Genomic DNA, 126107 nt, shown 5'->3' on the forward strand with positions numbered 1-126107 from the left:
ATGATCTCAGCGTCCTGGGATGGAACCCCAAGTTGGGCTCCCTGCTCAGCCCGAAGTTGGCTTCTCCCTCTGTCTCTGCCCCTCCCCCCACTCATGCACGTGCTCTCAAATAAATAAATAAAATAAAATAAAAAAGAGTTGGTTGCTTAACTGACTAAGCTACCTGGACGCCCCTGTTCATTGCTATTTTTTAAAGATTCGTTTATTTATTTGAGAGAGAGAGTTGGGGGAGGAGCAGAGGAAGAGAATCCTCAAGCAGGCTCCCCGCTGAGCACAGAGCTCAACCACGACCCTGAGATCATGGCTTGAGCTGAAACCAAGAGCCAGATGCTTAACCGAATGAGCCACCAGGGCGCCCTGTTCATTACTTTTATACAAGAAAACCATAGACTTTATTATGTTAACTCGTGTCCTGCAACCTTGCTAAAATGATGTATTGGTTCAGAAATGTGTTTTTAATGCATAATCTTAAATACACAGGACTATGAAGAAAACTCGTTGTATTGAAACACAGTTACCAAAACATAAAAGCAAGTTTGTAATAAGTAATGCGTATGCCTCTTTATCAATGCATTAAGTAATAAGATACTGCAATAGGTTTAACAACTACTATCCTTTTGAGGTAGTAATGAGAGTAAATGATATATCAAGACATGTGCCACATCTGTAATGGACCGTGAAAATATCTGTGATTTCTTTTAGCAACAAAGTCACAGTTTCCGCTATTACTATTGTGGTTTGTTGCTTACATTGATAATGGAAAGAAATGGTAACGTTCAGTTAGAGACCAGTGAAAATGAAAATGCATCTTTTTCTCATGCAAGTTCAGCCTCCCCTGAGTCCTACTGTGGGGGTGATCTGTGGATCCCAGGTTAAGGTAGACCTGCAGCCATTAAATAGAATGAAGCAGATCTATATGTATTGACATGGAAGACTCTTCACGACATACTAGAGAGTGAAAAAAAAGTACACTGCTGAACAATACACCTAGTGTCACACGTGCAAAAGCAGTTCAGTGGAGAAAAATAGCCTTTTCCACCAACAGTGCTAGAGTAGTTGGACATGCACAAGCCAAAAAGTGAACCTTGATCTAAACTTCACACCTAAAAGAAAAAGTAACTCAAATGGATCACAGACTTAAATGTAAAATATGAAGCTATAAGACTTTTACGGGAAAAAAATCACAAAGAACATCTTTGGGATCTAGAGCTTGGCAAAGAGTTTTTAGGCTTGGCACCAAAGGCTCAATCTGTAAGAGGACAATTCATCAACTGGACACGACTGAAAATTTTTCCTCTGCGAGAGACCATGTTAAATGGACAGAAAGACGAGCTAAAGACTGGGAGGAAATATTTGCAAACCACCTATCTGATCAAGGACTTGTACCTAGAGTATACAAAGAACTCTGAAAACTCAACAGTAAAAACTTAAACAGTCCAGGGGTGCCTGGCTGGCTCAGTGGGAGGATCGTGCAACTCTTCATTTCGGGGTCATGAGTTTGAGCCCCATGTTGGGCGTAGAGATTACTTAAATAAATAAAACTTTAAGAAAAGTAAATAGTCCAAGTGGGAAATGGGCAAAAGACGTGAAGAGACATTTCACTGAAGAGGATACACAAATGGGAAATAAGCACATGAAAAGATGTTCCACACCATTAGCCATTAGAGAGATGCAAATTAAAACCACAATGAGATCTCATTACACAGCTATCAGAATGGCTAAACCGAAAAATAATGACAACATCAAATGCTGGTGAGGATGGAGGAGAAACTGATTACCCATCGTTGGTGTGAGTGCAGAAATGGTACAGCTACCCTGGGAAAAAAGGTTAGCAGTTTCTTAAAAAACTAGACATGCAAACGCCACATGACCTAGCAATTGTGTTCCTGGACGTTTATCCCGGAGAAATGGAGACTTATGTTCCCACAACATCCCCCATGTGAATGTTTATCGCAGTTTTATATGTAACAGTCAAAAACCAGAAGCAATCCAGATGTCCTTTAACAGGTGATGGTTAAACAAACTGTAGTCCATACGTACCACGGAATACCATTCAGCAAGAAAAAGGAACAAACTCTTGATACACAACTGTCTGTGTAAAACTCCAGGGAATTATGCCAGGTGCAAAAAGCCTATCCCCCAAAGTTACACACCCTAGGATTCCATTTATATAACACTGTTGAAATGACAGAATTATAGGGGTGCCTGGGTGGCTCAGTCGGTTAAGCAGTTAAGCATCTGCCTTCGGCTCAGTTCATGATGCAAGGGTCCTGGGATAGAGCCCCATGTGGGCTCCCTGCTCAGCGGGGAGTCGGCTTCTCCCTCTTCCTCTGCCCCTCCCCCACCTCTTGCTCTCTCTTTCTCTTGTAAATAAATAAAATATTTTTTTTAAGATTTTATTTATTTATTTATTTGAGAGAGAGAGAAAGCATGAGGTACGGAGGGTCAGAGGGAGAAGCCGACTCCCTGCTGAGCAGGGAGCCCGATGCGGGACTCGATCCCGGGACTCCAGGATCATGACCTGAGCCAAAGGCAGTCGCCTAACCAACTGAGCCACCCAGGCGCCCTAATTCTGTCATTTAAAAAAAAGATTTTGGGCGCCTGGGTGGCTCAGTTGGTTAGGCGACTGCCTTTGGCTCAGGTCATGATCCTGGAGTCCCGGGATCGAGTCCCGCATCGGGCTCCCTGCTCAGCAGGGAGTCGGCTTCTCCCTCTGACCCTCCCCCCTCTCATGTGCTTGCTCTCTCTCATTCTCTCTCTCTCAAATAAATAAATAGAATCTTTAAAAATAAAATAAAATGACAGAATTATAGAAATGCAGAGTAGATTTGTGGTTGCAAGGGCTTATGGAAGGGATGGAAGGGAGTGAGGGACCTTTGCGGTGATAAAATTATCTGTATCCCAACTGTATCAATGTGATATTGTATTATAATTTTGCAAGATGTTACCATCAGGAGGAAACTGGGTAAAGGGTATATATGATCTCTTTGTACTATTTCTTAAAATTGCGTGTAAATCTAAAATTAGATCAAAATAAAAAGCTTAACACAATCACACACAAGTATTATATATTGCTTCGGGAGCTATATGGTGTATCTCAAAATGTATTAAAAAGGTTTTCAAACATTTATATCCCAAGTTGATTAATAGGGAGTGTCTCTGGGGAGGGCATGGGAACGGGGGAGATGATCCTTGGAATATTTAATCTCATCAATAATATTTTAGTTCCCCGGGGCACCTGGCTGGCTCAGTCCGTGGAGCTTCCTGACTCTTGATTTTGGGATTTTGAGTTTGAGTACCACGTTGGGTGTAGAGATTACTTAAAAATAAAACCGTTAAAAAATAATATTTTATTTCCTTACAAGGAGAGGGAATTCTACCTGAGTAATTAAAAATTTAAACCAGGGGCACCTGAGTGGCTCAGTTGTTAAAGCATCTGCCTTCAGCTCAGGTCATGATCCCGGGGTTCTGGGATCGAGCCCCGCATCAGGCTCCCGGGTCCATAGGAGGCCTACTTCTCCCTCTCCCACTCCCCCTGCTTGTGTTCCCTCTCTCACTGTCTCTCTCTCTGTCAAAAAATAAATAGAATCTTTAAAAATAAAATAAAAAAATAAAAATTTAAACCAACTTAGAGTGCCTGGCTGGCTCAGTTGGTGGAGCGTGCAACTTTTGACCTCCAAGTTATGAGTTCTAGCTCCACACTGGATGTAGAGAGTGCTTAAAAATAAAATCTTTAAAAAAAATTTAAAAACAACTCATTGGATATGGGGGAAATGCTAGCTCATTGATTCCTTAATTCCTGGTAGGATGAAAAAATTTTGAGAGCTTTCTAAAAGGTAGAGCATGTTGATCTGACCTCTAAACCCGCTGATATGGCTGAGTAAAATGCTGGGCTTGCCCTCCAACCTTCTGCTACACTGCTGATAATCTCTACTTACCAGATCTTTTTTCCAGCCTGTACTGGGCCCTCAGACACTGCATCTGTGTCTCTGGCTTATGGTTGGGTTCAGCCAATGGGAAGTGCGGGCAGGAGATTAAAGGGAGGAGGTGAGCAAGGTTGGGGTATTTATTCTCTGTCCTCCTTGTTCCCTCCCTGTAGGGCTGAGGTCTGACAGTGGCTGTGTTCCTGTTCCACTGTCTACAGCCTCATCTCTCTATGATGGCACCAGCTGTCCACGTTGCTAGCCTCTGGGTACAACGCCATCCCTTGCTGGTTCCCTTAACCTGCCCACTTTGGCCCAGATTACACATCTGGGTAGGTCACCAACTATCTGTATATTTCTTTTTTTTTTTTTCATGAATTATGTTCACTGGAATTTTTATTGAGATCATTGTAGCTTTGCATGCTATTGAAAGAAATAATACAGAGAGGGACACCTGGGTGGCTCAGTCAATTAAGCGTCTGCCTTCAGCTCAGGTCATGATCCCAGGGTTGTGGGATCGAGTCCCGCCTTGGGCTCCTTGCTCATCTGGAGCCTGCTTCTCCCTCTCCCTCTGCCTGCCGCTCCCCCTGCTTGTGGGCGCTCTCTCTCACTGACAAATAAATAAATAAATAAAATCTTTTAAAAATAATAGTAATACAGAGAGATCCTGTGCACTCTTTATCCAGTTTCCCCCAAAGATTACATCTTACAAAATAATAGTATAATATCACAACCAGGCAATTGACATTGATAAAATTTGCCCATCTTATTAAGAGATCCTCAGTTTTACTCGTATACAGTGTGTGTATGTATGTGCACCTTTTGTAATGAAATAGCAGTCTCAAAGAGTGGGTCCCAAGAAACCTTTCCATTAGGGACTCCTGGGTGGCTCAGTTGATTAAGCGTCTGCCTTCCACTCAGGTCATGATCTCCAGGTCCTGGGATCGAGTCTGCTTCTCCCTCTCCCTCTGCCCCTCCTCCCTGCTTAGGTGCTCTCGGTCTCTCTCTCTCTCTCTCTCAAGTAAATAAAATGAAATTAAATTTAAAAACCTTCCTATTAGGTTGGTATTTGTCTTAGTCCACTGGGCTGCTTTAGCAAAATACCATAGACTGGGTGGCTTGTAAACAACAGAATTTATTTCTCATAGTGCTGGAAGCTGGGAGGTCCAAGATCAGGTGCCTGCCAGGTCAGGTGAAGGCCCTCCTCCAGGAGGCCAAGTTCTCACCTGGTGGAAGGGAGCTTGGGAACTCTGTGGGATCTCTTTCATAAGAGGACTAACCCCATTCATGACTTCCTCACCTCCCAAAGGGGCCACCAACAAATACCATCATCTTTGTTGATTAGGATTTCGACATCTACATTTTGAGGGGACAAACATTCAACAGTATTAAATGTACTTTTTACTGTACATCATTCAAGCGCAATAGCCTGCATTGCGGGGCTCAGAGCTGAATTACCGATTGTCGAGAATCTTCACCTGCTGCATCTCTGTGCCCAGTTCCACAGCACTCCACTCTTCCTGCCATTACCAACTTTACTTGTAGTTCTTCAGCCTTTGAAGACATGTGCTTGCATTTCAGCCCCAAAGTGTCTATCAGTTAAGGACACGTTTCATGGCCAATAACCAAAACCCTAACTCAAGCCAGCTTGAACAATGGACAATTTATGGACTTCTAAAACTAGAACTCCAGAATTTAGGTGAGGCTTTAGGTGAGGGTTGATCCTGTAGGACATCACGAGCCTCCCAATTTTGTTTTATCTTTTGGGTCTCCCTTCCACAGGTGGGAAGGCTGTTTACACTTACAAATTTCTAGATGGGTGCTAGCAGCTTGCCTGGCTTTATACTTCTTCTTCTTCACTAGGCCGAATACAGCTTCTTTCCCCAAGATGTCCAGGACTGAGATTTATTCTGACTGGACTGGCTTAGGTTGCATGTCCATAACAAACCCAATCACTGGAGCCATGGGGACAACTGAGGCAAATGGCTGCAACCCGGTCACATACCCCATTACAGAGATTGGGGCAGGGGGGCAAGTCACCTTTCCAAAACCATCTGAATCTCCAACTGAAGTGGGGGATGCTGGGATGGGTGGGGGGGAGAGGTAATGGAAGCTTAGAAAGTATGCTGCATGGACACTTTGGGGGATCCTTTCTACTGTTTCCATAGAATTTCCCTCATGATTTTTTGGAGTTCTTCCATTTCAACCATTGTGATGTTTCTTAAAACTTCTGTGCCTTTGGGGCGCCTGTCAGTTAAGCATCTCCCTCTTGAATTCTGCTCAGGCCATGATCTCAGGGTCATGAGATCAAGCCCTGAGTTGGTCTCTGCACTCAGCCCTGAGTCTGCTTGAGATTTTCTCCCTCTCTCTCTCTCTCCCTCTGCCCCCACCACAGACAGTGTTCGAGTGCGCTCTCTCTAAAAAAAAAAAAAAAAGCAAAACAAAAAACCTCTATGCCTTTGAATAAGAAGACCTACACTGAAAAAACAAAATAATTCTCTCATAATGCTGAGGAAGACCTCCATCTGAAAAAGTCACGACTTGCCTGTAATTATCAATATTTATTAATGAATTTACTTATCATTAGTTAGAGGTGGTCTCATGGAGGAAGCTTGGTTGAACTTGCCCAGAACATACCTCAGCGATTCTGTACGTGGGCAGATTAGTCTCCATAGATGAGAGACAATAAAGCACCACCACAGTAACCCAGACGGTCCCAAAGCCACATCTAGGAGCTGTGTGAGCTCAGGCAGGACTCCTAGCCTCTCTGTATCCCAGTTTCCTCATTGACAAAATGTCAGCTAAGAAGAGGACCTATGTGGCCATGCTGCTGAGGAGAATAAAGCAGTTAAGTACAAGAGAAGAACTTAAAGTGGGGCTTCGCGGATGGGAAGTGTTCAGTGCGATTCGGCCATGATGATTATTAACCATGATTGAAAAACTCATGTCTGACACTCCGCTTTTCAACAGCACACGCACATTTATAATCGGTAAAGGAATAGATATCATTTAATAGCCGACTCAGGAAGACCTGAATGAGGAAAAGCCAGACAGAACCCAGGGCGTAGTTTTCAGGGTGAGAGAGAAGGATAAAACGAGAAAGACAGGAATGTAAGGATAGGAAGAGCCTGCCTACGGGGCACTAGATACCCACAGTGGGAACTCCCGGAGGGCAGGCACTTGTATGCGGGCTCAGAAGGGAAGGAAGTGGTGTGTTTTCAGTTCATTCCTAGAGTGCAGAAGAAAGACAAGACAGGCGGAAGAGACAAACAGCTGTCCAGCAAACAGACACGGGCAGCGGGTTCAGGAGAGAGGGTCGGGGCAGAGTCATGGCTGGCACGGTCCCGCGCGCGGGTAAAGTCCTCACCCGCTGGCGAGCATCCCTCCCGGCCCGCGGCCAGCGCTGACGTTCGGAAAGCTGAGCGGGACCGCGAGGGAAAGCCCGGTGGCTCACCGGGTCCCCGCCGCTCACATAAAGCCGCCATGGAGGGCGCAGGCACCGCTGTCCGAGGTGGGCACCACGCCGGGGCCAGCGGGAGGCAGGGCCCGCTGCCGCCCCAGGGAGGCACCGAGGGCACTCGGCAGGGGAGCAGGGAGCGCACAGACGCCGACGGCCGGAGGGGGTCTGCGGGCTCCTCCTGTCTCCCGCCGCCGCCGCCGCCGCCGCCAGCCGCCGGCGCTCCGAGCATCAGCCCCTGTGCGAGGCCCTGCAGAGGCCGGCGCTGGGCCTCTCGCCCGCCGTCCCGCGCCTTCCGCACGAGCAGAGATGGGCCCGAGGGGCGCAGCCGCGGCGGCCGTGGCGCTGTGGGTCTTGCTGACGGCGGGCGAGGCGGCGGACCCTGGCGTGGCGACGCCCCGGCGCTGCCTCCTGTCACACTACCGCTCGCTGGACCCCAGGGCGCTGGCGGCCGTCAAGGCGCTGAGGGACCGCTACGTGAGTGATGCCCAGACCTCCCCCCCCGCCCCCCGCCCCGAGCCCGAGGGCCGGCCGGGTCCCAGGCGCCGGTCCCCGTCTGCGACGGCCCTTGCGCCCTAGCGCCCGGCAGGGCGGCTCGGATCGCCGGCAGAATTCTGCGCACCAGCTCTTGCGGGCCGCCGAGGGGAGGGGAGGGGAGGGGGGCGCTGAGCCCCGGCCCCGCCTCTGTGCAGTCGCCCCCCCCCAGGGCGCCCCCTGCAGGCGGGCTCGGTTCCACGTCCGCGCAAGGGGCCGGCGGGGTGCCTTCTGCCACCGTTCGCGCCTTCGGAGAGCTGCGGGGTTCCGTGCACAGGCCGCACCACGGTCGCGGCCAGGCGCGTCCCACGTGCAGGAATCCCCGCCGTCGCAGCGCTTCGGGGGCGTGGCGAGGAGGCCCAGCCTCACCCCGGCCCTCGTCCCGCAGGAGGAGGAGACGCTGAGCTGGAGGCCGCGCAACTGCTCCTTCCGCCCGAGGAGGGATCCTCCGCGGCCCTGGGTGAGGCGGCCGAGCCGTCGGGGCGGGAGGGGAGGAGGGGCCCGGGCGGCGGGGGACGGCGCGGGCCGGGGGCGCGGCCTCTCTAACTGCCGCCGGCTCCCCCCGCAGTCGTGCGCGCGCCTCCGCCTCGTGGTCCGGGGCCTGGCGGACGCCCAGGCGGTGCTGAGGCGCCTGCAGAGCCCCGAGCGGTTCCCCGGCACCGGCCCGACCCTGGAGCTGCTGGCGGCCGCGCGGCGGGACGTGGGGGCCTGCGTGAGTGCCGCCCGCGCCCCCGGCCCCTCGGGCCTCCAGCCCGGGCCCACCCGCTTGGCCGAGCTGTTCCGCAGCCACGGTTCGCGTGGTCTCGGGGTCTCCCAGTCCGGGCTTTGGTCTGCGGCCGGGAGGGTGACGGGCAGAGTCCCCGGGACACTCGGTTCTTCGCCGTCGCCATGTCCCTCGTGTTCCCCCTGCAGCTCGAGCTGGTGCGGCCAGGCTCGTGGAGGAAGTCCCTGCGGCCACCGAGGAGGCGTCCCCAAACACGGAGAGCTGTGAGTGGCGCGGGCGGTGGGGCGGTTAGACCGCAGGGGGGACCTGTGAGGTTGACACGGGATGGGAGCTCCCAGTGAGCGACTGGAGGGGACTTTGTCCCGAAGGGAATTCCTGGCTCAACCCGGCTCCGCCTCCTTCCCGGGGTCCCGGGTTCCAGGACTCGCGTCGGTGCCACGAAGCCAGCGTCATCTTCAACCTCCTGCGCCTGCTCACGTGGGACCTGAAGCTGGTGGCGAACTCGGGGCCTTGTCTCTGATCCCCGCCGCGGCTGCGCCTGGGACCCGCAGCTCTGCAGGCGGGCGGCTGCGGGGGCTGCCTTCTGCTGGCGCATTGGAGCAGGCGGGTGTCTCAGCCAGTGGGCGCTGAGGCTCGGGGGACTCTCAGCCTGCGTTGGCCGGACCTCCACCCACCTGCACTGAGGGCCGGAGGCGCTGGCGCTTTCCCCAAGACCAGACCGAGTTCCCTGAATGCAGCGATATTTCCGTGGGACGCGTTGCCAAGGTTGCTCAGGAAAAAACTTCAAACCTTGGTCCACTTTGGCCACTGACAACGCTCCCCGTGCCGTTGTCCCAACCCCCCTGCGCCCCGCCAAGTACCCAGAGACAGTCTTACTTATGTCATTGCCTGGGTTATTCTCACCATAACAGAGCTGGACCTCTGATTTGAACCTTCAACACCTCCTTTGAGATTCTATGAATTTGGGAACTTGGGACGCCTGGGTGGCTCGGTGGGTTAAGCTTCCCACTCTTGATCACAAATGTCAGAGTTCCCCGTTATTGTGATATTTTGGGATTCTGCTATTTATGTGTCCTCTTGTCTGTATGCCGTGCCTACCTGTGTTTTCACCAGTTTCTCCGGGTGTTTATTTTCACTTATTAAATGGTGTTACAGTTAACTAGTTGGGAGCAATCATTTGGAGGTGGTGTGAAGTGGAAGAAAGCCAACTTTGGACTCAGACTTGAATTTGATACCCAGATGGGACATTTATTTGCCAAGTTACTTTTAGTAATATACTAGCCTTTTCTGGCCTATAGTTTCTGCATCTGAAAATAGCCTAGTGACACTTCTCTTGGAAAGGTGCATTTACCATCCATCCACCCATTCAATCATGCACTCATTCTACATGGGTCCTATTTCCTGGTTGCCAGTTATTTGCCAGCTATTGGGGTACAGAGCCGCAGCCCCTGTCTTCAGGGAGCTCCAGGCTGGGGAAGGAGCCAGTCATCAGTTTGAGGAGCAGAGAGGAGGCCAGTGTACCGGAGTCCAGAGCTCCACAAAGGGGTGGCTAGGAACGAGGTTAGCCAGGTAGAAAAGGGCCAGGCCCTACGGCTTCTGTGAGATCTTCAAAGCACTTGGATTTCCTGGAGGATACATAGCGAGTCCTTGCAGGGTTTTTGTTTTTATGAATTTGTTTTTTTCCTTTTTTAAGATTTTATTTATTCATTTGAGAGAGAGAGAATGAGAGAGAGAGAGCACATGAGAGGGGGGAGGGTCAGAGGGAGGAGCAGACTCCCTGCAGAGCAGGGAGCCCGATGCGGGACTCGATCCCAGGACTCCAGGATCATGACCTGAGCCGAAGGCAGTTGCTTAACCAACTGAGCCACCCAGGCGCCCGCTTGCAGGGTTTTTAAGCAAGGAAGCCACTGCTCCAATTTATGTGTCTAATGTTCTGGCCTCCTAAGAGGAGAGGGGACTGGCATGCCTAGGAGTGGATGAGGGAGTTTAGGTGTGCTATGATGGTGAGTTAGGTCTCAGTGGGGCAGAGAAGATGGTGCGATTTATTCATAACTTTTGTGGGTTCAAAACTATATATGCAAAGCAATGATTTCTTGACCTGATAGGTAGAAGTGTCTCCAGTATGATAAAGAAGACAGTATGATTGTAGTGGCTACAAATGTGAACTCTGGGGTGCCTGGGTGGCGCGGTTGGTTAAGCATCAGACTCTTGGTTTCAACTCAGGTCATGATCTCAGGGTCGTGAGATCAAGCCCCGAGTAGGGCTCCGAGCACTCAGCATGGAGTCAGCTTGAGACTCTCTCCCTCTGCCCTTCCCCTTCTCTCTCTCTAAAATAAATAAATAAATCTTTAAAAAATGTGAACTCTGAGGTCCGAGAGAGCTTAGAATCTCAACTCTGCTCACCTAGTTACTGTGTGACCTTGGGCAAGTCACTTCAACCCTTAGTTTCCAATGGGTAAAATAGCTGTAATATCTTTCCTCACCAGGTGGTTGTGGGAATTAAAAGCATTAAGTCACGTCAGCTGCCAGGCCCTGGCACAAAGTAAGGACTCCATATTAAATCAATGTACCATTACTTGAAAAAAGCGTTAACATGGGGGCACCTGGGTGGTTCGGTTGGTTAAGCGACTGCCCTCGGCTCAGGTCATGATCCCAGGGTCGTGGGATGGAGCTTCACATTCGGCTCCCTGCTCGGCGGGAAGCCTGCTTCTCCCTCTCCCACTCCCCCTGCTTGTGTTCCCTCTTTCACTGTCTCTCTCTGTCAAATAAATAAAATATTTTTAAAAAATAAAATAAAAAAGCTTTAACATGTAAACTGTCAAACAAGAGAGGAAGTTTTATCCCGGGGTCCTATCTCTAAAACAGATAAAGGAGACAGAGCTGTTCCCAGCCCAACAAAAAATTTCTCATGTCTTTTTTTTTAGGCTTTTCTTTTTTTTAATTTAATTTTATTATGTTAGTCACCATACATTACATCATTAGTTCTTTTTTTTATTCTTATGTTAATCCCCATACATTACAACATTAGTTTTAGATGAAGTGTTCCATGATTCATTGTTTGTGCACAACACCCAGTGCTCCATGCAGAACGTGCCCTCCTCAATACCCACCACCAGGCTAACCCATCCTCCCACCCCCCTCCCCTCTAGAAGCCTCAGTTTGTTTTTCAGAGTCCATTGTCTCTCATGGTTCGTCTACCCCTCCGATTTCCCCCGCTTCATTCTTCCCCTCCCGCTACCTTCTTCTTCTTCTTCTTCTTTTTTTTCCTTAACATATATTGCATTATTTGTTTCAGAGGTACAGATCTGAGATTCAACAGTCTTGCACAATTCACAGCGCTTACCAGAGCACATACCCTCCCCAGTGTCTATCACCCAGTCCCCCCATTACATCATTAGTTTTTGATGTAGTGTTCCATGATTCATTGTTTGCCTATAACACCCAGTGCTCCATGCAGTACGTGCCCTCCTTAATACCCATCACCCGGCTAACCCATCTCTCCACCCCCCTCCCCTCTAGAAGCCTCAGTTTGTTTTTCAGAGTCCATTGTCTCTCATGGTTCGTCTACCCCTCCGATTTCCCCCGCTTCATTCTTCCCCTCCCGCTACCTTCTTCTTCTTCTTCTTCTTTTTTTTCCTTAACATATATTGCATTATTTGTTTCAGAGGTACAGATCTGAGATTCAACAGTCTTGCACAATTCACAGCGCTTACCAGAGCACATACCCTCCCCAGTGTCTATCACCCAGTCCCCCCATTACATCATTAGTTTTTGATGTAGTGTTCCATGATTCATTGTTTGCCTATAACACCCAGTGCTCCATGCAGTACGTGCCCTCCTTAATACCCATCACCCGGCTAACCCATGCCCCCACCCTTTCTCATGTCTTTTTGACAGATCCCCTCCCCCACGTCATTCCTGGGTGAATCTTGATTGACCTAAAACCAAGCATGGGATTCCCATTCCTCTTGCTAGGGATCAGTGTAGACATGACCATATGACACGTATCAGCCAGGATCCCTGCAGCATACCCATGTCACAGTCAAATGAGGGAAGGGACTTATTTAAGCAGCAATGTTCAGAGGCAGGGCATGGTTAAGGGAAACCAACAAAGGGAGCGTCCCAGGCCCAGCCAGTGACCAGAAACGATTACCATTACTAAATTGGAAGGGGCGTGGGAGGGAGTGCTGACAGAGATTCTGGAACACCACTGCTGCCCGCACGCAGCCCAGCAGGGATGTAGACAGGGGAGTAAATACCCAACTGCTCTCCCCTACCCCCCTCAATTTTCTGCTGACGCCTTCCATTGGCCAACCCCGGCTGGAGGTAAGGGAGTCCCTGTTGAGGCGATCCAGATTCCGAGACCTAGAACACAGCAGAGAGTGAATCTAGAGGAAGAAAGAGACAACGTGTTTTGGGGGGATCCCGTTCTGGCTGATGATGAGGGGAATTTGGCTTGAGGGGAAGCAGGTGCTTAAGAAAGATTTTATATTGTTCCTTGTGGCAGGCTGAAAAATGACTCTCCAAAAGGTATCCACATCCTAATGCCAGGAACCTGTAAATGTGACCTTATTGGGGCGGGGGGTGTCTTCGCAAATGTGATTAAATTAAGGAAGAGGTGAGATTACCCTGGATGAGGGGGTTGGGGGGAGGAGCTAAATGCCACAGCAAGTGCCTTATAAATGTGATACAGTGAGAGATGACCCACACAAAAGAGGAGGAGACGGGGCGCCTGGCTGTCTCAGTCGGTGGAGTGTGCTACTCCTGATCTCAGGGTGGTGAGTTCGAGCCCCACACTGGGTGTACAGATTACATTTTCATAAATCTTAAAAAAAAAAAAAAGAGGAGGTAATGTGACCACAGAGGCAGAGATGGGAGTGATGTGGCCACAAGCCAAGGAAGCCCCTAGAAGCTGGAAGAGGCAAGGAATAGTCTCCCCTAGAGCCTCTGCGGGGGGGAGCACACCTTGATTTTGGCCCAGTGACACTGATTGCGAGTTTCTGGTTGCCAGAACTGTGAGAGAATAAATTTCTATTTGACACCACGAAGTTTGTGGTGATTTGTTACAGTAGCCATAACAAACTCACACCGCTCATTACAGAGACCTAGGCTAGTTAATTGTTGCAGGAAGGGCTTTATTACGGGATGTTAAATGGCTAACAGAAATATCAGAACAAATAGATTCTGTGTTGACCATTCTGGTACAATTTCAAGAGCCAAACCATAGACTTGAGTTTTTCAAGGGCTGGCTTCTTCTCTATGATCAGGAACCTGACTGCTTAATTAGGAATTGGTTTCCACTGGCACTTTCAGGAAGGCAACATAACCAGGAATCTGTCCCAGTGATGGGACAACTGCCATCAGGAAATGGCTATGATCAGGGACGCCTGGGTGATTCAGTTGGTTAAGCATCTGCCTTCGGCTTAGGTCATGATCCCAGCGTCCTGGGATTGAGCCCAACATCGGGATCCCTGCTCGGCAGGGAAACTGCTTCTCCCTCTGTCTACCGCTCCCCCTGCTTGTGCTCTCTCTCTCTCTGTCAGATAAATAAATAAAATCTTAAAAAGAAAAAAAGGAAATGGCTATGATCAGAAAGACCATCACAGAAAAGAATACCTTTCCATGATGGGTATTCTGAGCCAACAGAAGAGTGGTTTCTACCTCATACCCTCCATTCATTCATATCTTGTATGAGTGCATCTGATTGGACAAACCCAAATGTAAGGCAGATCCTGGCTGCAGGGGAGCCTGAGGAATGGGAGTTTTTAGCCTTTTCACTCCCACAGGTAGCAAGGCATATAAGAGGGGAGTTGACATGGATGCTGAGCACCAACCCACCTCATTCAAGATAGGTTTCCCAGCTATTACTAGGAGAAACAAGGAGAGCCTTTCATCCCCTCCTTACCCTGAATGTCTGTGTGTCTCCATAAGATGCCTGGAACTTCAGCAGCCTTCTTGGGACCATGAGGGTCTGAGAACAAGCCAAGTCCCTAAAAGTAGCAGCTCAGAGAGATGGAAGAAAACTAAGCCCTCCATACTTCCTTTTTAAAAATTTACTTTTTTATTTAAGTATAATTAATATGCAGAGTTCGATTAGTTTCAGATGTACAACATCATGATTCACCAATTCTATACATTTCTCAGTGCTCAAGATAAATATATTCTTAATCCTCTTTATTTCACCCATCCCCCTCCTCCATATTTTCTTGACCTTCTAAAACGCACAATCCAGCCCCCCAAAAGTCACCTCTATTTAGACTCCTTAATTGTGACAAAATGCATTGTCCTTAATGCTTGAACCCAGGTGAGACAGGGTTTTCAGTTACTTGCAGCCAAAGCATCCTGGTGGCCTGATACAGGCATACTTTCTGTCTGGAAATAGAAGGGCCTCCTACCAAAATAGCACCGTTCTTTTATGTAAATCTTTAGCAGTTTACGTGTATCCCTGTGCTTGTCACTGAGACAGAGTTGATAAGACCTTGTCCTTGGGGAGCTTCAGAAATTCCTCTCCATCCGTTAAGATTTAATGAGATCAGCTCTTCTTCTGAGAAGCCTTCATGGGACCCACCAGTAAGTCACTCTTTGCTTTTCTTTCTCCACACTTTGCACACGACACTTACCGAATGTGTGGGCTCTTTGTTAATGTGGCCTCTGAGCCCTCAGAGGGCTGGGACAGTGGGTTGCATTGGATTCCAGGATCAAGGGCCAAAGCCTGGACTCTGTTAATGTCAGGAAAATATGATTAATGAATGAAGGAATAAGCAGCAACTATTGTATGGGCCGCCAGATGGCTCAGTTGGTTGGGCATCTGCCTTCGGCTCAAGTCATGATCCAGGGTCCTGGGATCAGTCGCCGCAGCGGGCTCCCTGCTCATAGGAGAGTCTGCTTCTCCCTCTACCTTCCCCCCCACCACCGGCTTGTGATCTCTCTCAAATAAATAATCTTAAAAAAAAAATCTTAAAAAAAAAACTGGGCTGGGACATTATCTCAGAGGATCCCCAGAAGAGAGGATCCAATTGCCCTGGGACTCCAGTCATCATCAAGAAATGTCCTCTTGGGGCATCTGGCAGGCTTAGGCAGTAAAGGGTGTGACTCTTGACCTCAGGGTTGTGGGTTCAAGCCCCACGTTGGGCATAGAGCTTACTTTTAAAAAATGTCCTCTCAAAGTACTTCATCCATTTATTCAATAAACATCTTCCGAGTACCTACTCTGACCTGGGTGACTGTGGGACAAAGCGATGACCAAGAGAACCCAGGTCCAGCCTTCACCGAGTTCAGTTGATCTCAAACTCTCCAGCACTTGGTATTTTCAGTCATTCTGATTTTAGTCATTCAATTGGGTGAGTAATGGTATCTCATTGTGATTTTATTTTTATTTTTTTCTCATTGTGATTTTATTTTTATTTTTTTCTCATTGTGATTATTTATTTATTTAATGTGGGGAATTCCTTTTTATTTTTTAATTTTTTTCTGCTTTTTAAAAATTCAATTAGCCAAGGTATAGTACATCATTAGTTTTTGATATAATGTTCAATGATTCATTGGTTCAGTACAACACCCAGTGCTCATCATATCACGTGCTCTCTTTAATCTCATTGTGATTAATCTCATTGTGATTTTAACTGACATTTCCCTAATGACAAACAATGATGAGCATGGTTTCATCTCCTTCTTTGCAATCCACATATTCCCTTTGGGGAACTGTCTGTTCAACATTTTTGCCCCTTTTTATTGGCTCATTTGTCTTACTATTGAGTTGCAAGTTTTAAAAAGCATATTCTGGATGGAAGGCCATTATCAGATCATCGTTTGGCAAATATTTTCTTCCTGTCTATGGCTTCTCTTTTCATGTCTTAGCTTTGTCTATATGAAAAATAGACAAAGTTTTTAGGTTTTTACCAAGGTATAATTGCAATACAATAAACTGCATATATTTGTAATGTAAGTTTGCAATTTGATCAATTTTGACATATGAATACATCTGTGAAACCATCACCACAGTCAAGATAATAAACATATCCATCAGCTTCTAAAGTTTCCTCTGCCACATTGTAACTCTTCCCTCCTGCCCTTCGTTGTTTATTAAGCACTCCTGAAATAAGTCAGAAAAGGGTCATGTATACTCTATGACTTCACTCTGGACACCCTGGAAAAGGGAGAACAATAGGGATGGAAGCCAGATCAGATTACCAGGGCATGTCCCGGGTTGGCCTGCCCTGGCCCCAGGAACCTCTCAAGCTGGGCTGGTCTCTCCCCTGCAGGCAGATGGTGACAAACACGGAAATCATCCGGTAGGGTTAATGCCTATCTGAGAGTCTTTTTCTCTTATTTTATTAGTTTTCTATTGGTGCCCTAACAAATTGCCATAAATTTAGCAGTTTATTTATTTTTTTAAATTTTAAGTAGGCTCCATGCCCAGTGTGGGGCTTAAACTCACCTGAGATTAAGAATCACATGTTCCTGGCTGGTGCTAGCCAGGCACCCCCAAATCTAGCAGTTTATTATTTTGTTTTGTTTTGTTTAAGATTTTTTTTATTTATTTGAGAGAGAGAGAGAGAGTGAGAGAGAGAGCACAAGAGTGGGGAGGGGCAGAGGGATAAGCAGACTCCTTGCTGAGTGGGGAGCCCAATGCAGGGCTTGATCCCAGGACTCCAGGGTCACGACCTGAGCTGAAGGCAGATACCTAACCGACTGAGCCACCCAGGTGCCCCCAAATCTAGCAGTTTAAACAACACATTTCTGGATAACTCAGGATCATCTCCCTACCTTGTCTGAAAACTCAGGGACATCCACAAAGTCCCTTTGGCCACGTAACATACTTCCGTCACTTCCGTTTTTCTCATCCACACAACTTCGGCAGGACCTGCTTCATCTTCCAGACAATCTGGTTTGGCTTAAATTGACCTCAGCTTCTCCAGGAATCAGGATATTTGAGGGGGAATATTCCACCTACCAAACTTATTATGGAGTTGCTAGAGTTCTTCATATATTCTGGATTCGAGTCTTTTGTAAAGATATGCGTTTCATAAATATTTTCTCCTAGTCTGTGGCTTGTCTTTTTTTTTTTAAGATTTATTTATTTATTTTAGAGGGAGAGAGAGTTGGGGAGAGGCAGAGGAAGAGGGAGAGAGGGAGTCTTTTTTTTTTTTTTTTTGACAGAGCAAGAGAGGGAACACAAGTAGGGGGAGTGGGAGAGGGAGAAGCAGGCTTCCCGCTGAGCAGGGAGCCTGATGCAGGACTCGGTTCCAGGACCCTGGGATCGTGACCTGAGCTGAAGGCAGACGCTTAACGACTGAGCCACCCAGGTGCCCCAAGGGAGAGAGGGAGTCTTAAGCAGACTCCGTGCTGAGCCCAGAGATGGACACAGGACTTGAACTAGAGATCAGGACCTGAGCCGAAACCAAGAGTCCAACATTTAACTGACTGTGCCACCCAGACACCACATTGTCTTTTGATTTCCTTCACAGTGTCTTTTAAGAGAGGAAGTTTTTAATTTCAACGAAGTTCAAGTTATCAATATTTTCTTCTATAGTTTGTGCTTTTTTGTCCTATCTAAGAAATTCCTGCTTAACCCAAAATCACAAGGATTTTTTTTCCTAGAAGCTTCATAGTTTTAAAATTTACATTGAATTCTATTATTCCTTTTGAGTTAATTTTGCGTATGGAGTGACATAGGCCATGAGCGGTTATATCAGTTTGTTTACATGTGGATGCTCAATCATTTCACCTTTCGTTTCTATCACATTTCCTTGGCACGTTTTGCAAAAGTCAGTTGACCACATATGTGTGAGTCTGGACTCTGTTCTGTTCCCTTGATATACCTATCTATCCTTTGCTGATACTACACTATTTTTTTGATATCTCTAGCTTTATCTTAAGTCTAGAAATCAGATGGTGTGGGTCTTCAAAATTGTTTTCTTTGCCTTTCCATATAAATTTAGGTATTTGCCTGTCAGTTTCTTTCTTTTTTTTTTAATTTATTTTTTTTAAAGATTTTATTTATTTATTTGAGAGAGAGAATGAGAGACAGCACAAGAGGGAAGAGGGTCAGAGGGAGAAGCAGACCCCCCGCTGAGCAGGGAGCCCGATGCGGGACTCGATCCAGGGACTCCAGGATCATGACCTGAGCCGAAGGCAGTCGCTTAACCAACTGAGCCACCCAGGCGCCCCTGTCAGTTTCTTAAATTTAAAAAAAGCCCCCCTGTGATTTTGATTTGGATTTCATGGAATCTGTAGGTCAATTGAATAAGAATTGACAGCCTAACAATTTTGAGTCTTCCAACCCATGAAAATGATATGTCTCTCTATTTTCTTTGATTTTTCTCATTAATATTAGTTTTTAGCATACAAATCTTGCACATATTTTGTTACATTTATTTCCAAGTATTTCATATTTTTTATGTTATTATAAGTATCACTTGTAAATTTTCAGTGTCTAATTGTTCATTGGTAGCATATAGAATTACAGGCGACTTTTGAATAATGACCTTGTTTCCTGTGACATTATTACACTTACCAATTCTAATAGTTGGTTTTTTGGGGTTTTTTTGTAGATCCTTCAGGATCTTCGATGTAGACAATCATGTTGTCTGTGATTAAAGAAAATTTTATTTCTTCCTTCCCAATATGTATGCCTTTTATTTCTTCTTCTTGCCTTTCTGCACTGACTAGAAACTTCAGCAAAATATTGAATAGGTTGGTGAAAGTGGACATTCTTGCTTTGTTCCCAATCTTATGGGAAAATATTCAACCCTCCACTATTAAATATGATACTAGCGTTCCCTTATCTCTTTTCCCTTCCTTGGATATGGAAATTATGCCTGGAGTTATGACAGCCCTTTTGCCACTAATGAGAGAAAAGCCAAGAAAATGTTTTGACATTGTTGAGCCACTAAATTAAAGCAGTCATCTCCAAATTCATTGTTATGTGAGGGGGGGGGGGAAATCCCTATTTTGGGATATTCTTTTCTTTTTTTAAAATTTTATTTTATTATGTTATGTTAGTCACCATACATTACATCATTAGTTTTTGATGTAGTGTTCCATGATTCATTGTTTGTGTATAACACCCAGTGCTCCATTCAGTACATGCCCTCTTTAATACCCATCACTGGGCTAACCCATCCCCCCACCCCCTCCCCTCTAAAACCCTCAGTTTGTTTCTCAGAGTCCATAGTCTCTCATGGTTCATCTCCCCCTCTGATTTCCCCCCTTCATTTTTCCTTTCCTACTATCTTCTTCTCTTTTTAACATATAATGTATTATTTGTTTCAGAAGTACAGGTCTGTGATTCATCAGTCTTACACAATTCACAGCACTCACCATAGCACATACCCTCCCCAATGTCCATCACCCAGCCACCCATCCCTCCCACCCCCCCACCATTCCAGCAACCCTCAGTTTTTTCCTGAGATTAAGAATTCCTGGGCGCCTGGGTGGCTCAGATGGTTAAGCGTCTGCCTTCGGCTCAGGTCATGATCTCAGGGTCCTGGGATCAAGTCCCGCATCAGGCTCCCTACTCCTTGGGAGCCTGCTTCTCCCTCTGCCTTTCTCTCTCGCTCTGTCTCTCATGAATAAAAAAAAAAAAAAAGAATTCCTCATATCAGTGAGATCATATGATACTTGTCTTTCTCTGATTGACTTATTTCACTTAGCACAATACCCTCTAGTTCCATCCATGTCATTGCAAATGGCAAGATTTCGGGTTTTTTGATGGCTGCATAATATTCTATTTTATATATATATATACCACATCTTCTTTTTTTTTTTTAAGATTTTATTTGTTTATTCGTGAGAGACAGAGAGAGAGACAGAGGCAGAGGGAGGAGCAGGCTCCCCGTGGAGCAGGGAGCCCGATGTGGGACTCGATCCCAGGACCCTGGGATCATGACCTGAGCCGAAGGCAGACGCTTAACCAACTGAGCCGCCCAGGCGTCCCACATCTTCTTTAACCATTCATCTGTTGATGGACATCTTGGCTCTTTCCATAGTTTGGCTATTGTGGACATTGCTGCTATAAACATTGGGGTGCACATACCCCTTCGGATCACTACATTTGTATCTTTGGGGTAAATACCCAGTAGTGCAATTGCTGGGTCATAGGGTAGCTCTATTTTCAACTTTTTGAGGAACCTCCATACTGTTTTCCAGAGTGGCTGCACCAGCTTGCATTCCCACCAACAGTGTAGGAAGGTTCCCCTTTCTCCGCATCCTCGCCAACATCTGTCGTTTCCTGACTTGTTAATTTTAGCCGTTCTGACTGATGTGAGGTGGTATCTCGGGATATTCTTTTCTTGCAGCCAAAGGTATTCCTAAAGTGACATAGTCAGTAGTTGCCTAGGATAGGTGTAGGACATTAACTCATAGCCAGGTAATTTGGGGTTGACCAGATGTCCAGAACTGAATGACTATTTCAAATTCTCAAAGCTTCTGACACCATTAGGCTCTTAATATGATTGGGGGGAAAAATAAAAAATTTAACCAACTGATTCTGGCCACACATGGATTGTTTTCTCTGAGGAAACTCTAGGGTTGACTAACATACCCCACCCTTCCCAGTATCAGAAAAGGACAGGGATGCCTGGGTGGCACAGTCAGTTAAGTGTCCAGTTCTTGGTTTCAGCTCAGGTTGTTATCTCAGTGTCGTGAGATAGAGCTCTAGGTGGGGCTCTGTGCTCAGCATGGAGTCTGCCTGAGATTCTCTCTCCCTCTCCCTCTGCCCCTCCTGCTTGTGCTCTCTCTCTCTTTCTCAAATAAATAAATAAATAAATAAATAAATAAATAAATAAATCTTAAAGAAGGAAGGAAGGAAAAAAGAAAGAAAAAGAGAAAGAAGAAAGAAAGAAAGAAAGAAAGAAAGAAAGAAAGAAAGAAAGAAAGAAAGAAAGAAAAAAGAAAGAAAGAAAGAAAAAGAAAAGGCAGGACATCCCATGAGAGCAATCACGCACTTCTGTCTTCTCATCTGCCTGACAACCTGTTACCCCTTCCGGTAGACGTGGATTTGTGCAAATTCACCCCAGCCTCTGAATCTCCTACATTCACCCAGTCCCTTTCTCAATCCATGCAATCTGGCACCCAGTTTCACCATCCCACCACAACTGCCAGTGGTAAAGTTTGGGGAGCCTTTTGTTTGATGGGATGACAGATAATAGGTCAAGTGATATCCCTTCCAATCTCCTTCTACTGTGCCATCCTGAATTGTAGAAGCTGGAACGCTAAAAACATTTCCTAACTCCCTTTCAGTTAGTTCTGGATGCAGATGAAGGTCTGCCAACTAGATGCATTCACAGAGATCTGAAAGGGAGAGGTAGAGTGTAGGCCTTCTTTCCACTGTTTTAATTTTGTTCTACAGCAGCGTCCCGAGTTTCAAGATTCACAGATGTCAAGAAGCAGTGCGACAAATTCATAATCGCTGAATCGCAACCACAGGGCACATTCTTGAAGTCAACAGTTCCGGCGATAACCTCATGATCCCACATCTTCTTTTAACTGGAGCAGTGTTACTCATCAGGGTTCAGTCAGGAAAATAGAACTACTCTAGGTATTTCAAGGAACAGGGTTTAAATTCAGAGCTTTGGTTGCACAGGTGTTTGGGAGGCTGACTAAGCAAAAAAAAAAAAAAGGAACACCAGAGTAACCCAAATATCAGCAATGGAATAACCAGCTCTCACTTCTAGGATTGAAGGAACAAAGACAGATGGTGCTCCCAGAATCCAGGATCTTTGCAGTAAGTCCTCACTGGATGGGTTCTCAGACTGTCAAGATCTGTGCTGGAACCTCCAAATCTCCAAGGAGGCACAATGGCCGCTCATGCTTCAACGTCTGAAGGGAGCTCCCTGTAGCAGGTGCCCAGGCTCTGAGGAGAGAATGTTGAAGATGGTCCTCTGACCATCTATGGCATACAGCATATTGGACTACTGGTATGTTTTAGGGGCTACAGAGCAGCTAGTACTGGGAATACTGCATATTCCAGCTGGAGCTAGAGCTGTTCATTGTGTAGTGGATGTTATGATAAATGAGCCAGAACCCCATTCAAGAATGAAGAACTTACTTCTCCAGGAGCTAGGAGGGCTTAGCTGTCAGCTGTCTTTGGGAATTGCCCAAGTTGAAGAAAACTGCTTTACCTAAATTCACACCTCCTTCCAAGGACAGCCTGCATCCAACGACTGATAAATATGGGGGTCTAAAGACCCAGATAGCTCATCCCAACTCAAGACAATTCTGAAGGACCATCCAGAGCTCCCACCGGGTAGGGGGGCGGTCTTTGTTGGGAATATATCACAGCTCCACTTCCCCCCTACCCAATCCTGTTATATTTCCCTCCCTTCCACAGGTATTGATCCTGAAAGTGCCCCCTGATCTTCTTTCTAGAAACCCCATCTATGAGGTGCTGCTATTGGAAGGATGCTGATCTGAGCTAGAAGAAGAAAGTTCCTGCTCCCTTCTTCTCTCATTGGCAGAACTTAATCAGAAGATGGCAGAGAGTCCAGGAAAATGCAGCATGTAAGTTTTCTGCCCTACAATCACAGAGCGTGGAGTACACGTGGAGTAGAGACAAATGAGCTTGGAGCTGAGACTACAGATGAACGATCAGTCCTCCCAATTTGCTCCTGAATTCAACAGTCCTACAGTAGTCTCCTGAATTCCCTGGTTGTGGCAGAAATAACAGCTCTCTGGTGGGCAAGCTCTGCAGCATTTGTTGGAAGGTCATTCCTGGACGCCAAGCCTACAGCTTTCTCCTCCAAACCGTTGAGTGATTTTATAAGTGTATTAGTCAGGGTCTCCAGAGAAATAGAACCAATAGGTGATCTATAGATATAGAGGTATTAAAATATATAATTATCATATATTATTGTGATATATTTTTATATCATAATATAAAATATATATATAAATATATGGGGAGAGAGATTTTTTGTAAGGAATCTGCTCACATGATTATGGAAGCTGGCAAATCCAAAATCTGCACGGTGAACTGGAAAACTGGCTACCCTGGGAAGAGACAAAGTTGAAGTTCAAGTCCAAAAACTCTCTGCTGGGAAATTTTTCTCTTGCTCAGGGGAGGTCTGTCCTTTGTTCTATTCCGGCCTTTGATTGAATGAGGCCCACCCACGTTATGGAGAACAATCTGCTTTACTCAAAAGTCCATGGATTTAAATGTTAATCTCATCCAAAAATGCCCTAACAGAAACATCCAGAATCACGTTTGGCCAAATGTCTGGGCACCATGGCCCAGCCACGCTGACATATAAAATTAACCATCACAGTAAGTGCCTAAATCTTACTATGAACCCCCTTTTGTTTACAATAGCTAGAGCGGTTTATTCCTCCTACAAATGAACCCTGACTGATATAAATATCAGTCTTTTAGCAAGATATCTGTTAGCCACTTCAAAGTCTTTCTCTTTGCAAAGTCTCTTTGTTGAAGTTGAAGAGAGTCGGAAAGATAACCTGGCGTGAGATCACTTGGATTCAGGTCCCAGATCTGCCACTTACTAGGTATATGTGACTTTGATCAAATCATCTCCCTTGTCTGTACCTCACTTTCCAGGAGGTAGGAGGGCTCCTAGATAAAAATAGGGCCTAGCTCATAAGGTTATTGAAAATATAGGTATTTAATATCTATGAATCACTTAGAATAATTCTTGACACTTCATCAGTGCTCAGTAAACATTAGCTATCATCCCCATCATCATCATCCTCATCGCCTATCTATGGCCCCAAAGCTTCATCACCCACTTAAGCTTAGTGATTTCCCCAAACACTAGGATATGGGACTCTTGGCCAGTCTTTCCAAGGAATTCTGAGTCAGGGGAGGGAAAATAGGAATAAGGAAGGGAGGAAGGGAACAGAGAGAGACAAATAGATTCAGGCTGTGGGGGAATCTAGCTACAAAACCAATTCAAGAAAAAAAAAAGGCAAGAGAAATTTATTTCTACATTATTGTCAAAGAACACCAGAGAGCTGAAAATTTTTCTAGGCATGGAAAATCTGGGTTGTTTATATTCGAACCATAACTGATATTTCAAAATCTTCAAGGCGTTTTGGAACAACCAGTGGAATAATTCATTCAAATAAGGATCATCAATCAAGTTTCATCCTTTGGGTGAAAAGATTTGAGGGAAAAGATACTCACACAGTCTCCTGTATCATCCCACAGATGACTTATTAATTAGAAGGAAGGAAAGAAGCCTTTACAAGGGTGAAATCTGGCAGACTTCACCTTAACCCAATCACCAAAAAGAAGACGAAGTAAAATCATGTTCCTCATGACACAGTGCACTGAGGACAAAACACCATCTCTGAATTATTCTTGCCAAAAACGTTTAACCTGAATTTAAATCATGAAGAAACAATCAGCCAAATCCAAGTCAAAATTTTCTATACAACAACCAGCTTTGGACTTGCCAAAAACGTCAATGTCATAAGAGAATAAAACGAAACAGAAAGGCTGTGGAATGGCTCCAGATCAAAGGACAGAAAGAAACATGTCATCGACATCTAAGCGCAATGCATGGTCCTTGATTGGATTGGATCCTGGATTTGAAACTATATATATTTTTAAAGAACAAAGATATTATTGGTATCACTGGATACATTTGCATATGGAGTGCATACTAAATAATATAGTGTTGATCCCGTTACCGTAATGTTAAAATTTTGGAACACTGGGATTCATGTCAAATGATGTCCTTGTTTTGAGGAGATTCATAGGAAGTATTTAGGTGTAAAGGACTCAGATATCTGCAATTACTTTCAAGTGGGAGAGAGAGACAAAAGGAGGTAAAATGGTTTGGGGTTTTTTTTTGTTGTTGTTATTATTAATTTATCTATTTGTCAGAGAGAGAAAGAGAGAGAAAGAGCACAAGCAGGGGGAGCGGCGGGCAGAGGGAGAAGCAGGCTCCCTGCCAAGCAAGGAGCCCGATGCGGGACTCAATCCCAGGACCCCGAGATCACGACCTGAGCGGAAGGCAGACTGAGCACCCCAGCGCCCCAGGAAGATAAGATGTTAACACTGGTGAATCTAGGGGAAGGGCTTAGGAACGTCACTGTACCTACTATTACCACTTTTCTCTAAGAGTGCAAAATTTCCAAATAAAAAATTCGAGGCACATCAGTAAGTATTTCTTTTTAAAACTTCTACCATGTTTCAAACAATTATAAGGTTTTTTTCCTGCTCCTTGGGGTCTTAGCCAGAGATCCATTTGTTCAGCAGTTACTGAGTGCCTACTGTGTACCAGGCGTTACTTTAGGCACTGGGTAAGCAGTGGTGAACCAAACACAAAAATCCTAGCTTTCTGGGCGCCTGGGTGGCTCAGTTGGTTAAGCGACTGCCTTTGGCTCAGGTCATGATCCTGGAGTCCCGGGATCGAGTCCCGCATCGGGCTCCCTGCTCAACGGGGGGGTCTGCTTCTTCCTCTGACCCTCTTCCCTCTCATGCTCTCTCTCAAATAAATAAATAAATAAAATCTTTGAGAAAAAAAAATCCTTGCTTTCCTAGAACTGACGTTCGAGTGGGAAGTGCGTCTCAACCTGCCATTTCGGCTGCTCAGCACCCTCACCATCCGGCCAGAGGCATGTGGCAAGGACTGCTAGTGGCCCAGGCTGTACCCATCCTCCACTTATTTAGTAACAGAACACTGATTTAATGGCAGGTGGCAGTGCGCCCAGATAAAAGATATTTACCAGCCTTGGGGCGCCTGGGTGACTCAGTCGTTGGGCGTCTGCCTTCGGCTCAGGTCATGATCCCAGGGTCCTGGGATCGAGCCCCACATCGGGCTCCCTGCTCTGCGGGAAGCCTGCTTCTCCCTCTCCCACTCCTCCTGCTTGTGTTCCCTCTCTCGCTGTACCTCTCTCTGTCAAATAAATAAATAAAATCTTTAAAAAAGATATTTACCAGCCTTCCTTGCAGCTAGGATAGCTAAGACCAAAAAAAAAAAAAAAAAAAAGACAACCCTCCAGTCATTGGGTGGGACTTCCAGGAAAGTTTCCTACACCTGTCAGCTGGTGCCCTTCTTCCCCTTTACCCCTCCAGTGTGACTATTGCTTTGAATATGCCCCGGGCTCCAGCAGCCGCAGTGAACCAAGGGATGACCTGTAAATGGAATCCGCGTGCTGAGCCTGGCAGAGCAGGAGGCTAAAAGGCACTTCATCCCTGATGACCCCGTGGAGCTGAAATACTACCCACCTCTGGATTTGTCTCACGTGGGAGAGAAACAGACTTCTATCTTGCAGGGGGTCCCCGTTCTAATAGTCACGTATAATTCGCAGCTGATACAAGAGCACTCACAGACACCAACACGCCAGCCAGAGGGGATGGGACCAGTATGATGGTGGCATTTATTGAGTGCTGTCTACAAGCCAGGCATTAAGTATTTTGCCTGCGATAACTTATCTAATCCTCACAGCAACCCTGTGAAATGGATGAACCCATTTTACAGGTGAGGACACTGAGGCATGGTGCAGTTGAGTCACTTGGCCAAGGTCACACTGCTTAACAGGTGGTGGAGCCAGGCTATGACCCAGGCCATCTGGAGCATAAGCCCCTTCCCTTAGAGCAAACTGTTTTGCCCCGTAAACAAGGCGGAGCCCCAGGGCAGGGCAGTGGACTGGCCTGAGCTGCAACCACACCACTCCGAAGCCCCTATATGGTCCCCTCCCACACTGACCATGACTTGGCCACATGACTGCGTTTGGCCATTGGGGCATTAACACAAAAGCTTGCTAAGTGCTTGTGTATTGGAAATACTCTTGCCACCTTGCAAGGAAGCCCAGTCTGGACTACTGAATGGTGAAAGACCCCCATGAAAGAAAGACCCACCCACCCAGATGATCATCTCAGTTGACCCCAACACCCAGCCCACCGGCTGACAACAGCCTCGTGAGTGAGTACAGGAGAAAAACTGCTCAGTCAACTCTTAGAATCTTGAGAAATAATAAGTAACTTGTTTTCATCCATCAAGTGGGGTCATTTTTCATGTATCAGTAGATAACTGAAACAGGTAGACAGAGACATAGGAAGGGACCTGAGGAAACGTGCGGAGAGGCAATTAAATTCATCAACTATTTATTAAAGTGCCATGTCCTGTAGGTCCCAGGGGAAGCTAAGGAGAGGGAAGAATGAAATCAGAAGATCAGGGGCGCCTGGGTGGCTCAGGCAGTTAAGCGTCTGCCTTCAGCTCAGGTCATGATCCCAGGGTCCTGGGATCGAGCCCCGCATCAGGCTCCTGCTCAGCGGGGAATCCTAGAATCCTTTTGTCCCTCTCCCCCTCCTCCCTGCTCTTGCTCTCTCTCTCTTTCTCAAATAAATACATAAAATCTTAAAAAAAAAGAAAAAAGAAATCAGAGGATCACACAGTCCCTGCCCTCAAGGAGCTGACATTCTCCGGTCCCAATAGATTCCTGCACGTGGGAGGCAGTATAGATTGGTTACTGAGCTCAGGAGCCTGCAGGTGTGGGTGTGGATCTTGGCATCACTGCGTCCCAGCTGTACGAGATTTGCAAGTTATTTCACCTCATTGGGCATCATCCATTCATCCACAAATACCTGTTATTAAATCCTGGAAAATGCAAGCTAACCTATAATGACAGAAAGCAGATCTCTTGATGCCTGGGGAAGGGAGTGGACAGCTGTATATGGATGCCAAGACACATCAGTACATTTTAAATGTGTACCGTTCATTGTATGTAAATTATACCTTGATGTAATGTTTACTTCTATGTCTCAACTTGGCTAGACTATAGTTTCCAATTATTCAATTAAGCACTAATTTAGGTGTTTCTGTGAAGCTATTTTGTGGATGTGTTTAAAGTCTGCAATCAGTTAATCTAGGAGATTATCCTCAATAATCTGAGTGGGCCTCATCTGATCAGTTGAAAGGCTTTAAGAGCAAAACTAAGCGGGGGGGGGGGGTTCTCTGCAGGAAAAGAAATTCTGCCTGTGGACTGCCGCATCACCTCCAGCATGAACAAATTACTTGGAATACAACAATCTCTACATGATAGATAAGGTGATGATAAATAGATAGAGATATATATTCTACTGATTCTGTTCTCTGGTAGAACCTTGACTGACACACTTAATAAAGGCGTGAAAAAAAGTTTAAGAAATCTACATAAAGGTAGAAAAAAATAGCTGCTAGTCTCTGTTGAAATACAACTTGAAATTATGATTTAAAATGCCAGGCATTGGGGCGCCTGGGTGGCTCAGTCTGCTGGGCATCTGACTCTTGATTTCAGCTCAGATCACGGTCTCAAGGTTGTGAGATTGAGCCCAATTCGGGGCTTGATGGTAAGAGAGTGACTATAAAGATGGAAAGAGAATTCTAAAGGGTACCCTAAGTCTGAGAAGGAGTACCCAAGGAAGGACAAACTTGAAGGGGGGTTCAGACCTCCACGACCGGATGGTGAAGAAGTTCTCTGGGTCACCAGGGTCAGAGCTGGTCAACAGTTGTCATGTGGGCAGAAACAGCACTGGGGGGGGGGCACACAAGCCAAGGCTGGTGAGGAGCTGCACAGAGGAAGTTGGGGGGCTGTGAAGGTGCTGATGCAGCTGGGAGCTAAAGAGAACACTGTCCACGGGGTCTGGCATACTTCTGTGTGTGGTGTGGCCAACGCAGCTCCAAGCCAGGTGTACGGGATGAGGATTGGGTCATCAGGTCACTAGACAGCCAGCCCCACATCCCTCACCCCATCCCATCCCACTCCCCAGCACACACATGCTTGGAGCTGAGGGCAGAGTGTGAAAGCAGTGACCTGTCAGGGCACAGCCTATGCTGCCTGAGGCTCCCGGAAACCCTACTGCCACCCAAGTCAAGAGAGAAAGCACATCGGGGCGCCTGGGTGGCTCAGTCGTTGGGCGTCTGCCTTTGGCTCGGGTCATGATCCCGGAGTCCTGGGATCGAGCCCTGCATCGGGCTCCTTGCTCAGTGGGGAGCCTGCTTCTCCCTCTGCCTCTGCCTGCTTGTGCTCCCCCTGCTTGTGCTCTCTTTCTCTCTCTCTCTCTCTGTCAAATAAATAAATAAAATCTTTAAAAAAGAGAGAGGGCGCCTGGGTGGCTCAGTTGGTTAAGCGACTGCCTTCGGCTCAGGTCATGATCCTGGAGTCCTTGGATCGAGTCCCGCATCGGGCTCCCTGCTCGGCCTCCCTCTGACCCTCCCCCCTCTCATGCTCTATCTCATTCTCTCTCAAATGAATAAATAAAATCTTTTTAAAAAAATAAAATAAATTAAAATAAATTAAAATAAAATTAAAAAAAAAAGAGAGAGAGAGAGAGAGAGAGAAAGCACATGGAAGCTGGAGAAAGCGGTCCCCGTGAGTAACATGGCCAGGAGAAACTACTCGGGACCAGGCAGTGGAGAGAAAAGAACCCTAGCCACTAGAACCAGGAAAGAGAGCCCCTTTCTCCTCCAGTGTCCCTCTAGCGCCCTCTACAGGCCAGGCTGAGCAACTTCCTGGTTGGCCAAGGAGAAATAGCAAGGCCCAGCTCCATCACCAAAGAGCAGGCAAAAAGAGTGAATTTGGAGCCAAGAAGCAATAAACTTAAAACCTCCACAAATGCTCCCCCACATTTTGGTAATTTGCCACATTATGAGACCCACCCTTCCTCAGGTAGAAGCCAAAAAACTCACACCCCCAGATTCCCTTTCTCCTAGGAAGTATTTCTGTAGACGTATGACCTGGGCTCCACCAGTCAGATGCATTCTCGTAAGTTTGGGTTTAAAAGTGAACCACAATATCCAAGAGAAATGAAAACATATACCCACACAAAAACTTGAACAAATGTTCATGGCGGGATTATTCATAATAGCCAATGAGTGGAAACAACCCAAAAGTCCACCAAATGACTTTTGGATAAACAAAATGCAGTATATCCATAGGATCAAATATGGTATCAACCATAACGAAGCACTGATATGTTACAACATGGATGAAGCTTGAAAACGTTATACTAAGCCAAAGAAGCCAGACACAGACATACTATATGATTCTATTTGTATGAAATGTCTAGAATAGGCAAATCCATAGAGATGAAAAAGTAGATTAGTGGTTGCCTAGGGCTGTGTAGGGAGAGGGGGTTGGGAGGAAATGAGGAGTGAAGGCTAAAGCATATGGGATTTCTTCGGGCGTTGATGAAATGTTCTAAATTGTTCTAAAATTGATGGCTTCACAACTCTGTGAATATATTACAAATCCATGGAATTGTACACTTGAAACGGGTGAATTATATGGTATGTGTATTATATCTTGATAAAGTGGTTACCAAAAAACATGTACTATGGTGTCAGGTAGGGCTAGGGAGTATGAGATGCGTGAGACTGACTAGAGTCTGAAGCCTGGCTTTGCCACTTACAAATTATTTGACCTTGGGGTGCCTGGGTGGCTCAGTTAGTTAAGTGTCTGACTCTTGATTTCGGCCCAGGTCATGATCTCAGGGTTCATAGATTGAGCCCCGCCTCAGGCTCTGTGCTCAGTGTGGAGTCTACTTGAGATTCTCTCTCCCTTTCCCCTTGCCCTTCCCCCCAGCCCCCGCTCATGTTCTCTCTAAATAAATAAATAAAATCTTTTTAAAAAATACAAATAAAAAAATAAAGACAATGGTTTGACCTTGGCTGAATTGCCTCACCTTGCCGACCCTTGGTTTCCTCATCTATAAAATTGGAACAATAATAGTACCTACTTCATGTAGTGATTTTAAGAATTAAATGAAGTCACTAACAGTAGCTGGGAGATAATAAGTGCTCAGCAAATGTTGGGTTTTGTTCTTAAAAAAAAAAAAGGTGAGCCACAAGAGTGGAGAGCAGTCACCTGGTGGCCCCTGCAACAAAAGCCTCTAGTTCTTTGGGGGAGATTGTGAAGGATGCTCCTAGAGTCTGGTCCTGACTATCAGAGGTTCTAAGCAGCAGGGATGGGGCTTCCCCCCTCCCAGAGAGGCCCTTGTGGGGCAGTTAGGGATTATTCTAGGTTTTAGCTTCATAATCTGCCTTTCTGCCCTCTTCAAGAATCCATGAGCCTCTCGATGTCCTTATCACATGTCTTTGCTCAAACTAGCCAGTGTGGATCCTGTTGTTTGCAACTAAGAGCCTTGACACAGGGAGAAAGGAGCTTGTTCAAGAGACAACAATGAGGCCATCTGGTAGAGAAGTGGGGTGAACAGGGAGATGAGGTTAGAAGGCCTGGAGGGGCTAGCTCTCAAAGGGCTTTGTTAGGCATGACAGGTGATTTGAACAGAGGGGAGATATCATCTCTGGCTGTATGTGGACAGTCACAGATGGGAAGAGGGAGGGGATCAGGGAGGGGGAGGCTGTGATTGCCTGGGCAGGAAGTGACCACAGACAGGGCAGGATGGCGGTGAGAAGAGGATCAGAAGTGGGTGAATTTGGAGACATTTTAGAAGTACAGCCAGCAGGATTTGCTGATGAATGTGTGGGAGACAGACAGAGTGACAGAGACAAAGAAAGGGAGAAAAAGAGGGAAAGAGAGAGAGGTCAAAGGTGACTTGACGGTTGCCTCAATTCATCAACAGGAAAAGGAGAACAATACCGGAGAAGGTCATCAAGAGGAGTCTGTATAATCACGGGTATAAAGCATTTTGCACATTTCATGTACCACTGTCATCCTTATTTACTATGGGGTGTGTTTGGGACAATTCATGCAAACCCATCATCTTTGTCCTGGAACCTCCAAAACCCTCCATGTGTCCCCTAAGATTCCAAGAAAGGCCTCCACCATGCTCCAATTTCTTCAAAAACATCTGCCCCCTTACTTTGTGCCCCTTACAAGGAAAATAGGGCCTGGACTCAGGGAAACTACCCCCCCACCAAACTCCATGGGTTCTAAGGATTTACCAGTCCAGGAGTCTCTTTCCAAAAGACTTCCAGGCTCCCTGATCTAGCCTCCTTTCTGTTTCTCTTTCAAATTCAATCTCTCATCTGTCACTTCCTGGCCACTGACCACCTGGCCTCCCCAGTCCTGCCCAAACCCTGCCTGCAAGTTCTAAATTCAGATGGTGCAGTTGCTTCACTTATTTAAACTGGATTGTCCCTCCAGCCAATCCAGTGGTTCATGGGTTTTGCTTGCTTAACAATCCCCTGGGGAATTCTAAAGATACCAATATCTAAGACCAGAGAGTTCCCTGGTCTTAATGATTACACTCTATCAGTGGGTCTCAAACTTTAATGGCCATTGGAATCAGCTGGAAGTCTTGCTAATACATAGATTGCTGGACCCTAGAATTGCTGATTCTGTAGTTCAGACAATGGGCATTTCTGACAAGTTCCCAGGTGAAGCTGATGCTGCCCGGCCCAAGGATCACAATTTAAGAACAGCTGCTCTACACCAAGAGGCGGTTAAAACTCTTGCTTCTGAGAGTGTGATCCACAGACCATTGGCATCACACTCTTGGGAGAGTGTTAGAAATGCAGAATCTCAGGCCCTGTCCCTGACCTATTAATCAGAAATCTGCATTTTACCAAAATCCTCAGGTGATTCATACACGTGTTAAAAGTTTAAGGAGCATTGAATTCAATCCCAGTTCTGCCTATTATTAACTGAGATTTGGAAGTGTCTTCTTGAAGTCTCAGTTTCCTCATCTATAAAATGGGGGTAATAGTAATTGCTACCTCATAAGATCATAGTAAGCATTAAATGAGTTAATGCAAATACAGTGCTTGGCATAGGATATGCACCAAATAAATGGTTATTATTACTGTCAGCTCTTGTCAGCTCCCCCAAGTGTTTCTAATATGCAGCCAAAAATGAGAAACACTCAGCAAGGCCAAAACCTGCCCCTTGGGGCCCCAGGAGCCATGAAGATGTAGATAAAAGACTGGAAACAGACTAAAATGGAGATGCAGACACCAAGCTAGGGACCAGAGCCCAAAAACAGCAGCAAAGCACCACAGACTGCAGCCCAAGAAATCAAAAGCTGAACCCAAACGGGGAGACTGAGACTCCAAGAGAATCACACACATAGAAAAGAAGTAGCAACCATTTCCACAGCCAGAAATTAGAGGCAAAGCTAGGTGAGGTTGACTTCCCTCCCCCGATCAACTATCCATCTATCCATCCATCTATCCACCCAACCATCCATCCATCCACCATCCATCCATCCATCCACCCATCCATTCATCTACCCATCCATCCATCCATTCACCATCCATCCATCCACCCATCCATCCATCATCTGCCCCAATCCATGGCCCAGTCCTGCTTCCCCTCTCCCTGCCATGTCCTATCTCTTCAGCCCATCCATCCAACAGGTAGGACCACAGGTCCAGTCCTGGTCTTGGTGACACCCTCAAGAGCCCACAAACCTGGGGAGAGGCTGTTGTATTGTGAGGATCTCATCATCAGGCATCCAAGAGAATGTGCAACCACCTTTGCAAATCTCCCCCATGGGGGTTAAGAAGGCAAGCTCTGGAATCAGGCAGACCAGTCTTTGAATCTAACTCCACCACCTACCAACTTCGTGGCCTGAAACAGATTACTTCTCTGCGCCTCAGTTTCTTCATCTGGAAAGTGGGACATATTTTTTAAAAGATTTTATTTATTTGTTTATTGAGACAGTGAGAGTGGGAGAGGGAGAGAGAATCTAAAGCAGACTGCACTGAGCACAGAGCCCAACGTGGGGCTTTACCCCATGGACTGTGAGATCATGACCTGAGCCAAAACCAAGAGTCAGATGTTTAACTGACTGAGCCTCCCAGGTGCGCCGAAAGTGGGACATATTTAGAACAGTGGCTAGTATAGGGTAAGCATTCGAATGTAGCCATGATGGCTTATGATTTCCCATCTGTCCTGCTAAAGGCTCACTTCCAACACTCCCACTCCAGGCATGCCTCTCTCGTCCTCTGTGGACTCACTTTCCTTCATTGAGAGATAACAGTGGTAGCTCTTACTATTGAGGTCCGCCCTCCATCGATCATGCTGTGGACTGAGACCCCTGCCCTGCCACTGTCCTCAACACCACTCCATGCTGAGGGACCAAAACAGTAAACACTTGGTCATCCTTGGCACAGAGTAGGGGCTCATTAATATTTGATGAGAGAATTCTTAGGTACTTAGTAGACCATGGTTCCTGCCCCTCCACGGGACCTGAAACTGGGTACTGCTAGAGCAATTGAGGAGCTAGGGGAGCTTAAAGGATACATGTGAGGGTACATAGGTACATGTGAGGGGCAAACTGAGCCGGACAGTGGGGTCAGGTGAAGGGAGACAGGTGATTGGTGAGAAAGAGACCCACAAGGTCAGGTTGAAGAGAGACCTAAGGAGAAGTACTTGAGTGGTCCAGGTGGCAGACACAGGCAAGGAGCATGTCAGAGAGAAGGAGCAGAGTCCAATGGGAGTCTTAGCTCTCCTGCCTCACCTGGCCGTGTCATCTGGCTCTCCTCACCAGTCTCTCTAACCTGTTTGCCTTCACCTCTCTCCCTCCCCTAGCTTCCCTACAATTCTCTCAGTCACCTGTCCCAACACCCACCCACCCCCGCACTTAACCTTCTCACCTGTTCTTATCCCTTCACCGGTCCCTCCCTTCACCGGCCTTGCCGCCCTGTCCCCTCCTCAGTCACTCCTCACAGATCTCCCCCTTCATCTTGGATCCTCCACCTCTGTTTTTCTAATCTGTCCACCTTCACTTATTCTCCATTTGTCTTTTCTCTCATATCTTTTTTGCTGACAGGGCCTGCCTGTTTCCCACCCAGGACCGCTTAGTGGTTCTCAGGGCTTCTGAGTGCCCTGGGGTGAGGTCAGAGCTGTGGACCTCAGAGCGGGGAAGGGACCTGGGAGGCAGCAGGATGTCTCAGACCTGCACGGAAGAGATGGGCAAGAGGCAGGAAGGAGGATATAGAAAAGGCTGCGTAGGAGATGGAGGTCCCCTGGGATTGGGATCTGGGGGTGGAATCTGAGGTTCTGCAGCAAAAGCTGAAAGCTGGTGGAGCCAGTCCACCTCCTCTACCCTTAGGTGACCCAAAGTGTCCCTTTCTGCCCATGTCCCACCCTCTGCCCTTGAGGATACACCCCTGTGTTTTCTCCCAGAGTCCTCCCACCCTGACGTTGCAATGGGGGTCCTGACAGACACATCAGAGAATCCAAGGTAAGGGGTGGGCAGTGGAAGTGGGACTGAGACCCCACTCAGGGTCCCCTGATGCAGCTCTTTCCACCCCCACCTGGAATCCGTGCCCTTTATTCCTTCACCCAGACCTACCCAGACCACCCAGGACAAGTTTGGCCATTTTCAGGACCACTGCAAAGCAAGAAAGGCAAATTGCAGAAAAATGTATTCCATATGATTGACACCACTTTTGTAAAAGTAACAACAAGAATATGTGCCATGAACCTGCATTTGCTCTAAGTATAGGGAAAGCGGTGAATTAACAGTGGTTATCTTTGCGGGTTTGAGTAGGAAAGGGAGGGGTGGAGAGGGAGGTAATAAAGAAAGGGGAATAATATAAGCTGAACGGAAAAATAATCATGGGATCAATTTTTTTCTTTTAGTACATTTTTATCAACTTAAACTTTTTTTATTTTAAAATACTAAAAACTTACAAGAAGTTGTAAAAATACTGCAGTTTCCCGTAACCATCATTTCGTAACTCTAGCACACTCTCAAACTAGGAAACTGACGTCGTCACAATGCTATTAACTAGATTACAGACCTTACTGGGACTTCAGCTTTCGAATATGTTCATTTCTTTTTGTCTGTCTTTGTGTATGATTCAGTGACATTTCATCACATGTATAAATAAACACCACAATCAAAATACAGAGTTGTCTCCTCACACCAAAGAAACACCCAAGGGCCACCCCTTTACAGTCACACCATCGTCCCCCTGCTGTTACCCTCCCAACCTGTTCTTTAACTTTTGTCATTGCAAGAATGTGATATAAATGGAATCATATATCATGTAACCTTTTGAGACTGGCTTTCTTCACTCAACACAATGTTCTGAGAAGCCATCCAACTTGTGTGCCTCACTAGTTCCTTCCCTTTTTTTGCTGAGTAAATACTATTCCATCATACAAATGCGCCAATAATGGGATATTTAACTGTTCACCTGTTGAAGGACATGTGGATTGTTTCCAGCTTGAGGTTACTACAAATTACTAATATTAAATAGTTTAGCTAGTACTAATACTTTAATGGGCTATTAAAAGTGCCATAAGGAGCACCTGGTTGGCTTAGTCGGAAGAATATGCGACTCTTGATCTCAGGGTCATGAGTTCAAGCCCCATATTGGACGTGGAGCCTACTTTAAAAAAGGGGGGGGCATGAATATTCATATCAGATTTTTGTGTCAACACATTTTTATTCCTCCAGGATAAAATGCCCCTGAGTGTGATTATGGAGTCATGCAGTGTAAGTGGATGTTTAACTTTTTAAGAAACTGCCAACTGTTTTTCTAGGCTGTACCATTTTACACTCCCACCAGCAACACAAGAGAGTTCCAGTTTCTTCAAATCCTCACCAGCATTTGGTCTAATCAGTATTATTATAATTAGCCATACTAATAGGTGTATAGTGGTTGTTCGTCATTTAATCTGCATTTCCCTAATGGTAAGCAACACTGACATCTTTTCTTGTGTTCATATGCCATCTGAATATTCTTTTTAGTGAAATGTCAATGTCTTCTGCCAATTTTCTAATTGGATTTTTGGATTTTTTTAATTGATGGGTTTTGACCTTTTTTTTTTTTTAAGATTTATTTATTTTTATAGAGAGAGAGAGTGAGCATGAGTAGGAGGGAGAGAATCTCAAGCAGACTCCGCACTGAGTGTGGAGCCCTACATGGGGCTCAATCCCACAACCCTGAGATCAGCACCTGAGATGAAACCAAGAATCAGACGCTTAACCAACTGTGTCACCCAGGTGCCCCCTTGAGAGTTTTAAAAAAGATTCTAGATACCAGTCCTTGTCAGATATATGGTTTGCTAATATTTTCTTCCAGTCAGTTACTTATTTTCTTGTCCTGTTAACAGTCTTTCACAGAGTAAGTTTTTAATTTTGATAAAGTCCAATTGATCTTTTTTTGTTTTTTTAAAGGATTATGCTTTGCATGTCAAGTCTAAGAATTCTGCCTAACCTACATATAGACCATTTACATTTAATGTAATTTTTAAAAGATTTTATTTTATTTTATTTTATTTTTGAGAGAGAGAGTGTGCATGAGTGGGAGGCGGGGCAGAGGGAGAGGGAAATAGAGAACCTCAAGCAGGCTCCACGCTCAGCGCAGAGCCTGACAGGGGGCTTGATCTCACAACCCTGAGATCATGACCTGAGCTGAAATCAAGAGTCAGACACTTAACCAAGTGAGCCACCAGGCACCCCCCACATTTAATGTAATTATTAATATGGTAATACTGAAGTCGGCCATCTTTTTTCTGTTCTTTTTATTTTTCAATATTTGCTTTCCTTTCTTCTGCATTCCTGTGAATTACTTGAACATTTTTTAGTGTTTCATTTTGCTTTATCAGTAGTGATTTTGCATATATTTCTTTGTGTAGGTTTTTTTAGTGGTTGCTCTAGGATTTCAATATACATATAAATATAACTTATCATGGTGTTTTACTATTGACATTTTTCCACCTCAAATGAAATGCAGAAATATTACCATTTAGGTCCCTTTACGCTCCCTGCTTTATAAATACATAAGTATCTTAAATATCTTTTTAAATACATTGAGAATAACATCAGAGAACAGTATACTTTGCTTTCAAACATCCAACATTATTTTTAAAACTTTCAAGGAGGATAGTCTATTATATTTACCTACATACTTACCCATTCTATACGCCTTTCTTCATTTCTGATATTCTAGGTTTCCTTTGGTCTTCATTTTCTTTCTGTTTGAAGAATGTCAGTAATTCTTTCAATACAGATCTGCTGGTAACAAGTTTTCTTAGTTTTCTTCACTTAAAAATGCCTTTATTTCACCTTCTTTCCTGAAGAATATTTTCACTGGATAAAGCAGTCTGGACTGACAGTTCTTTTCTTTCAGTATTTGAAAAATGTGCTACTTTCTCCTGGCCTCCATGGATTCTGAAGAGAAATCTGCTGTCAGTCAAATTATTGTTCCCCTATAAAGTGTAATGTGTCATTTCTCTTTGGCTTTCTTTCTTTCTTTTTTTTTTAAGATTTTATTTATTTATCTGAGAGAGAGAGAGAATGAGAGAGATAGAGTGCATGAGAGGGGGTAAGGTCAGAGGGAGAGGCAGACTTCCCACTGAGGAGGGAGCCCAATGCGGGACTCAATCCTGAGACTCCAGGATCATGACCTGGGCCGAAGGCAGTGGCTTAACCAACTGAGCCACCCAGGTGCCTTTCTTTCTTTCTTTCTTTCTTTCTTTCTTTCTTTCTTCTCTCTCTCTCTCTCTCTCTCTCTCTCTCTCTCTCTCTCTTTCTTCCTTCCTTCCTTCCTTCCTTCCTTCCTTCCTTCCTTCCTTCTTCCTTTCTTCTTTCTTTCTTTCTTTCTTTCTTTCTTTCTTTCTTTCTTTCTTTCTTTCTTTCTCTTTCTTTCTTTCTTCTTTCTTTCTTTCTTTTCTTTCTTTCTTCTTCCTTTCTTTCTTTTTCTTCTCTTTCTTCTTTCTTTTCTTTTCCTCCTTCCTTCCTTCCTTCCTACTTTCCTCCCTCCCTCCCTCCCTTCCTTCCTTCCTTCCTTGCTTTCTTGCTTTCTTTCTTCAGAGGGGAGGGGTTCAGTCCTTCTTGACTGCTGCTTTCCTCATGGCTGCCAGGACATTGCTCAGCTCCACTCCCTTTCTCTTGGCATGGATGTGTGTCTCCACCCTTTTCTTGATGAAATTAAGACAGACTTGTCCTTGGAGACCTTGCACAGCTCCATGGCACGTCACTCATATAGGGCGAAGCCGCACACCTCTCAGATCACGTCCTGCACGAACATGGTGTGCTTCGTGGTGCGCCCGCGGCGGCGGCCGTGCCTCGGCTTGCTCATGTTCTTAGTCACTTTGCATCCGTTGTTGAGGTCCCTGCCATAGGGTAGCGCGGAGACGTGGCTACTCCTCCTCAGTGGCTCCTGCGGTGGAACGCTGGTTACTGTCAAGATTCTTTGTCCTTAGTTTTCAGAAGTTTGACTATGATGTGCCTGGATATGGCTTTCTTTGCTTTATCCTATCTGGGATTTACTCAGCTTCTTGAATCTGTAGACTTAGATAGTTTACCAAATATGCAATAGTTCAGCCACTATTTCTTCAAATATTTTTGTTTCAGACTGAAGTTTCTTTCTGTTTTTCTCCTGGAACTTCAATGATGTGAATATTAGATCATTTGTTATTGTCCCAAAAGTCCCCGAAGCTCCTTTTGTCTCAATAGGTACCTTTTAATTAAAAAAAATTTTTTTTTTACTTCTCTTTTGTGTAGACTTCAATCTATTTACTCTTTGTTGTTCAGAGTGGATAATTTATTTTATTTTATTTTTTAAGATTTTTATTTGTTTATTTGAGAGAGAGAGAAAGAGCACGAAGGGGGGGAGGGGTAGAGGGAGAGAGAATCTCAAGCAGACTCCTCACTGAGCAGGGAACGTTACACAGGGCTGGATCTCACAACCCTGAGATCATGACCTGAGCCAAAATCAAGAATTGGACACTTAACCGACTGAGCCACCCAGATGCCCTGAGACTCTATATTTTTTTATTTGTTTCAAGAGGGTTCATGAGTGCTCCTTGAAGCATTTTTACAAGTTACTTTAAAATTCTTGTCAGACAGTTCCAGTATCTGTGTCATCTTGGTGTTGGCATCTACTTATTGGCTTTTCCCATTCTATTTAAGATTTTCCTGATTCTTGAAATAGGGAGTATAATGAATTATTTTCTCTTGTACCCTGGACGTTTAGGGTATTATGAGACTATAATTCCATTTTAAAAATGTTACTGCCAGGGCAATAATCAGAGCTCTGTTTACACATCTTTGCACAGTGGCTGAATCACAGTTTTTGGAGTTTTGGATAATTTGTTATATAGTTATTATAATGAGAGAGAGAAGAGAGAGACAGAGACAGATCCATTTGTATATAAAAGGGGAGATTGTATATATATGAATATATATGTGCATATATAATTATTTTATGCTCTGGGCCCCAGAGGCATGGGAGCAATAGAGTAAAATGGCTTTAGGGCTCTTGATGGAGTGGGGATTGATGGTGATAGAGCCCCAACCATAATTTGGGGGAACAGAGAGCTGGGCTGAACATCTGAGTTGGCTCATCCACATGGCTGGCAGTTGACACCTAATGAGGGTGGGAGTATGGTGGTCACAAGGTGGTCATCCTTCTCACACGGCAGCTAGCCTTCCCCTTGAGTGGGGGTCTCAAGAGAACCAACCAAGCTGGCCTTTTCTGACTTAACCTCAGAGGTCATGCAGCTTCAATGGTTACACATGAGCTACTAAGGCCAGCCCAGATTCAAGGGAAGGGGATAGAATCACTTCAAAGACTTTGAAGACATGTTTTAAAACTACTACAGTCCTCCTTCTGGCTACAAAGTATTTACATTCTTTCCACATGCAAAACTCACTCTTCCTACAACCTCAGAACTCTCATCTATTTGGCATCAGGCTCATAGTCAAGGTCCACAGCCTCACCAACTAGATCAAAGCCAGGTGTTGGGGCACCTGGGTGGCTCAGTCGTTAAGCATCTGCCTTCAGCTCAGGTCATGATCCCAGGGTCCTGGGATCGAGTCCCACGTTGGGCTCCCTGCTCAGCGGGAAGACTTCTCCCTTTCCCACTCCCCCTGCTTGTATTCCTGCTCTCACTATCTCTCTCTGTCAAATAAATAAATAAAATCTTAAAAAAAAAAAAAATCCAGGTGTTGAGGAGGTCCCATTATTGCCAGAATACTAGAACTCTGGAGCACTTCCAGAGCGAGGGAAGCAGTTGCAACTATCTGGGAAAGCAATAGATGAATATTTAGGACCACACTGCCTGTTATGGTAGCCATCAGCCACATACATCAATTAAATTTAAATTAAAGAGAAATGAAGGACACCTGGGTGGCTCCATCAGTTGGGCTTTGGACTGTTGATTTGGGCTTGGGACATGATGGCTGTGGGATAGAGCCCTGCCTTGGGCTCCACCCTCCAGTCGGCTTGAGATTCTTTCTCCCTCTCCATCTGCCCCTCCCCCTGCTCACATGCGAGCTCTCTCTCAAATAAATAAATAAATAAAATCTTTAATTAATTAATTAATTAAAGAAAAATGAAAAAAAAAAACCCTGAAAATTCAATTCTTCCATTGCACTAGCTAAATTTTAAGCACTCAATAGCCCCATGTGGCTAGTGGTTACTCTATCGGATAGCACAGACATAGAACACTTCCAACCTTGCAGAAAGTTCTATCGAACAGTGCTAACTAGACAATATAATTTCAGGTATACTCTGTGCCCCAGAAATCCTACTCTGAATATATGTCTTAATCTGGAGTCTCCCAAAAGCATAGCCTGAGTCAAGGGGACAGGTGGTTTATTTGGGAGGTATCCCCAGGAAACACAGGTGAGCAGGGAAATTGGGACTGGAGGAGAAAGAAGGTAAAGGTGGTGCAGAGTCCAGACTACAGGGAGGCAAGTGAGGCACCAGGGCACTTGCCTAAACCTGAGAGTGAGTGCCTCCTTAAAGTTTACACCCCAGCCACCTTGTTCCCACCCTAGTCCCAGCCTTGAAAGGGTAATTGCTGTGGGCAACTAACTAGGGCTCATGCCTACCAGGCGGGGACCCTCTAAAGACTTGAGGAGTCATGCAGAACACACCTTAGAATCAACCCACGGAGGAAAAGAGAAGCAAGAGTATTTATTCACTGGTTCCCAACCCTCTCTGGGGGAAGATTGTCCCTGGGGGAATTAATCCTGACACTTCCAGTGTGTTCTGCAGGCAGACGGGAGAAAGACCTCAGGTGGAGAAGAAAGATACAGGCATATGAGATGGGAAGCTGTCAGGGTGTTCACGAACTGCCCACCAGATCTACGAGTGAGTGAAAAAATGAGCTGAGGGGATATGGTGGTGGGGCACCAGCTGGGGTGCTATGGTATATCCTAGAAAACCTCCCACAGAGGGGTATGTATGAGCCTTATGGTGATGGGGAGCTAAAGACAACCTAAGTGTCCATCACTGGGGGAGTAGATAAGTAAAAATGCTGCATGGAATACAATGCAGCAGTTACAGAGAACTTGCTGTTCTCCACTATATGGAGAGATCTCCATAATATAAGTTTAAAAAAAAAAAAAAGGAAGAGCTAGAACAAAATTTATAGCACAATCCCATTTATGCAGATTAGAAATACATATACACACACAAAATCACAAATTATAAAGCTACATCTTTGCAGCTATATATCAAGTGCATTAACGTGGGTATACCTGCAGGTGGGTGGGGTGGGAGTGGGGATTGGGTACGAGGGGACCTTAGAGAGGTCTTTCATGGGCCAATTGTGATTCTATGTTATGATCTGAAGAGTATTATTAATAACTCTCTGCACCTAAGGGCCAAGAAAAAAAAATAAAGGAATGAAAAATATAAAGTGCCTACACATCAAAGCAATTCCCTACATGCTACACAATTATTATTACCATGGGGGGTGATGATAACAAAGCAACCAGACTCGTCTGCCTTCTGAAAGCCCTCCTCACTGCCTTCTCCCCAGGCAGCCCCTCCAGTCCCCAGTAAGTTCTCTTGCCCCAGCGAATGAGGAGCCCCCTACCCTTTCATGCTACCTAGAAGGAGAGACAAGAGAACGGGCTGACTGTGACTCCCAAAGGTTCTCATCTTCTACCCCCTTCTACAAGGGGGTAAGCGCATAAGACTCCATTCAAACCCCAGCTCTGCCATTAACCAGCTGTGGGACCTTCAGCAAGTCATTTTTCCTTCCTGTGGCTCAGTTTTCTCGCTGGTAAAATGGGGACAAGCATAAAAGTAACAACTCACAGGATTGTTCAGAGCATAAAATGAGTTCCCAGAACACGCTTAAACCGACAGGGGAAGCTCCCTCTCTCGCATCCAAGCAGCCTCACCGCACATACCCTGCCCTAGTCCCTGCCCTGCTGCGACCGCTTCCTATCCCTGTACCTTCCTTGGCCGCAATCAGTGGATTCCCAAAATTCCAGGAACTCCTGAACCAGATCAGGGACTCCTTAGTCTTCGTCCTGGGATCGAATTTCAGTTTCTCTTTCTTTCTTGACAGAGCTCTGGGCTCATCTGGCCCCACCCACACCTGTGAGCTCACCTAACTCCGCACCTAGCTCCACCCACTCACGCCTTTCAAGTCATTGTGAAAATCGCAATTTCCATTTGCCTTTTCACTTTACACACATCAGCCAGGATTGCCCGTTTAGCCTGGCTAAAAAGTGGAGCCATGAAGCCAGGGAAGCAGTTGCGATTTGACTATGGCCACGATGTGGGTCCTGGTGCTGGTGACTGCAGGGCTGAGCTTGGCCAGAGCTGGCCCTGTCCCCACATCCAAGCCCACCACAACCTGGAAGCGCTGTGACATTGGCAGGTTCAAATCTCTGCCACCAAGGGAGCTGGAGGCCTTCAAGAAGGCCAAGGATGCCTTGGTGAGTCCCCATGGTTGTGGATTAACCTCTACTCTTGCTTTGGCCCAACTGCTGCCTGGCTATAGTGGGCTAACCTCCCATCCTCCTGCTATGGGCTAGCCTCTAGCTTTTCAGCTATGGTTAACCTCTGTCCTTTCTGCTATGGATTAAACTCAAGCCCTCCTGCGAGGTCAACCTTGCGGCTATGGGCTAGCCTCCGGCCCTCCTACTGTAAGCTAATCTCTGCTCTTACTTTCTAGGAAAATTCACTAAAAAACTGGAGTTGCGGCTCCCGCCTCTTCCCTAGAAACCGGGACCTGAACCAGCTGCAGGTGAGTTGGAAGTGAGGCCACCCTTACCCTCACCTGGCCCCTCTCCCTCACTCCTAAAGTGGCCCCTCACCTCCTTTGTCTCACCTGTCCTCCCCTCTGTCTGGTCTCTCCTCACCTGTCCTGGGCCCCCGTCCTTCCTCAACTGCTCCCCTGACCCCATCGCTCCCTTAGGTCCCTTTCGATCACCTCTCTGCCTGTCCCCATGTCCCTATCTCTTTCACCTGTCCTCATCACTCTTACCTAATTCCTTCTCATTTCTCCTTTTTTCTCTCTCCCGGGTCTATCTCCCACCCAAGCCCCTTGCCCTGGCCAGTTTGTCACTGTCTACTCTCAGGGCTGATTCCTTCCTCCCCTATCATCTGTTCTCCTCACCACTGACTCTGCCTTGTGTCCCCCATCATCTTTCTTCCAGTGCTCTTTCCCAGAGTCCATGTCTTCTTCCTTCACCTTGATCACCTGTGCATCCAACTGCCCCTCTCCACCTGCTTCCCTAACCTCTCTCTGTTCACCCATCCCCATCCCGTCTCTCCAAACTTCTGTGACCCCCACGAGCCACCTTTCACTTGTCCCACTTCACTCTTTCACCTGTATCTTCCCTTAGGTTTCCCCCTCACCTGTATCCTTCATCTGCATCCTTCCTCATGCGTTCCCTTCTCCTGCCTCCCTCCCACCTGTCCCCATCCTGTGTTGCATACCACCTGCCCTCCTTCCCTGCACTCCCGACCTGTCCCCACTTAACTGGGCCTTCTTGCCTACGCTTCCTTACCTTTCCACCTCACCTGTTCTTTCTCACCTCTCCTCAGGTGTGGGAGCGCCCTGTAGCCTTGGAGGCTGAGCTGGCCTTGACCCTGAAGGTCCTGGAGACCATGGCTGACAGGTCCCAGGGGGGCATCCTGGACCAGCCCCTTCACATGCTGCGCCACATCCGCTCCGAGCTCCAGGCCTGTGTGAGTGCTCGGGGCACCTGGGCCCCGTCTGTGGGTTCTGGGCTTAGGGGACCTCACCTCTCCGTCCCAGGCCCTGCCTCACACACCACCCTCCTCTGCCCACAGGTCAAGGCTCAGCCCACAGCAGGCCCCCAGCCCCGAGGCCGCCTCCACCACTGGCTGCACCGGCTCCACGAGGCCTCAAATAAGGTGAGTGACTCGAGGCAGGGATGGATGCCCGGGCCCTGCGTAAGGGAGGAGGCTGATGCCTGGGCAATGGCAACCATGTTTCCCTTTCACAGGAGTCTCAAGGCTGCCTCGAGGCCTCTGTCCTGTTCAACCTCTTCCGCCTCCTCAAAAAGGACCTGGAATGTGTCGCCAGAGGAGACTTGTGTGTCTAGGACCTGGACCCACCCCCAGCCCGTCTGAGACCCCAGACCTTATTTATGCACTAAGCCCCAGCCCTGCCTTAAGTTATTTCCTCTCGCCCCTTATTTATGAAGCTTTAGCACTAACCTAGACCCAAAAGTAATGCTTGTTTTTCTACTTTTATACAATATGCGCAAATAAACAGGAAGGAATTGGAACCTTCTGTGTTAACTGAATCCTTGGGTATGTGTATGATTGTGAGTCTGTGACTGAGGGTGGATGTCTAAGAGGTGTAGGTAAAATGTGTAACTGGTTGTGTATATTGCGTGTGCTTGATTTCTGCGACCGTGTGCATGTATGGATTTAAGTGAGTGTCTGCCTGAGCCTGGGTCTGACCGAAGATACATAACGGCAAGTTCATGCCCATGTGTGTGCTGTTCTGTGTGCATGTACACACATGTTTATATGTCTCTCTGTCTATCCCTGTCCATGTGAACTGGATATCTCTCTGTTCCATGGGTACCTAGGACAGATAGAGGTCTAATCAAGATGCTTTATCCTGTAATGAGCATCAGAAACCCAACTCAAATGGGGAAAGTAAAAACGAGTTTATTATCACGCATAACAAAAAGTCAGCTGGCAGGGCTGTTCTAGGACTGGTTAATTCATTATTCAGTAATGTCTTTGGGAACCAAATTCTGTCCATCTCTGTTGGCTGATTCTTACTCTGGCTACCTCATGGTCTCAAGATGGCAGCCACAGCTCCAGCTGTCACAACAAACCACCTCAAACTTAATGGAGTAAAATGACAATTTTATCCTGCTCACAGATTCTGTGGGTCATGAATTTGGACAAGGCTCAATGTGGATAGCTTGCCTCTGCTCCATAGTGTCTGGGGCCCTAACTTTCCTTCCATAGGTTTTGTTTTGTTTTGTTTTTTTAGATTTATTTATTTATTTTGAGAGAGAGAGAGCATGAGTTGGGGGGAGGGGCAGAGGGAAGAGAGAAGCAGACTCCCCCCTGAGTGGGGAGCCCAACTTGGGGCTCGCTCCCATGACCCCCAAGATTACAACCTGAGCTGAATTCAGGAGTCAGATGCTTAACCGACTGAACCACCTGAGCACCCCTTCTTCCACAGTTTTTATTTATTTTTTATTTTTTTTCCTTTTGCACCATTAGTATTACCCGCAAGGGGGTGCACTGTTCCTGGAAGTACTGCAATACCAGGTCGATGCCTGGAGTGGACGGAGCAAGCTCCTATTCCATCTCCCTGCTCCACAAATCCATTTATATTCCACAGTTTTTAAAAGCAAGGAAAACTGGGGTGCCTGGGTGGTGCAGTCGGTTAAGCCACCGACTCTTGACTTTGGCTCAGGTTGCAATCTCTGGGTTGTGGGATCCAGCCCTGCTTCAGGCTCCTTACTCCCTTTGGAGTCTGCTTGGGATTCTCTCTCTCCCTCTCCCTCTGCCCCTCCCCCTGCTTGCCTGCACTTGATTGAGAGAGAAAGAGAGAGAAATCACGGGTGGGGGGTAGGAGCAGAAGGAGAAGGAGAAGCAGACTCCCCGCTGAGCAGAGAGCCCGACGTGGGGCTCGATCCCAGGATCTTGAGATCATGACCTGAGCAGGAGGCAGACGTTTAACCGACTGAGCCACCCAGGCGCCCCAATAAATAAAATATTTAAAAAAAATAAATAAAATAAAGGCACAGAAAACCTTCCAGAAAAACTCCCTATTGGATGTGCATGCTTGTCTCATTGGCTAGAATTTAGTCACATGCCTAAGCCTAAAGCAATCGGTGGTACAAGGAAGATGTAAGTTGCTCAGCCCATGGCATGAATTTCTTTCCCCTTTGCCTGACACCTGCTTCTTGGGATTCCCTTGCAGTTTGATAGCCATCCAACTGAAGGGCTTCTTGAATTAATTAGTTTATGTAAGGAATTTAAAACAGTTTTTGGCACAGGTTAAGCCCCACATATGTGTTTGTTGCTGTTACTCTTATTATTTTAGATTTTTTTTTTCTTCCCTGACGCAAAAAAACTCTTCCATGTGTTCCCTTCCTTCCTGCTTAGTTCACTAGTATGAGGATGTGAGCTCTGGAGCTGTGGTGACCATTCTGTGACCAAGAGGCAACGAACCTAGAGTATGAAGCTATTCTTCTAAGGAAGGTAGAACTAAAGAGTAGGAAATTGGGTCCTTGGTGATATCAATGAGCCATTGCACCAAACTACCAAACCTCCTAACTCCAGACTTCTTATTAAATGAGATAACCAAATGTCTTAAGTCATGTTAATTGGGTTTTCTGTCTTTTGCAGCCAGATGTATCCTCACAAATCCATCTCTGTATGCCCAGCATAGAACCTAGAGAAGGTAGTCAATTAATATTTGATAATGTGGGGTGCCTGGCTGGTTCATTTGGTAGAGCATGCATGCAACTCTTGATCTCGGGGTCGTGAGTTCAAGTCCCATGTTGGGCATAGAGCTTACATTATCAAACACATATTTGTTAGTAAACATTTGAATCATATAGGAGATATCTGAATTCTGGCATATGACCCTCTTCAATAGGCCTGCTGGAATTAGAGTTGCAAATCCCTTCTTGGAGATGCCAAGGCCTAACAAAAATTCTTGAACTGGATATATTTTGGTTTGGCCTGTTCAGCATCCATTTCTCCTGATAAAGCTCCTCAATTTTCCTTTGGGGAATAACTCTGTTTTCCTACTTCTTCATTTGGTTGAACGTATGACTCAGGTTGGCTCAGTCAGATCACTCCATCTCCAGAGCACAGAGGCAAAGCCCTTTGTCCCCGTTCATGACAACCTCTGCATCTGCTGTTCCCTGTGCCTAGGACATGTCCTACTACTCTCCTGCCACCGTGAAGTCTTCACCTGGCCAGTTCCCATTCATCCCTTATGTCTCAGCTAATACCACCTTCTCCTTCAAAAATCCTTCTGCATGGTGCACTGGGGTTCCTATTGCTTTTATATGCCTAGAAGCTTTCCCATCCTACTTTTCTGGTGACTGTTTAGGGTCAATCATATGAAATTGCCCATGTTCTGCCATTTCTAACCTACAAAACTGGCTATTTCATATGGTTCAACCTAATATTATTTTAGTAACCTCCCCTCCCCCAGGCCACACAACCCAGACCCCCACCTGGCCAATCAACGCATTACATTGCCTTGGCTACTACAGTCGGAGCAGAAGTGTCATGTGACTCCAGTCAGGCCAATCAGAGCCCTTCCCTGATTTTTTTTCTCATTGAGGACTGGAGGAGATTTTGCCATTTTACCTTTGGGGTTATGGAGCTAGAAGCATCAAATATGTGTCTGTAAATACATGGCCATTTTCCCCACCACATGTTGAAGAGGATGAATCTGAGCTGGGAGAAACAGAGAAATGAGTGACTAAAGTGTCTGGGTGGTTCCGGTCTCTAAGGCCAAATTCCTTGTAGCTTTACCCTTAATTGTCTGCATCCCAGATGTATGAGCCAACAGTGACCACTTTTGATGCTTAATCCAGGGAAGCTGAGTTCCGGTCACTTGCTACCTAAAGACTCTGAACTAAGAAGTGTCCCTTATTAGTTCAGAGGGAATCTCGGGGCAGGGGGAGGCAGCTCTGCTGGGCTCCCGGTCTCCTGAACAGCAATAGGGCTGCGATTGCCCTCAGCTCCAGGAGGGCAGAAACTGAGTCTGTTTTGGTCACTCCTGGGTCTTCAGTGTCCAGCACAGGGCCAGGCACAGAAGAGATACTCAAACATTCCGCTTAGATGATCCTAGGCCCTCTCTCACCTAGTGTACCTGTTCCTTGGGTTTAGAGCTCTCAATTTTGAAAAACAAGCATAGCATTGGCATTGATAAATACTTCTCTACCAAATAAAGGGGTTACAAGTGAAGGAAGGTGGGTGGAGCGTTATCCAAAGTGCTGAACTGGGGACCATGTTGGCCCCAAACACGCCAGTGGGTGGATGCCAAATTCTGAGATGGCAGTTCCTGATTTTGTTTTGAAGGCACATACACACCACCCCAAAGCTGGGGTCTTCCACGGAAATCAGACCGTATACCACCTCTACAGACAATCCTCCACTGGCTTCTCATAGCTCAGAGAATACAACCTGACCCTTGACCCCAGCCCACAAGGCTCTGCAGAATCTGTTCCCTGCTTGCCTCTCCCACCCCCTCCCCTCCCACTCTCCCACTTGCTCCGGTCCAGACATACTACCTCCAAAACACCAAGCACACTCTTTCCTCAAGACCTTTGCATGTGCTATTCACTCTGCCTGGAATGCTTTTCCCTGGCTCTTCCTACAAGGGATTTCTTCAGCTCCAGCATCACATCCCTTGAGCCCCCAACCTAAAGTAGGCCTCCCAGTCAGTCCCTGTTCCATCCCCTTCTCATTCTTTCCATGGCACTCATTTACCCCCAGATACATTATCACGTGCTTGTTTACTCTCACCCCCCCTCCCCCATCTAGAATATGAGCTTCATGGGGCAGGGGTTTCTTGTTTTGTTTTAGTTAAACTATTTTGTTCACTGTTGTATCCTCTGAACAGGGCCAGGTACACAGTACATGCTCAATAAAGCTTTATTGGGTGAATCAGAGACAATATAGTCAGATGGTTGGGTGTGCAGGACTCGGAGGCAGTAAACTTTCCAATCATGGCTCTGCCATTTCCTGGCTGTGTGATCTTGGGCAAACTCCTTAACCTCCCTAAACTTCAGATTCCTCCTCTAGAAAAGTGGGTGCACACACTACACAGATCTGTTGCAGAGGATAAATGCAATCACACTTACTATCTGAGTAACTCCATTTTGCTGGGCTCTGGGTTGCATACTCTCTCCTTGCATCAGGGAGGGTTCGTGAGCACAGTGCCTGGCGTGTGGGAAGCCCTCAGTATCCAGGAGTCGTGATGATGGAGATGGATGTGTGGCTGAGCCACTGGGTGAGGGAGCCTCATGGCCTGTGAGTCTCTGGTGCTTCTGTCCTTGCTGCCTCCCACCCTGTCTGCCCAGATCCATCCCCCTCCCTCCTGCTCTGTTTCTATTTCTGTCTTTCTTTCCTCCTCCCCAGGCCTCAGGGGGCCCCTGGCTGGCAAGAAGCTTCCTCCTCCTTCTCCAGGATCAGGAAGCAGGCCTGTTTTCACTGCAGGCCTCCCCCTCTCCAAGGGCTGGGGCATCCCACCTGACCAACTTTCCTTCCCCAGCCACAGCCCTCAGCCTCACCTGAGAAAATCCTCTCCCCCACACCATCCTCTGTGCTCCCAGCAGACTTCTTCTGCACCTAGGATCTCTCAGACTCCAGACAGCGACCAATGAGCACTTTCCCTCATCCCCTCCCCAAGGCTGACTTTGGATACCCATGCTCAGCTAACTAAGGTTTCTGGGGCCGTTCCCTAGCCTCTAGACAGACACCAGAGGCAATATAGTGTAGCAGTGAAAAATAGAGGTCAACCTGCCAGCTCCCCTATTTCTTCACTTGGGGACCTTGGGCAAGTGACTTTCACTTCTCCCTGGTTCAGATTCCTGACTGTAAAATGGGACCAAACATACCTACTTCAGTTAGCTGTCCAACCTAAGAGAGAGGAGCTGTGCTTAGCACAATGCCCGCACGTGGAATGGACATCCAACAGCTGTTCAGCAGAATTCTGTGGTTAAGAATCCAGACTCAGAAGTCAGGCTGCCTGCCTTTTTAAATCCCGATTTTGCTTTCTGTGCTGGTTCTGTGACCTTGGGCAAGTTACTTAACTTTCCTGCGCCTCAATTTCCTCATCTGCGAAACGGGATAACATCACTGACATCTAGGGTTGTTTAGAGGATTAAATGAGTGCTTGGCACATAGTAAGGACTCACTAAATGTTAGCTAGTATTATTTTTATTATGCCCCACCTCTAAGTCTCTCAGGGGACGGGAAACTATCTCGAGTCTCCCTGGTCCCAACTAGCCACCTTTCCTTCAGTCTCACTTGCGTCCTTATGCTGTAATCCAGGTCACACACACACACACCCCAAGACACACAGACACACACAGAGGTCAGCAGATCGGCCTCAGACACAGAAAAAAGTTTAATTCTGCTGCGGCGGAGGGTCCCGGCTCCGGCAGGGAGGGGGATTTGGTTTTGGATTTTGTTCATGTGGGGATTTATTTGGGAAAAGAGGAAGGAATAGGGGAGAGTCTGGTCCTTCCAGTGGGACCTGCCCGGGAGAATGTGTAGTGGGAAGAGGTAATCGGGAGAAATAGGAAGACTGGACAAGATATGGGAGGGCAGAGGGAGAAGAGACGACAGGACGGAGAAAGGAGACACAAATAGGGAAGGACAGACACGTAAGACAAAGACGACAGAGGGCGGGACAGAGACAAAGGGAACAGAGAAAAGGGGGACCCCAAGCCAGACCCGACGGGACCAGGGAGGTGAATGGGGTGGGGTGGGGGCTTTGGAGGCCGCCGCGGGACAGAATAGGATCTAGTCCAGCCAGATACAAGAAATGGGCCCCTCGCCCCTGCCCCGGGTCCCGGGCGGGGGGAAGGGGCTCGTGTCTCAGTGCTGCAGTGTCGGGGGGGCCCTGCCCCTCCCCGCGCTTCGCTGTGTAAGGCACCGGCTCCAGCGAGGTCCGCGAGCGCGCGCGGGGAGGGGCAGGAGGGGGGCGAGGAGTCCGCGGAGGAAGGGGGCCCGGCTGCCCGCCCCCTAACTCCCCGGGGCCCGGGGGCGTGGCCAGGAGCCTCAGACGAGGCAGTCCCGCCCCTTCCGGGGAGGAGAAGGGCGAGTCTCCGCCTCCAGTCCGACGACTAGGCGCCGCGCTTTCTCCCGCGAGTCCTGCCCCGGCGTCCGGGCGGCTGGGCGTTTGTCCGCGGCACCCAGGCGTCCCGGCGCCCGCCTGCCGCTCACACGGTACTCTCCAGCATCCACTCGGTGCTGGTAAAGGCCAGGCGTGCCCTGGCGGAGCCCAGCCCCAGGTCTCCGTCCTCCCCGGCCGCGCCCCCTCCGGCCCCGTCCAGGTGCGGCGTGGACCGGTGGCGCTTTGTCCGCCGGGCGCGGCGCGGGTAACTGTGGCTCTGGAAGAGCGCCCCGTAGTCCCCGTCGAACGAATAGCGCTGCTGCGGCCTCGGCCGGGCCGGGGCGCCCCCAGGAACCAGAGCTAGAGTGGGAGGCGCCGAAGCTGGCGGCCCCAGGGCCCCGGAACGGCTCCTCCGAGGGCCCGCCGCGGCCCGAGACTCCTCCCCAGAGGTTTCCTCAGACGGCAGCAGGCACAGCGAGGTGGCCGAGCCGCCCAGGGAGCGTCCAAGGACGGTCTCCGGCTCCGCGGAAGCCGTCTCGGCCGCGGGGCCCTTGGCCTCGACCGCCACGGCGGCAGCAGCGGGGGACGCCACCTCGCGCAGCGCCTCGTAACGGTCTTGCGCCGGCGGGGGCGGGGCCTGCGGGGCGCCTGCGCCGTTGGTCTGCGAGCACACGTGGCTGACCCGCGGCGGCGACCTGGAGGTACCCTTGACGCGGCGACCGTCGCCGTCGCCGTAGACCTTATAGCGGATCATGAGCAGAACGATGAAAACGAGGACCGAAGCGACGATGACGCCCCCGATGGCGATGATCATGGTGCCACCCAAGAAATGGGCCCTCAGTGGGCGGCAGGGCGCGGGATCCCCCGCGGTGGTGAACTGCACGCAGCCCACCACTCGCGTGGCCGGCAGTGCCGTGGCCCCGTCGTCGTAGACAGCCAGCACGCACAGGTCGTAGGCGCGGCCTGCTGCCAGATCGTTCACCAGGAAGGTCTGGCTGGTGGATGGGATCATCCTGCAGGAGGGGAGGGCATCAGCGCTGGGTTAGCTCCCCTATGAACTACATCGCTTCGTTTGCATGTCCCACCCGTGGTGACCAATGGGGACCAAACCATGTGTCCCTACCGGTATTTCATCCTCTGTGGGACAGTAGCAGCCATTCAAGCGACAAATTCCCATCCTGTCAGGACCCCTGCTACAGGCCATGCCCCTCTTCTGCATGCCCTGCCCTCGGACCCACTCCTTGTGGTGTCTTGTCACCTATTAGGTAATATCTGCCATTCCTGTTCCCTCATCTACATGTCCTGGCCCCTGCAAGGGAGGAGTGCTATAGCTTTTAAGTCCTGCCCTCAAGGAACATGCCTCCTGGCAGTGTTTCACTTTTATTGGACGACTGCCATTCAAGGTCTACATATTTCCACCCTTTAAGGGCCCCGACACAACAGGCCACCTCTCGTTTCCTGTAGGTCCCATCCTCACTCAAGTGGACACTGAGGTCAACTCACACACCCTATATTACTGCTACCGGGACAATGGATGCTCTTCTAGTTCCTCTTTTCTATATATTCCCATCCTTTCTGGGGAAACTATGATACAGGCCACGCCCCTCATCTGCATGTCCCACCTTTGGGTAAATACATCAAGCTGCGCCTATCTTCTGGGACAATTACCAAACCCCTCAACTACATATTCCCACCCACTAAGGGGCCATGGCTATAGGCCACTCCCCTTTTGATTGACCAGTGGCTTCCAAGCCACACTCCCAAGACCTACTAGGGATGGCTTCCCTACTGTGCCTAGAACCATGTCCACTCTTTGCATGTCCTGCAACCAATCACTCTGTGTGCATGCTCTGCCCCATACCACCAGAGGCATGAAATCATGCCCCCCCCCCCCCCCCGGTTAATGTCATCTGTAATTGGGTAAAATGTAGCCAAGCAAGCATGCCCTTTCTTGCTATAGGACCCTGTCCTCCAGTGAGGGACAGTGTAAAGAAGTGCTTATGCTGACAAAGTCTCAGAGCCTGTGTTTGAGTCTCTCTGCCACTTGCTAGCTCTGTGACCTTAGGCAAGTTTCTTAACCTCTCTGTGCCTCATTTCCCCAAAATGGAGATATTAAGAACTCCTTCATCATAGAGAGTGTGATGTGTGAATGAGTTAACACACCTAAAGCCTGGCACTAAATAATTTCGTCATGATTAGCGTGCATCCCACCCAATGTGGACCAGTAGCCCTTGCTGTGGCTTTCACCACCAGTTGCACTCTTCCCCGTCTGTAAGACCATTCCCACTAGGCCTTGACCCTCTTCTGTTGGGCATATCCCTTCTGTGCTGTTGGCCATGTCTGTGCTGTTGGCTAAGCCAGGACTGCCCCATCCACAGGAATTCGCATTCCCAGCACTCAACCTCACAAGCCCTCCTCACCTACAAAACTCTCAGTGGGTCGCCAGAGACAAGGACTGCCACCTCATCTGCCTGGGACCATGCAGCAGGAGCTCCATCTCCTGAGAGAGGCCACGCCCCCATCTCCACAGGCCTCCTCTCTCAGAAACTTCACATTCCCTCCAACCAGGCCACCTTTCATCCTGAAGCCCACCTCAGCTCCCTTACCACCAAGAGCCACCCTTCAACCAGAAGATTTCGGGTAAGGGCCCTACCCCCTCATAAAGGCCTACCCACATTTCCAACTGACCCCCTGCCTGCCATTTCACACACTGCCCCCCACCCCATCCAACCTCGGGCCCCTTAGCTGTTAAGTCTTCCTCTTCCTCTCCCCTCCCCTTCCCAAGAGGCTTGGATTCCTCTTCCTCCTTCCCCCAAAGTAACCAGTTGCTAGGGGCTCCCCACTTTTCAAGGATAGAGGCTGGCTCCTTAAGAAAGCTTCAGCCCATGTGTCTCTAATTGGCTGCAAGACCTAAGCAAGCAGCAGAGGAGGCTTCTGGTTGGATGTCACCTCCGCCCATGGCAGCAGCGAGGAGGTTAACCCCTACAGCACCGTAGCACAGGCATCTGCAATGGGGGACAGAGGACTGGAACTGTGGCCTTCAGGGGAAAGGAAGAGACCAGGGATTTGTCACCCTGCTGGGACAGAGGGCCACCAACATCCACATACATACAGGGTCTGAGGAGCACCCCCACCCCACCACATAGTGGCCAAGGGTTAGACCAAGAATGAAAGAGAGAAACAGAGAGGTGGAGAGTCACAGAAACCAAGAGTCATTTACAGAAATGTATTATCCTTCTCCCCTAATCCCTGCCTGGCAAACAGTAGGTGCTCAATGTGTGTGTTCAATGTCAAAAGGGCAAGATTAGGAGTTAGAAGGGTAAAGCCTGGAATCCTGGCTCTGCCACTTTTCTCTGTGACCTTGAGCAAGTGATTTCCTCCCACTGAGTCTCAGCTTCCCTGTCTATAAAATGGGAGGGGGGGGATCACTGCTGCTTCACGGCAGAGTTGGGAAGATCGAATGAGGTCGCACAGGGCCTAGCACAGAGCAGGGGCTCAGTGCCTAATAAGGGCAGGAGGGAGAGAGGGTACAGACAGAGGCAAAAGCAAGAGAATAACAGAGATTATGGGAGAAAGTAACCTTTTTTTAATGTCTGTCTTATACGGTACAGATCTGTCCACACCAGGGCAAGGGCTTCTAACCCAGTGGATGGTGGAAATAACTTATGGGTGCCTATAAAGTGGGAGGGGGTATCATCACTGCTTCGCAACAAAGTGGGGAAGATCAAATGATCATTTATATCTTTTTCTCATACTTTTCCTTTTCTGTTCTGTGATGTACCCAATGGGTTGATACAGTAACACTGGTATATAATCTGTAAATATAAATGTAACTATACATATGTAAGTGTGTGAATATATTTCATGTTCCTAAATGTTTAACTGACAAGGTGCACAACCAGACACCTTTGGCCAGCAGTGAGGTAGACCGTGAACCCCAGAGAGCAGGGATCATGCTGGGCACAGTTCACGTCTGGCTCGTATGGGATCTCAACGAAGATTACCTAACTGCAGGAAAACCAGAAAGAGAGAGTGAGACAGAAGGAGAGAGAGAAGGAGACAGGGCAAATGAGAGCCCAAGACAACTCCACTGGGCCATCTAGAGAACCCCAGTGGAGCAAAAAGGCCAAGGGAGTGGGGCAGATGATGGGGAGGGCCCCCGGAATCGGGGGCAGGGGCGGGGGGTGGTTCCTGGGACTGCAGCACCCACCTGTAGACAAGGGAGTCATCCGCGGAGCTGTTGTACTGGACCTGGTACATGCGGATGCCGGGCACAGGTCTCTGGGCGGGCCAGCGGATGAGCACCGAGTTTGAGGTGAGCTCGGCCGCCACGAGCCGGCGTTCGGTGGCCGATTCGTTGGCACCAGGGCGGCCGGGCGTGGCGATGTCAGAGGAGCCGGGCTCCGTGAGAGGCGGCGGGGCGGCTGGCGGGGGCGCCATCAGAGGCAGGGGCACCACGCACACCTCCACGGGCGCCGTGGCTTCCCCCGCGGCGTTGGAGGCGATGCAGGTGAAGGTGCCGCTGTCCCGTAAGGTGGTGATGGTCACATCCAGCGTCCCATCCCCCCGCACCCGGGTCCGGCTCGAGTTCCCCAGCAACCGCCCGTCGGGCGCCACCCAGTGCACCACGGGCTCGGGGTCCCCCACGGCGCGGCACCGCAGGCTGACCGCCTGGCCCTCCACCACCAGGGCCCGGCCCCCCGCCTGGCGCGTGATCAGCGGGGGCTCACACAGGAACTCCTCCTCGGGGATGGACCAGAAGTAGCGGTCGGTGAGGTGCTCGGGGGTGGCGCACGTCTCCAGGTCGTCCTCCCGCGTCAGCCGCCTCAGCCAGAGCAGCTCGCAGTTGCAGTGCAGGGGGTTGCCGCCGAAGCTGACCGTGAGCGGCGTGGGCGGCTTCGGCCCCGAGCCCTGGGACCTCAGGAAGAGCCCATCAGGGGGCAGTTTGTGCAGGCGGTTGGAGGTCATGTCCAGGCGAACCAGTTTGTGCAGCTGCACGAAGGTCCCTTCGGCGATGTGGTCGATGAGGTTGTGGTCCAGCGTGAGGGTGTTCAGGTTCACCATCTGGCCCACAGCCTCCCACGGCAGGGCCTCGAGGTTGTTGTAGGACAGATCCAGGTCCTCCACGGTGGCCAGGAAGGCATCGAAGGCGGCGGACTCCACCCGGCGGATCTGGTTGTTGCCGAGGATCAGGTGGCGGAGGTTGCCCAAGCCGCGGAGCTGGTCGCCACGCACCTCGGCCAGGCGGTTGCTGTCGAGGTGCAGGGCGCGGAGGGCGCGGAGGTCGGCGAAGGCGCCGGCGGCCACCTGGCCGATGGTGTTACGGGACAGGGTGAGGTGAACCAGGCTGGTCATGTTGGCGAAGTCTCTGCGGCGGACGGCCGCGATGAAGTTGTCAGTGAGCCGCAGCTCCACCACGCGCCGGTCGATGGCCGGCGGCACGAAGAGCAGGCCGGTCTTGGCGCACAGCATGGTCAGCGTGGGCGCCACGTTCTGGCAGATGCAGCGGCCGGGGCAGGGCTGACCACGAGACGCCCCGGCCCAGAGCAGCAGCAAAAAGGGCAGGGCAGCAGGCGGCGGCGAGAGGAGCGCCGAGGAGAAGGGGCCCGGAGCCATGGTGCAGGGGGAAGGCGGGAGGAGTGGGGCGTGAGACCTGCAAGGGAAGGAGACGGGTCACGCAGGCGCAGGCCTTGACCACCAGCCTGGCCGCCCACCGCGTCCTGCTGGGAGTCTGACCTGGGGCAGATCAGTGGCAGGACTGATCATCAGCAGGCGTGCATTTCATTGTTAACAGACCATCTTTCCATGCTGGCTGGTAAACTACACTGAGTGTCCCGATCCCAACTGGGACTGTCCCGATCCCAACTGGGACGGACCCTCCTCTAGGAGGCCCAGGCCTCTCATGACTTCCCAGCCAGAGGGGTGACACCTGGCCAGCCTGGGCCTTCCAGTACCCACTAAATATTTTGAAAAATCACAGCTGACTAGGGTTTAAGGTCATGGATTTCAAAGCCATAGTCCCTGGGTTCAAATTCCAGCTCTGACACTTACTAGCTGTGTGACCTCGGGCAAGTGTCTGAACCTCTCTGAATCTCGGTTTCTTCATCTGTAAAATGGAGATAAAAACAGGCCTTACCTCTGTGAGGATTAAATGGATTAATGAGCTTAATGTACTTAGAACCGTGCCTGGCACATAAAATGTGTTCAATACATGTTGGTGATTATTATCATCATGATCATCGAGTGCCCAATATGTACCCATCGAGTGCCCAATAATAGTGTGCACTATTATTAAGAGTAAGTGCTCTGAAATCAAACAGACTCAGGTTCAAGTCCTGGCTCCCCCACTTGCTACCTCTGTGACCCCAAACTAATGATTTCCCCTAACCTAGGCCATAATTCCCTGATTTGTAAAATGGGATGATAATTGTACCATCTTCAGTGGGTTGTTGCAAGGGTTCCGTAAGCTCATTCAGGGGGGCCACTGAGCACAGGGCCTGCCACACAGCAAATATTCAATAAATGTTAAGGGTAACACCCCCCCTACACACACACACCCTTGGGAGTGGCAGAGGGAATCTGAAGGTAGGAGGAGCTGAGAAAAACACATGTCTTCCTGCTCAGCCTTGAGAAGTCCTTCTCTGAACCTGGTTTCATCCTGGGCCCTGGTGAGCTCCCAAGCAGCGGGCAAGCTTTCATGCTCACATCAGTGGGCACATACAAGGCCCCACACGTACCCACACTCACACGCACTCTTCACACACTCACGCTATGCCTCTGCTCCAGGCAAAACCTTCCGGCGGGGATTCCCCTGCGGCGCCTGCAGCCCACGACATGTCAGCTCCCATCACAACACGGGGTGGGTGGGGGGTGAAAAGGAAAGGATGGGAAGGGGGCGTCCCTGAAACTGTTTTCACCCCACCCCACACCCAGTCCCTGCTGGCCCACCTCCTAGGAATCTGCAGTTTGAGGCTGCAGCCTGCTGTGGCCCTAAATCCTTCAGCCTGTGGGGAGGGGGACCAAGGGAGTCAGAGAGAAAGAGGTGAAGAGATAGGGAGACAAGTGGGGGGGAGCAGGGGGCACAGACTGGCAGAAACAGAGTCAGAGAGAGAGAAAGAGACAAAGTGGCAAAAAGAGAAAGAATCTGAGGGGCGCCTGACGGGCAGAGCATGTGACTCTTGATCTCAGCGTGGTGGGTTCGAGCCCCACATTGTGCCAAGAGCTTACATAGATAAATAAATAAGTAAATAAGTGAGTAAATAAATAAAAGGAAACGAGAAAGAATCTGAAAGGAAGGTGCAGAGGCAAGGAGCCAGCCTGAAGCCAAGAGAGACTAAAGAACAAACAGAGGAGACACAGAGAAGGGCATTGAGATCAAGAGATGAAGAGGGGAAGAGTGAGCCAAAAGAGGCAGGAGGAGATCTGAAGACACTATAGAGAGAGACCCAGACGGAGGCAGAAAGAGATAGAGATGGAGAGCCAGTGCCTGGGCTGGAGAGAGGAAAAGAGGCAGAGTGAGGGCGTCCCACCGTGTCTCTGAGCGCCCCCCATTAATTGGTCTTATGCTCCGCCTGGGAAACTGCTCTGTGTCTGATGGAAAACCCTGGCCCAAGAGGCGGAGCTCCTAAGTTTGGAGGCCCAGCTCAGCACCTGCTTGGCTGTGGGGTCTCTAAGGCTCAGAACCCCAGTCTCTGAAGCACAAGTACACGGTTTTGCCTCCCACAGTTGGGGGGAGGGGGGACTCAAGTTGAAGGAATAATAACAGCAATGCAAATAGCTGACATTTATTGAGAGGCAGTGCAGCATTGCAAGGAAGAACCCAGACCTGATTGCTGGGGCTCGTACCCCAGTTCCCGGCTGCGCGACTTTAATCAGGTGACTTCCTCTCTTTGTGCCTCAGTGTGCTCAGCTGTAAAACGGGGATAATGATAGCACCTACCTCATGGGGTTGTTTTAAGTATGCAGAGATAATACAGTGTAATGGGTTTAGAATAGTTCCTGACAGAGTAAACCCTGTATAATAAATATTAGCAGCCATCATCATCATCATCATTATTATGATTATTATTAACATATCATTTTCTCTGGCTCTCTCTCAGCCACCAGCAGGTCAGGTGACCAGGAGAGCTTCCCACATGCATACATGCATGCACGCGCACGCGCGCACACACACACACACACACACATACAATGGTAAACCATGTCCATGTCGCTCTCCAAATGCAGGGGTCACTTCATGTTGTGAAACTCTCTGTGCGCTTTTCCCATATCATCAGGAGACTTCCCTGTCCCAACCACCTCACCCATCCAGAGAGGGGATGCCTCCAGGCCTGAAACCCCCCACCTACCACCCAAGCCCTGGCTCTACCACAGGCCCTGACCCAAACCCAATGCTCCTGACCTTGTTGTCCCCCCACCCAGCCCCGCCCCTTGGACACAGCCATACTCTGCCCTGAAATCCATACCAGGCAGGGCGTCAGGCCTCCGGCTGGCTCAGAACAGGCCCAATCACTCCACATCTCTCTCCCCAGCCTGAAGGACCCCACTCACCTCTCTGCAGGGAGTCAGGGCCTGGGCGGGTACCTGCAAAGGAACAAAATGACCCTATTAGCATCCTTCGGGCTCCTCTCTGAAGACCTGCCTCAGAGACCATCTGGGCCAAGGAAGTCCCTGATGTGATCACTCTCTCCGTCCTCCTGCTGCAGGTTCTGTATAGTCTCAGACAGACCCAGCGAGTCGTTTCTGGAATCCAGGGAGTCTGGGCCTCAGGACTGTTACCCCTCCAAACCCAGGAGTCCAGGAGTTTAACCCTTTGTCCTCTGTGGGCTCGCCAGACCAGAGACCCCAGGCCCCTCCTCCCTCAAGACCCTGGTGTCTGCAATCCCAGACTCTTCCTTCTTCAAACTCCAGAGTCCAGGTCTTGGTTTCTTCCTTTCTCAAGACCCAGGAATCTGGCCTCCCAGCCGCCTTCTCTTTCAGATCCAGGATTCCAGGCTCCCAGCCTCTTCCAGAGTTCATATCCCAGTCCCCCAACTTTGAAGAGCTGAGTGGTACCGAGGGTAGGAAAGAACCAGAGGTCCCCATCCTCGCCATTACACCGCTGTCACACCAACACGTGTGGACACGCCAAAACCCACATGGACCCACAATCCAAGTCTCTACATCTGGATTTCCAGGGACACACCAGTAATGATGTGTGCCCCCACCCTCCATGGGCTCTTGGCCTGGCATGAGGACACACTTGTGTCCTTGGACCCCCTGGATGGACCCCAGCATACCACAGGTCACACCACACAGGCCCCAATCTCACTGGGCCACGAGTGAGGTCAGCCTCGTGCCAGGGAGACAGATACGTGCGTGCATATTGCCCTGCACGTACGTTTGAACAGATACAATCCCAATCCCCAGACACCAACATTGACACATAAATGGACTCACAACACAGACACACACCCTCAAGGTGGACACACCTGCACACAACCACACATGTACAACACTGACTTTCTTTGCACGTTCATACATACTCATGGACACACACAACAGAGAAACCCATGTGCCCCCTTGCAGACAACCAGATACATGCTCCTATAACAGATACACACTTGCACGCTAGCCAACACACAGGGGCACACACATATAACATATCCTCAGTTGCACAAACAGGTGATACACAGGTGCATGCTCTTAAATGCCCAAACACACTCCTACACACTCATACAACTTCACATATCCCCCAAGATGCACGGTCACAAAACGGATACATCCCCACACCACCAGATGCACAAATGCACACACTAGCAGATAGACACACCTCACACACACACACACAGAACTACAAGCATACACAGATACACAAAACTGAGACACACTCAAACAAGCACAGAGGCACACAAAGATCCACCTTGCACAGACATTCTGAGATGTTCACTCATTACAGACACAGGCTCACACAAGAGTCCTGGGAGGGATTTTACACACTTCCAAAATGCACACAAAATATTGAACCACAGTAGCATAGTCAACAGGCCTAGATTCACACACACAGGCATGAACACACATCCCTCCTAGCCCTGAGGTACCCCCACCCCACCTACTTCCCAGGCCAAAGAAATCCTAACATCCTTCCCTCCCAGCACATCCCCCCCCACCCACCCCCAACCAAGGCACCAGCCAGGGCCTGAGGTCAGAGTTCAGCAGGTAGAGTCTCAAAGGGTTGGGGGGCTGAGTCCTGGAGCCCGGCTACAAGGCAATCCTCCCACTAGCAGCCCAAAAGTCCCCCGGCCTGGCCATCTGTATGCCGGCAACTCCGGGCCCCATCTGCGGAGATCTGGCGGGGGTGGGGATTGGGGTGGGGTGGGTGGGGAGGGCCGGGTCTGTGCCCCTCCCCTCGGGCCCATCTGTCCATCCCTCGGCCTCTCATCCTTCCATCTGTCCACCTACCGGCCGCCCATCCCCCCCCTCCCAGGCACCGGGAAGGGGAAGACATGGCCGTCTCCCCCAAGGACCGCTGAGGACCCCCCCAGTTGACATGGACCGAGGGAGCGGCAAACTCCCCTCCCCCAAACCCACACAGAGGCCTGGACCCACAAGGAACGAGCCCCAGCCCCCGGCCGGGAACCTGACGTGGACGCACAGACACACACCCTCGGAGACACACAACCCGCAGACACACACACACACACACACCACAAATGGACACCCGAACGGGCACACCCGGCTACACAAACCCTAGGATGGACATCCAACCTGGACACAAACACCCAACGCAGCCAGCCCCGCGCACACTCGCTGGGGGGAGGAAGGGGACCCACACCTGGGCACACAACCCACGCACACACACCTGCACACAGCCCCTCCGATGGGCGCGCGACAGCCCCCCAGACACACAGCCGGAGGGGCAAGCCACTCAGGGGGACACACGCGTGCGGCCGGACACAGCACCTCGGCTCGACACCCAGCACACACCCGGATGGCCACACAAGCAGGGCGCCGCACACGCCGGCGCCGGGCACACACAGGGCCGCGCGAGCGCACGCCGGGCCCGCCGCAGCGCCGCGGACACACACTCACACGCTCGCACGCTCACACCCGCGCTCCCACCGGCGCCCCCGCCCGCCGCCTCCCGGGCCGCTGCGGGCCGTGCTCACCCAGCCCGGGGGGGCCCCGGGCCCGGCCCCGCCGCCGCCGCCTCGCTCCGCGCCATGGTGGGGGGAGGGCCGGGGGAGGGGGCGCGGTGCCGCGGGGCCGCCTCCCTCCCGCCTCCCGCCCTCCCTCCTGAGCCGCCGCCGAGCTCCGCCCTCCGCGCCGCCCGCCGCCAGAGCCCCGCCGCCGCCGCCGCCGCAAGGGGGGAGGGGGCGGGCGGGGCGGCCGCACCGCCCAGACCCCCGCCCCCGGGGCGCGCCGCAGACCCCTCTCCACTGCGGAGCCGCCGGCCCGCCCCCGACCCCTCCCCAGCCCCACCTCCAGCCCCGCTGGCTGCCCCAGAGACCCCCCCCAGACCACGCCCCAACTGGCGTGGGGACTCGGATCTCGCAGCGGAGACCTGGGATCATGTCCCAATACCCAGGGGAACCTCAGACCATGCCTTACCTCCTCTGAGGACCCAAACCATGTTCTACAGCCACCCCGGACCACAAACCATGTCCTCCTCTCCTAGGTGACCTCAGACTCTGTCCCATACTCCAGTGGGGACCCCAGACCATATCCCAGAACCCAAGGGGATCCAGAGCATCCCCCAAAGGGACCCCAAATCATACCATAACATTCAGGTAGACCCCAGAATATGCCCCAGCTTCCAGAGAGGACCCAAACCATACTTCAACATCCAGGGAGATACCAGATCATGTCTTACTTCCTTTGGGGACCCAAACCATGTCCTACTGCTTCTTGGGGACCCCCAGCCATGTCCTTCCACCCTCTAGGACCACAAACCATTCCCTGACCCCCAACAGGGACTCCAGACCATGTCTAATTTCTAGGGGGACCCCCAAATGTCTCTTATTCCCCCTAATTTTCCTCATTACCCCCATTAGACCCCAGATCATCTTCCCCTCTAAGCCCCCCCTTAGTTTCCAGAACCCCTGATTTGCCCCTAGATTCTTTCCCTGCCTCCTTCCTGTTCTTACTCTTTCTTTTGGACCCTGCAGACCCTCCCCCCTCCCTGTGACTTCCATGGAGCCCAGATTCCTTGCTCCTTCCTTGGTTAGACTCCTTTCTTGCCCAACTCCAACCCAATAGCTGATCCCCAGTCCCTCCCCCAAATCCCACTGAGTATCTCAGGCCACTTTCCACTTCTTTCCAGGATACTCACCAGGCCCCCAAACCCAACAAGGCCTCTCCTCCAAATCTGTCTTATTGCAGTCCTCCCGCTCCCTGGCAGCTCAAACCCTTCCCATTTTGGATCCCACTGTATCAAGGTCCTTTACCAAACCCCTTCCCTAAATTCTTCCTAGTCACATCATCGCTCGAAGCATGCCCTATCCCTACTCCTCCAACACACCAGCTCAGTCCAACCCTTGGTCTTGGCACTCTTTCCCCTTCCTTTTCATTCAGGTCTTAATTCAAACGTAACCTCTTCAGAGAGGCCCTCTTTCCCCCTCCCCAGTATGGACCCTCACCCCCACCAATTGTCCTGATGTCTGCCAATTACTGTAAAATCCATAAAAAAATAAGATGGGTTATGGATGGGTTGATGGATGGGGATGTGATAAAGCAAGTCCAATAAAATGTTAATGGGAGAATCTAGGTGGTGGGTCTATGGGTGTTCACTGTAAAATAATTTCAGCTTTGCTGCATGTTTGAAATTTTTCATAATACATATTGGGAGGTGAGCAGGAGGACTCTTCTATTTTTTTTTTTTTAAGATTTTTTTATTTATTTGAGAGAGAGAGAATAAGTGAGAGAGAGCGCACACATGAGAGAGGGGAGGGTCAGAGGAAGAAGCAGACTCCCTGCTCAGCAGGGAGCCCGATGCGGGACTCGATCCCAGGACTCCAGGATCATGACCTGAGCCGAAGGCAGTCGCTTAACCAACTGAGCCACCCAGGTGTCCCAGGAAGACTCTTCTAGAAGAGACTAAAGAGGCAACAAAAGGTCCCACCATTTCTATCACATCATCTCATTTTATTTCCTACCTAGCTCTTATCGTGCTTGTTAATAATCTTGTCTCTTTATTGTTTACTTATTTGTTTGTTTATTGCTTATCGTCTAGTCATTGAAATATAAGCCCCCTGAGGGGAGAGGCATGGGCACCAATTTTCTCCAGTGTCCAGAACGGCGAATGGCACCCAGTGGGTGCTCAGCAAACACATGTTCTTGAATGCCTCTCAGGAGACGGCCTGGGAGCTAGGCCCACTCCAGACTCCCTGTAGGAGCCACACTCAACAATAAACATCATGTCCCAGACTGGGGTCACTAGAAGGGAAGGGGGAAACCCCCAGCGGTAGGAGGATGCCCCATAAGGTCGGGGAATGTGAGTTGGCCTAAAAAGAGGACAACAGGTGGAAGTTTCCTCCGGCCTTAATTCCTGCCCCAGACTTCCTAATAGAGACTGGCAACCATTCTCAAACTTCCACAATTAGGCCCTGCCCCAAGCCTAGTTACACACACACACACACACACACACACACACACACCCCACCCCCACCCCCTCTCCAAGGCTCTGCCCAAAGCAAAAACCCCAGCACTTTCTGACCTCAGGTTGCGCTCAGGCCTAGGTCCTACCTTCTTAGCCCCAGCACTGCCCTCTGCACCTTAAACTCCACCCCAAAAGCATCTAGCTTTCAGTCCAGGCACCGGCCCCTCTTGGCTAGTTTAGATCCTCCATTCTCTGTTTCACCCTAAATCCCGTTTCTTCCTCTCCAACATATGCCCTATTTTCCTTGAAGGTTAGCAGGGAGGAGAGCCCCAGGGAAACCCTAGAGCCTGGATTCAAAAATTAGGGAGCCTGGATCTGTGAAGCCTAGGTGAAGGCTGGCGGGAAGAGAGGAGGTAGTCCCTAGTTTGGGCGGGGGAGGGGGGGTGGCTTGAAGGAGTGGCCCCAAACCTGGAGCCATGCCCCATTGTGCTGACTCTCCACTGGATAGTGTATTCTGCTCTGGCCTCTCTGACTGGTCCCTCTGCAATCCCTCTAGCCAAACCTCCTCTGCATTGGGCAGTCCCCAGAACCACCCTCTCTGATTAGTCCTTGCTTTCCAAACTCCCTGCTCCTGATTGGGCAACTCCTCGTACATGCCTTTTTCTGGTTGGATTGTTTGCAATCATGAGCCTGGAAGCTGACAGAAGTTCAACTACGTGGGAAGGACGAGAGGGAGAGGGGAGAGGGAGGAGGAGGAAGGGATGAGTCCCTAAATCCCCGGCTAGGGAGAGGGAGTGGCCCTTGACCACCAGATAGCCTTGAGTTAAAGTTCTAACTGTGCAAACCACTAGCTGTGGGGCTTCAGGCAACTATTTTTGGCTTCTGTGCCTCAGTTTATTCATCTGTAAGCTGGGGATAATAATGATACCGTCCTCATGGGGTACTGTAAGGATTGAATGAGTTAACACCTGTAAGTGCTTATAGAAGTACTTGGCACAAAGGAAGCCCTCAATCAGGGAGTTAACTATTATTATTAATTTGATCATGTAAGTGCATGACCTTGGACAAGTCCTTCTGCCTCTCTGACCTCTGCAGCCGGCCGTTGCTTGACCTCTTAATTGAACGACCTCTCCTATCCCCAGCCCTCTTCTTCCATCTCTAGCCATCAGAGACTGAGGCTGTGATCACAAGGAGCAGTAGAGATATGCCTGGCAGAGATGGGCTGGGGAGGGCACTAGGATGGTGTCAGAAGAGAAGCTCAAATCCCGCCCCCCCCAAATACGGGGGGGGGGGGAGTGTGTGTGCGTGGATTTCTCTATGCAAAGGGCTTGCCCGACAGGGGACAAGGAGCAAGGGATGGGCAGAGGCGGGTGGTGAGGGGATGGTGTGTTCTGGCCGGGAGGGCTGGGGAGGGGTTGGAGCTGGGCTTGTGGACCCTCCCCCAGGAATGACAGGGCTGGGGGAGGGACATCCCAGGCACAAGGTCATTGTGTCATTGTTACCAGGGCAACGAACACCTCTCTACAGGGAACCTGAAAAGGGGTAGGAGGGAGGGAGCTCCCAGGTCCCTGGATCTGGGGACGGAGAGAGGAACAGAGACCGGGAGGAGAAGTACAGAGAAAGAAAGAGTGATTTATCTCTGTGAAGACTTGCCCATCTCAAAATTCTCAGAGCCCGGTACACTGTGGGTGCTCAGTAAATGTCCCTCAGAGACAAAGACAGAGAGCCCAAGAGACTCAAAAGCCCAGAGATGCCAGAAGAAAGAAAGAATCTCCTGACTGGGGCGGGTAGGATGTCCCTTTCCTGACCTTCAACTTCATACCCCTCAGGGGTCCACTGAGAGCCCTGGATCCTCTCACCTTCCCCAGCCTTGGGTCCTCAGGCCTCCCTAACCCCACAAACCACCCACCCCAGCAACTCCCTGAAGCAATTATGTTTGATCCTTCAACAACTTTTCTGCCTTTAAATTCTTCCAGCCTGGGAGCTCACTGAGAAAAGTAGCATTCAGAGCCAGCTAATGCCTGCTCCTCCTAGAGCTGGGGTGGGAAGTGGGGAGGAGGGGAAACAGGCACTCTGCCTCCTTCACTCTCAGGAACCCAGGTGTCCTCATTCCCCTAGGAGTGGCCGCCTGCTGGATTCGGATATTTTCCAATTCCTCCCGGAACCACCACCCCCGCCCCCCGCCAACTCCTCCCCAGGAAACCCTACAGGTCCCTCCCTTTCTTTCCGAGAAACAGGTACCCCCCCCTTTCCTCCTGGGACTCAGCGGGCATCCACTTGGTCTGCCTGCCCTCTGCTGGCCTAAGGCCGGTACTGCAGGGAACCTCGGCTAGCGCTCACAAGGAGAAACAGAAACAGAACTGAGGATCTCTGAGTTCCTGCATTTTAATTTCCGTCGGGTCTCAGACGTTCAGGCCCTAGGGGTCCCAGTTCCCAGTTTCTTCAGGGACTCCGACATCAGGAATCCAGTTCTCCAGCCCAGAGGTCAACGAAAGAAAGACAACTTCTCCTGGAGCCAGGCCTCGGTGAGGTCATCAGTGGTGCGGATTTCAAACACCTGGGCAGGGAGAGGTCTCCGCATTAAGACCCACTCAGGAACCGAGGGGGTGAACACTCTGACCCCCTCCGCCCCTCAGAACAGGAGCCTCGACCCTCAGCCCATCCTCCTTAGCCCTGGGGAGCCTCAGCCCCAGGCCCAGACCTTTGTGAGTTCTGCAGTCTGCACCAGTCTGTTTTTACTCCCTGCATACATCATCTGCTGTTCAGGCTTGCAGCCTGTGGGGAAAAGAGGAGAAAAGAGCATAACTGGGGGACACTGGTTATCACTAAGGCCCTAGTAATGTCATGTAGGCCCTGAAGTTTTCAAAGGGTCCTGAGAGCTGTTCTAAGGTGGTCTCTTGACGCTATGCCCAGCGTTTGGGGGCTTGTTATTCTGAGAGTCCCTGGAGATGGTTTAGAGGCCACACAGGAGTTTCTAAGTAAAAGCGAGAGGTTAACTGGCTTATACACCTTGGGACTCAGGAGGATGGTTGGGCCCTTACGGAATCTGAGTCCCCACCTCCACCCCACTGCCCTCCCAGCACCCAAACACCACACGTGCCACACACTCACACCAGTCACACACCTGCACCCACGGACACGCTCCTCCATACGCCACGCACAGAATCTAAGACCCTCTTGTGGGGACAGGGAGAGCCGTGCCTCACCCACGGGACTGGAGAAGATGAAGCACAAAGGGTAGGACACTCGGCCGTCCTCGTGCACATACTTGTAGCTGTAAACCACGAACCTACACCAGCGAAAGGGAATTCAAATTCAGTGCCTCCACCCAATGCCCATTGCCTGAGTCCACAATCTCGAAATCTTGCCTGAGTCTGAAAAGCTAGGGTTAACAAATGAGACCCCAGGATACTGGCCTCAAATACAAAAGGATGAAAAATAATCATGGTAGGTGCTTGTTTGATTCACAATAACCCTCTAACGTAAGTGCTCTTATTATCCCCATACTACAGATGGGAAAACCGAGGTCCAGAGTCACTTAACGAGGTTCTGTGGATACAGGAAAGATTTGAGCCCTGGGAATTCAGTGCCGGAGTGTAAGGGCTCAAATACCATGCGGTACCGTCCAGAGCTCTAGACCTCTGGCCTGAGACCAGGGCGGGCTCCATCATTTGCCAAGCGCAGTGCAAAATGGAAATGTGGGGCCTGCTGTTCAAAACGCAGGAAAAAAGCTGTTCCCTTTCCTCCGCAGTCTCCTTCCCGACTGGTCATGGTCTTTTAAAATTTGTTACTTCAAGTCAGGCTCTCTTGGGCATGGGGACACTAGCAGGGGAAGTACAGATGCTCGAAGACAGACCCTTGAAATTGTCATGCGGGGGGGGGAGGTGTGCCAACCCTGACCCTGATTCTGATCCTCCCCCTATCTGCACTCAGGCCCCCTGCCAGGGACAGAAGACAACAGCGCTCGCTGGGCAGGGCAGTGACCAGGGGAGAACCTGTCCAGGGCCAAAGGAGGGAACACGTGTGAGCCGAAGAAGGCTCCAAGCCCCCAGCACATGCTCCACTTTCCCATCAGACTTTACACAAAACACAAATTCAAAGATAAAACCACAAAAAATTTCCAGATGGCAGGCAGCCGCAGAGCACTAAGCCCCGTCTGCGTTTGAATCTCCCTTCTGTGCATGGGGCCTAGTGCGACCGCACGTGTCAGACACCTGGGGAGCTGGTCCTGGCTGAGATCGAGAGCCTGAGATGCAGGGTCAAAATCCTGGGGCACCCCAAATTCACCCTAGCGGAGATGAAAAATCTAAATAGACTAGATTTCATAGGAGTTTGACGTCAAAGAGCTCCTCCGTACAAAAAGCACCAGACTCAGGGCGCCTGGGTGGCTCAGTTATTGGGCACCTGCCTTCGGCTCAGGTCATGATCCTGGGGTCCTGGGATCGAGCCCCTCATCGGGCTCCCTGCTCGGCAGGAAGCCTGCTTCTCCCTCTCCCACTCCCCCTGCTTGTGTTCCTGCTCTCACTATCTCTCTCTCTGTCAAATAAATAAATAAAATCTTTAAGATTTTATTTATTTATTTGAGAGAGCGAGAATGAGAGAGAGAGAGTACATGAGAGGGGTGAGGGTTAGAGAGAGAAGCAGGCTCCTCGCTGAGCAGGGAGCCCAATGCGGAACTCAATCCAGGGACTCCAGGATCATGACCTGAGCCGAAGGCAGTCGCTTAACCAACTGAGCCACCCAGGCGCCCCTAAATAAAATCTTTTAAAAAAATAAAATAAAATAAACTTCAATATAATCGCAAAACTTAAAAAAGAAAAAAAAAAGTACCAGACTTGGGAGGCATCACACAGGATTCCCCCCCATCATTAAAAGTCAAATGACTCCTCTGCTTCCCAAAGTATTCTCAGGCATTGAAAAAGAAAAATTCCATTTTTTGTTTAATGAAGTAAGTGCAATCATGAGACCAAAACCTGACAAAGTTTGTACAGAAAAAAAAAAAAGAGCAAGCTCTAATATCACATGTGACCATCAGTGTAAAATTCTGCAATAAAATATTAGTATACAAACAAAATGTCCTAAGCTGTGAATTCGTGGCCTCAAACCCAGATCAGAGCCTGTGATTAAGACTAGAATCCAAGGGGTCCCTCAGTCTGTTCCTTCATCATCACCCCCCTCTTCCCGGCTTGACCCTCCCCCCTCCCTACCCCTAGGATACCTGGGCTGTCTCTCTGGCAACTCTGTTTTTAGTTCCTCTGGAGAAATGTTCTGGGGGGGGAAGCAAAAGAAAAGACTGTCAAAGTAAGCATGAACTATGTGCCAAAGCACTGGTCTAAGAAAGACACATAGATCAACTCATCGACTTCTCCCACAATTCTGTGCGGTAGCTTCTCTTCTCACCACTTTACAGGTGAGTAAACTGAGGCCCAGGGTTGTTAAGATGCTGGTCCAAGGTTGCGGATAGAGAGCGGCAAGATTCAGATTTGAATCTGGGTTCAAATCATAACCATTTTGCTACACTGCCTTTCAAAGGACCTGAGAGAGCCCAGCTCCTAGCCAATCCCCCTCCCCTGTCAAACAGCCCTAGCCTCAGCCTCCAGGGGCCAGCCCCCAAATCCTTACCACAACACAAGAAGTAAGCCTTATTATCATCCCCGTGTGACTGATAAAGACAGTGAGGCAAAAAAGAGGGAGATCTACCCTTTTATACAGGATTTCCCCTAGCTTTTTTTTAATTGTTATGTTAATCCCCATACATTACATCATTAGTTTTAGATGTAGTGTTCCATGATTCATTGTTTGTGCATAACACCCAGTGCTCCATGCAGAATGTGCCCTCTTTAATACCCATCACCAGGCTATCCCCTCCTCCCACCCTTCCCCTAGCTTTTTGTTGACTTATCTGGAAACTTTCATTTAAGTGCCAATAAAATATCATCACCATCGTCGTCGTCGTCATCACCATCATTTTATTGAGCATATTCTATGTGCCAGGCCCACTTCTAAGCCCATGACAAGGATTAAAGCATTGAATCCATAGACCCTATGAGGTAGGTAAGGTATCCCCATTTCACAGATGGGGAAACAGAGACCCATGCAGGTGAAGTCTCTTGCCTCGAGTCACAGCTGAGCTGGGATTTGACCTCCAGGCCTTTCTGGCCCCCAAATTCAGGCTCTTAGCATCAGTTCCAGCCCCCTGGTTCTCCCAGTCCCACCCTGCCCTTCTTGGGGGTCCCATCCATCCCAGACTCTCACCTGAAATTCTTCCTCGAGCACCACCATCTGCCGGTCTTTGTCCACCTTCACTGGGGAGGAATGGCACACAGGGGTTAGTTGCCCCTTCCATGCAGCAGCGACACTAGCCCAGACTTCCTTGTTTGTCCCCACTCCCTCTGCCATCCTTCCAGGGGAGGAGATGACACTCACTTATTATGGCTGCATTGTCTGTCTCTTTTCTGAAGCGAAATTTTCTCAGCTTTTCCTTTAGCTCAGGGTCCACCTCGCACACCACCAGGGAATCGGACTGCCAGAGAAGCCCAGGAAGAGCTGAGCTGGCCTGGTCTCAGCCCCCCCCAACCCCCTTCCCCAAACCTCAGTTTCTCCATCTACTCATTAAGAGGTGGGTCTGACGGCTCACAGGACGCCTCTGGGTACTTTAGGGAAAGGGTGCTTTCCTCAGGCAGGTGCTACCTCTTACCAGTGCACACATTTGGGGTGCAGGGCAGAAGCTGGGCTCCAGCCCTCTAGGCAGGTGCCCTTGGGCAACACTTGAGGAGACCCGGGGATCTGCTTGCCTGGGGCTAAACCCGGAACCAGCCTCTCTCTTCCCCACAGCCAGGCCCTTTGCCGCAGCGGGGTCACCCTCCCAGCCCCTGACTAGCCCACAGGCTGACCTTCACCCAGGCACTCTCCCAGCCCCAGCCCCAGCCCAGCCCCCAGCCTTTCCCATACACCCCCCAACCCCCTGACCATGACTTTTCTGTCCACAGGCCTCTTCTTTTCTCAGTTCCGCTGTCTTCTAGAGGTGGGGACTAGGGCTGCAGGGGGCGGAGTGTGGGGCAGGGGAAAGGTTTCATCCAACACCACATCCTGTTTATGCCCATTCTGGGACAACTGTCTCAGAGGGCTCCTCCCCTTCCTTCCTTCCCCTCATCTGCCAGGACCTCCCAGGCTTTGCAATCACCCAGACTGGGGTTCGAATGCTGCCTTGCTGTGTGACCCTAGCTAAGTAACTTCACCCCTCTGATTCAGGATTCTTGTGAGGATAAAATAGCTTCACATACCTCCTGGCATGGTGGACATGCTCAATACACAGTAGGTAACAATGAGCTCTTTAGTTCCTCCCCTCCTCCAGGAAGCTCTCCTGGATTGTCCCCCCCTCTGGAATATTTTAATTCCAGAGTAGAAAAGGGGAGCTTAGGGATGTTTGGTAGCCAAACTGCCACCCATTTGTTGATGGGGAAATGGAGACTCCACAGCGCCCAGGTAGTGCTGAATTTTTTCCTGCAGTTATTCAACTTCAGGGGCCTAATAATGGGCCCTACAACAATGGTGTCCAATTCTGTCAGACCAGTACCCCCTTTTTTATTAAGTGCATTTTGTGTTGCCCCCTTTCCCACTGTGAAATGAAATTCCTAGATAATGTAACCTACTTATACACAAATTCCCCTCCCCCAAAATCAATACAGTGTCCTGTCATATAAAGGAGAAATAAAAGGGAAGTAATTTATGGGAAAACTCCATGTATTTCAGTGAGAAAATATAAGCCAACAAAAGAGACTCTTCACAGGTCCCAGTTCCCCATTGGCTGGCCCGCCATGCTGGCTCCAGCTGTAGCCTTCCAGAACGCCCTCCACAGGCACTGGATCCCACCCTGTCCCCTTCTACTGACGGGTGTCACTGGAGCTATTCTCCTTCTCCCTGCATCATCAATGTTCCCACCCCTACTAGATCTTTCCTCTTGGCCTACAAGCGGGGTTCTCTTCCTTCTTAAAAACGAAGAACCCTATCTTCCGTTCAGCACTGCCCATTCATTTCCTTCCCTTTTCAGAAAAACTTCTCGAATCATCTACACATGCAGCCTCCTATGTCTCCTCCTGATTTTCTCTTCAGCTCTCTCCCAGCAGATTGTCACTCCTGTCCCCAACCCCTGAAGTACCCTTGTCGGGGCCACCAATGACCACTATGGTGTTGGACCTAATGGTCAATTCTCAGTCTTGCTCTGTCATGCCCTGTCAGCTGCATGTGACACCATCCATCCCTCTCTGTGCCCTGAAGAAACACTTTCCTCACTTGGCTTTCAGAACAACACCCTGGCCTGGTTTTCCTCCGAGTGTTCTAGCTGCTTCTTCTTGGCCTCTCTTGCTGATTCTTCCTTTTAATGGTGGGGTGTCCCGGGCCTCAATCCTTTGTCTCTTTTTCACCTACCATTCTCTTTTGATTTCATCCAGTTTCTTGGCTTTCAAAGGGGATACCCTATTTATTTCTCCAGCCTGGGTTTCTCCGTGCACTCTACACTCCTACATCCAACTGCCCAGCTGACATCTCCACCTGGATGTCTGTCATCCTTAACCTGTCTCATTCCTCTCATCGTACATTAGAACTTGTCAGTTCTGAACTTCATTTTGAAATGTAACCAGAACCTGCCCACCTCCCCCCTCCACGGCCCATACCCTGGTCCCATCAACCTCCATCTCCTGCCTGAACTCTCGCAGCAACCTCCTCACTGTCCCCCTGCTCCCCCTTCCATACTCTATTCTTCACAGGAATGCCAGAGGGATCCTAATAAAACCCAAGGCAGATGACATACTTCCTCTCCCAAAACCCTCCTACAGCTTCCATGTTATTTGAATAAAAGCTAGAGTCCTTACGGTGGCCTTTATCTGGTGCCTTTACCCCTCCTCCATTACCACTTGGACCTTGTCTTCTACCCTCCTCTTTGCTCACTCCATTTCAGCCGTGTTATCCTCGTTGTGGTTCTGTGAATAATCCTGCCACTGGGCCTTTGCAGTTGCTGTTCCCTCTTTCTGGAGCCCTCTTTCCCTATGGTTTACCCCTTCATTTCTTCAGATTTCTGCTCAAATCTCACCTGATCCAAGACACCTTCCCTCCCCCAAAATAGTGCTGACCTCATCACTCCATCCCCTCAGCTTGCTTTATTTTTCCCCGTAGCACTTATCACCAAATCACATTGTATTTATTTATTTATCATGTCCCCTCAACCAGAATGTAAGCTTCAAGCATGAATGTAAGCTTTGTTCTATTGTTTAATTTCTAGAAGCTTGAACACCACCTGACACATATTATATTAGGTACTTGAATATCGTTGAGTGAATAAATGAACTGTTATCTATGGAACTACTATATATGCTGTGAAGGTTTTTACTTAAATGTAGGGGGTAGTGGATGGGGTTTGTGATATCCCCTCCCCCGGCTTGAAGTGACCTTTCCTCACTGCATCTTCCTCTCTGTCTGGCTGCCCCTCCTCAACCTTGGAGAGATGTCGATTCCTTTGCTCAAACCTTAGGTGTCCCCCTTTCTTAGGGTTCTGGCCAGCCCTTGTCTCCATTCATCCTTCGTATCCTCCCAGGCTAGATCACTAACACCCACAGCTTCAATGACCATCTTTGATGATCCTCAAATTTTGGTTTCCAGCCCCAATTTCTCTCTTAAGCTCCAGACCCGGCGCTGTGCAGCCTCCTGGCCCCCCACTGCTGGGTGGGCCCACACTGGACTCAGCATCTTGCAAACCTGCTTCTCCTCTGGGTCTCCTTCTCAGGGAGGCACCACCAACCCCTAACCCCCCCAGCCAGGGGCCTTGTCTAGGATTTCACCCTCTCTCCCCGCTCTGCGGCCAGCCAGTCCCAAGGCAGGTTCACTTGCCTCCTGGGCGTCTCTCCCGCCCACACCGCCCCCCTCTCCCACAGTCCCGCCCAGGTGCAAACGCCCCTGTCCCACGCCAACTGCCTCCCGGTACTGAAAGCCCCCAGTTTTATTCCTTCCAATCCACGCTCCATATGAAAGCCAGAGCCATCTTTCCAAACCTCCAACTCACCATGACTCTCCCTGGCTTGAAGCCCTTCCATGGCTCCCTAGTGTCCTCAAGACAAGCCCAAACTCCCTCAAGTGGGCAAACATCTGGCCACAGCTCATTTCCCACCACTCCTTGCCCGGAACTCTACACTCCGTCCACCCGGACCGCATTTTCTTTGAGTTCCTCTAACACGCCATGTCTCTGTCACCTTCTGGGTGAGGGCCCCCGCTCCGCTTAGTCACCAGATCCAGGGAAGTTTGTGGAATGAACAGATTACAATAGTCAAAGCAACAACTCCCATTTGTTGACGGCCTCCATTGTGCCAAGCGCTTTCTACGCATCGTCTCTTTCAATCGTATTCCCACTTGGGAGAGGGCTGCGGTGGTAGAGCTGAGACTCCAGAAGCCTGGGCGCCAACCCGTAACCCGGCCGCTCGGGCCCACCTGGGCCCAGGCCTTAGGCGGGCCGTGCAAGAGGGGCGAGGAGGCGGCCTTGAACACCAGATGCAGGAATTGTGACCTAGCTCACGGCCGCTGAGGTAGCCGCGCGCGAGACTGCCCCCTGCGGGCCGGGAGGCCCAATCTCTGGCTCCGCCGCGCCCGTTGCCCATGGCAATGCCGCGCGCGCCCCGCCCCCGCCCCGCCCGCCAGCCCCGAGGCCCCGGCGGGGCCGACTGCCCGTCAGCCCCGCAGCCAACCAATCCCACCGCGCAGGGGGCGGGCCTCTGGGGCCTCGCTCAACCTCCAGCGCTCCCCTCTCTGCCAAGACCCCGCCTTTCTCCGCGCACACCTCCCGCCCTTCGGGCTGCCCTCGCCGCCCGTTGGCGGGCGCGCCGTTCGTCACCGCGGCGTGAGCTAATGCCGGCGCGCGGCGGCCCCGGCGGGGCGGGGCCAGGGGCGGTGACGCACGGCGCGGTGACGCAGCGCGACGGCGGCGGCGGCGGCGGCGGCGGCGGTGGTCGGTGCGGGAGGAGGGAGGGGAGCTCGCGGGCCGGAGAGGGGGCGACGGCGGCGGAGGGGGCCTGAGGAGGCCCGAGCGGCGGCGGCGGCGGCGGAGACCGAGGCGGTGAGTCGCGGGCAGGCCCGGGCGGCGGCGGGGCGGCGGCGGGTCGGGGCGCGCGGGGCTCACCTCAGGGCGCCCCAGGCCGCGCGGGCGGCCCCGCCCCCTCAGGGACCCCGAGCCGCGGGCGGCGGCGAGCGCGGGCCTCGGGGGTCCCGGCCCTCGAGAGAATCCCCCACCCCCGACCCCCGAGTCGCCGGCCCAGGCCGCCTGGGAAGCTTTCCTCCGAAACCCTCCTCACACCCTGGGGACCGCGAGGGGCCGGGTCGGGGGACCTTCCCCGTGACCCCCCCGCAGGTCTGGCTCAGACACCTCCCTGGAGGGCGTTCCCACAGCCCCGCCAAACCCGCCCTAGAGCCCCCTGAAAACCCGCACCCCTCCTCCGGCCCGAAATCTTTCCGAGAGACCCCCCTTACGTCCCCACAGTCTTGTCCAGACGCCGGCTTAGGTCTCGGAAATCTTCCTCAGCGAACCCCTTCTCTGGCCCCAGATCCCCCATCCTCCTCCGTCCAGAAATATTCCCCGGAGGCCACTCCTCATCTATTCCAACAATGTGTGTCATATCTCCTCCTGGAGCCTCCCTCATAAGCCCTAAAAATCTCCTGCAGTCTCCCTGAGATCCCCTCCAGACCCCGCACATTCCAGAAATCTCCCCCAGAGACCTATTTCGCATATCCCCACAATCTCCCCAGGTCTTCCCTCTCACAGGTCCCCCAAATTTTCCCTCCTACCTACCCCCCCATTACCAGAAATCACCTGGGAGACGTTTCACTCATGGCCCCCAAATCTCGGAGCCCCCTCCCTGCCACCATGTCCTTTGGAATGTCCCTGATAATACTTTGAAAGTCTTCCTCAGAGACTCTCTGAAATGTGCTCACATCCCCAAAATTCACCTAGAGGGACACCCCTCCCCCCCCACGCACCAGCCATCTCCCATACACACTCCCCCTTCCCAAAGTCATCCCTTAAGACTCTTCCACAGATCCCAAAGATTTCAGGTCCTCCAAGTCTCACCAGCCCGAAATGCCCTAGAGATCACCCTCACATACCCCAAAAATCTTCCTCCAAGACCACGCTCACTTATCCCAAACATTCCTCCAGAGATTCGCTAAAATCCCTGGAGAACTCTTATCCCATATTCCAAAAGCCTTTTCCACAGACCCTGTTACATATCCCAACTCTTCCCGGTAACCTACACCACATGTTCCACAGATTTCTTCAGGATTCCAAAAAGGTCCCTTGTAGTCTCTGATATTCTGTAGAGTCCTCTTTAGATGACCCTTGAAAATCCCCCTTTCTAGACTGACATTTAGTTGAAGTTTCAAAACCCTTTAAACCGTAAGACTCTCTTCGTGACCTCTGTGAGATGCAGTATTTCCAAGACCTCCTCACATCTTCTCAGAGACCTCGGCAACCCCTCAAGCCCTCCTGGGATAAGCCCTTGAAATCCCTCCCAGGACCCTTCCGACACCCCCCAAGAATCCACTGAATCACTGCTCAGAGACCTCCTGCCTTACTAAGATACTTTTCCTAGAGGTTTCACTCCCTGAACTCTTCACAGGTGCCCTCAGGCCCTCTAGAACCTCCTCCCCATTCAGTCTTCCCTCAAAATAACTGAGCTCCTGCTCTTAGAAAGTTCCAGAATTCTTTCTGAAAAACCTTCTACTCTGACATTCCCATATTCCACTCGGAAGACCCACCTTTCCCATACTATACCCTTTTGAAAACTTTACTCAGAGGTTTCTCCTCCTCTGAGCTCTCTTAGGAGTTCCTGAAAAGACCTCTGCCATCCTGCTCCAGTACATCCAAGATCTCTCTCAGGAGACCACACCTCCCCCAGACACCCTTTAGAGAATTTTCTTCAAAACTGCCCTGCATCAACAACCTAACTCCCAGCACTTTTTGAGACTTCTTCAGAACATTCCCTCATTTCCACCTGTGACATCCTCATCCATTCAGAACCCTATCAGATTTACCCCTTTTGGGATCCCTATTTATACCCTCTCACCACCTCCATTCTCTTTCCTTTGAAATCAACTTCGAGATCCTTCTCAGATCTGGACCTCCTTCCCCCCATTGTCCCTTCAGAGGCCCCCAGCATCTTCCAGGCTCCCCTCACCCCCGAGAGCCTCCACTGTGTCCTTTTAATAAAAAAAAATCCTCAAGAGACAGCCTCACCTCTTGAAATCTCAACCCTCAGAGACTTCTCAGGCCATTTTTCTTAGGTTTCATCCTCATAGACTCCTCCTCCCTTCGGAGATTGAGAGAGCCTTAGCACCCTCCTTAGAGACTTCTTGAGGACTCCCCCCATTTTCTTTTCAGCAGCCTTCTCCTTCCTTTTCCCTTTTGAGGGCCTCCTCACTAAAGAATCCCTTCCCCTGTAGCAGTGGTTCTCAAAGCATGGTCCTTGGACCAGTATCGACATCACCTGGGAACTGGTTAGAAATGCAAATTTTGGAGTCTAGCCCAGACCTACTGAACCAGAAGACCTGAGAGTAGGACCCAGCAGTCTGTTTTTAGGGACCCTCCTGGTGATTCTGATGTATGCTCGAATTTGAGAACCATTGCCCCCTGAGAGGATTTCCCTTTCACCACAGAAAGCCCACTGAAAGATGCTTCAGGGTATGCCTCTGAACTCCTGCCCACCCCCATTTTCCTGAGAGTCCCCTTTGTGAAATATCCACCCTCTAGAAAGTCTCCTTGCCCTCCTTGAAAGGATTTTGGTTTCTCTCAGAGGTCACCCCACTCTGTGAGCAATTACTTCATATTCTACCTTTGAATGATTTCTTTTCAGGTCTTCCTCAGCACTTTTACCTTCTGGCTGCCCCTCCACACCATACCCTAGCCTTTGGTGCATCTGCTTGAACACATATGTCCCTCTCTAATCTTCATCTATTCCTCTCCACATAGGCACCCTCCCTTTAAGGCACCTTCGGGTCTTTTCATTCTCTGTGTCTTACTGTCCAGAGTCCTCCCTTTTACTTCTTAGGGCACCACTCACCTTCTCCCTGTAGTTTTTCATGTACTTGTCCACTCACCCTCACTGGACTAGCAAGTTTGGAAAGTACTGGGATGTGTCTTATTTGTCTCTGAATCCCACAGTGGGAATCAGAGAATGGGCAGCTCTTCCTTCACATTTGGCCAGAAATCTCTTAAGTTTTTCAGATCTCACTCCCCATTCAGGTTCTATACACCTTCCCCACCCCCTCCTGTCTTCTCTCTCTACCTAGCCTCCATTGCCTCTCCTCCTAGAAGAGGCTGTCTTGCCCCTCCAACTGCTATTTGAGGGACTTTTCTTTGTGTTCACTCTTGATTCTGAGCTGCCTTAGGTCCTATTCTTGGTGATCTGCCTTACCCCATCCTGGTTGGCTTCTCAGCCTTTATAAGTCTGGGGCCTCCACAGGGCTCTCAGCTTTCTCTGAGGGATTCTGTTTCTCTCTAGGATCAACAAGAGGAAACAGAGATCACAGGATAAACACTGGAGCCTGCCTTCAGTGAGCTCACAGTACATTAGAGGGGCTGGGCAGGTACATGGGACAGAACATGAGGTACAAATTATATGCTTTGGAAATTTGGCAGTGAAAGAAGGAGCCCTTTATCTGGAAAGACTTCATGGAAAAGGTGATATTGGGCTCGGTGATGTTCCACAGGAGTTGGGACAGTGGTGAGTAGCCTTCCAGGCAGAGTTAACAGCTTTGCAATGGGTCAAAGACAAGGCCTCCTCATCTCCCATCCATGGCACCTCTTCTCTTCTCTTAAAGGACAGAGATGAAAGAAAACAGATCTCTTCCATCTGTATTATATTTGCCAGCTGCACTTTTGTGACCCATAGAGTGGTAATATTAATGACTACTGTTTATTGAGTAATTATTATTTGCCAGTCACAGTTTAAATGCTTCACATGTATTCTCACCTCATGTTCCTCATAGGAACCCTATGAGGTAGGTAAGCTACAATTAATCTCATTTTACGAATGATGTAATTGAAGACAAGTGGCACAAATAGAAGGTCTCTGGACCCTGTCCATCCCAAGATGATAGTGCCATGAGTCATAGAGTTGGATTTTCTGTTCAGATAGGGTTGGGTGCAGTGAGGCATAGTAACATAGTGGTTAAGTATGCAGATTCTGGGGCTAGACAGGATTTGCATCCCACATTGTCACTTACCAGTTTTGTGACCTAGGACAATTACTTAAATTCTCTGGTTTTTAGTTTCCACATCTAAAAAATGAAAGTAATAATGATATTCTATGTTATAAAATTATTGCAATGATTGAATTAGTTAATATATATAAAGTACCTAGAACAATACTCTGCATATAAGTGCTCAGTGTTATCAAAAATAAATGGTAAGTAAATAAATAAATAAATGGCTCGTGTCAGCCAGGACTCCAAAGACATAAAAGAACCTTAGTCCTTAGTTCAAACTGGTTTAATCAAAAAAGAGAATTAATTGGTTCGTGTTACTAAAAAGTCCAGGGCTGGGTTGGCTTCAGACTTAGCTTCATCCAGGAGTTCAAACATTCTTCTCAGTAATCTCTGCCCATTTCTCCAAGGAGTTAGCTTCATCTTCAACAGATTTCTACTTTGTGGTGACTAAGATGGCCTTCAGCAACCCCAGGCTTATATCCTACCTCCTTAACAGCCTTAGTGGAAAGAGAACTCTTGCCTGACAGCCCCAGTTTGAAAACAGTTTCTTTCCTGAATAAGTGTGAAATAACAGAAGATCCTTAGGGACGTGTTTGGGGTTCTATACCCTGGAATTCTCTATTGCTTGCTGAGGTTGCTGTGATTCCATCCCATGATCTTTCTGAGTACTGGTGGCAGTTCCCCTCCTCCCTTGTTCTCCAGCCCCAGTCATTCTCCACTCTGTGATGGTCTGGATCTGGAGAGAGTCTATGGTTAGTCTGACCCAACCAGACTTTCCCTTGGGATCTCACTGAGAGACACAGGGAAGAGATGACTGCCTGGGTTTGGTGGTAGCCTCAGTAGGATAGTGGAATCCAGGAGTAGTGGTGTTCAATCCTGTACCTCAGCTTTGGGTTTTCCGGACTCTGAACTTTGTGAGAGGGTTAGGTAAATTACTTTGAGTAGGGTTTTGTTTTATTTGTTTTAGTGTAAATTTGTTGAATAGAGTCTGATTGAGGGCAAGTTACAGAACAACAGTGTATACAGTGTATAAATTTCAACTCCAGCAGTTAAAACAATTTATGGAGGCACTTTTCTAGGTACAGGACATATAGCAGTGAATGAAACAGTCAAGGTTTTGGAACTCATGGTGTTTACGTTCTGATGGGGGAGTGGAGAGGATACATAAACAAAAGAAATCAGTGATATGTGCTGTGAAGGAATTAAAATAGAGTGAAGGGCGCCTGGGTGGCTCAGTCATTAAGCATCTGCCTTCGGCACAGGTCATGATCCCAGGGTTCTGGGATCGAGTCCCACATCAGGCTCCCTGCTCGGCAGGAAGCCTGCTTCTCCCTCTCCCACTCCCCCTGCTTGTGTTTCTGCTCTCGCTCTGTCTCTCTCTGTCAAATAAATAAAATCTTTTAAAAAATAATAATAAATTGAAAAAGAGGGTGGCTGTGGCCACTATATTCAGGATGGTTAGAATTGGCCGCTGAGGAGGTGACAGTTGAGCCTGATAACCTGAAAGATGAGAAGGGACCAGGTGTGGGATGATCTCGGAGTGGGGCGTTCCAATCTAAGCATTGTTTTATGTGGAGAAAGGACTGCTGCAAGGGTGGAGGGGGGGATTTTTCACAGACATAATGAGGGTGTGTTTGCTGTGTGCCAGGTGCAATGCTAGGAACTGAAAATGTAGCAGTGAATAATACAGCCACAGTCTTTCCTTCCCTCGTGGATCTTACAGTCTAGGCATTTCTGGAAAAGCTGCAGCCTTCAAAGAAATACCTTTCGATGATATCAGACCAAAAACTCCTTGGGGAGATGAGGAAGACTGGGACACATATGAACCCAGATCTGATTGATGAGAGGGAACCAGCCATGTGGTGATCTGGGGAAGAACATTTCAGGTAGAGGGGTCAACAGCGACAAAAGCCCTGAGATGGGCTCAAGGAACAACAAGGAAACCAGTGTGAGGGAGAGGGGGCAGGGAATTGAAGAGGCTAGATCATGTAGGGCCTTGTGGGCCATGGTAAGGAGTTTTACATTTTCATTTAAGAGACTTGGGAAGCTATTAGAGGGTTTTTAAAGCAAGTCAGTGACATGATCTGAATTTTTTTTTTCTTTAAAGAATGTTCACTGATTTATGCAAGGAAAACGGGTAAGAATGGAAGCAGGAGGTAGATGAGGAGGCATTACATTAGTCCAGATGAAAAAAGATAGTAACTTAAATATGGTGGTGGCAGTAAAAAATCAGAGAGATAGATGTATTTTGGGTATAGAGAAAACAGGACTTAATTATGGGATTAGAAAGAGAGGAATCCAGGATGATAATAGCTAGCAACTCTATGAGAGTATGTACTATTATTAAACCCATTTTACAGATGAGAAAACAGGCACAGCAAGGTGAAATCTCTTGCCCAAAGTTACACAGGTAGTAAGTGGTAGGATTCTCTTTCCAACCCAGACAGTGTGGTCCCAGAGCCACTTGAGTTTTAGGAAAGAAAAAGGAGGGCATGTTTAGCTGACGTTAAGAAAAAAAGAATTATTGGGACGCCTGGGAAGCTCAATCAGTTAAGCGTCTGCCTTTGGCTCAGGTTGTGATCTCAGGGTCCTGGGATTGAGCCTCACATCAGGCTCCCTGCTCAGTGGGAACCCTGCTTCTCCCTCTCCCTCTGCTTGCTTGTGCTCTCTCTCTCTTTCTGTCAAATAAATAAATAAAATCTTTAAAAAAAAAAAGAAAAGAAAAAAATTATCGAGAGCAGATGAATAGATCTTATGGAAGAGAAAGGAGTCCAAGATGACTTTAAGAAATTCTGAGTTGTCCACAGAAAGGTGGTAGTTGAATCTGTGGGAGTTGATTATCAAGTGATAGGATACAAGTATAGAGAAAGGAAAGAGCTAAAGATACTGTTTTATTGGGGAAGGGTCAACACATTTAAGGGTGGGATGAGTGAAAGAGAGCAATACATGGGGGCAAGGGGGAAGGGATGCCAGCTTCCTCTCTACTCCAGGGTTTCCCACAGCTTCCCAGGGGGGCGCTTATCTTCCAGGAGGCCCTGCCTGGCTTCTCCCCTCCTCTCCCTCTGTTCCTCAGAACTATTCATACAAAAGCCTCATTCTTGGCTGAAGCAATAGTATGCATATTTTGTGTACATATTTCAGGAGTTTCTGAAAATAATGGTTGGTCTTTACAAAAGAGAAGTTGAGCTCCCTTGGCATCTGACATTCTCCTGTTCTTCTCCGGTCAGGATAGTGAGTTAACGTTAGGTAACTAGCCTGTTACCTTGTTCATGAAGTATGAATTCCTGAAAGGCCTAGGTGGGTGCTGTAGAAGGGCTAGGAATGGGTAAGAAGGCTAATAGGACCCCCTTATTTAGAGATGTTGGCATTAAAGGGTGTACCTTTTGCCCAACTTTTCTAGCTACGTAGTGGAAGGGAACTTACAGGAGGCTGTAATATTCTGAGGAACAAGCAAGAGCCAGACTATCTGGCCTTGAAAATCTGAGCTTAGCTGTGTGTAGTCTTAGGCAAGTGACTTAACCTTTTCTGTGTCTCAGTTTCTCCATTTGTTGAATGAGAATAATATTGTGTGTGTATATCTGTAGATATGTGTGTAATACATGTGTATCTTACGTATATGTGTGAAATATAGCGTATATGTTGTTTTTAGAATCAAATGAACTCATCCACAGAAAGCTGTTAGCATAGGGCCTAGCATATGACAGGATAGGTGCTATAGGAAGATATGCTAAGGATCATGGTAGGTATTTTTATATACATTGTTTCATTTCATTCTTAATAACAAGCCTCACTGAGGAAGAAACTGAGTTACTTGCCTAAGGTCAACACAGCAAGTAAGTATCAGTAGGAGAGCCCAGGTTTCAGCCACATCAGACTCCACAGCCTGGCTTCCAAATGAGGAGAGCTGACCTGCAGAGGCACCTCCTATCTGTGGGCCACTTCTTGCTGCTTGAAGCCAAGGAAGGGAGCCTAGTGAACAGTTTTTCCTACAACCTCTTAGCCAATTTTGGCTTCATTTCTCACCCTCCAGGGTTGGTAGATGCTTCCAAAGAGGGTTACTTGGTCCCTTAGAGACCAAATACGGCAGCGGTAATATTGGACTGTTTAAGTGGCTTTTGACATAGCGGTTCCCCTCTAGTGTCTTGCCTCAAAGGAGGGAGTAGTTTTTTGGTCATACAAAGACAAGACCAGAGCACTGGTAAATTCTGTTTTTGTATGGGGGAGCAGTCAAGGCTCTTCCAACTTTAAGTGATAGAAACACAATTCAAACTGTCCTTAGCCCAAAAGGTATTTATTGGTCCATATAACTGAAAAGTCTGGAGTGAGAGGCTTCAGGCTAGCTGGATTTGATCCAGGTCTTCAAATGTGAACAGGTCTCCTTCTTTGTCCCCTTATCTCTTGACTCTGCTTTCATCTGTGTTAGCTTCATTCTGAGACAGGCTCTCCCTGTGAGGGAGCAGAAGTGGCAGCCAGTAACATCAGGAGATGTATATCTGAGTAACGCTGATAGAGAACTTATTTTCCCCAGTAGTTCCAGCAGGAATCCAGTGAAGACTTTCCTTGGCCAGTAGATTTTATATGTCTATTCCTGGAGCCAAGGAAGACAGTTAATTTTCCAAAGGTACCAGAAGATGGGAATGGATGTTTGGTAAGCAGATCCACCAGAATCCATCACAGTAAAGAGCCTTGGAATAGTCTGTGCTGATGCCTCTTTCCTGGCCCATCGTACCAACCCAGGCCTTCCCTCCTCATTGCTGCCAAGCACCCAGGACAGGAGGTAGCTGGGACCTCTGGCCCTTTGATGGAAGAAGGCCATACAGTCCTCCCCTCCAGTCACCATCCAGACCAAACACCCAGCATCCTTCTTCTGTCCTAAAAGTGACTGTTTCTCTAAAGCCCCCAGTGTTTACTGAGGATTGTCAGAGCCATTGTTGGGCATTAGATCCTCTCTGCCAGTCATGTTCCCGAGCAGCTGGGTGGTTTGAAGGTATAAACCAGAGAGGCCTGAGGGAAGGATAGTTAGCAGACTCCTGGTCTTTTCACAGTTTGTGTCCATCTATTCCAAGGACCGCAGGCCACAAGCTTTGTTTGTTCCTTATAGTGGTTCATTGTTGCTGTTTTAATGTGAATTGGTTTCCAACATTTAAAAATAGGGGAATTTTATTTAAAAATCCTGATTTCTGGTTCCTCTTTAAAAAAACAAAAAACAAAACACACACACACACACAACTAAGACCTAACAATACTGGGCCCAAATTCCCCCATGGCAGCAGTTGATTAGAGCTAAAATAAGTGACTTCTTCCTTTAGACAGGGCATGTGCTTTCCAACTCACCATAGTCCTCACCAGCCTGCTTCATTCAGAACCTGGCCTTATTATTAAATGTCATGTTTGAGACCCTGCTCTGTCCCACAGCTTTGCTTATTTGGGGGAAGAAGCTGGCCAGCAGCTTATTTGGGGGGCACAGTGCTGTTGCTTAGGAAAAGTAACAACCCAGTAAAAGTTCATGGGAAAGACAGTGCACAACTTTGGTCTGTTTGTGGATTTGGTCATCTTCTTGCCGTAAATGCTGTTGGCATATCAAACCTCTTGTCACAAATGTTCCCTCTGAAATAGTAACATGTCCTTCTATCTTATGAGTTGCCACCCAGTGAAGGAATCCCTCCCACTCCCAAGGGATGTTCATGTAGCTTCCACTTGACCACTTCCATCAGCCAGGGAGCTTATTACCTCCTCACATGGCAGCCAGTTCCTTTCTTGGACAGATACATTATTTTAAAATTCTTCCTTATGTTGAGGCAGCTGCTGTCTCCGTGGGGCTGAAAGCCACAAAATGCTGGAGCTGGGAAAGGAGACTGATTTTTTCAGGCCTGTGAACTACCATTCATCCATCCTGCATTCAGGGCAACCATTGATAATCAATCACAGTTCTTTCTCACTGAGCTGGGAAGTAGAATGCAACCTGAAAACTTTTTCAAATAAAATTATTTAAAAATTACAAAAGTAATATGTGTTTACTTGCAACTAGTGAAATGCTACAAAGTTATATGAAGGGAGTTAATTCCTTCTTCTCTCCATGGTAACCAATGTGAACAGCCCAGGGTGTGTCCTTATACGCATTTCTTTATACACGTGCATATAGAGATATAATATATAAGGGTTTTTGTATGGCTTTTATTTTCTTTTTACAAAAATGACCTTGTATATATTACTACGGAGCTTTTGATCATCCCTGCAGGTTGGTGGTTAAAGATCAAACACTATATATAGTTGTGTTTTTTGTATTCTGCTGTCGGGATCAAGCATGTTTTTGATAGCTACACAATATCCCATCGTGTGAGGTGTGTCCCCAGTTTATTATTATTGCCCTTTGATGGGTATTCATATTGCTTCATTTCTTCAGGATCCTTCTCACCACAGTGCTCCACGCAGCCACTGCCAGTCGTTTGGAGCTGATCTGTGAAGTAAAACCCATTTGTCATGTCTGATCCAGTCTGGCTCCTTATCTTACACATTGCAGAGAAGGGAAGCAGACTCGCTTAAAGATCAAAGTGAATCAGTGTCTGGGGCAAGACTAGAACTTAATTTTCTTGACTCAACATTTCCCATGTCACCTCTCACTTCCAGCTGTTTTTCCTGGTTCTCCTCTGGAGTAAAAGAACAAGTCTAATTCCTCTTCTGTGTGCTACCCCTTCAGATATTAGAAGTCAGTTATGTCATTCCTTCTGAGTCTTCTCTTCCCCTGGGGAAATTTCCTCAGTGCCTTCAAATTTTTCTCTTAGGACAAGGTTTCTAAATCTGTTTACCATCCCGTGAGCCATTCCTTCTATCATCTTCTCGCCGCAAGGCTCAATCTCAAGTGTGGCTTCCATGCTTACCTTCTTTATTCATTCTTTCAACAAATACGTATTGAGCACCATCTATGTACCAGTCACTGTTCTGGGCACTGGGTGACCATATAGCTTGCTTTCTGGTGGAAAGAGAAACAACAAAAATAAGGTGATACCTGAGGGTGTCAAATTATATAGAAGAAGTAGCGTTAGTGTGACTCCTTAGACTGGATGGTCAAGGAACCTCTCTCTGAGGAAGTAACATTGAGACTTGAGTGACAAGCATAAGTAGGTTTGGGGGAAGAGAATTCCAGTGAATAAGAAAACTTGGTACAAGATGAGGTTGGAGAGGCCACAAGAGTCTTGCAGGGCCCTGTAGGCCATGATACGTTCAGGTTTAGTTTAGGTTTCACTTAAGTGAAATGGGAAGTCTTTGGAGGATTTAAGCCAGGAGGCAACATTTGATTTCCTTTTAAAAAAGATTTCCGGGGGCACCTGGCTGGGTCAGTCAGAAGAGTGTATAAATCTCAATCTCTCAAGGTCATGAGTTCAAGCCCCACGTTGAGTGTAGAGATTAATAAAAAGGTAAATAAACTTTAAAAAAGATATCTGAAAGGTCTGTTTAACTTGGAACAAGGTTTCATTTTCCCCTACACTTTTCCTTATATCCAAAGGGATTGACATCTGGGGCAGTTTGATCTGTTCAGGTGTCCCACAGAGGATCTGCCAGGTGAGTCACAGCCATCCTCAGATGTACCTCACAGCCCTCTTCAGCGGGATCATGGAAGTTCAGGGAGATGGCAGTAGCTCCCTAAGACCTGAGCCCAGCAGGTTCAGTGGGTCTTTGTGTGGAGTTCTCAGTCCTTTGGCAGCCAGAAGGAGATGGAGCCAAATGTGGTTTGGGGATAGAGCCAAGGCACTGGTTGCAGGAGAGACAGGGAAATGGGAGTGGAGACCTAGAGCTCAAGATACTTAGAAAAAGGCTTCAGAGTAGTGTCCAGAAATCAGTCAACTGAAGAATAGGCCTGTTGTCTGCCCAGTTAACACAGCTCCTGTGTAGTTCCTGTCTAAGAGAGGAATTTGGACACTTTCTTGCTTGGGAGTTTTTTTACTTTGGATGTGACTCTTCTCAGGTTGGCATCTTTTGTGCTCTTAGGAGTCTGGGTGACAGTCTGGCATCTTTGGGAGCCAAGGGAACTTCCCAACCCAGGGGGCTTGGGTCAGGAGTAGCCTTCAGGGGAATGAAGAAGAGGTCTGGGGGAAACTCACCTCAGAGCAGAGACGAGTGAGATCTTAGAGGTCAGAGCTGCACCTTTCCCAGAGTGGCAGAGTTGGGTTGGAGGAGGTGAATCCCCCAGCCTGTTGGAAATCTTTGAAAAAGCCTTTGTCCATGCCCCTACCCATGGGCACTGAGGCAGTTACTGATCAGTTAGCTGTCTGCATACTTGAGATCTCCACTGGGATTGCCACCCCATCATCCACTCACATCTTAGCTTTGTGAGTCTTAGACTGAAATAATATAAACTCCATGGAGTCCTCTTAGCAGGTGAGCAGTCACTCTTTCCCACTCTCAGAAGAGGTGGCCAGAGACCAGCAATGTCAAGGCATGTGCTGGGGGTCATGTGTCACCTGGGACCACTTCTCCATTAATTCAGATCTTTCCCTGTAGTGTGCAGCCTCTCCTATTTCCGATTTCTGGAAAATCCTACCAACTTACTCTGCTTCCTTTGGTCCCATGACAGCCAGGCATGCTAGGCAACATCTTCTCCTCAGTCTCTCTGAATCCCAGTCAAGCCTTTTCTCTGGATCTGGAGATTGGAAGGAAATTTGGTTTAGTATCTGGTAATTGGCTTCATCTTTCTCCCCGGGGGCTCAGCAGAGCAGATACCCTGAGAGAGGAAGGCATGAAGGCTCCTTCCCCCTCAACCCCCACTAACCATGCTAGTTCCAGCCCTTTCATTCTGTCTGACCCCCTTGCTTCCTTTTCTAGGAGCCTGGAGAGGTGTGGCTGGACCAAGACCTCCCCCGATGTGAGCAGGTTTCCTCCTCCCCCCACTGCCCGTTGCCACCACGCCAGGGAACGTCCTCAAGCCCTGGCCCTCAGGGGAGAGGTAACAGGAGCCCCGAGCCGAGACCATGTGACGGCGCTGGCCCTCGCCACCGCCGTCCCCTCCACCCTGGCCCCAGGCCCGGCACCATGATGTTCCGAGACCAGGTGGGCATCCTCGCTGGCTGGTTCAAGGGCTGGAATGAGTGTGAGCAGACGGTGGCCCTGCTGTCACTTCTGAAGCGGGTCACTCGCACCCAGGCCCGCTTCCTGCAGCTCTGCCTGGAGCACTCGCTGGCGGACTGCAATGACATCCATCTGCTGGAGTCGGAGGCCAACAGTGCTGGTGAGTCTCCACCCCTAGAGACAAGCACAGTGGAAGGGAGACCTGGAACAAAAGCAGATGTCAGAGGGCTGAGGAGGCCCACCCCCACAATGGTGCTGAGAAATGTAGGTCCTGAGCTTGTAGCTGGGTGGGGAGTCCCTGACCTCCCAAGTCATCATCATAGGTCTCCTGGGGCTTTGTTGCCAGATGTCCTCAGATATGGAATGGGGGGTTACTGGGGAGGACAGTGCAAACTGGAAACAACCCATAGCAGAGGAAGAGTTACGTAGGGTGGCCTGTCTAGGCAGCAGAGGAAGAGACTAAAGTCATTACCTGTGAAAGGGGGTTGGAAGCTGAGCAAGTAATTCATTTCTCAAGCTCTAGGACACCAGAGCTAGGAGGGAATTTTAGAATTCTTCCAAAATTTGTGAGTCATCTTAAACTGTTCTTTACTCCCAAAGGTAAGTTGGACTTAGGCATAAAGAGCTTCAAGAGAGTTTTGAGTTTAGATATAGTCCATATCAGTTCCCTAAGCGCTCAGTAGAGAGGTATATTCTGTGTCCCATGAGGTTGGCGTTGGGATGGCTGAGCCAGGCTTCTCTAGAACTGTCTGTCCCAAGAGCCCCCCTCGTAGACCAGAGTCAGGCTGGAGAAGAGGGCAAGTCGTGCTACCTGAAAGCTAACTGGGGAGGGGACCTGGAGGCTCCGTGTCAGCGCATCCAAACCCTTCCCACCTTCTTCCCCATGATAATAGTTCACATCGAGCCCTTACAACAAGCCAAGTACTGGCTTTACTTGGACACTAACTTTGAAAGCAGTCTTCTTTGGCGGCTCTAGAGCCCAACTGTCTGGATTTAAATCCCAGTTCTGTCATTTGCAATATAACAAAGTAACTTAATCTTTCTGAGCCTTGATTTCTTCATCTTTAAAATCAAGACAGTAACTATGCTTACCTTCTAGGGTTGTTGTGAGCTCTGAGAACAGTACCTGGCATGTAGTAAACACTCAATAGATGTAAATTGTTTTTATTGTCAGTAACTTATTTAGTTCTCACAACAACCCCATGAAATAGGTACTGTTATTATCCCCATTTTATAAGTGAGGAAATCCACATGGGCTGCTAAGATTGGGACTGGGGAGCCACAGAGTTACCTGGCTTCCCTCATCTCCCCAGGCCCATCCACTTTGTAATAGTCACCTTTATTTTTCTGAATTTTTATGTACAAGTCACAGAAACACCGTGGTTATAGGGTGAGGTGGCTCCTCAGGCCAGGAGTCACACCGGCTTAAATCCCTCACAGGAGGACAGTGAGAACAAGAACCTAGCAAGGCTGCAGCAGACTCAGAGCTCAGCAACTTCACACCCCTCCCTCCCTCCCCACCAGGGAAGGCTCCTCTCTGCTCTCTGGCATCAGGGGCAGGAGTTCTTGGTTGCGGGATGGCTCTGCCCCCAGAGTAGGGCTCCTTTGGGGCAGGCCATTGTCTTATGCAGTGTTGGCACACATCCCTCCCACCCCATCCTGAACAGGCAGTTGTTGAGCACTGGATGCCAATCTTGTCTGTATATCAGAACCATCAGTGGTGTTTATTCTATTGTTTTATTAGAACATGTTTAATTTTTGTGTTTGTTTTCAAGACTTGTAAAATCAAACCGTATGAAAGGTAAAAAGTGAGGGCTCCTCCCTTCCATACTTCCACCTTCCCAGTTGGTGTATGTTTTGTGAAATATTCTGTGCATGTATGAGTACATATACTCTCCCTTCAGCTTGTTCATTGTTTTGATCGTTTTAATACATAGAGTGGAACACTGTACATATTAACCAATTTTGTTTAACAGTATAACTTGAAGATTTCATATATATATATGTGTGTGTATATATATATCCCTCATTGTTAATGGGTGCATAATAGCAAGAACACATGAATTGGTATGTTTGGCCTGCTCTTACAAACAGTGTTGTAATGAGTACCCTTTAAGCATCTCTAGGATAAATTCCTAGAATTCTGTGGAACTGCTAGTTTGAAATGATGTGCATTTAAAATATTCCCTAGGGGCACCTGGGTGACTCAGTCAGTTAAGTCTCCAACTCTTGATTTTGACTGAGGTCATGATCTCAGGGTCGTGGGATCGAGCCCCGTGTCAGGCTCCATGCTCAGTGCAGTCTGCTTGTCCCCTCTGCTGCTTCCCCTGCTTGTGTGCGCATGCACTCTCTCCCTCTCCGTCTCTCAAATAAATAAGTAAAATTTTTAAGTAATAAATAAATAAAATATTCCCTCTTACCACATTGCCTTGAAAGACATGGTACATTTTATTCCAAGAACAGAGGCCCATCCCAGATGGTTTGCATTGGGATTTGAGGGGTAATGCCTAGCCAGGGCTGAGAATTGATGAGGAATGAATTCACTGGTGTATGAAAATATGAATCAAGGCCTTCGGCCATAGTCCCATGTCAGATGGTGAGAATATAACAAGCTGGTACTTGGATGGAGAGGTAGGGAAAACTTAGAATGAGAGAAGAGAAGGAGGGCTATGGTGTATATCAGAGTTGGCAGGAATCCTGCCAGGATTAGAGCAGAGCATGACTGGAGAGAGACGTGATCACAGAGGGGCGCCTGGGTGGCTCAGTCGTTAAGCGTCTGCCTTCAGCTCAGGTCATGGTCCCGGGGTCCTGGGATCGAGCCCCGCATCAGGCTCTCTGCTCAGCGGGGAGCCTGCTTCTCCCTCTCCCACTCCCCCTGCTTGTGTTCCCTCTCTCGCTGTGTTTCTCTCTGTCAAATAAATAAATAAAATCTTTAAAAACAAAAGAAGTGATCACAGAGGTAAATTCTATAGAGCCTTGAGTGGCTCTTTCTTGATAGACAGGGGCCTCCAAGACTAAGGAGGCCTGTGTCTCCTGTCTTGGTGCCTCCCTCAAGTAGAACAGCCCCCTTGCGTTATTTGTGAAGGAAGGAGCTACTTCCTGGGCCTAGAGGCCTGCCTTGTGGGAGGAACTGTGCACCCTCTGCCTTTTTCTCTTCCCTTGTTCATTATGGCCTTCCCATTCCCTTGTGTTTCCCAGACTTGCATCATCATCCACCTTACCTGGTGGGAGGTAGTGACTGTTAAAATCCAGCCCCTACCTGCCCAAGCCAGACCCACCAAATCAGAATCCTGAGGGGATGGGCCTGGGAACACATACCCAGGTTCTGCTGACCAGGCTGTTTGAGAGATGATGCCCTGCTGGATGAATCATTTGTCATGGGACTTGAGAATAGGAATCCGGACATCTAGGAGTTCTAGATCCATCTCTGCCCCTAACACCTCTCATGTGTTGGACCAGTTCCACCCCTCTTAAGCCTGAGAATCTGTATCTGAACAGTGAGAGGGTTGTTCTAGATACTCTTCAAGTGCCTCTTGGGCTCTGAAATAATGCACCAAAGAAGGTAGAGCCACAGCCAAGCATATTACTGCCTTTGTTGGGAAGCCAAGCACTTTCTTCTAAAAGAATAGTTCTTAGTATTTTAAGAGATGGACTCTTCAGGGAATGTGTTCCCCGCCCCCACCCACCACCACCAAGATGCACACTTACCCCACAGATCAGATCATGAATTCGTTTAGTACACCAATCCCCAGGGAAGAGCTGCCTCATAGGGTCTGAAACTCTTCAGCTTTTTAGATACCTTCAGCAGGGTGGCTGAACAGTGAGGCAGATCCTCTGCCATTTTTTGGGTTTGTGCTCTGTGTCCCAACCACCCAACCCTGCCCCTTCTTTAAGTTCTCCCAAGGAGATCCTGGGTTCAGGTTTGGGTTTGGGTCAGAGCTACCCACCTGCCCATCTCCTCAGAAAGGGCAGGGAGTGCAGAGGGCTTGATCTAGGCAAGTGGGTCCCAACCCTGGCTTCATATCAGAATCATGCAGGCACCTTATAAAAATAATCTGAGGGGTCGCCTGGGTGGGGCTCAGTCATTAAGCGTCTGCCTTCAGCTCAGGTCATGGTCCCAGGGTCCTGGGATCGAGCCCCACATCGGGCTCTCTGCTCAGCGGGAAGCCTGCTTCTCCCTCTCCCACTCCCCCTGCTTGTGTTCCCTCTCTCGCTGTGTCTCTCTCTGTCAAATAAATAAATAGAATCTTAAAAGTAATAATAATAACCTGAGGCCTGGGTCCTATCCCCAGCAAGTCTATTTGTTAAGCTCCCTTGTTGGCTCTTGTGTGCATCCAGTGGAGAACCACTTGTCTTGATACTGGTGCTGATTCTGGGTGGGCCCAGGAAGGTGGTGAGGGTATGCAGCCTACTGGGAGTAGGGAGTTGGGGCTGTGGAAGGGGGATCTGGTCTGGGCTATTCCTTCCTCTCAAGCAGCTGGGAGGGTTTAGGGAAGTCCCCCAGCCCAGGCAGCCAGTGTTGGTTTCATGGAAGCAGAATCTGAAACCATACCCAGGAAGAGAAAAGCAGTAGTACCCTACGGGTCTCTGGAACAGGGAAGGAGAGGCCCCAGCTTTCCCCTTGCTGTCATCCCTATTCCTTTTCCCAATGCTGTCTTCCCTGCCTGTTTGGAGCTATAACAGTAATCCTGGCCCTCTCTTTCCCCCTGATGCTGACTTGGACCAAAAGGGTAGAGCCAGGGAAGCTGAAATCCCCTTCGCTTCCTGGGCCACATTTCCTGCATTTCTTTCCTCCTCCTGTCCTCTGAGTCAGAGTCCCTGTATCCAGCAGGTTTAAACTCCTCCCTCTCTGGCTCACTGAATCTGGGTGGGGAAACTGAGGTCAGGAGGGGGCCGAGGCTGAATGAGTCACCAGAGCTCAGCTCTCATGCCTCCACCCTCCCCTTTGAAGCTCTACTGACACAGTTCATCAAACAAAAATATGAGCCCCCTGGCCCTCCCCCATGTTTGTGCGAGCCGGGGTGAGGTAGAGAAGGGCGTGCTTGCAGCCAAACCCCAGCCCCTGTGACGAGTGCCTGAGGCTGCCACGATTGTTGCAACAGCCCAGCACATAAAAATGGATTTGCTCCTATGGCAGTCTCCAAGATATATTTGGCTCCTATGATTTGCCAGGACCCAGGGTCATGACCTACTTAGCTCTGGTCACCTGGCCAAGGAGAGTACTCATGCACCGTCTCTCTGGTGCTCTCTGTGCCTACAGAACCCAGGTTTGCAGCTTGGTGAGAAGCAGCCATTGGCATGGCATTCCCCAGCCCCCTCCCCCATCCGCCCACCTCTAGAATTTCATCACTGCTTATTGTGCCTCTAGCTCAGAGGAACCAGAGACATGTCTGTTTTTGGTAAATAACTGCATGAAATTCCCCACCCCTGTCAGGCATCTTAAGGGGGAGTCCCAGATGTGCCCTCTTATGTTAATTGCTCCCCACAGCCCCCACACAGCGTGGGCTCTAAATCTTCAACCAGGAGCAATGACAGTAATAGTTAAAATGCATGGAGTACTTAACACATAGGTGCTTTGCACAACTGTCTCATTGAACCTTTACAACAACCCTGTGACAGGGTTTTTACTACCACTGTTGTACAGAAGAGGAGACCAGGCTCAGAGAAGTTAAAGGACTGGCCCACAATTACGTTGACCTAGGTCATAGAAGCAGAGGTAGATTTTGAATCGAGGCAAGCTGGCCTGTTGAAGCTGTGCTCTTACACAGTATACTCTGCTAGGACATGAGACAGGGTCACTTGAGGGGTCAGGGGATCCTCGAGAGGGCACATGAAACACACTTAGACACCACTACCTTCTAGGAGACCATCTGGGTTCAATTGTGCAGGTATTCCTCAGGCCCCTGCTGTGCTTCAGCTCTGGGCCAGACTTTTCTGATCTGAGCAGGAACGAAGTTTCATCCCCACCCATCATCTGCAGCCCCGGCTGGGCTCACCCCAAGGGGCCTGAGGCTGCGTAAATTCCTTGGACCAGTTCCAGTGCTCACTGATGCTTCCCAGTCATGGGAGGCCCGCCCTCCCCACCACGCCGCTGCACAGACACATGAACACATTTCCCCAGGGTCAGCCTCTAGTCGTCCAAAACCACTCTCTCCTTTCTCTGTAGTAGAACAAGGTCCTTCATTGAGCCCAAGCCTTGGGGCTGTTCTGTCATGTCCCCTGGCAGTACCAGAGGAGAAGCTGTGTCCTGTAGCTCTGGGGTCCTGGCAGTATTCTGGGGTGGGGGAGGGAATAGACAAGGCTTCTCTCTGTCCCAGAGGCCTCTGGCTACCCTATAAGGCCTAAACAACAGCCATTGAGAACATCAGGGTAGGGCTGGAAGGGGTAGGCTGACTGCTGGAGAAGGAAGAAAAACACCAATCACTGAGTCACATACTAAGTGCTTACTGTGGGCAGACTCTGTCAGGTGCTTTACATGCATTGCCTCCCTAAATCCTCTCAATAGCCCTGTAATCCCCCTTTTCCAGAGGAGGTAGCACATTGCCCAGGCAACTGTATAACCCAGCCGGGATGCAAGCCTCCTTTGACTTTCTGTCCCTAATCTTCATCGCTGTATTTCTTCTTCCTTCTCATCAAGAGCAGAAACTTCAGGTATTAAGTCAGGGAAATGGGGTACCGGGGTATTCGTTCCTATGTGATCAAGTGCCAGATGGAGGTAGGAGAGAAAGGTGAAGGCTTCCTGAAATCAGGAAGGTCTGTCCCACCTTGGAAACATCCTTAGATATGGGGATGACCTAAGAGTCAGCCTTGGAGTCGTGGGGAGCTGGTTCAAGAGAAGATGGAGGAGATGAGGTTTCCTAGCCTTGAGTGGCAAGTCCTGCATGAGATCTGGGAAGCCAGGGACAGCGATGGGATGGAGAACAAGAGACTTGGCATTGGAGAACTAGTACAGTGTTACAGATAAAAGTTCCTCCCAGTTCTGGAGGCTGACAGACCAGGGTTCAGATCTTGGCTCTGTCACTTTGGGGAAGTGATTCCACCTTCTGAATCTAGTCCCTCATCTATAAGATGGAGATGTTAAAAGAGGGTTGAGGTGAGGTTCTTAGCATAGCGTCTGACATATAGTAAATTCTCAATAAATGCTACCTGTTATTACTGTTGTGTAGTATCACTGTTCTGTTTTGGCCAGTACTATGGGCATAGCAGGAATTGAGGACTCTGCATAAATGGATGAATCCCTGGGCACCCGAACAGGGCTTCTCTAGGAAGTTCAGAGCAGAGAGTCCCAGGCCAAGAAAATGTGTAGTTATATGGCCAGGAGTTGGGAGTTGTGTGTGATTCATTTTCTTAGAGCTACAGATTTAAGCAGAATTGGAAAAATTTTTTTTAACATTTTATTTATTTATTTGACAGCGAGAGAGGGAACACAAGCAGGGGGAGTGGGCGAGGGAGAAGCAGGCTTCCCACTGAGCAGGGAGCCCGACGCGGGGCTCGATCCCAGGACCCTGGGATCATGACCTGAGCCGAAGGCAGACGCTTAACGACTGAGCCACCCAGGCACCCTGCAGAATTGGAAATTTATGTGAATTCCTGGACCGTAGATTTCCATACAGGTCATTAAGAGAAAGAGAGGCGTGAGGGGGTGTTTCTCATGTTTTTATGCAAGGCTCCCTATGCAGAGGAGACCAGTGGTCCTTGGAAACTTAAGCCTTTAGGAAGTTGGGTTGAGACACCATCAGATGCAGAGGGATCCAGAGCGGGGCTCAACTTGCAATCCAGATGCCTGGTACTCTGAGGCTCTCCTTATATAATATACGCCCATTCCCAGCCTTTCCAGGACCAGGAGTGGGCATGTGGCTTTAGAATCTCTGTGGGTATTTGAAAAGAAGGAGCAACAGTGAGATATAATAACCGTGATGTTAGATAGGGCAGCTAATATTTGCTGAGGACTTACTTTGTGCCCTACTTTGTGCTGTGGTCTCACTTAATTCATAGGAGCTATGCCAGGTAGGAATGATTCTGACCCCTACTTGACAGATAAAGTAAAGCTCAGTGAAGTTACCACATTTGCCCAGAGTAACATGGTCAGTAAGTGGGAGAGGAGGGACATAAGCCACATCTCTACCTGTTCTTTTTCATCACTCACCCCTCTAGAGTCCTAGCTCTGTCAGGTTAGAGCCAGCTCCTTTACCCCTTCCCAGGACCTCACCGATAGCCCAGTAGCTCATCCCTCAGAACGCCTGTGTTAGGTGTTTGCAAATCATCACCCTGGCTACAGGTCTGAGCTCAGTTGCCCAAGAGGGAGGACACAGTTGGCCCTAGTCCTTGATCATTATCTTTTTTCTCAAGTATTGGTATTCTTTGTCCCTTTCCTTTGTGCTGTCAGCATTTTCTCCCATCCTCTACTCCATTGAGCTAGTTACAGAAGTGGTAACAAGGTTTTCAAGGAGGACAGTCAGACCTGTAATAGTTCCTTCCTAAGGCCTCCTTTATGTGGCCAGGCTGTGGTCTTATTCCTGGGGAGTGCCCTTCTGAGGGGAGGGGAAACCTGGCTCATCTCCACAGACAGACTTTAGGCCATCACACTCTGGGGTGGGAAGAGAACGTCACCAGATCACTATATCATAGAGCAGCTGGGAGGCTTCCCGGAAGAGGGCAGGTTTAAGCAATCCAAAATTTGGGTGCCTTGGTGGCTCAGTCGGTTAAGTGTCTGCCTCTGGCTCAGGTCGTGATCCCAGACCAGAGTCCTGGGATCGAGCCCCGAGTCAGGCTCCCTGCTCAGCGGGGAGTCTGCTTCTCTCTCTTTCTTCCCCTCCCCCTGCTCCTTCTCTCTCGCTCACTCTCTCAAATAAATAAATAAATCTTTAAAATAAAAGTAAGGGGCGCCTGAGTGGCTCAGTTGTTAAGCGTCTGTCTTTGGCTCAGGTCATGATCCCAGGGTCCTGGGATTGAGCCCCACATCAGGCTCCCCGCTCCGCGGGAAGCCTGCTTCTCCCTTTCCCACTCCCTCTGCTTGTGTTCTCTCTCTCGCTGTGTCTCTCTCTGTCAAATAAATAAAATCTTTAAAATAAATAAATAAATAAATAAATATAAAGCCATGCTAAAAAAAAAAAAAAAACAGCAAGCATTTAGTAAATGTATTCTTTCTATATGCCTGGCCACTTTCCATTCTTTATTAGCTCATTGGATCTCAGGACAACACTGTGAATTGGGTACTGTAATTATCTCCAAAAGTTTTCAGGTGAGGAAATCATTGCTCAGTGAGGTTCAAGGTGACTTGCCCAGGGTCTAGCTAGTGAATTGGAGAGTCCAGACTGTCTGATTCCAGAGCTCAAACTGGTAACCATCATATTCCACTGTCATCTCCTTTCAGGAAGGAGGCTCTTTTGATAGGGGAAACGGGGTGTGGGTAGAGGCTGTGAAGATAATGAACGGGGATACAGCAAGAAGGACAGGCCTGGGGATAGCAGGAGGAGCTCAGATTCCAGAGTAGCAAGCAGGTTTGGCTGATGGGGAGCCACAGCAGGTGTTGGAAAGTAGGAGGGATGGAACCAGGAAAAATTACTCTGGCAGTAGGGTGAGTGCATTGGGTCTCACCAATACGAAGGACAAGCTTAGGGGTCATGAAAGGAGAAGGGAGAGGACATTGGAGCTGAGGGAGCAGACTATAGGTAGCACTCCTGGGTCTCCCTGGCTCCCCTGACATTTCCTTTTGTCCCCTCTGCAGCCATCGTCAGCCAATGGCAGCAGGAGTCCAAAGAGAAGGTGGTATCCCTCCTGCTGTCCCACCTGCCCCTGCTTCAGCCAGGCAACACGGAGGCCAAGTCGGAGTACATGAGGCTGCTGCAGAAAGTGCTGGCCTACTCGATCGAGAGCAATGCCTTCATCGAGGAGAGCCGCCAGCTGCTCTCTTATGCCCTCATCCACCCAGCCACCACACTGGAGGACCGCAACGCACTGGCCCTCTGGCTGAGCCACCTGGAAGAGCGGCTGGCTAGCGGCTTCCGCACCCGGCCTGAGCCCACGTACCACTCACGCCAAGGCTCAGATGAGTGGGGGAGCCCTGCAGAGCTGGGCCCTGGGGAGGCAGGGCCAGGCTGGCAGGACAAGCCACCCCGGGAAAATGGACACGTGCCCTTCCACCCATCCAGCTCAGTGCCGCCAGCCATCAACAGTATTGGGAGCAACGCAAATGCAGGTGAGGGAGTGGGGGTTCCAGGAGGCCATGCCTACTTGAAAAAGGTCAAACTGGTCTCTTGACTCGCTGTTCGGCCTTGGGCAAGTCACATAATCTCTCTGGGCCTCAGCTTTATGAGGCCGTGCAGAGCTTGTGAACTGGCGTTCTGGGAGACATATCTGACCTGCAGACATGTCTTGTTGAGCCCAAAGTGAAACTTTGGTTTTGTCTTGTTATGTGTTAAAATAAATGTGGTGACATAAGAAATTGGGAATTTTCGCCTAAAAATCCAGATTTCAGTTTCTCTTAAAAGTTAAAAAAAAATCTGACAACTCAAGTCCTATAATCCTGTAGCAACAGTAAGATGGAGCTGAATATTGTGTCGTTCCCTCCGCCCGCAAAATCCTGCACATGTGCCCCAGTTGGCCGGTGCCCCTGCCACCTTCCTTTGGGCATGTCTGATACCGGCCGGACCTCTGAAAGCATTGAGTCACTGGCCATAATCTAAGGTCCCTTCCAGCTTAGACATTGTGGATTTGTGCATATGGCTTCAGCCAACAGCATTGTTTCTGAGAAATCTGTGTTTGTAAGCCTGTTTATGTAAGATGTAATTCACACTATAAGGTATTAATAATAGTAGGTAACATCGTTGAGCGTTGACTGTGCTGTAAGCACTTTTCTGACATGATCTCATTTAATCCTTGTCGCAACTTTATCATCAGCCCCATTCTAGAGATGACATTGAGACTCAGAGGTGAAGTCATGTATTCAAGGTTATACACAGAACAAGTAGTAGAATGGTCCAAAGTTCAGACCCAGGCAGTCTGACACCAGAGTCTGCCCCTGGCAACTACGCTGTTCTCCAACTAAGCGGTCTGGAAAGGGCTGTGTTGGTCAGCACCCCAGAGGCTGGGGTGAGCAAGAGGAGCTGGTATTCTAGTGAGTTTTTGAAATATTAGTTGAAATGAACAGGATAGGTGAAAGTGGCATTTCCAAGGCTTGGTGAGGTAATATTACCTGACTCCAGGTGTGAGAGGTTTCCAAGATTTAACCTCAGCATGGCTGGTCCCCTTTGGCTGGCTGGTAGTGGTTAAAGCAAGCCAAGAATGAGTGGCAGTGAAATGTCATCCATCCAGCGGGTGGGGCGAACCTGGGTCTCCTGTTGGCACCTGGTACACATCCTTGATGCCCTGAGCCTCTTTCTTCCCCCAGTTTCATACGGATGTCCTGGCCACCTGCCTCCCTCTCAGGTGCTGGTAAGAATCAAGGAAAATAGAGGGATAGGAGAGCATTTCTGGCATCTCTAGCAACCCAAAGTGTGTTAGACCTTGTTTTATAGTCTCAGAGCATCACAGTTTCTGGGTCCAAATTGGGAAAATATATTAATAAGGATAAATCTAGCTAAGATTATTGAGCATTCAGTCTTTTTCAAAAGCTGTTCTGAGAACTTTACACATATAAATTCTTTGGCTGAGTCACAGAAAAGTCACCTGCCCCAGGTCGTATAGCCAGAATTTAAATCCAGGCAGTCTGGCTCCACAGCTCATACTTCTAACTGCTGTGCTACATTGCCTCCACCTAGAAGGGACGCTGCCATAGATGCTCGGACCTCATCAAGGGGAGGGTTTACCCATGCAGGGTGCCCATACATTTCTTCCTCCCTCCAATGGGGACAGCAGCTATTAAGGGACTAACTGAGCTGGAACAACGTCAGAAGGGTTGAACCAGAAGAGAGAAAGGAATTGGGCATTCTAGGTAGAGGACACAGCATGAAATGAAGTCACAGGGGTGGCAAATTGGAGTATGCAGACGGGTCTGGCTGGGATGGAGAGACGCAGGGATTTAAATGAGTAATAGCAGTAGCAGACATTCACGTTTACTGTGTGCCTACCCCTGTGCCAAGGCCATTACTTGGAAATGGAGGCAGAGGGGGCAGACAGAGTGACTTGCCCAGGATCATAAAGTTAATAGGTGGCAGAGCCAGAATTCTAGTGCAGGTCTGTCTTGACTCCCAAATCTCAGTATATTAGGGCCACGTTCTGGGGGGCCTTGAAGGATAGGGTGAAGCTTTTCAACTTCAAGCAGTTGCAGGAAACAGGAAACCATTAAAATATTTTTGAGTGGGGAGCAAGGATTGGCCTGTAAGGGGCAGGCAGGGTGGGTTTGGGGTGCTGCCAAGGACAGACCAGGGTTTCTTGGAGAGTGTGAGGCCCTGGATCTCCGGCATTCCTGTTTTTATAGCTCTCATGCTGTGCTCGGCCTCCACCCCAGTGCCTGGCCAAGCAGAGCTCCTCAGGAACTGCACGATCACTCCAATCAGGATAATTTCCTGCCCTCTCAGCCTTGCCTGCCTCCTTCTTGGCTGAGAAGGGAAGAGGAGGAGGCCATAGGCACCAAGACAGGCAAAAGAAAAAAAAAAAAAAGTCTATACTGAGTCCCATGGGGCCCAAACGGTGCCGTTTTCTGGGAATCCAGACACTTGGAAGAAGCCGTGAGAAGAGGACCCCAGAGGTCACAGGCAGACGTGGAGGCCGGCCTGAGGGGATGGATCACTGCACTGCCCTGTCCTTCAGGTGACTCCCTGGCTAGGAGCATAGATTTTGTCACAGATGGAGGAAGGTGGTTTAGGGTCTGTACCAGGCTGATTGTCCTTTCTGGGTTGAGTTTCGGTGGAGCACTGGCAGGAATCTCAGCCTTTCCATCAGAAACAAGGCTAGGGTTCTTCCGTTGCTGCCTCCCAACTCCCTCTGGCACCTGGGGCAAAGTGCTTCTGTTCCCTGAGCCTTGGTGTTCTCACCTTCCCAGGTGAGGCTTTTTGGCTTTGTGGCCTTGTCCTTTTTATTTGACTTTGGGTACTTTTGAATTCCCTGTGTCAAGCTCAGAGGTGCCCTTAGCACCCTTAGGATGGACCATGGGTGCCCTCCTTTGGGCTTTTATGAAACTAAAAGCGGGGTTGCTACTCCTGCAACTGCTTGAAATTGAAAAGCTTCACCCTGTCCTTCAAGGCCCCCCCAGAATGTGGCCCTAATATACATGAGCCCAGAGTCCAGTACAGGAGGCGGGCGGGTGATGAAAGTAGTAAATGCTAGGCTTGAGGCAGTAACACAGGGCCCCAGGGAGTGCAGAGGAAGGAGTCACAGAAGAGCTAACACTTGACTGAAGAGTGAAGGCTGAGGTGGCTGGGAGGGCAGGGTGGAAGAGCAGGTGAGTTAGGCAGAGGAGTAGTTACATGGAAAGGTCTGGAAGCTCGTGGAACCTGCCTTGTCCTGAGGATGGTTAAAATCAAGTTGGAACCCTTTTCCTACCTCAGGAATGGGATGAATGGAGAGTATGAAACATCTTGTGGAAGAAGCCCTGGATTCACCCTGAGTCACTGGGCCTCATGGGTGGCTGATTTTAGCTCAGTACAGGAAAAATCTTTGGGAGGTGGTGAGGCCCAATGACAGGGATGTTGAAGAAGCAGTTTATGTATTTCATTAATTCATTTACTTTACAAATACTAATGAAGCAGCTCCTCTGGGCCAGACCCCACTATAATTACTGAGGATACAGTGATCTTTAAGACAGGACAAGTCCCTGCTGTCGTAGATCTTGTATTATAGCAGGCATGTACCGTTCATAAGCATGTGCACAAATAACTAGGTAAAATCACTCCAGGTATGGTAGGTGTTATAAGGAAGATAAGTAAGAGTCATATGATAGAGTAACCAAGATTGGTTGGGGCCAGCTACTCAGGGAAGGCCTTGGAAGAGATGATGCTTGCTGGAGATGAGACTTTAGGGAGCCAGCTGCTAAGATCAGGAAGACAAGAAGAAAGAACAAATGCAAAAGTCCTGAGGCTGGATAGCTTGAGTGTTCCAGGAATAAATGAGGGTTGGTGGGGAAGCAAAAGCTAAAAAGGCTTGAACTGAAGGGTGAGTTGGGGGGAGGTGAGAGGTCAGAGATGAGCAGGGCTCAAGTCCCAGGTCCCACAGGGCTTTGTAGGTGTGTGGAGAAGTTTGAGTTTTATCCTCAGCGTGAAGGGAAGTCATAGGTGGGATTTAAAGCAGGGGCTAACTTGGTCAGGTTTGCATTTTTAGAAGGATCAACATGACTTCTGTGAGGTAAATGGACTGTAGGAGGCAAGAATGAAGGCAAGAAACCAGTAAGGAGGCTATAGCAGTAATTCCAGCAAGGGACACCAGTTACAGACCAGGGTGCTGGAAGAGAAAGTGAGGAGACCCAGAGATGTGGTTGAGAGCTTGCTGATGGGTTGGGTGTGGGGAGGAATGAGGGAACGAGCAATATCTTGTAGGTGGTTCCCCTCAGACCCCAGGGTCCCTTCCTGTTGTTGGATTCTGGGGCCGAGCCGCCGTCCGTGGCACCAGCCAGGGGGCATAATCTCCTGTGGTCAGATCTCCAAACCTGACCTCTTGCCTCTCCCCTTCTGGCCAGGTCTCCCCTGCCAAATTCACCCCAGCCCGCTGAAGCGCTCCATGTCGCTCATCCCCACGAGCCCCCAGGCCCCTGGTGAGTGGCCGAGTCCGGAGGAGCTCGGGGCCCGGGCTGCTTTCACCACGCCCGACCACGCACCCCTCTCGCCCCAGAGCAGCGTGGCCTCCTCTGGCAGTGAGCAGACGGAGGAGCAGGGCTCCAGCCGGAACACTTTCCAGGAGGACGGCAGTGGCATGAAAGGTACGACAAGGGAGGGCAGCACTAGGACTCTCTGAAGAGAGGCTTCTGCATAGCCTAGAGGACAGAAGGGAGCCGTGGTAGCTTCTACCTTCCTGTCCCATCACCCTGTACCCTACCCTAGGCAGGGACAGGTCTGAGGGGAAGAGTGAGTCTCTGCCCTTAGGGCTCAAGACCGAGCAGAGAGATCCCTCTAGGCCCTGATCTGATAGGGGAGAAACCCCTGCTCTCAGACACCCCAGCCTAACAAGGAAGCCAGGACACAGCGGTAGCTGATGGAACAGAAGTTCCAGGAAGACTTTAGGGATACCAGTGAAGTCATCCTAGTACATGGCCAATCAAGCAGCTCAGAAGGGTCAGATATCCTGATATCAGGGAAGGCCACCTAGAAGGGTGTGACTGGGCAGGAGAAGTGGCTTATGGGGGCACCTGGGTGGCTCAGTCAGTGAAGCATCTGCTTTCGGCTCAGGTCATGATCCCAGGGTCTTGGGATGGAGCCCCGTGTTGGGCTCCCTGCTCAGTGGGGAAGCTGTTTCTCAAACCTTCTCTCTCTGCCTGTGCTCCCCCTGCTTGTGCTCTCTCTCTCTCTCAAGTAAATAAATAAAATCTTAAAAAAAAAAAAAAATGGCGGGCGCCTGGGTGGCGCAGTCGTTAAGCGTCTGCCTTCAGCTCAGGTCATGATCCCAGGGTCCTGGGATCGAGTCCCACATCGGGCTCCCTGCTCTGCGGGAAGCCTGCTTCTCCCTCTTCCACTCCCCCTGCTTGTGTTCCTGCTCTCACTATGTCTCTCTGTCAAAAAAATAAATAAAATCTTTAAAAAAAAAAAAAATGGCTTATGGACCCTTGACTTTCCCCTACTTCTCCCAGTTTTCTGCAGTTTCTCATGTTACCTCTGGTTATGTTGTATCCCCGTACTCCCTCTCCCCCCTTCAGGGCGGGGTTCCATAGGGCTCAGGAGAAGGTGGTCTGATGCTGGGGCCTCAGGGTCCCACCAAGGATGGACCATTAAAAACTGCAGAAAACTGCTCCCTCCCCACAACCCTTCCCCTGCCCTGGTCACAAGGGCCAGATTCCCGACCTCTTTCTCTCCTTTTCCACAGATGTGCCCTCATGGCTGAAAAGCCTCCGCTTGCACAAGTACGCGGCCCTCTTCTCACAGATGAGCTACGAGGAGATGATGACGCTGACTGAGCAGCATCTGGAGTCTCAGGTGACGCCAAGGGGACCATCAGGGAGGTGTCATGGGCAGCACCATTTTGACGTCACCCTTGTGGCCTCAGCCTCTGATGTCTCTTCAGGCCTTGTTGGGGCACCCCAAGTACCTCAGCCTCACATTTCCAGCTTCCTATCCCTTTCTGCCCCTACCACAGAATGTCACCAAAGGTGCCCGCCACAAGATAGCCCTGAGCATCCAGAAGCTGCGTGAGAGGCAGAGCGTCCTCAAGTCCCTGGAGAAGGTGAGGACCTGGTACTCCCATCTCCAAGGCCAGCTGACTGCCCAGTGGCTCTGGGTGGCCTCCCCTGCGGGCTTCCCCAGCCCTCAGGTCTGACCTCCAGAGGCCCCAGCCCTAGGGAGGCCAAGAGCAAGTCAGATCACTGTGTTCACCTGCCCGTGGCTGAGAGGCTCCCCTCCCTTTCTGTCCTGGTCTGTGCCTCCAGACTTTGTCTCTCTTAACTCAATCCCCGCTGTCCCCTTTCACTTTTTCATTTCTGACTGGTGTTTCCCATGGAGCCGAATGTCTCCCTGTGTGCATGATCTCTCTTTCTATTGGTGGTTTCTCATTCACTCACTCTCTTTTCATATCTGCCTTGATTTGCATTCCTTTTCCCCTTTCCTTGCCACTTGCTTTCTGGTTCCATCCTTGGTGGGACCCTGAGGCCCCAGCATCAGACCACCTTCTCCTGAGCCCCATGGAATTCCACTTTGAAGGGGGGAAAGCGGGAGTACGTGTATACAAATGTGTACATACATGTGTGTATATGTGAGCTTGTCTTGTCCTTTCCTGCCTTCTCTAAGTGCTAGGACTCAAGCTTCCACCAGCCCTCTCCAAGCTCTGTCTGATCCCACTTGTGTAGTCATTCTATGTAGCTGTGGGGGTCAGCATGTGACCCAGGATGTGTCCTCCCTACTCAGGATGTGCTGGAAGGCGGGAATCTGCGCAACGCTCTGCAGGAGCTGCAGCAGATAATCATCACCCCCATCAAGGCCTACAGCGTCCTCCAGGCCACCGTGGCTGCTGCCGCCGCCACCACCCCTACTGCCAAGGATGGGAGCCGGGGGGAGCCACCACTGCCAGGTGCTGAGCCTCCCCTGGCTCACCCCGGCACAGACAAGGGCACTGAGGCCAAGGACCCTCCAGCTGCAGAGAGCTACCTCCCTCCACCAGCTCCAGCTCCCACTGATGGCAGTGAACCAGCCCCGGCTCCCGTCGCCGACGGAGACATCCCCAGCCAGTTTACACGGGTGATGGGCAAAGGTGAGACCAGGCAAGGCCCAGCAAGAAGTTCTGGGACAGGGAGCCAAGTGAACCCAGTCATCAGGGATCAAATCCAAGTTAAATGATGGGAGCAGAGCTTTTTAAAGTACCCTGGGGACTAGATCACTTCAGAGAGTGGCTGAGACTGAGAGTAGCAAGGCCCTGCCCTCAGGTATGTCCTGGTTGATGGTGGGAGACAACCCTTACTTACCCGCACAGTGTCTCTAGCCTGAGCAGAAGGGGGAACAGTGTGTCAGTGGAAATTGTGTACAGTATGAGGCAAATCCATTGGTTCTTTCACGGGGGACTAAAGTCCACAGGATGGGGATGGTGAAACTCACAGTGGGCTTGGCCTTTCCTAAGGCTTAATGGCATAGCCGACTTTACACTTGGGTCCATATCCTTTTAGCTGTGTGACCTGGGGCAAGTGATTCCACCTCTCTGAGCCACTATGGTGGGCTTTATATATCCTCATGATAGCCAGGTACTGTGCTTCGCACACAGCCAGAACGCATCCAGCCTGAGTGTCCTCTTCCAACTTTTGTGCTGGCCAGCAGGGGCCAAGGGAGCTAGAGCATGGCACAGGACATGCTGGGGCTAACTTCCTCCCTCTCCCTTGTCCCTCAGTGTGCACCCAGCTGCTGGTGTCCCGACCAGACGAGGAGAACATCACCAGTTACCTCCAGCTCATTGAAAAGTGCCTGACTCATGAGGTGAGGCCTTCTCTAGGGTCCCAAGAAGGGAAAGGCTGCCCCCATCGCTCTCAGCATCCACATTCCTCACGTGGCCCTCAGGGCCCTGCCCAGCTGGCACCCATTCAGCGTCTCCAGCCCTCATCCCACCAGTGTTGGCTCCAATGGCTGCTGTGAGCTCTCCTTCTCAGAGTCTTACTACATATTCCTTCTCTGGGGAGCCTTAGTACATATTCCTTAATAATATAACATTCTTGGGCCATAGATTCATCAGTTACTGGGGATAGGATGCACTGCCGATGGGGCCTGTAATACTGGAACATAAGAAATATATATTTGATCTTCCCTCCCTCCTGCTGGTCCCTCGGCAACTCAGTTCGAACGAGTACACCTCAGGGATGCCTTCACTGGCCCCTCATAGCAGATCAGGCTTCTCACGCCTCCTGGGCTTCTCCCTCACGGTGCTCATCACAGTTCAGATGGCCCGCGTATCTTCTCCCCAGCTGAACCGTGAGCTCTGTGTGTACAGGTTTATCTCTGCACCCCAGCATTGCCTAGCACAGAGCAGGCAGGCACAGGTGGATGAATGGAAGGCAGATCTGAAAGCACACCCTCCCTGCTTCATGCTCCCAATTCTAGGCGTTCACGGAGACGCAGAAGAAACGGCTGCTGTCCTGGAAACAGCAAGTGCTGAAACTCCTCCGGACCTTCCCGCGCAAAGCCGCACTAGAGATGCAGAACTACCGGCAGCAGAAAGGGTGAGCGGGCAGCCGGGCTGTGGGGACCTTCCCTCCCGAGGCCCTTGGTGCTGGACAGGTGGTGCTCAGTGGACTGATCGCGTTCTGGGCTGGGAATTGGTTGTCCTTGTTCAGTCACTGGGTGACCTTCCACAAGTCACCCTGTGAAGACTTTCCCAGAAGAAAATCAGGGTGTTCTTACCACTAGAACAGGGTACTGAGCTGGCAGAAGCAACACCTGTCCCGTGTTCTCCTCCCCTGTGTGCAGGGGGCTGTGAAGTCCCTTTTCTCCCCAAATACTAAATACCGCATTTGAGAATTCAAGTTAGAACTGCTGTAAGTGGATGTGAGGAAACCTTTATCCGCTCCCATCTCCATCCTGGGGGTACCTTGGGACAGGAGTACAGAGTGTGTGATACAAGGACTTGGGCAGGGAGTCCTTGTTCAGAGCAGGTCTGTGTTCTGTCCTTCCCATGGGGATTATGACGGGAGAGGTGAGGAAGGGGCGGACAGAGGGGCCCCAACCACCTCAACTGACACTGTGCCTTCTACTCTCTCACAGCTGGGCGTTCGGCTCCAACTCACTTCCCATAGCTGGCTCTGTGGGGATGGGGGTGGCCCGGCGGACCCAGCGGCAGTTCCCCATGCCTCCCCGGGCCCTCCCACCCGGCAGGATGGGCCTTCTGAGCCCTTCAGGCATTGGGGGCATCTCCCCCCGACATGCCCTCACTAGCCCCAGCCTTGGGGGCCAGGGCCGACAGGTGAGCCAGTGGGAAGCGGAGGGCCTGGCACTTCTGGGATTGGGGTGGTGGTGCCTGGGCTGTGCGTGTCCATGTGTTTGCACCTGGGCCTGGCTCAGAGGGGAGAAGCTCCTTTGCCAGCTCCACCGAGCCTGGGCTTGGGCCTCGGGCTTTGGCCTCTTCCCACTCAGCTCACCACTTTTCTCTTGCCCTGTGCCCTGTGCAGAACCTGTGGTTTGCCAACCCCGGAGGCAGCAACAGCATGCCCAGCCAGAGCCGCAGCTCTGTGCAGCGCACCCACTCCCTCCCGGTCCATTCTTCGCCCCAGGCCATTCTCATGTTCCCTCCAGGTAAGCTGCCCCCACCCTTGGGGCTCCGCTTCGGCAATACTCTTAGGTGGCCCTCCTCTCAGTCCCATTCCCACTATCCCCTCCTTCTACCTCCCACCACTCTGCACCCATCTTCACACATCCTGAGTTTTCTTTTACCCCCCACTCCCCCACTTCTGTTTTCTTTCTCTGATTCTGCTGCTTTCTCTGTCTTCTCTCTTCCCTTCTCCCAGCCCTACCTCTCCACACCTCTCCCTCCCTGTGTTCACAGTTTTAGTGTCCCTGTTGGTCTTCGTCACCATCTCCTTAGAGGATCATTAAATACTCAGTTTGGAAGGGGTGGAGGGGAGGAGACAGTCAAAGCATCAAGGTTTCTATGGAGGGGAGTCCTGCCTGTCAGTCCCCTGGGATTCTTTCAGGCAGGAACCAGAGACTTCAGTTCTTAGATCGGGTTCCACACTAAAGGGTCTATGAGGTGAGACGGCTCTTTTCCTTCAGCTCACAGACCAGTCTAGAGATGAGAGATCAGAATGAGGGTGAAGTGGGCAGAAGGGAGGTTAGAGAAACGCTAGCCCTGCCTTGCTCGTCGAGTGGGGGTATCCCCTGCCCTGGGCCCAGCCTGCTGCTGGCCACTGAGGCTGCAGAGGCAGAGAAAGCTGTTCTGGAAAGGGCTGCCTCTGGAGAGATCTTCAATTTGTGGGTGATGGGGTGCCTGGCTGGCTCATCAGTAGAGCATGCAACTCTTGGTCTCAGGGTTATGAGTTCAACCCCCATGTTGGAGGTAGAGTTTTACTTAAAAAAATTTTTTTAATTAGATTTGCAGGTGACCCTAAGCTCTTCATGACATAAACTGCCAAATCAGTGGGTTTCTTAACTTATGAGATTATGTGAACTGCCATCTGTCAGAGGCAGAGGACCCTGTCCATTGTGTCCATCCTAGCGTAGGGCTTGGCACATGGTAGGCATCTGTACCTGATGTAAATGACTGGATGGATGAACTGCGTGAGCAAAAAATTGAACAGTTCTTTCTACTGGCGTGCTGTGTGCTGAACTGTGTGTCCGACGGCTTTCCATGCTGTCAAATCAGATCCTCCCAGCTGCATACATGAAGGCGCTGGTGTTATTCCCATCATATCAGTCATGAATCTGAGACTCAAGTGACTCGCCCCAGGTCAAAAAAAATATTTGCTAAGAAGAGAGAATTAGGTGTCCCGACATGGCCTGAGCTCAGAGTTCATTAGGGATGTGATGACAGGCGAGTCTGGAGGTGGGAGCAGGGTCTTCTGAACTCAGGTAGAAAGCTCAGCCTTTCTCCCCATAGCGGTGAGGGGCCAAGGAAGGGGTTTTAAGCAGTGTGGGGTGGGGTCAGGTCTGCTCAGGGAGGTGGGCTGTTTCCCAGACACCAGAACAAGAGGCCCTTGAGAGATGGTTTGAGGACAAGCCCCATGGCTGCTGTCCTAATTTGCCCCATCTGCCAGGCCTGCCCAGGGGAGCAAGTCCAAGTGGGGACGGGAAGGGTTCTAATTAAGCTTCTGCACCAAGTACAGAGCAGGTCATCAGTCAAGGAGTTCGGGGCTGCCCAGTGCCTGGGGCTGGTGCCCAGACCGCACCTAAGGCAACATGCAGCGTGTGGCCTCCAGGAAGCTCCCTCAGCTTCCCATCACTTCCTCGGCCTGCTGGTCAGGCTTTCTTTTCCTTGCTAAGCCTCTGCCCTTGCCATTATTGCCTCTGCCCTGCTCTGTGAGACACCCACTCGTCTGTATTCTCCAGCCCTGCCCCGTCATCCTTCCGTGGGAGCGTGCGCCGTGTCTTACATGTGGTTTCTCTGTCTCTTGCCTCTCTCCCTCCCTCCTTTTCCTCCTAGCCCTCTCAGCCCCTCCCCCACACCAGCCCATCCAGTCCTTTGTCTCCCAGGTTCTGCTTTCCGCACTCAGTTCAGCCCTCGCCTCTGTTCTCTCTCCCCCTCAGACTGCCCGGTCCCTGGGCCTGACCTGGAGATCAATCCCACTCTGGAGTCTCTGTGTCTGAGCATGACAGAACACGCCTTGGGTGGTGAGCATTTCCTCTTTCCCTGACCCAGCTCCCACCTACCCAGCAGCGTCTCCGCCTCTGAACTGAGCAACTCAGAGCATCCTGAGGGGTCCCTAGGGGAGGCCAGCCTCCAGGGAGGGCCTGACTGGGATGACAGGCTACCCGAGCGCCTTTTCTTGGGCCTCCCGCCAGTTCCTGATCTTCCTCCCTTCCTCCCTTTCTTACCACAGATGGGACAGACAAAACCTCCACCATCTGACGGGACCCACAGCCCAGCGCACCCATAGGCTCCCTGGGCGGCGGGCGGGGGCCAACCCCCAACGGGCTTCTCCGCGACAGCAAGAGGGTGGGCTGGCTCAGCTATACATTCTAGTATTTTTCTACTCTCTCACCCTTTTAACTTTTGTTTAACATTGGCACACGCCTTGCTCACTCCCATGCCCGTCGAGGGATCTCTGCTGAGGTTCAGGGAGGTAGGGGGCAGCCAGGATAAAGGGGGCAGGGACTGGCCAGCCTGACTGCCCCTCCTTCCCTCCCTCATCCCCCACCTGGCCCCGTCCCACCCCTGCCTCCTCCAGACTGCCGGCCACCTGCCCCTCCTAAGGGAGCAGCTTACCCCTATCTTGTGGGACCTGCTCAGAACCATCTGACATTTGGGGAGAGAGAAGCAGGGTTGATAACCTGCTCTCCTGGATGTTATTTGAGAGGAGCTAAAGAGAAGGTGGTAGATGAGGAGAGGAGCCTGCCTCTCTCTCTTTCCTTGCCACCTTCTTCTCCTTCCCCATTCCCACCATTCCCCGAGGACAGGAGCCACCCTCCTTTCACTCACCTCCTTTTGCCCTGTTTATCAGAGGTTCTCTACAATTAATTTCTTAGGCCTATTTAAGATGCATATTTATATAGTTCTTAACGGTTTTTCTCTCTGATCATTCCCTCTCATTTTTAGAATCCCCAGGCCTCTCTCTGAGCCAAGAAAGTGGCAGGGGGAGCCTGAATTTTACGAGGGGAGAGGGCAGAGCCCCCTCCTCCAGACCCCCTCGCCCTTCCCCACTTCCCCCCAGTCCTGGCTCCCCAGAGGCAGAGGTTGAAGGCAGGGAGCCAGGGTAGCCAGTGAGGTCAGGAAGTCTGTTGCCTTAACATCCCCTTCCCACAACCAACATACACCCTTGTCCACTCCCAGGTCTGGTTGCTGAAAGACTTGGGGTAAGGAATAAGGGAAAGGGGATTGTTTGGTTTTTGGTTTCTTTCCCCACCCCTCTTTTCTTTCATCCTTCCCCACCCCCCATTCTGTCATGACCTCACTTAAGTGGAACACTATATCATAACCCAGAGATTTGTCCCAGCCGTGGAGTCATACAGACCCTCTGGTCTCCGTTCCTGCTGAGGGGTTGTGCTGGGGCCCAGGTGGAGGGAGGGGATTTGGGGGTTCAGGCTGTGGGGAAGCCAGGGTCCCCTATCCCAACCCCCTCTTCCCACTCAACCCACCCACCCCCCACTGGGACATTCTCAAGCTTTTCACACCGAAAAGGAAAAAAAAATGTTATTTTTAGATACATTTTATGAATAACTTTTGTTATGAATATGGCTGGTAACCATTGTGTATGTTATTAAAGATACAAAATGTTGGGAAAAAACAAAAAACCAAAAAAAAAAAAAATTTTAAAACCACCGCCCTCCCTGCACTCTCAGCCCATTCCCCAGACCTTCTTGCCTCTGCCCTCCTGGTCTGGACCTCCCTCAGCTCTGAGCCCAGGGAGAGGGAGGAAGCCAGAGGGTGGGGTGGCCCTGGGGATCTGCTAAGGTCCCCACCTCCTCTCCCAGTGCCGGGCTGGGTGGGGTGTCAGGTTTATTTATGTACCTCTTGCACACTCATCAACCTATGCAAGTCCCCCACCCCGGCCCCTCCATGTTTCTGTGCCTTTGCTCATTCCCCTCAAGCTCCCAGGGCTTCTCCAGTCCCCCTCCCAGTAGCCCCGGGAAGTGGGATGGACAGGGGCCACCTCGTTTGGAATCAGCAGGGTGTCCCTCTTACAGGACCCTCACCACCTCCCAGCCAGTCCTGTCTTCTTCACTACCCTTCAGGGTGAGCTGGCTCTGCCTGGCATTGGGAGGTGGTGAGGGACACCCCCCCACACACACACACAATGGGAGGCAAGAGCTGCCCCCCTCCCCCCACCTGACAGCAGAGTGTGCAGGACGCAGGCGGCCCCACTCTGATGGGCAGGACCCTGACCCTCTTCTGCCCCAGCCCCTCCCCAGCCCCCTCTCCCCCACCATGATTTCACCCTCCCTCCTATCCCCAGCCCCACTGGCAGAATCAGCTTTGAGTAACTGTACAGTTTTTCTCGCTGTTGGAGAAGACTTACTTGTTGGAGTTTCACTTGTTTAATGGTCTGGGCTTATTTTGGAAAAAAAAAAAAAAAACAAGAAACAAAAACAAAAAAGGATTCTGACCTTTGTTATGCTACACTTCATGGAAAACCTAGCGGCCTTAAGCTGAGGCCACTGAGCTCCTGGGTTGGGGGGAAAGGAGAGGTATAAAGCGAATGAGACCATAGGGCTGGGATGGGACGTAAAGGGAAAAAAGTTGGCTTTATTAACAGCAAGGCTTGGAGGAGACGAAGGAAACAAAGGGAAGGGCTCGCAAACAGACCACTCAAAAAGTGCCTTCCTGCGCGTAATAATCGCATTATAATCATGTCTGCACCAACCCTGAAGGACCTGGGACTCAGTCACTGTCACTGTCGGCTTCACTGGAATCGGAAGCTGCAGCTTCACTGCCATCCTCCTGGGCGGAGTGCTCACTGCCACTGGGGAAGGGACTAGCACTGCGGCTCCGGCTCCGCTGGCCACCCCCATCACTGCCACTGTCCGAATCATTGTCACTGCCACGGGCCTGGCCTCTGTCCTCATCATCAGAATCCACATCGTCTTCCGAATCTGCATCACTGCCAAAGATCTCCTCTTTGTCCCGAGCGGCCCGGGCCTCGTCCTCGCTGCTCTCATCCTCGCCGCTACCACTCTTGTCACTCGCCTCATCCCTGTCACCCTCTTCACGTTCACTCTCGCTGCCCGAGCGCTCATCCTCGCTGCCTTCCTTCTCGCTGCTGCTGCCTTTCTCTCGCTCCTCATCTGTAAGGGAGCAGGGAGAAATGAGACCCAGTTTCCCACCCTTCCAGAGCTCCTGGGATTTGGCCTGTCCAGCTTTACCTGAGCCCCCAGCTTCTTTCTCTTCTGTCTCCATCTCTTCTTCCTCTTCCTCCTCGGGTTCATGGTTCTCCAACTGGGCCTTCCGTGCCTCCTACAAGTGGCAGGGTTGAGGGGAAGGAGGGTGTACTGTCAGGCTTCTGTCTCTCTCCTCACCCACCCCCACCCTCTCCATGGGTGCCCTGGGCCAGTGAGGTTTGTTACCTGGGCTTCTAATTCCTTCTCATTCATGTCCCGGTGTTTGACCACAAGCAGGGCATTGGTGCCAGACTGAACCCCAGCCTTTGCCCGACGTTTACTCAGGCGGACCCTGCAGTGGGCAGGTTGGTGGGGAGGGGTGTGTGGAAGATGCATTTAAAGACCCCAGCGGGGGATCTACTCTGACTTGGTTCTTACTTTCTCACCAATGCTTACTCCAGAACAGACCAGAATAAATGCAGGTTGAATGAAGGAGACTAAAGTCAGAGGTTGGATAAGGGAAAGGGAAGGATAATAGCTCCATGAGTCGCATGTATTTATAAAATGTACACACACACACACGTGTTCGGTGTATGTAACAGATTTAAGGTGAATTAGCAACACTTAAAAGCACAGAATCTAGATTGCTGGCTTTTGGAAAATGTTAATTTGTGGCTCCACTGGGACTTTTCCTTCCCACAGAATAGCAACAATAGGTTGGAGCCCTTTGCTGGGCTAGGTCATGGTGCCCCTTGGAGGCCGCCAAGAGCTCCAAGTCACCCAGAGCCCACCAGCCCACAGTGCTACCTTTTACATGGGATCAGAGTTTGTGATGTCTGCTTTAAACAAACTCAAAGTCACACTTTCTTTCCCAACCCTTAACACTGCATCAAGGTCCCTAGCACAGGAGTAAACTTCTAGCTCTCAGGAGAAAGTTTGTGGGGATCCCCTTTTTTAACTCGGGTATCCAGGATTTCATTTAAAATATTTATGCTAATTTGATGTATTACTCTGTATTTCACCTATGTTGACTTTCACATAAAGTCTTATTACATCAGAGGGAACTTCGCTATCCACCCTACAAAATAGCTCAATCTCGAGATTTTTTTCCTGGGTTCGTGTGTTAGAACCAGGTCCAGCTCACATGCTCAAGCAAGCTTCTGCTATTCTTATTTGAAATGCCTCCAAGGCCTCCAAATGACCTCCATGGTAGTTCCCACGTACCCTAGGATCAGGATTCTAAAGCACAGACCCAGGGTAATCTGAGGTAGGAGTGTACCAAGTACCTGGTCTCCAATTCATTGTAGTAAACCCCGTCACCCTCCCGGAAGATGAAGAAGTAGTTCTCCTCGTAGCCCTTGCTAGCTTTGTTCTTCACATTCCAGTTGTACTCCCGAGCAATCTTGTAGTCATACCTGATGAGGATGAGGGGAACAAGGTCAGCACCCCCATTTCTTTCTTATGAGGGAGAAAAGGGAGACCCAGTCCTCAATTCCCAAAACCTAACCCCAACCCACGCACACATCATCCGGTGCATAGTCCATCTCCTCCTCCTGGTCCCGCTTTCGTTTCTTCAGCGTCTCTTCCACAGGCAGGAAATAGGCCACAAACTGGTTCCCTTCCTCATCCATCATGCCTCTGGATGGGAGAAGAGGAGGAAGAGTGAAGAGTGAGAACAAAGGAGCAGTGAGGAACAGGCCAAGGTGGGCAGTGGGGCCACTTACTTACCTGATCATGGCCTGAGACATCATCTCCAAAGCAGCTGCACCACTCGTGTCCTTGGGGGCTGGGTCTGAGTCAAAAATTACCTGAGCACACGGGTTGATCCACATCTAGGGGCAAGAGCACTGGGATTAGACTGGGACAAGCAGAGATGGCAGGCTATCCCTTGCTGCCTCCTGCCCTGGATCTGACCTTAAAGTCTGGGAAGACAGGCATGACCTCCACTGGTGTCACTCGGGGCTTGCTGTAATGCTGGGAGATCTGGTAGGGGCAAAAACAGGGTGGGTGAGGAGGAATGTGGAGCTCTGGAACTGCACCTTGGTCTGCCCCCAACCCCATCCCATCCCAGTCCTTCAAATACCGATTTCTGGGCATCCTCAAAAGTTTTCTCAATGGCCGTGATCTGACTATCCCTGTCTTTGTATATTTCTTCCTCCGTGAACTGCTGCTTCACAGAAACCCCAATCCTAGGAGTAAAGAGAGAGGCCTTTAGGGATCACTGGACACACGTGAAATCTCCACGTTCCCTCCCTACCCACCACAACTTACTTGACCTCAGGCTTCTCATTGGAGATGCCATAACGATTGAACTCAGTGGAGATGTACTCAGTCTTCCGCATCCACGGCACCACCTTCGCATGCTGCTGGGATCTGGGGGTAGAGTATTAGGCACCTAGGATCCACCACCGTCCTTCCATCATAGATTCCCCCCACCGCCCCATCTCCAATCCCCACTCAGCACACTCTCACCTCTTGGAGCTTGTGGGGGCCTGAATCTCCTCTTCCAAAAGCTTCTCATCAGCTGGATCTAGGAGTACTAGAGGAGAACAAAGGGGTAGGAGGACTATGAGGGCTGTGAGGGAGGGCCTGGCCTTTGCTGGCCTAGAGCAGGCCCTCCCTGCCTTCCCACACACCGTTGGGGTCGATGCGGTAGGTATCGGGGTTGATGAGATCAATGGTGACCCCCAGGTCTGGTTCAGTGAGGAGGTCGTGTTTGTGCTGTTTTTCCAAGGAAGTTGCTTTGTACTGGACGAACCTGGGTGGGGAAACATACCCATTATGTTTTCCTGATTCCAGCTTTATCCCTCACATTCCTGCTTCCCAGAGCCTAAGCTTTTCGAGGGAGGAACTCAAAATGGGAGTGTCCCCCATGTTGGAGTCAGAAGGCTGGCTCTTCAGTGGGAAAAGACTAGGACACTGCTTGTTTCATTCGTTAACAAATATTTATGGAGCACCTACTACCATATTGCTAGGTACTGTTCTAGGCCCTGAGATGAGAGCAGTCAACAAAAGAAGCAATCCTTGCCCTCAAGGAACTCATGATCTGAGTTGTTTCGCCCTCCTCCATCTCAGTCTCACCTGTTCTGGTCAAAGGGGTAGGTGATGAACTTGGGGTCGAAGGGAATGTCCGGGAGGCTATTGCAGTACTTGACTCGGCAGACCACTCCTGACCTGGGAATACAGTGGCTCAAAACCCAGCCCCTGCTGCCCCACCTCTGCTCCCAGCCCCCACTGGCCCACCCCTTCTGGGAAACCTCAATGGGGCTCACCTTTCAGGCAGAGTCCGGTGAGAATTGGGCCTGGTAGGTGAGAGAGAGAGAGACATTGACAGAAAGATGGAGAAAACAGGATTGACAGAAGAATTAAGGGGGGGGGGTTTCTCCAAGCTTTTAAAAAAGGGAGGGGGTGACAAATGGTAATCCCTTGGGTGCTCCAAGAACTTTAACGGAAGGACCCTAAGATTCAACTCCTTGCAGAGAAAGTGTCTCCAAACGCTTTCATGAATGAATCCAACTGCTCAATCCCTTTTGGAGGGGCCGTCTTCATGTGCTTTAATAGAACTACGTGCTCAATTGCTTTTAGCAAAGGGGTTCTCCAAACGCTTGACTGAAGTAATAAACGCACAATCCCTTCTAGATAGTCTCCCAAAAGCTTAATCCCTGAACTCCATGGCAGGGAGGTGGGGGCAACACCCCATCCCTGAAGGAACCCACCCCCGTCTGTCAAAAGTGAGCGCTCCGTGATGTCACGGCGTTCGCGGCGAGGGTTTGGCATCACTGGCGGACCCGGGGGGCTGGTGACGTCGTAGGAAGACACCCGCGCCCGACCCCCCGCCTCGCCGAAACCTGGATAGACCTAGACGAAAGCGGTACAGCCAGGTGGCGTGGCGCCTACCTGTGGCCATCCTCCCGCTGAGCCTGGGTCTGGATGGTGGGCGCCATGGCGACAAGGCGAAGGAAGCCCGGACGGGGTCCTTGCTGAGCCGCGGCGAGACGCGGAGGCGGGTACCGACGTCGGCGGACGCCTAATCCGAGGGAGGGCTCGGTTTGGCGCCGCTCTCTGCCGGGGTAGGGTCGGAATGAGGTAGGCTGGTGAAGAGTTCCAGGGGAGACTCAGCTAAACGCGCAGGCAGCGCCAAAGACGGACTCGCAGCTCCGGCTCCACCAACTGCCCCCAAGACGCTGAGGACCCGACAGGTCGCCTCAGGCCGCGAGGCCTTCTGGGAAATAGAGTCCGGATTACACCCACACCCGGATTGGCAAACGGCTGGGTAAAGGGCGGAGCGAGGGAGGAAGAGCCTCTTGTGATTGGCGAATCGGTATCTCAGTCTGGACGTCTTATTTGAGAGTCGAATCCGGGAGGCGATTATTCTCTCCTCCCATTGGCTGAGTTGTTTGGGAGGCGGAGCTAACTAGCAAGCGGGGCTTGGAGACAGAGACGCTAAAAAGAAACAGGGAGAGACGCTCTGTGGCGCACTTCCGGCGCGCTAAACTGAGAAAGATGGCTGCGTCCCAGCAGCAGGCTGCAGCTGCTTCGTCTGCTGCGGGTGTGTCGGGTCCGGGTTCGTCTGGTGGCCCGGGTCCGCAACAGCAGCCGCAACCACCAGCACAACTGGTGGGGCCTGCCCAGAGCGGGCTTTTGCAGCAACAGCAACAGGACTTCGATCCGGTGCAGCGTTATAAGATGCTCATCCCGCAGCTGAAGGAGAGTCTACAGGTGATTGGCCGAGAGCTGCTAGAAGCTAGCGGGGTTTGGTTCTCTGATTCCAAGGGGGAGGGCAGAGGGGCTCTTTAGTCTGGGAGAGAGCAAAGAAGCGTTAGGCAGGAAAGCGGAATGACATTTGGTCCTCTTGATGAGGCCAAAGCGAAGCTCTGCAGATTGATAGTGTGAGCGGATCAGCACGGATGTTGGGCCTGGGAATGGCCGGAACTCGAGTGGGAGGGAGTTTAAAGGTAAAACAAGGCTCTGGTTGTTAAAGCCTGAGGAAAGGACTGGCCTCTACAGAGATTCTGCCCGTGATTGGTGGGTGTGGGAGGACTGTAAGATCTGTCGGAGATTACTGGGAGAACCCTAGGTGAGAGCGGGCCTCTGGGAAAATATGGCTGCTACTCTGGATTGACCGGAGGAGAGGTGCCAAGTGAAGAGGAGGCTTGAAATTGAATAGATTTTTTAAAAAGATTTTTATTTCAGAGAGAGAGAGCAAGCATGGGGGGGACGGGGGAGGGGCAGAGGGAGAAGCAGACTCCCCGCTGAGCAGGGAGCCAGGCGCCGGCCCATCCCAGGACCCCGGGATCATGACCCGAGCCAAAGGCAGACACCGACTGAGCCATCCAGGTGCCCCGAAATTGAATAGATCTTAAGGAAGAGTGTAGATCTATCAAAAGTGTCCCCTTCTGTTTCTCTGTTTTCTGCATTTTTTTTTTTAACTAGACCTTGATGAAGGTTGCAGCCCAGAACTTGATTCAGAACACTAACATTGACAACGGACAGTGAGTATAGTCCCCTTTCCCGAGTCTTAGAACCTCACACCTGGATCCTCACCCACCTATCCTCCTTCCTTCTGTTTTCGAGCCCCACTCCTTAGCGACTAGGCTTGCTCTTTTGCCTCTTCTAAAACAGCCCCTTAGGCCCTGCCTTGGGGCTTCTGGGCCTAAACTTGGTTTCCTGATGGATACTTGGTTGGGTAGACACTGAAGTCCCAGAGATTGGAAATCCATTCTCCAGTCACCTTCTTCTCCTGGGCTATAGAAAGAGCAGTGATGGACCCATACAGCGCTTTGACAAGTGTCTGGAGGAGTTCTACGCACTCTGTGACCAGCTGGAGCTGTGCCTGGTAAGTGGCCTCCTAGACACTGGGTGACCACAGTCCTGCCTCAGTCCCCAGGTCTTCAGGAACTGTCATTCAGTCAGTCAGCACACACTGGGCATCTCCTAGGGGCCACACTTGTGCCTTAGCTGATGCTGGGGACACAGTGTTACTCCGATTCTTGCCTTCACTAAGCTTCCAGTTCAGTGGGGTGACATACATCCCCAAACAGTGACAGCTGAGAGTGTTCAGGGCTGTAATAGGAAAAGCCCAGGCCACAGAAGTCAGGGCTATGATGGGGGAGGTACAGGAAGAGGGGTCAGGATTGAAATGAGGGAAGCTCAGAGGATTGTGGAAGCCCAAAAAAGGCACCCAACTCTGCCTAGGGTGGGGCAGGGAGAGGAGAGGGTGGCTCAGAGAGGTTTACTGGTAGAGAGCACATCTGAGCTGAGGCTGGAGCAAAAATAGTAGAGGGGCAGGAGTTTCGAGGAGGGCAGGTGGCTAAGAGCACAACCTCTGGAATCTGGATGGACCACCAGTCTCTACCTGTGAGCTTCGGGTTTCTCCTTTGAGAAATGGATTTTGGGGAAAGACAGCAAGATCATATATGTAAAAAGCGTAACATGGTACGAAGCACGTGGCAAACGTTTCCTGTAGTGACATCATCATCATCATTATTTTAAACGGGTTTGAGGCACCTGGGTGGCTCAGTCGTTAAGCATCTGCCTTCGGCTCAGGTCATGATCCCAGAGTCCTGGGATCAAGCCCCACGTCAGGTTCCCTACTCAGCAGGAAACCTGCTTCTCCCTCTCCCACTCCCCCTGCTTGTGTTCCCTCTTACTGTGTGTCTCTGTCAAATAAATAAATATTTTTAAAAATAAAAAAATAAACTGGGATTTGAAGGAAAAGTCAGAATTTGAGAAGCCTGGTGGTGGTAGAAGGGTGTTCCAACCAGAAGGAACAGGTTCTACTTTAATTTCCCTTTAGGAATGTCACGAAATTCAGTTTAGCTGAGATATAGTAGGCATTAGGGCTTGTTGGATTTTTTTTTTTTTTTTTAAGGTTTCTTATTTATTTATTTGAAAGGGAGAGCACATGTGCATTCGGGAGCAGGGGGCAGGGGCAGAGGGAGAGAGAAGCAGGCTCCCCACTGAGCGGAGTCTGACGTGGGGCTTGATCCCTGGACGCCCAGATCATCACCTGAGCCGAAGTTAGACACTTAACCGACTGAGCCACCCAGGCGCCCCAGGGCTTGTTGTATTTTGAATATAGCCCCGAGGGTGCTGGGGAGCCATGGAGGAGTTTAAGCAGGGAAGAACGTGGACCTGCTGGGTTTTTTAGGAATACGGCTGCTATATTCTTTGGCTGCCAAGTGAAGGATGGGTCAGAGGAGCCAAGAGTGGAGGCTGAGAGTCCAAGGAGGCAACCATGACAGGATTCAGGTGGGCTAGGCTGCAGCAGGACAGGGCCCTGAGGAAGTGGGGAAGAGCAGATGGGAAAGCTACCCAGAAGGCTCTGTGTACAGGCCACGGGGCTACCGGACCGTGGGAGGAGCGGTCTCCAGGATGAGGCCCAGGGCTCCAGTTGGAATGGCAGTGCCCTTCCTGAGATAGGGACCCAGGAAGAGGAAGAGGAACAGTTTGGTGGGGAGGGTAGAAGAACTCTGGGATTTCAGGGGAGGCTGGGGACACAGGTGTGGTGTTGTCACTGCAGAGGTGAGAGCTGAGTGGTGTATGTGGGTGGGACAGCCGTGAGAGGCCATGAGAACGAGAGGAGCTGGGGCCTGGGAACTGCCCCCCGTAGGGCTTGGGCAGAGTAAGCAGGAACTAGACAGAGCAGCCAGAGAAGGAGGAGGAAAACCAGGAGTAGGTGTCATCAGAGAAGTCACTGCCAGGGTCAGGGCTGGAGTTAGGACAGTCCCAGTACCGGCAGCTGACCCTCATTCCGTGACGTGCTAGGACCTGTGGCTGTCTCTCACGCTGTTCTCCCCACTCTCACCTGACGAGGTAGCAAAGGCAGTGATTAAGCCCATTTTGTTTTCCAAAGAAGGAAAAAGACTCAGAGAGAAGCAGCCGCGTGCCTCAGGGTCACCCAGCATGTGGTTGGCAGGGCCAGGCTCTGACTCCAAGTCCCTGGGAGTCCAGAGGCCAAGCAGGCTACCCGAGGCTGGCCCTTGGGGTGGGGTTGGGAGTCCCGGGAGTGACCCTGATGCCGCACCTTGCCTGCCCGTCCACAGCGCCTGGCCCACGAGTGCCTGTCCCAGAGTTGCGACAGCGCCAAGCACTCTCCAACTCTGGTGCCCACGGCCACCAAACCGGACGCCGTGCAGCCGGACAGCCTGCCATACCCACAGTACCTGGCAGTCATCAAAGCCCAGATTGCCTGTGCCAAGGACATTCACACTGCTCTCCTGGACTGCGCGAACAAGGTCACGGGCAAGACGCCTGCACCACCTACAGGCCCTGGGGGCACCCTGTGAGCTGGCAAGGCTGGGAGTGGGCAGGCTGCGCGGGAAGGGGGCGGGGAGGGAATGAAAATGACCTCAAAGCAGCCTGGTCTCTGCCTTTTCTTCGCGCCTGAGCCCTGTGGCCGGAGCCAGCAGGGGGCAGCAGAGGCCAGCAGGGAGCACGCAGGGCGGGGCCTTGCCTCTCCCGGCCCCCCCCCCCCCCGCCCCGCCCTGCTGTCCTGCCTAGCCGGGATGCACTTTGGACCGCCTGTTGATGACCTCTTCCAGGGGCTCTCCCCCAGCCTGGCCTGAGCAAAGAGCCCTGACCTGCCTCTCTTCTTCAGTCCTTCCGGATTTTGTCTGTCGGGGGGGTGGTCTCTCTGTGGTGGCTCCTTTTTCTAGCTGTCTCTCTGTGTGTTTCTAAGGCATGGGTCTGTTGTCGGTCTCTCATTTGGTCTCTTTGTCCCTGTCTCTCTGCCTCTGTGGTCCTGTCTCCCTGTCTCTGACCATCTCTGTCTTAGTCCCCTTTTGCTCTCTTCTGCCTCCAGTTCCTAAGTGACTCTGTTCTGAAGGGGGCCGGATTCCGGGAGCCAGACCCCTAGGTTACTTGGGGCTAGGGGAAGAAGTTGCATTTCTAGGGGCCACCGCCAAGTCCAGGGATCCCCAGCACCTCCCCTGTCAGCCCAGCCCCCAGGTCCTCAGCCCAGGAAAGGGGAAGTGAAGGGGTTCTAGGCCCTGACCTCAGCATGCCTGGTCTGAGAGCAACTCACTCCCCCCACCCGAACCCAGAGCCTGCGTCAGCAGCATTCAAAGGAGGGGCATTGTGCAATCCGTGGTGAAGCCTAGCCCAGCTGGATGCCTGGGTCCCTGTATTTTTAGCCCCAAAGGAGAAGTGAAAAGGCCTTAGCAGGGGTGAATCATCAGTCCTGGGGAAGAACCCAGGCGCCTGGGCCCCAGCTCCGGGAAGCAGGCCTTGGGGAGGGGGCTTCAGGGAAGGGTGGCCCACTGGGCTCCCCTCTTCTCTGAGAGCGAGCTTCGGGAGTTCAGGCTTGGCTTTCAGGCCTGGGCAAGTACAAGGCGGAGCTACCAGCCCAGGCCCAGCTATTGGGGTGTGAAAGGCTCAAGTGAGTCAGCCTGGTTGCGGGACTGCCCCACCCAACACCTTCTGTGCCCTGGTTCCCATCTCGCCACTCAGAGGCGTCCTGTCCTAGACCCCACATCTGGAAGGAAAGCCTGGGACTATGGAGACCTGTGATTCACCCAGAGCCCGAGTTCCCACACTGGAGTCCTGGGAAATGGCCAGCCCCTCTGTGTGTGTGTATATGTGTATGTGTGTGTACACATCCCAGAAGGTTCCTTTCTTGAAGTGCCAGGCATGCAGGGCAGGCCCCCAGGAAGGGTAGCAGACCTCTCTCTCGGGCACTGGCTGAAGATACTGTTCCACAGGAGTAAGTCTGACACAAATGCAAGCTATGCAGTTGGAGAATTATGTTACTGTGTTAAAAAAAAAAAAAGTTTGAGAGCTTAGGTTGGGTAGTGGTCTGTGGGTATTCATTATTATTATGGTCTGTAAATAGATGTTACACATATTACTTGTTAAATAGATGGTAAGATTTACTTTGGGGGAAGAAAACTCCTTGGCAGAGGTCACGAAGGCCTTGCTGAGGTGGTGATACTGGAGCAGACTGCATGTGGGCGTTTGGAGAAAGAGCATCCCAGGGAGAAGAGCGGCCAGCGCAAAGGCCCTGAGGCAGGAATGTGCTGATGTGTTTATGGGACAGTGTGGAGGCCTGGACCACAGCACAGGGACAGGGGTAGAAGTTCACACAGGTCACGAAGGACTTTAGCGGAGATTTTTACTAGATTATTAGACCCAGAGGGAGATTATACAGCCTGGTGCACGGCCACATACTCCAGGGAAAGGTGTACATGAGAACCACAGCCACACAGGGCACAAGAGACCACGCAGAGAACAGCTTAACCCACCGTCCTACAGTCATGGTGTCCCCAGGATCTCCGGCCCAGTGACAGTCCCACAAACAGACCCTAAAGGAACAATCCAACCACATGAATATACAAACAACTCTCTAATCACCACTTAACCCACTATCTTGCACCCCATCGCAGACTTTGCCCATCACAGGCTGACTCAGCCCTACCCTCAGCTCAACATTATCGAAAGCAGCCTTAGCTGGGGACAGATAATGCTTCTCAGGTACAAGTGCATGCGTGTCTGTCTCGGCTCTGCCCATGGAGGCGGCGAACAGTGACCAGCCACCCTCCCCATCATGTGCATTGTAGACGTCAGGAACCGAAGTTCACCAGTTTCACTGCCTTGTGACTGGGCCTCAGAGGAACCTCATCCAGACTGTGGCCTCCCCGTGTTCTCA

At 50.0% G+C, this 126107-nt stretch overlaps 7 protein-coding genes, 1 long non-coding RNA gene and 1 pseudogene across 21 annotated transcripts; 4 read left to right on the top strand and 5 right to left on the bottom strand.

Annotated features, from left to right (window-relative positions):
* Positions 1-7689: 7689 nt before the first annotated feature.
* Positions 7690-9158, top strand: LOC135362879 (interferon lambda-4-like). Its single transcript, XM_064581619.1, has 5 exons — positions 7690-7857; positions 8303-8374; positions 8483-8626; positions 8827-8901; positions 9060-9158. Exons 1-5 carry the CDS (start codon positions 7690-7692, stop codon positions 9156-9158), a joined length of 558 nt encoding a protein of 185 aa, XP_064437689.1.
* Positions 9159-44002: 34844 nt separating this feature from the next.
* On the top strand, positions 44003-45840 carry LOC123855014 (interferon lambda-1-like). 2 transcript variants are annotated; one of them, XM_045890374.1, is made up of 5 exons: positions 44003-44186; positions 44426-44497; positions 45301-45450; positions 45556-45633; positions 45726-45840. In XM_045890374.1, exons 1-5 carry the CDS (start codon positions 44016-44018, stop codon positions 45822-45824), a joined length of 570 nt encoding a protein of 189 aa, XP_045746330.1. In that variant the 5' UTR covers positions 44003-44015; the 3' UTR covers positions 45825-45840. The 2 variants fall into 2 exon arrangements, with proteins under 2 accessions (XP_045746330.1, XP_045746329.1); XM_045890373.1 differs by having other exon boundaries at positions 44016-44186; positions 45301-45444; positions 45550-45633; positions 45726-45824.
* A 1142-nt stretch (positions 45841-46982) lies between these two features.
* Positions 46983-47106, bottom strand: LOC123856266 (U2 spliceosomal RNA; annotated as a pseudogene).
* Positions 47107-51835: 4729 nt separating this feature from the next.
* LRFN1 (leucine rich repeat and fibronectin type III domain containing 1) lies at positions 51836-63855 on the bottom strand. 4 transcript variants are annotated; one of them, XM_064582029.1, is made up of 5 exons: positions 63712-63855; positions 61115-61147; positions 58616-58670; positions 56775-58217; positions 51836-53577 (listed from the first exon to the last, which is right to left on the bottom strand). In XM_064582029.1, the coding sequence occupies exons 4-5, from the start codon at positions 58178-58180 to the stop codon at positions 52671-52673; spliced, it is 2313 nt and encodes a 770-aa protein (XP_064438099.1). In that variant the 5' UTR covers positions 58181-58217; positions 58616-58670; positions 61115-61147; positions 63712-63855; the 3' UTR covers positions 51836-52670. The 4 variants fall into 4 exon arrangements, with proteins under 4 accessions (XP_064438099.1, XP_045747441.1, XP_054367381.1 ...); XM_045891485.3 differs by having other exon boundaries at positions 61030-61147; XM_054511406.2 differs by lacking the exon at positions 58616-58670.
* A 4652-nt stretch (positions 63856-68507) lies between these two features.
* On the bottom strand, positions 68508-77760 carry GMFG (glia maturation factor gamma). Of its 7 annotated transcripts, none has more exons than XM_064581241.1 (7): positions 77649-77760; positions 72567-72663; positions 72396-72445; positions 71359-71408; positions 69347-69429; positions 68842-68915; positions 68508-68697 (listed from the first exon to the last, which is right to left on the bottom strand). In XM_064581241.1, coding segments are annotated over exons 2-7 (330 nt in total). In that variant the 5' UTR covers positions 72568-72663; positions 77649-77760; the 3' UTR covers positions 68508-68625. The 7 variants fall into 7 exon arrangements, with proteins under 7 accessions (XP_064437311.1, XP_054367382.1, XP_045747448.1 ...); XM_054511407.2 differs by lacking the exon at positions 77649-77760 and adding an exon at positions 76195-76217; XM_045891492.3 differs by lacking the exon at positions 77649-77760 and adding an exon at positions 73110-73262.
* SAMD4B (sterile alpha motif domain containing 4B) lies at positions 77083-113877 on the top strand. Its single transcript, XM_045891486.3, has 13 exons — positions 77083-77238; positions 90201-90603; positions 100171-100641; positions 105055-105294; positions 106392-106501; positions 106662-106748; positions 107426-107768; positions 108396-108481; positions 109100-109218; positions 109760-109958; positions 110164-110287; positions 112235-112318; positions 112528-113877. The coding sequence occupies exons 2-13, from the start codon at positions 90408-90410 to the stop codon at positions 112554-112556; spliced, it is 2088 nt and encodes a 695-aa protein (XP_045747442.2). The 5' UTR covers positions 77083-77238; positions 90201-90407; the 3' UTR covers positions 112557-113877.
* On the bottom strand, positions 85844-90273 carry LOC135362848 (uncharacterized). 2 transcript variants are annotated; one of them, XR_010408205.1, is made up of 5 exons: positions 90148-90273; positions 89928-90018; positions 88259-88350; positions 87111-87349; positions 85844-85968 (listed from the first exon to the last, which is right to left on the bottom strand). It is a non-coding gene; the product is annotated as an uncharacterized LOC135362848 (long non-coding RNA). The 2 variants fall into 2 exon arrangements; XR_010408204.1 differs by lacking the exon at positions 85844-85968 and adding an exon at positions 86360-86494.
* Positions 113878-114870: 993 nt separating the features above from the next.
* PAF1 (PAF1 homolog, Paf1/RNA polymerase II complex component) lies at positions 114871-119708 on the bottom strand. Of its 2 annotated transcripts, XM_045891487.3 has the most exons (14): positions 119360-119708; positions 118735-118764; positions 118544-118636; positions 118099-118220; positions 117935-118001; positions 117734-117835; positions 117546-117651; positions 117377-117445; positions 117191-117294; positions 116984-117100; positions 116749-116877; positions 115709-115814; positions 115508-115598; positions 114871-115429 (listed from the first exon to the last, which is right to left on the bottom strand). In XM_045891487.3, exons 1-14 carry the CDS (start codon positions 119404-119406, stop codon positions 115026-115028), a joined length of 1587 nt encoding a protein of 528 aa, XP_045747443.1. In that variant the 5' UTR covers positions 119407-119708; the 3' UTR covers positions 114871-115025. The 2 variants fall into 2 exon arrangements, with proteins under 2 accessions (XP_045747443.1, XP_045747444.1); XM_045891488.3 differs by lacking the exon at positions 118544-118636 and having other exon boundaries at positions 119360-119654.
* Positions 119709-119812: 104 nt separating this feature from the next.
* MED29 (mediator complex subunit 29) lies at positions 119813-123821 on the top strand. 2 transcript variants are annotated; one of them, XM_045891489.3, is made up of 4 exons: positions 119813-120181; positions 120896-120954; positions 121214-121298; positions 123508-123821. In XM_045891489.3, exons 1-4 carry the CDS (start codon positions 119966-119968, stop codon positions 123748-123750), a joined length of 603 nt encoding a protein of 200 aa, XP_045747445.1. In that variant the 5' UTR covers positions 119813-119965; the 3' UTR covers positions 123751-123821. The 2 variants fall into 2 exon arrangements, with proteins under 2 accessions (XP_045747445.1, XP_064437309.1); XM_064581239.1 differs by having other exon boundaries at positions 121214-121297; positions 123577-123821.
* The last annotated feature ends 2286 nt before the right edge of the window (positions 123822-126107 follow it).

The sequence above is a fragment of the Mirounga angustirostris genome, unplaced genomic scaffold, assembly GCF_029215605.1.
Source record: "Mirounga angustirostris isolate CCGP_5_RB_7025 unplaced genomic scaffold, mMirAng1.0.hap1 SCAF_16, whole genome shotgun sequence".
NCBI lineage: Eukaryota > Metazoa > Chordata > Mammalia > Carnivora > Phocidae > Mirounga > Mirounga angustirostris.

Coding starts and splice junctions, on each gene's coding strand:
- LOC135362879 (XM_064581619.1), top strand. CDS start 7,690: ATGGGCCCGAGGGGCGCAGCCGCGGCGGCCGTGGCGCTGTGGGTCTTG. Junction 8,627..8,826: donor GGCGGGACGTGGGGGCCTGC/GTGAGTGCCGCC, acceptor TTCCCCCTGCAG/CTCGAGCTGGTGCGGCCAGG. Junction 8,902..9,059: donor GTCCCCAAACACGGAGAGCT/GTGAGTGGCGCG, acceptor CCCGGGTTCCAG/GACTCGCGTCGGTGCCACGA.
- LOC123855014 (XM_045890374.1), top strand. CDS start 44,016: ATGGCCACGATGTGGGTCCTGGTGCTGGTGACTGCAGGGCTGAGCTTG. Junction 44,187..44,425: donor AGAAGGCCAAGGATGCCTTG/GTGAGTCCCCAT, acceptor CTTACTTTCTAG/GAAAATTCACTAAAAAACTG. Junction 45,634..45,725: donor TCCACGAGGCCTCAAATAAG/GTGAGTGACTCG, acceptor TCCCTTTCACAG/GAGTCTCAAGGCTGCCTCGA.
- LRFN1 (XM_054511406.2), bottom strand. CDS start 58,180: ATGGCTCCGGGCCCCTTCTCCTCGGCGCTCCTCTCGCCGCCGCCTGCT. Junction 53,578..56,774: donor GATGACTCCCTTGTCTACAG/GTGGGTGCTGCA, acceptor CCCCTCCTGCAG/GATGATCCCATCCACCAGCC.
- GMFG (XM_045891490.3), bottom strand. CDS start 76,514: ATGCGTAGAAAGCGCTTGGCACAATGGAGGCCGTCAACAAATGGGAGT. Junction 71,409..72,395: donor TGCTCGAGGAAGAATTTCAG/GTGAGAGTCTGG, acceptor TTCCCCCCCCAG/AACATTTCTCCAGAGGAACT. Junction 68,916..69,346: donor CATCTTCTCCAGTCCCGTGG/GTGAGGCACGGC, acceptor TTTTCCCCACAG/GCTGCAAGCCTGAACAGCAG.
- SAMD4B (XM_045891486.3), top strand. CDS start 90,408: ATGATGTTCCGAGACCAGGTGGGCATCCTCGCTGGCTGGTTCAAGGGC. Junction 109,219..109,759: donor AACTACCGGCAGCAGAAAGG/GTGAGCGGGCAG, acceptor ACTCTCTCACAG/CTGGGCGTTCGGCTCCAACT. Junction 112,319..112,527: donor GACAGAACACGCCTTGGGTG/GTGAGCATTTCC, acceptor TTCTTACCACAG/ATGGGACAGACAAAACCTCC.
- PAF1 (XM_045891487.3), bottom strand. CDS start 119,406: ATGGCGCCCACCATCCAGACCCAGGCTCAGCGGGAGGATGGCCACAG. Junction 118,221..118,543: donor TACCCCTTTGACCAGAACAG/GTGAGACTGAGA, acceptor TTCCCCACCCAG/GTTCGTCCAGTACAAAGCAA. Junction 116,878..116,983: donor GACTATGCACCGGATGATGT/GTGCGTGGGTTG, acceptor CATCCTCATCAG/GTATGACTACAAGATTGCTC.
- MED29 (XM_045891489.3), top strand. CDS start 119,966: ATGGCTGCGTCCCAGCAGCAGGCTGCAGCTGCTTCGTCTGCTGCGGGT. Junction 120,182..120,895: donor AGCTGAAGGAGAGTCTACAG/GTGATTGGCCGA, acceptor TTTTTTAACTAG/ACCTTGATGAAGGTTGCAGC. Junction 121,299..123,507: donor ACCAGCTGGAGCTGTGCCTG/GTAAGTGGCCTC, acceptor GCCCGTCCACAG/CGCCTGGCCCACGAGTGCCT.